At 45.6% G+C, this 137,435-nt stretch overlaps 2 protein-coding genes and 3 non-coding genes across 9 annotated transcripts, besides 1 other annotated feature; all 5 read left to right on the forward strand.

Moving 5' to 3' along the window:
* Nucleotides 1-672: 672 nt before the first annotated feature.
* On the forward strand, nucleotides 673-104,103 carry Clmp (CXADR-like membrane protein). Of its 4 annotated transcripts, none has more exons than XR_003948007.1 (7): nucleotides 673-4,909; nucleotides 79,451-79,608; nucleotides 89,655-89,856; nucleotides 90,911-91,078; nucleotides 92,913-93,035; nucleotides 99,656-99,804; nucleotides 100,857-103,865. XR_003948007.1 is itself a non-coding variant. In NM_133733.5 (7 exons), exons 1-7 carry the CDS (start codon nucleotides 4,885-4,887, stop codon nucleotides 101,158-101,160), a joined length of 1,122 nt encoding a protein of 373 aa, NP_598494.2. In that variant the 5' UTR covers nucleotides 4,569-4,884; the 3' UTR covers nucleotides 101,161-103,869. The 4 variants fall into 4 exon arrangements, 3 of the variants coding, with proteins under 3 accessions (NP_598494.2, XP_006510665.1, XP_006510666.1); NM_133733.5 differs by having other exon boundaries at nucleotides 4,569-4,909; nucleotides 99,663-99,804; nucleotides 100,857-103,869; XM_006510602.4 differs by lacking the exon at nucleotides 673-4,909 and adding an exon at nucleotides 28,515-28,632 and having other exon boundaries at nucleotides 99,663-99,804.
* Nucleotides 48,327-50,957: an enhancer, noted in NCBI's record as "VISTA enhancer mm1624". NCBI's record gives its function as "enhancer in: limb[3/9]" and the evidence as "EXISTENCE:transgenic organism evidence [ECO:0001131][PMID:17130149]".
* A 15,722-nt stretch (nucleotides 104,104-119,825) lies between the features above and the next one.
* On the forward strand, nucleotides 119,826-123,752 carry Hspa8 (heat shock protein 8). Of its 2 annotated transcripts, none has more exons than NM_031165.5 (9): nucleotides 119,826-119,898; nucleotides 120,468-120,677; nucleotides 120,968-121,173; nucleotides 121,289-121,441; nucleotides 121,524-122,079; nucleotides 122,290-122,492; nucleotides 122,715-122,913; nucleotides 123,013-123,245; nucleotides 123,482-123,752. In NM_031165.5, exons 2-9 carry the CDS (start codon nucleotides 120,473-120,475, stop codon nucleotides 123,665-123,667), a joined length of 1,941 nt encoding a protein of 646 aa, NP_112442.2. In that variant the 5' UTR covers nucleotides 119,826-119,898; nucleotides 120,468-120,472; the 3' UTR covers nucleotides 123,668-123,752. The 2 variants fall into 2 exon arrangements, with proteins under 2 accessions (NP_112442.2, NP_001351409.1); NM_001364480.1 differs by having other exon boundaries at nucleotides 121,346-121,441.
* On the forward strand, nucleotides 122,133-122,219 carry Snord14c (small nucleolar RNA, C/D box 14C). The gene has a single exon (NR_028276.2). It is a non-coding gene; the product is annotated as a small nucleolar RNA, C/D box 14C (small nucleolar RNA).
* Snord14d (small nucleolar RNA, C/D box 14D) lies at nucleotides 122,545-122,631 on the forward strand. Its single transcript, NR_028274.1, has one exon. It is a non-coding gene; the product is annotated as a small nucleolar RNA, C/D box 14D (small nucleolar RNA).
* Nucleotides 123,298-123,388, forward strand: Snord14e (small nucleolar RNA, C/D box 14E). The gene has a single exon (NR_028275.1). It is a non-coding gene; the product is annotated as a small nucleolar RNA, C/D box 14E (small nucleolar RNA).
* Nucleotides 123,753-137,435: the final 13,683 nt, after the last annotated feature.

The following is a 137,435-nucleotide window of genomic DNA, read 5'->3' on the forward strand; positions in this document are numbered from 1 at the left end:
GAAAGGGTGAGGATGGCACTCTCTGGTGTCCCAGAGATCAAGAATTAGAATGCAGGGCATGTGTCTCTGCTTTGTTTTGAGATAGGGTCCCACTCTGTAGCCAGCAGCAGTCTTGTACTCACAATGGTCTCTCCCAATACAGAGAGAGTGCAAGCACATGCTACCACAACCAGCTAAGCAACAAGTGTTTCCTACCTTCTTTCCTTCTTCATCGTTTTCCTCCTACTCTCTCTCCCTTTCTCCTCTTCCTCCCTTTCCTTGGAGGCCAGGATCTCCTGTAACCCACACTAACCTCAAATGTGTTCTGCAGCTCAGGATGCCCTTGAACTTCTGATCCTCCTGTCTCTTCCCCCGGCAGCTGGGATTGCAGGTGTTCACTACCATGCTCACTTAATGTGGACTGGTAAGTTGAACTCTAGTTTTCTCGTATGAGATACATCTCTAGCTAAGTGATTCCTGAAACTGAATGTTCTACAAAATCTGGAGACATCTGGGCTTGGAAGTACATACCTGTAATCTGAAAACTTCAGATGTGGAGGCAAGAAGATCAGAAGTTTAAGGTCTTCCTAGCTATATATCAAGTTTAAGGCCAGCCTGAGCTACACGAAACCCTGACACAAAAGAAACCAAACCAAACCAGCCAACCGAACAAACAGAAAGCCAAAATTCTGAGACAATGTTTAATATTCATAAGAAAGCTTGGAGTGAGGAGAGGAGCAGGCATGGGGGAGATGCTAAGGTTCTCCGGTGCCCACCAACCCTTGCGGTCATCAAGATACCTCATGTTAGCATGATTTCGACGTTGAACAAATTCCAGAAGCCTTTGCCTGGCGTTCAGTAGCTTTCTCAGTCTGACTTCAGTCCCATGTTCCAGGGCTTTTTGCTTCAATCACTTAATTTTTCCTTTTCAACCAGTGTCTCCTGAGTATGTAGAATCCATGTCTTGACCCACCTAGGATCTTTGTTCAGTCCTAGTCATGCTCAAAGCTGAGACATTGCTCTCTAACCACTACACTCCACAGTGTGCTTGGGATGCCGAGTTTGTTTTTACTGGAAACTTAACTGTCTTCTGTTGTTGGTGAACCGTTTCCCATGATGAGGTCTTCTCTCCATTGGACTTGATGGTCCACTAAAGGTAAGAGTATCACATACATACCTGGATTCTCCCAAGGGACCCAGCATCAGCAGGCAGTGGAATGTCACTCCAGGCTGTCTCCAGAAGCTCTACTTTGGATTTAGGTCAGTGGCAAACCCCTACCCGAGGAAGATGCATCTGCTCCCTAGTGGCCCAGGACATTGGACTTGTGGAGAGTGAGTGTTAATCTCAGCGTGACCTAAGGACCTGGGTTAGTGATTAACAATCTGGGATCCAGGGAGTCTTGATAGCCTCAGCTTGGGTGATATGGACCTAGGCACACGTCAGCTGCACTTACACACGTCTGTCTTCAGGCACACATCTCTCCAGCCAGAGCAGCAATAGTGAGAAAGATAGCAGTGTGGTAGAAGCCATGCTTTAGAACCGTACAGAATCAAACCACACCTCTCCTAAGAAGGGACGACGAGGGGAAGCCAAGGAGAGGGCATCCTGAGGCTTTTGTCCTGTTGTTCCTACTTTTTGGTGTGTCTGAAAAGATGTCAAGCATTTTTTTTTAAGCTGTGGATTAGAAATATCAAAAGAGTATCTTTCCTTTAGTCTCCTTCCTACTCCCTCAGCCTTTACGAAGAATTCATTTTTCAACATAGTTGTGGATATACCCTATTAGATAAGTGATTACAAATGGAAAATTTGCCTATGGTGCCACACACACACACCTTTATTCTTAGCACTCTGGAGGCAGATGCAGGAGGCTCTCTATGAACTTAAGGCCAGCCTAAACTACATTGTGAGTTCCAGGCAAAATAGGGCTATCCTGTCAGACTCTTCCTCAAACACCCCCCCACACACACACACACCACAAACACACACATACAATCACACACATGCATATACATACACAATCACTCCTACACATAACACATACACATATATACACATACTCTCTCACACACACATATATACACACATACACACACTCACATACACACAGGCACACATACACACATATACACACATGCACACATATATATGTACATATATACATACACAAACACACATATACACATACTCACACACACATATATACATACATATACACACAAACACACACACTTATACACACATACACATAAACACACACTCACACATACAAATACAACATATACACACACAAAAATACACTCATACACACACAAACATACATCTCAACATGTACTCACACATTCACATGCAGAACACACACACACACGTATATACACTCATGCACCTACACAACACCTACACACACAAACATACATGCTCACATACATACATGCACATACACATATAGAACATATACACACACAAACACACAAGCATACACACACACACATTTACTCCAGAACGAAAGAAAGCTTTTAAATATTTTATAATATAAATATAGTGTTTTTAAATGCTTGGTTTTTAGAAAGATATTTTAATATTTCTGAGCTGGAGCAGGACATTTCACCCTCCTAAGAGATAGTTTCCTTCCCTCTAAAACAGAATAAGAATGCCCATGCATGGAGTCTGGGTTGGATTCTCAGGACAGAATGTGGGGAAGGAAAAGAATATGGGGGAGGGGAAGGGTTGGAGCTAATATGCTAAAACCCCAACAACTCAGGCTTTTGACAACACTTTGGTGCGATGTAAGAGGTGCAGTCTCTCCTAGACTCTGCTTTTCTCGCCTGTGAAATGGGACTGACTTTCAGTACAACTGGGAAGGCCTATGCCAGTCCTAAGGGGCTAAGAGAGCCAGAAAGGAGCTGGAGGGGGGCAGCCTGCCAGCCTCTGAGGGGACTGTTAATTGCTCATATGAGTTATGATTAGGCTCTGGCCCCAGCCCCCAGTCTAGGTGGTGGGACTAAAGGTGAGTGGCAGCAGCCCCAGCCAGTCCTCCAGGGACATCCATAGGCTGGGACTACAAAGGACTGATCTTTTCTGCAGTGCCAGGAAAGGTGCCAGGACGAGCTCCGAGCCCTTGAGCCCTGAGCAGCCCCTGCTGCTCTTCTCTTCTCTGGTCCTTCCTCACAGGAGGTTAAGCACCAAGGGCGACTGGCTCCAGGCTCTCCTCTGGGGGCCCACCAGTCTCTTGCCCTCTGCCCACCTCCAATGCAGTGTTCGTGGGACAGAAAAAGGAGATTTATTCAATCTCATCAGCCTCGTTGAGAAGAGGGAGAGAGATACAGTGGCCCGCTGCCCCAATCCATCTTCTGTGTTCTGGACTAAGGCTTAAGTAGAACCCAAGTTCATATCTAACAGATTCCCAATCAGGAAGTGGTCTGCCCATCACCTGCTTCTGTCTCTCTAGTAAGTTGGTCTGACAAATTGTAAATTCTTTTCAAGGAAAAAGTTTTCTCTCTGGCTGACCCAGGCATTAGACTCTTCCTTCTCCCAACATGAGATTGGGGGCGGGGGGGGGGGGAGTCCAGCTTATTGGGATTCATTATTTTAATAGTCTGATGGACAGGCTGAAGGATGCAAGTGTCTAGCGCTAACTTCTTTATCCCTGCAAGGCTGGTTACACTTAGCTCGGGCTGTCATGGAACTCACTAAATAGCCCAGGGTGGATGTGAACTCCTGACTATCCTCCCGCCTCAGCTTAAGGCATCACTGTTTCCTTGAACTCTGGATTCCCACTTCTCTAGGAGAGTGGCAGGCTCAGCTCTATGCGGATTTAACAGCACTTGACTATGAATAGCAAATGCAAAGGCCACATGTGAGCCGCAAAGGGTCCAAACAAGGAAGCCTGAAGAACTGTTTTAATAACCCAGTACTGCACAAACTATTTATATGGTGCCCCTAGTGATTTCATACCGACCTAACCAGACCTGGAAGGAGAAGAGAAATAAGAGGCTGGGGGAAACAAGAAGAGAGAGGAAGAAAGGAGGAGACAAGAGCAAGAAAGGGAACAAGATCTGGTGTAGTGATGCGCTCAGCACTAGGTATATCTATGTGAGTTCGAGACCAGCCTAGTCTACATAGACTTCCAGACCAACAAAGAGCTACAGAGTGCGACCCTGTCTACCACCACCCCAGTCATCCTCGGGAGGGGGAGGAGAGAGAGAGAGAGAGAGAGAGAGAGAGAGAGAGAGAGAGAGAGAGAGAGAGGCATAAAGCATTGTGAGAGACAAAAATATACAAAAGAGCAGAGAGATTAGAGAGATCAAGGAGAAAAAAGACAGAATTGAAAAGGCCGCATCCACCGGTTCTTGGCCCAAGTGCTGCGGATTCTCTCCTGCACCGCATCAGTTGGCACCGAGCGCCCCCCTCGATCACCCCGGGCCGCGGCCCTCCCTCCCGGGTGGGAGGTAAAGCAGCCCCAGCAGCTAACCCCAAACGCAGAGAGGGAGGGCGGGAGCGAAGAGAAGGGAGGGCGAGGGGAGGGATGGAGGGAGGGGCTGCGGTAGGAGGCAGCCGTGTGGTTCCAGCTCATTTTTTTTCCTCTTTCTCCAGTCGGTTTTCTTTCCAAACAGGGAAAAGTGTTCCACGAAGCGGTAGCTCCTTGCCGCCTCGCCTTCTCCTCCCTAACCCTGGGCCCGGCCCCCGTCCCGGCGCGAGCTGGTGGAGCCAGGGCTAGAAGCCCTCGGTGCCCCCGGAGCGCAGCGCGCAGGGGACCCGGGCGCGGGGCCAGCGCCCGCACATGGCTGCAGCCCCCCGCGCGCACCCCGAGGCGCCGCGCCCTGCTCACAGAAGGTCCGTCGGCTGGGCTCGGTCGCCCTGCAGCCAGGCTGCGCTGAGCCGGGAAGTGCCCGTGTCCGGAGATCGGGATGTCCCTCTTCTTCCTCTGGCTAGGTGAGTGCCTTGGGGAGGGCGGGAGTTTGGATGGCCCTGGGGAAACGCCACCCTGCGTTTGGGTGGAGACCCGCCCTCAGCACCGTGGTCCCCGCAGTCCCGGAGTGCGGCAACCACTCGGTCTCTGCCTCCGCGCCACCGAGGGGCGCATCTGGCAGCCGAGGACCGCCCAGTCGGCCATCGAAATGTCTCACACATCTGGGCCCTCCAGCCAGCTACGGGGTGGGGGCGTTTCCTGGTGGAGTTTGGCGGAGAACCGTTTCGTGGAGAGGGTACTTTTCAAGCGCGTGGTTTGGTTTCAGGAGTACCAGGGGAAAGTGGAGAGCTGGGGAGGGAAGGTTCATCCAGGGTTTTCTGTGCCAGGTTTTGAGGGTGGGGGGAGCTTTTTGTTTCAAACAGGCGCCTCTGAGCGCTCAGATTAGAAACAGATGTGTTGAAGGGGAAGAGGGAGGGAGAGGGAGGAGAGAAGGAAGAAGAGAAGGGTATAGAGGGAAACAGGGCAGGGTGAAAGAAGCACCAAAAAGCCAGGTGACCCCAGAAGATGCAGGCTGAACGCGACCCAGGGAAGGAGAGAAAGAAAGAGCCAGAGAAGCAGAGAGAACGGAGGACAGGAATGTGAAGACAAGCCTGAGAGAAGGGAGCCTGGAGTCCTTGAAACCAATGCAGCAAAGGAGGCAACAGAGGGAAAAGCATATTCTGCCCCTCCTGAACCTGGCTCCGGGGCAGAAAGAGCCCTTCTGGGTGGTCCTCATTTAGGACCAGGCGGGTCTCCTGAGGCTGGGATGGGGGTGTGGAGGGGTGCCCTAAGACACAGGCTGGCTGACATTCCTGGGCTGGACCTGGCAGCTTTGTGGGCCAGGGCACAGAAGGGGTACATGGAAAGAGCTGGAGGAGGTTTGTGAACCTGTGAGGGACCAGGCCCTTGGAAGGCAGCAAGACAACTGAACAAAGTCCAAGTGTGTGTGTGAAGAAGCAGGGCTCTTGTCCACCTGGAGTCAAACCCCAAAGTTAGCAGGCATTCAGAGTAGGGTAGGCGTGGTTGCCCCCTGAGGCTGGCAGAGAAGTAACCAGCGGATCCCGAACTGACTGGCCAGGTGACTCTGGGCAGCTCCCTATGTAGAGCTTTGTTTGCTTAGCTCCCCCCCCCCCAAAAATGAGACCGTTTTTCGGGCATTTCCAGGCCTGAGAGCCAGTATCTCCATGAATTAGATGGAGGCTGGAACCCAGAAAAACCAGCAGAGGTGAAGGAGAATTGAAAAGCCACTTGGCATAGTGACTACAGCTTGTAGACAGTCGCTGAAAACTTACACATTGGTTGGCATGCCCGTGTGCCGCCCCCAGGCTGATAGCTGCTAAGGCATAGAAAGAGAGAGAGAGAGCTACAGCCCAAGGAGAGAAGGGGAGGGGCTCTTTTCCAAGCTCTTTGAGATATTGGCCAATTGTTGCAGCACAACTGGCATAGCTAGATGGCACCTTTGTCAGCCTCCCAGAGGCACCTCTAAGCTACCAATACTCAGATGTGTAGTAGAATCAAACTCAGAACTACCTTATTGGAGCCAACTAGCCTCTGAGTCCTTTTTATACTGAGTACTTTCATGTGAATGAGTTCATTAACGCCTCTGCTCTTCGAGTCAGCCCTACTGGATACCCGGTAGGCCTAAACTCATATTGCACATGAAGAAAGCAAGGTGTACAGAAGTCAGGTAACTTCAACAAAGCCACAAGCTCACGATGAACAGATGTGGGATTTGAAGGTAGACTGCACATGGTGTGCCATGAAAAATGAACAGTGACTTTAGTTCAAGTGGTTGGAGTCAGCTGGTAGGTAGGCCTGGATGTGACCCTTGATGGCAGCCATTCTCTCAGTTTATGAGAAAGGGTCTGACTGAGGCAGAGATCAGAGGACATACTTATTCACTGTTTCTTCTTTATTTGCTTTTTAATTCCACTTTTAGATGTACTTACTTTCCATGTGTGAGTGTTTTGCCTGCTTGTGTATATGTGTACCGTGCATGTGCCTGAAGCTCCTGGAGGCTAAGGAGGGCATCAGATCCTCCAAAAAATGGAGTTATGAATGGTTTGTAGTTTGGAGGTATGGATGTGTGCAAGGAACCGAGCCCAGTCCTCTGCAAAGAGCAACAAGTGAGCTATCTCTCCAGCCCTTGTTTCTTCTTCATTAAGTGCTTGCTAGGTGTAATCACTTCCTTGATAAGGAAAGTAAGCAGCTGGATTAATTCCCCACATGCTTGCTTTCTTGGGCACTCTCACAACTAAAGACTGGGAGGAGAGAAAGAATGACTGGCCGTGAATTCACATCACTGAACCTCCCTCCACACCTCCTCTTAAGCTTTTACCTCAGCTGGCTATTAGCAGATTCAAGTCTGTGATGTCCTGGGTCTAAGTTGCTTCAACTATTCAAGTCAGAGACAGGCATCAAAAAGGAGCAATTTTCAGGACCCCAGCCCCCCCCCATACACACACACACACACACACACACACACACACACACACACTGCAAATGACAGTCTGCCTTGGATCAGGAGCACACAAGGAAAGCAGCTATGCTGGCTAGATCAACTTCTCTGCAAAATGGCTTTGAGCATTGGTGCATTGAAGACCCTTCAGCAACATCAAATTAAAATCTGGATTTGCCTAAAAAAAAAAAACATAAACAAACAAAAAAACCAAAACAAAGTAAAAACAAAAAGCCAGCAACAAAACAAACCAACAAGACCAACCCTTTCTTACTCCACTTGTCCTTTAAAGGGGTAATTTTTCATATTGTTTCCCCTCATGAGTGGCTGCAGTAGAGAATGCACAGTATAGGCGAGAGCTGGGGGGTTGGGAGAGTTTAATCATCTGTGCAAAGGTGGGCCAGTGGGCTTCTTGCATATATATATATATATAACCTGCCAGAGAGTGAGGCCCAATGCCTTGCTTCTTTACTGTGAATGAATGAACAGGTAGTGACCCCTAAGGGACAGAGAGAGGCCCTGGCCCCTCTTGATACTGTCCTGAGCCATCATTTGCTATCTAGTTCTGGTTTTGTTTGTTTGTTTGATTGGTTGGGTGGTTAGTTGGTTGGTTGGTTGGTTGGTTGGTTGGTTGGTTGGTTGGTTGGTTGGTTGGTTGATTCCCCCCCCCCCAAGCCGGGGGCGGGGAGTTATTTGTTTCTTTGGCTGTTGTTGTTTTTCTTGATTATCTTTCCTGGCTTTCTTGCAATAGTTGTTGTGTTTGTGTCTTTCATGGCCCACACCCTCCATGCTACGCTCTGCTGTCTTGTCTGTAGCTGATAGGAAGCCAAGAACCTGGGTTGGAAAGCGGCAAGCTCTCTGGGTTCTGGCTCCACCTCTCTTGTTTGTAAAAAAGCAGGTCAGGTAGAAGATCTTGAATTCATTTTTTTTTATTCTATGACATTTTGTTCCTCCAAAATCTTTAACAGTTCTCATTTCTTGTTATATTTTGTCACTTTTTAAAAAAAAAAATTAGGTTAGCTTGTAAAAAGCCATTGTGCCACCCCCTGCCTCTCTCTCTGTGTGTGTGTGTGTGTGTGTGTGTGTGTGTGTGTTTTGCTGGGAAGTGAACCTAGCATATGCTAGGTGTGCTTTCTTCCTACTGAGCTACATCCCTAGCCCAGTATCCATTGCTTTTGATACTGAGCATAAACACTTCACTCAGAGGACAGGGCAGGAGCTGAGTTCCCCAGCAATGAGCACAGGTCTTTCCCTCTTCTTCCCACATTAGTGATGATGCTCACAGTAACAGTGTGATCCCAGTGGACTCACGTCTTGTCCTAACTTATTTATGTCTTAGGCTCAGCTGTGCAACACATGATTGAGTTTCATCAAAGTACCTAATGATGGTGAACTATTGAACAAATGGTTTGAAACATAGACCCAAAGATTCAGCACAACTTGGGGGAGGGGATGGAATCTAAACTACTACACAAACTTCTGGTTCTTAAAAACTTGAACTCAGACCCCTCCGAGAATCTAATGGAAACCAGTTCTCAGAGGAAGACACGAGCATAAGATTTTCCATTGATCTCTAGGGTTTTGTTGACTTCCTGGTAGCCTCCCTTGGAATACAAATTCATCCTTCATCTAAAGCTACCTCTACTTTTATGATGAAGAAGGGACCAAAGTTCAGAGAGACTTGGCTAAGGCTACCCAACTAGTCTAGTCCCCAGACTCCATGATGTGTCCCACCACACATCCGTGAGATGGAGAATGTGTTCCCTGCCCTTTCGTCTTGCACAGCTTAGCTGCAGGATCATAACTGGCCTTCCAGTGTTTCAGTTAGATGAGCTAAATGCTGAGTAATTGGCACGCTCTTTCATGTTGAGAAACGGCTTGGAAAATAGGGCAGATGTCGAAACATTTCAATTCAGCCATCATAACTGGAAATCTTGGAAATTTTCTGAAGTGTCATGTTGGATGTGTTCAGAAAAGGGAGAATTAATACCCGAAGTTCCAAACATGTGGCTGTGTGCACACAAAGAACAGAATGGCACGCCAGTGGCTCCCTTCTGACTTAACTTTGCTCTATTGTTCCAGGCTTGCTACACCCCATACTCCACAAGAATGTTTGACTAAGTCCATCTCTAAGTTTTCTTGCAGGGCTCTCTCCTACTATTCTCTGAAAAGGATGTGGTCTTACCACTCCGCTTGCTTGGTTTTTGTTCTTGTTGTGTTTCAGGTACTGCCCACTTGGAGCAATTGGTGGCAGATGATTATAAACCCATAAGGGTCAGCTAAGTACTATGAGCAAAGTGGTCTGTGTCTTTCATCTTACAGTTGTCCTGTGTGAGCCAGGGAACCCTTTTCAAGGTCAGACTAATGTCCAGGTCCTTGTGCTTGGGGAGTTCATAACTGGAGTTATAGCAAAGTTACCTTCAGAACAACCCCCGAAAAGGGACACCCAGGGAAAACCAGTTTTGAGGATTTGATGGCCATAGTAAGGATACTGAGTTCACAGGACAACCCACGGGAACTAGTTTTCTCCTTTCGACCACATGAGTTCCGGGGACTGAACTCAGGTCATTAGGCGTGTCTGGTAGCAAGTTTCTGTATCCCTAGCTGTCCTGCTAACTTCCTCACCACCATCCCCTTTACTTTATCCATAATTTACACATAATAAAGTGAACCCATTAAGGCATACAGCTCCTTGGCTTCCTTGCATAGATCAGAATTCGTGTTTGTGTTTTCAAATTTAATCCTATATTGTTCACCTACTTATATTTCACTGAGAGAGGATACCGAGAGTCAGAACAGTAGGGAGAAATTCTCAACAGTTTTGGTGTAGGTTTCTTTGAGAGAAACTTACTCTGTAGCCCAGTCTGGCCTCAGACTTTCATTGCAGCAACACTGTTGTCCAAGCATCTTAAGTGCTGGGGTACAGGTGTGAGCCAACACCCTTGGTTCCATTTTTAACATCTGTACAAGGCTTGAGAGTTTACGAAGTATTTGAAAGAAGCAGGGAAAAAGCAATTGATGGGTTGGTTCGGGAGAAGAGCTGGCATGAAATTCTTTTTTAGAAATTAGTTTGATAGAAGAGAGGGTCTTCCAAGTACAAGAGCCAGAACCAGGCTGCCAGGTGAGAAATTGTTAGAGGCAAGAAGATGTGACTTAAAGGAGAAGAGAGACTTCCTTTTACAACTTAGAGAGGACAACCTCCAATAGAGAAGTAGCTTAATATAAAAGAAAACTAGGCATCAGTGATGAGGGGAAGCCCAGAGGAGAAATGCCCCCCAGCAGCAGCTGGCAGGAAACTTCATACCACATCATTTAGTCTGGGCTAGGCTACATGACAAGGATGAGGAGCCAGGTACTGAGTAGAACCATAAATGAAGGGTTGTTACCCCTCTTACCACCACCACCACCACCACTACCACCATCATCATCACCAACACCACCACCCTGCCCAGAAGCACATGGATTCTCTATCCCAAAGAGCTGCAGGGGAAATGGCCTGATTTCTTCCAGCTGTGGGATCTGGCCAAAGTGACCAGTGTGTCTTAAAGAGATAGGTACAAGTTCTCACACGAAGTTTGTTCACATACCTTATACCATCCTCACATTGTTCTTCCATAGCAAATGACTTATTACTCTACTTTACAAATAAATAAACAAAGCAAGGTTATGAGAAGTAAAAATGAGCTTGCACAAATACCCCAGGAAACAGATGAGCAGAGACACTAACCTAGGACTGGGGATTCCCAAGGCTGTGAGCTTTACCAGCAGACATAGTTATTCTACAAGGCTCAGTGCTACCAAAGGAGGTGGGGGGGCAGTCTAGATGTTGGGCCACTTATCACATCCCCTTTCCCTGTCCCATTCAAATGGTTTGTTTGGATTACCAACTATTGTTTATAAATGAGTCTCTGTACACATCCTGTGTGCATCCCATGGTCAGTGCTTGCTAACTAACTGAAGATCCCTTGCTGTCCTCAGGGTTCTTGGTGAGATGTGTCCTGTTTGGGGTCAGGCACAGGAGCCTCCTGGGTTAACACAAGATCCTGTGGCTATGGATGGGAAGGTTTGGGAATCTGTGTGAATTGCTTGTGCATTGCATTTTTCTGGTTAAATCCCACTTTTAGCAGTTCTGACTTCCTTGTATCCTAAAGAAAGAACGCAGACCTTTAACTCCTCTTAAAAAAAAAAGGAAAAAAAGAAAAAAAAAGGTTTTGGTTCTCTGAACTCCAACTGTCTGGTTTTTGAAAACATAAAAGTTTATTTCCTTTGGCACCAAAATGGGGAAGAATGCTGAAATGAACCTTTATTTTGTGATTGGCAGACGGTTGGATCAGTCTGTGTAGCGTCAGCCAAAGTCTGTCTGTGATAAGGCTGAAAACTGCTTTGTCTCAGGAGAAGGCAGGGAAGAAAGCCTGCTCCCTTTTGGGCCCCTACTGGGAGGAGAAAATGGAACCGCTCTCCTCAGAACAGGTCCTTAGTTAGTGGAGGCTTTTCTGAAGAGGTAGCAAAGGGAGTCTGAAGAGGTCAGGTCAGGAAAGTCAAGTGAAGAGAAGGAAAAGGATGAGGATGGAGAAGTGGGGAGGACAGAGCTTAGAAACAGTAGAGTGCAAAGCAAAGCTGACTGGTGGTGTCTGCAGAGGGGCCTCTCTGGCACTGTCTGTCCCTCAAGGATGGCTGCAGCAACCCATTTTCTCTTTTGGTGCTCACGTTCATCCAAGATCCTTCTTTATTCACATCTTCTCCCTCACAAACAATTTCAGAGGTGGGTACCACCCCTGAGCTGGGATCTGAAATTCTGATAAAATGGAAGGCCAGTCTCTGCCACCTAACCACTGAGCAGTGAAGGAGACGGTCAGAAACAAGGGCAAGCACATACGGGAGAAAGCAAACATCAGGGATGTTAGGAGGCCCCTACGGAGTTCTCAGAAGAAATATAATTCTATCTGTGTGGGAGTCAGGGTCTCCTCTTGTGCCTGCAGGGACCTTATGAACTTCAATCTCTTACTACACTTCCAGAGTATCAGGGTTGGTGCTAAGAAAGCAGCTGGCAGGCTGGTAGGGTGACCCATCAACATCAGAAAGGCTGGATTAATCAGTGTGTATCCTTGGCAACCTGCCAGGTGCTTCCTGGAGGGACTAAACCTCCCAGCATCCTCTGTGTCCTTGCCTTCTGAAGCGTATGGTGTCATCCTTCATCAAAACCTGTCACCTCCATTGCCTCATCCCTCACGGGATGCTAAGAAGAGAAAGATGAAGAAGGACCGACCGTACCAGTGGGTTGAGATGTGTTCATTAAGACTGGTGGACTCCTCGGCTGGGTTTGAGTGGCTTTGCTCTACATGGAAAACAAACAGGATTAAGCCAAGAAGGAATTTTCTGTCCTCAAAGAAATCCACTGTACAGAACAGAGCTCCAGCTCCTGACATAGTCTGATTTTCTCTTCTGGGTGATGAAAGGCAGCAGGAAGAATCCAATCCCTATGAGGGAGATTGTTTTGTGACTTCATTGTTTAAATTTAGGCTTGGGTTTGAGGGGGATCGTTCAGACTTGGAGCGGGGTGCCTTCTAACCCAACCCCTGTCACTTCTCATTACTTCCAACGACAATTCCAATTATTTGCAGTCACTCTTCAAGGGACAAGCAGGGGGAAGGCACATAAGGCTTCCATGTGGGCCAGCCATGGGACAATTGCCGTGAGAGCCGATCCTTGGGGTCCCAGACCCTGGCTTGATGCTAGCTTGGGGCTCTTGGTAATTGGGCAAATTACTTCACCTCCCTAACCTCAGTTTTCTCATCAGCCGTTTTGTGTTGTGACAATGTCATAACAGTGTGTGTGTGCGCGCGCGCGCGTGTGTGTTTTAAAGCTAAATGAAGTAATGCATTTCAAGTTTTAGCTCCCTGCCTGCTATATAATCAGCAGTTAACGATTGTCAGTTGTCATTATCATGACTGTCTTTGCACAGAGATCGTCGGCACATGGGGTATTTTGGTGGGCAGCCTGCTTGAAGTAAGCTGACACCATGCCATTCGAGCCTGTCTGCAGTGGCCACTGCTGGTCCCTTATTCCACTAGCAAGTCCCTAGTCCTTTGGGGAATATTATTGTCCTTTAGGGCCTCACAAGGCTCATAGCCCCATCTGTACTCCATCTGTCTGCAGTTTCTCTGGGAGAACAATTTTGTGTGTTATGTAGCTGTGGTCAAGATGGCCCTTCCTTGGCTGCTTAGCTTACTGTCTGCAGGTCCCTGAAACAGGAACACAGCCTGAAAATCTTTTCCCGTGCCCTCTTCCGCATGCTCCCTAGTGCCTGTCTGCGTGGAATGGCCCAGCTGATTCATTTCTGTTCTCACCATCGAGTAATGCTTTGTTGAGTAGCTACTGTCACTAGCCACTCATGCCAGCGCTTCATGCAGGTAGTCTGCTGCATAGCAACCTCTGAGCTGGTTGTTCTTTTCTGCCCTTAGAAACTGAGGCAGGAAGTCAGGTGCTCTACATTGTACTGCCTGAGTTCACGTGGTGGACCTTTACATTCTGCTTCGGGGTTGCTATGGAAGGACAAGGACAGAGAGGCAGGGCTGGGAAGGTGACTCTCCAAGCATGGGGCACTTAGTATGGATCCCCAGCACCCACGTCAGAGCCCAGAAGTACACTTCTGAAACTGTGGTGCCGGAAAGGAGAAACAGGTGGCTCCTCACAGCTCCCCAGCTATCCCAAACAAATGGTCCAATGATAGACCGATCTCAAGAAGTAGGAGGGAGAATGAGAGAGCAAAGACACCTGAGGTTGATGTCTGGCCTTCACATATCTGTGCATGTATGCCTCCCCTCATACACACAGAGATGGGAGGGGAAGAGAGAGAGAGATGTGGAAGGAGAGATGGGGGAGGGGAAAGAGGGTGGGAGGGAGGAGAATGAAGAGGCAGCTTGGGTAACCTGTGCTACACGACTGGCAATTCTATCTCTGTTTAAACGTCATACATCACACTTGTATGAATAAGATGGCTAACATCTGACTAGATCTGCTCTTAGGATCATCATTGTATCATTCGTCATCTCTTTCCTTACACAACGCACAGCTGACTAACACAGAGACAGGGCAGTCTGGGGTCTGGCCTCCCACAAACCTGAAATTCCTTTGTTCTCAGCTGGTCATGTACTCACCAAAATTAGACTCCAATGAGCCCAACAATCAGATCCAAGACGCGCTGAATTAGATTTCCTTTTTTAAGTTTGGGAGGAGACAGGAAAACCGCAAGGTGAGAAGAAAAACCTGCTTTTTTTTTTTTTTCCATTGACCCAAGGAGCAAAGTGTGATTTTCCTTCCTACAAAAGACAACAAGGCTGGTGTCCCAGATTCCTACAGGCCTCGAATTCCCACTCTGCACCCTTTCTGGAGCCAGGCTGCTGGAGTCTGGGTTGTTCTCTGAGGCCCAGTCTCCATCTGCCTTCCTCTGGGGGGTGAGTTCTATCTTCCATCCTTCAGCCAACAGCCAGGGGCAGCAGGCTTTGCCCTGCTTCCCAGAAACCAGGCCACAGCACCACAGCCGCCTTTCTGCTTCACCATCTCGCATACCCTGTTCCCAGAGCTCTGAAATTCCCTTGGCCCCGAAGAGTCCAAGTCCTCTGAACACACTACCACAGTAACTTTGTCATCTTCTTGTCCCTCTCTCTTCAGGCCCCAAATGACCTGCTCTTGGAGGAGGGACAAAGAGCGGGAGGAGAGATCTATGAAGTTCACCTACTTTGTACATACAATCCTGAAGCAGGTCCCTGCAGGGGACCTACCCCTAAGGGTCCTAAGTTCATCATGTGACTTTGTCTTGGGTCCTACACGTTGCTCATAGAGACCTCCACCTTGATGCCCTTCTAGCCTCTTTGCCATATACCCAGACGCCCTTAGCGGAGAGCTCTGTGCCCTAGAAGTATCTCATTCATTCCTTCCCAGTACTTTGCATTACATTGTAGTAGCTTCCAGGCTCTTTCCTCTGTAGTCATGTGGGTCACTGGCTCATGTTAGAGACTTGGGGATGCGTGGAGCCGAAATGAAGAAACACATTAATGAATGGGGAAGACCAAGCTTAGGAAAGGCAGGATGTTCCCTCTCCCAAGAGTCTCTTTGTCATCAGAAAGGCCCCAGAGAGGAAAGGATAATGAAGATGCTGAACAAAGATGGAAAGTACATCTGTAGGGAGAGGTGCTCCTCTGACCAGTCTCGAAGGCCTCGCAGTCTTCAGAGCATCCTGAACCGCACTGACTCCGGAAGGGATGGGCTGGAGGTTGCAGTGAGCGGGTGTAAGAGAGGGGAGGCTTCCTATCATAGTCTTTTCTTGCCGCTTGACTCCAGAGCCAGGAGCAGTTCAGCCCTTCCAAGTGGTTTATTTCCATTTAATAACTTTCAGGGCATGTGGCTTCTCCTCCCAATGGTATCTATAGTGGGCAAGGCCAACCCAGCAGTGCTGACTTGCTCCTGTTTTGTCCATTTTAGATGCTGAACAAAGGTCCTGTAGGCCAAGTGGACAAAGGGTAGATCATAAGCTCCTAGCCAGTTCCCTAGTGTGTAGAACTTAGGGCCCTCTTCCTCCGCCGCCTCCCCAACCCTGTCCCCCTCTGCTCTTCATTCTGCGTGTGCCTGTCTGCCTGTCTGTCTGTCTGTGCACGCACGTGCTCACACACATGTCCATGCCCATGCATGCACATTATGTCTGTGTGTGCATATGTGTGTTAGGAGGTATGTGTGTGTTCCTATTCATCATATATGGCAGCCAGAAGTTGATGCCGGGATGCCTTCCCCTCTCACTCTCCACCTCAATTTTGATGACAAGACCTTCCCCAAATGTGAAGCTATTTGGGGCTAGGCAGCCCCCCCCTCAAGACCACCCATCTCCGTCCTCAGCACTGGGATTACAGATGCCTGTGGCAACAGCCAGATTTCAGCTGCGTGTTGGGAATCCAAACTCCGATCCCCATGCTTGCCCAGCAAGTACTTTGTTCACTTAGCCATTTTCCCAGTCCCTTCCTCTCCTGCTTTGGTGGGTCCTTCCTCACTTGTCACTAATCCTCCCAGGGTTTCACTGAAGCAGAGCAAGAAGAGACACTAGTCAGGTAGTCATCCCCAAAAGCTGGGTGGGGCTTGAAGAACGTGCACGTTCCCTCATTTGCTCTTGTGATTCTTGTGAAAACACCTTGAGGCACGTAGTGTCAGCATCCATTGCTGGTAGAGGCTGGACCATGACAGCTGACAGCAGATGAGCAGTGTATACAGCAGGCTTAGGGATGGGAAAATAAGCCCCATAGGAGCCATGCTTGGGAAGTAGTGGAGCCTAGTCACTATTAATTGATAGAGTCACGAGGCTCTGAAAGAACTGCCCAAGCCTACATGTGTTCCTGTTTACAGCATGTCTGGCTCCATTAGAACAAGAAACAAGCTATCAAGGAGGAGCCAGCCTGTTCTCCACCCCTCGCCCCGGGTGATTACCTGACGTGGGTATAAACAGAGCTGAAGAATTGGGCTCTAGGTGAAGGGCTTTAATAATGTCTCTGGGTTCTGACCAAACATGGTCAAGCTTTCCACGGGGATAGCAAGTGCCCTCTTATGCTCATCTCAGAAGAAACAAAACCACTTATGTCTTTACTGTGTGTATATGCTATGGGGCACGCTAGAGAGAGCAATACGAGGTCAGAGGACACCCTGTAGAGCTGCATTCTCTCCTTCTACCCTCTGGGTCCGGGGTATCAGACACATGTCTTCAGGCCTTATAGCAAGCACCTTTACCTACTGAGCCCTCTCTCTGACTCTTGTTCATCTTTCCTTTTTCTTTGCTCCCAAACAATCAGGTGTTAGCCTAACAGATTCCAAGCAAAGGTGGGCAAAGACATTTATATTTCTGGTACTGCAGAGCTGGCTTAAACTAAAACAAGCGACAACCCACACGTGTCAACCTTCTCTCTGATTCCAAGTCACATGCTCGGTGGGCAGCTAGAAAGGAGGACAGCTCGGGTGGGGACAGGGGGATGACTGGCAGGCTCCAAGATAGATGTGTTTATCATGCAGTCAAGCTGATCTTTGCAGTGCTCTGAGTCCTACCCTGGCACCAAGACATCAAGCTGTCACCTCTTCCGTAGGAGGGAGAACATCTCTGACCTCACTTTGGTTTTCTTGACAACTTTCTTCCTGTGTGCTGTTTGTCTTTGGCTGGAGGTGGAACTTCTGAGAAGAGACGTTTTCCAATCAAGGAGCAACTCCCTGAGTTTGGTTCCGTGGGTGGATATAGAACCACACATGACTCACGACTCTGCTCATTTCAGTGGGGTCAGGGGACCAGGTTGACAGAGGAGAAAGAAAATGGCGACGGGGCTAAAATGTTTGCCGCAGACAAGGTGGGGAAACAGGAGTTCTACAAAAGGATGGTTGGGAAGATGGAAGATTCTTGGCTAGCAGAACAACAAGGATATGTAGTGGAGGAAGCACAGTTGCACAAGAGCACTGCACCGAGGCCGGGTGCAGGGTGGGAGTGGTGAGGGTGGCAGGGTACAGGGTGGAGCATGGAGTTTCAGAGAGCCTGGAGCAGAGGGTGGAGGGGAGGACATGTGGGAGGTGGAGGCTGTTGTGACATCTTGGTCTGTCTCACTCTGGAAATAGTACATATTTGTAGTTCACAGGCTTGGGGGGCACCTCAGCCAGTGTTGGAAACATTAGTAGACTGTGGTATAGATGTGGTTTCTCCACAAAGCTTCAGGTGCTAGATGCTTGGTCCCTTGTGTGGTGATTTTCAGAGGTGATGAGACTTTTAATGGCTGCTGTCCTTGAAAGGAAAGGAGGGAGGGAGGGAAGGAAGGAGAGATGGGGAAGGAGAGGGAGTTACTGAGGGACCCTGGATAATTCCTGTAGTTATGAGTGACCCTGCTTCCTCTGTCACGAAGTGTTCTCTCTTGCATTTAATTCCTTCCACGTTACATCCTGCCATGAGACCATAACCAGAAAACCTGCTCAACCTTAGATTTCCAGGATATTCACTTATTAATAAACATCTTTTGATTATACATTAGCCAGCATTACTATTTTGTTATGGCAATGGAAACTGACTGAGCCAGAGGGGACTCTCATTCTGGGTGTCTGTGACCATTCTGGAGGGACAAAGACTGGAAGTGAGAATTTCTGGGTTCTTTTCCACACTGCAGCTGCAGAGCTCTGGAGTGTTCTTTTACAGGAAAGCCAAAGACCAATGGCTTCTCCTGGCTTTTCCACTCCAGGCGAGAGCCAAGGCGTTTGCAGATGACGTTTGAGCCATGGCCCCTGTCGCCTAAACTCCGGTAGCACCCCAGCCTCTATTCTGCCTTTGCTCTCTGAGACGTCCCTTCACTGAGAATAGAGTCTAGCCATCTCCCAGGTTCCCCATCCTGGGCCGTCCAAGCCTGCTAAGACCTCTGCCCGCAATGATGCCACAGTGGCTTCTGCCTCAGGGTCTCTGCTCCACTCCCCTTTCCAAGAATCTTCTTTGCCCAGATGGTTTCGAGATTGGCCCTCTGCCTTTCAGGTTTGAGGGCGCATATTGCCTCACCGAGACCTTTCCTGAACTCCCTCTGCAGTCTAACCAGAATGCCTGTTTGCTTAGACATCACTGTCACTTTACCTGGCTATACTTATAAAAGCTGTTTTCTCTTGCATCCGCACTGCACCCCTCAGGACCTAAGTACCTTCCAAGTGTCTTGCAGAGACACACAGAGCTGAGATTGCAACATGGGAACTCCATTGGGGAGGGAGAACCCACAAACACCTGTCTGTAGTGAGGCACATTTGTCTAGTGTCTGTTTCTACCACAGCCTGGACTTCATCTTTTCCTCTCCACCCCTCAGAGCTTAGAGCAGTGTCTGACAGAAATTCTCCATGTATCTTGGTAGGCACACTTGTGCTCCTGTCTGCAGGGCTCATACCAATGGAGTTCAGAACTGAAACGTCATTAGCTAAGCCTGCAAGGCTCTCAATGTATCATCTCACGGGATGCTCACAGCACACCTATCTCAAGTAGATACCATTGGGATCCCATCTGATGGGTGAAGGGTTAGTTCTTGAGAAGCTATAGAGCAAGTGAGCTACAGTGTGAGGACAGGAATCCAGGCTGTCTGTCTGTCTGTCTGTCTGTCTCACTGATGCATGTCAAATGTAGCCTTGCTGAAAACTTTTCCAACTTTCAGGGACTTGGTCCTCTGCCCTCCATTCGAGCACACAGAGGAACAATCCTCAACAGTCCTTCTTAAGACAGCTCTCAGCATGAGGACTGACTTTGTTCTCAGAGTATGGGGATCTCCCTTCCTGCCACTGACTGAGGCTGCAGAGATTTACCACCTTGCAAGAGAAGAGAGATTTTAAACATTCATCTATGACAGACCCTATGCCTGCTGGGTTCATATGCATGTCGTCACCTCAAGTAAAACAACATCTCCCTGAAGTATGTGGTGCCCATGGACCTTTAACAGATATGGAGACTGAGGCACAGAGTAGATTGGGTGACGTGCGCAGTGAGCCAGGCTAGGAAGCTTCTGAAGCCATGTTCTCTGTCTTTCACACTGGCCTCACATCCTTCTACCCAAAATCCTTTTAAGGTTTTTGTTTTGTTTTGCTTGTTGTTGTTGTTGTTGTTGTTGTTGTTTTTAAGGCAATCCTGTTGTTTTTTTTTTAAAAGATTTATTTATTGTTATATGTAAGACACTGTAGCTGTCTTCAGACACACCAGAAGAGGGCATCAGATCTCATTATGGATGGTTATGAGCCACCATGTGGTTCCTGGGATTTGAACTCAGAACCTTAGGAAGAGCAGTCAGTGCTCTTAACCGCTGAGCCATCTCTCCAGCTCCCATTTTGCTTGTTTTATGAGACAGGGTCTCACTCTGTATTTCTGGCTGTGCTGGAACTCACTGTGTAATACAGCAGGACTTTCTGGCCCTGACAGCAGTTAAATGACACAGAGACTTATTAATATTTATTACAGCTTAGGTCTTTAGCTGGGTAGACTCTCAGCTAGTTCAATCTAAGTTGACTTGACTATTCTAGCCTTCGGTCCCATCACATGGATTTCCTCTTTACCTCTCTGTCAGTTCCGGTTTCTCTCCATGACGTGCTGGTGAGCCCTACTTCTATTTTCCTCTCCAGAGACCATTTCTCTGCCTAAAAGTTCCTCCCTCCACATCCTGCCTAGCTATACGCCATCATATCTTTATTAAGAAAACCGGCAAGTGAGGAAGGTAACTGTTGGCAAAATACGAGGCCAGTGATAGGCCTCAGAATAACAATACCAAGATCTGGCTAGTACTCAGCTCCCTGCCAGGATAACAATCAACAATCGAATAAGCAGAGACAACCTTCATTTAATGTACCTGGACACATCAAGGCCTCCCAGAAGATACCCAGTGGTGTATTGTGTCATTTGTCCTAGCGAGATGTGGACAAATGTCTGCTTATCTGAGATATGGCCCCAGTGACAGACCAAAGAAAAGATTCCACTCAAGTCTAGCTTCGTGAATGAATGACATTATTGTACTTACTTATAGGAGTTTGGGTGGAAGGCTACAATACAGGAAAGTAGATGAGTCCCCAAACAGATGAGTCACTGAGCAGCATAGCCCACCCCCCACCCCCCAGCATAGATGAGGACCCTTTAAAATGGCATAGACAGAGTCTCCATTTCAGTTCACACTCTACCTGGAACAGAATTGCATGCAGTCCCGTGGAGGAGGACTGGCTGGAGTCTTAGATGAAACCTGCTATTCTCCCCTTCCTCCTTCTCCAAGGGAATATTTGTAGGCTAAATCTTATGTGGGCCCCCTGAGTTTGATGATGACGGCCACAGATGTGTTATATGTGCAGCAGACAGCATTCCACAGCATGGGGGTATAGGGTGGGTGTGTGCTTCCCACCCTATCCTATGCCCATTCCCCTCACTTCAAACCCCAAATACGAGTTACACCAAAAGAAGAGGAAAACACCCTACAACATTGATGATTTCAATGGATGACTGGATTCAAAACTCAGGTTTGCTCTAAGATAGCTTAAGTGGCGAGATGTGATCTTTACCCTTGGGGTTCCCTCACTGCCCTGCCAAAAGCAGGCATTTCAGAAGTAGCTATTCGCTCAAGCTTTTTTTTTTTTTTTTTTTTTCACCTGCTGGGCAGGGAGCTCTCCGAGGGTGCAGTTGCTGATCTCATTCCGCTCTGCACCCCCAAAGTGTCTGACACTCAGTGCTCAGTGTAACATGGAACAAGTGAATGGCCCAAGCCCAGTGTCCTCAGCCTCAAGGAAGGGCTTGACCTTAGAGTCTCATAAACTTGCCACAAGCAGCTATATGACACACAACAGTGATTCTCGTGTGTGTGTGTGTGTGTGTGTGTGTGTGTGTGAGAGAGAGAGAGAGAGAGAGAGAGAGAGAGAGAGAGAGAAGAAGGTGCTTACGATGTCTTCTCTCTAACAGTTTAGTCAGCTTGATGAGCCTGGCTGCTGGTGGGGCTGCTTTTGGGGGGGATGCAGCTTCCCTCTCTCCCCATCCTATAGGTGCTAAGGGGGCAAGAGAAACAGACACGGAGAATGAGAGGGGAGATGGGGGGAGGATCTGAGCAGCTGGGATCCCGTTGATTCTGTCTTTGCGTAGGACAGATCTCCACAGAATACTAGCTTCCTAGCCACCAGTGTCTCTGTCGCCTCCCTGACATATCCATTCCTTGTGAATACATGTTTAAAGACCCACACAGTCTTATGTTACTTAAAAAGGAATGTAGATACTGAGTGAAGTACAGTGCCTGGGTTAGTGTTTCTCAGACTTACATTTCAGGATCCATGAAGTTTGCGTGGAAATAACGTTGCAGAGAAACAAATGTGAGTGCAATGCTGGGTGCGGTCGTGCACACCTTTAATTCCAGCACTCAGGAGGCAGAGGCAGGCAGATCTCCGAGCTCAAGGCCAGCCTAGTCTACAGGGCGAGTTCTAGGATAACTAGAGCTACACAGAGAAACCCTGCCTCGAAAAACAAAAATAGTAAATTAAAATGTAGAAAACCGGAAACTTAACTGTTACTCTATTACTAGCTATAGATGTAAACAAAACCACAAATGAGAGGGGGCTGGAGAGATGGGTCAGTGGTTAAGATCACTGGTTGCTTTTCCAAGACCCAGGTTCAAATCCCAGCACCCACCTGGCAGTTCACAACTGTCTATAATTCCAGTTCCAGGGGATCTGACACCCTCACACAGACAAATGCGGAGGCAGAACACCAATGCAAATAAACTTTAAAAAAACACACACACACAAATCATCATTCTTTTATTAAATTCATTCCTTAAAAGAAGTGGCATTTCAACCAGCATAAAAAGGCAGCTGGCCATATATTGTCAGCTTTCTGTTTACAATGGCTAGCATTTATTAAGTGCTTACTATATGCTAGGCACCATTCTAAGTCGTTTATTGACAGTCTTTCCCTTTACATGTGTGTACTGTCTGTTTTTCTTCCCTGGGATGCTATGAGAGCTTTCACTCTGGTCCAGCCGCTGCAGTTTACACCATCCTGTCAGGATCACTAAAGGATCCTTCTTAGGTAACTTCACATCTTCCACCTGAAGACAGAAACCAGGATGTGACCCTTCAGAGTAACTTATTCTGGACCCAAATGACAAATGACTCCCTTTGAAGTTCTCTTTGATGTATGTGGCCCGTCAAGTTCTGCTCCCAGAAGGCTCACTGTGCTTGCAGCCTTTGTTGACAAACGTAATACCCCCTAGGCAAATCAGAGTCCAGCCACTGCAGAATGCTTCCAACCTCCTTTGTGAGGCCTGGAAACTGAAGAGATAGAAAAGCAAGAAAGAGTGCCCCCTTCTCCTGCCTGTACTTTGAAAAAGGGAGCATCCCACTCTCAGATTTCTCAATGGCACCAAACCAGATGGCTCCAGCCAAGGGGGGAAATGTGGGACTGAGTAAGGAGGTATGGATCAAATAACTCTCAAGAACCTTCTAAAAAAAATCCTAAACATTTCCCTACGTTCTGGATTAAAAGAGACTTAAACAGAAAGAGGCTCTAAAGGCTTTGAGTGCTGTCTGTAGCCAAACGGGCGGGCGTTCTTCAGAGGACACAAGCACAAGGGGGGGGGGTTGTGTATTGCAAAGTCTCCCCGGAGACCAGACACCTCTTCCGGAAGAGGAGGCAAGTGGGAGACTATGTTTATTTTTTTTAGTCCTTACCAAAACCGCTCAAGGAGACCCAATGTCAGGGATATGAAATATCACATTTCAGGAGAGAGCACTGTTGCATACAGAAGAAAAAGGAGCAGATTCAGAGTGGGATGTGGTTTGTCCAGACCATCTTGGCCAACAGCATCCCTTCCGGTTGGCCATCTTACTTCTGTTAATAGAAAAGATGAAAGCAATCACAATTTCCTATTATACATACTATGGGGGAAAAAAAGTGTCTAACTACTTTTTGTCACTGAAGTGGGGCCAGTGGGAGGTCATATGAGGCTGCATACGTGGTACAGAAAACATGCAAATATGCATAAAAAGAATGGCAGACGGCAGGCTTTGACCTGTATTTCCCGTGAGAAGCTGAAGCTTCATAGATGTGTACATGCTAGGCGGGGAGTGTGGGTCAGTGGTTAGAGTGCTTGCCAAGCATGTAAGAGGCCCTAGGTTCAACATTCAGTACTGAAAAAAGGGGGAGGGGGCGGTTTAGATTCTAAGCTTGGATTTTCATATGCTAGAGGGGGCAGGGGAGGGTGGTGCCATCTGTGTATTAGCTCTGTGATCTGAGGGAGGTATCTTGTCGCTGCCCTCAGTTTTTATATCTGTAAAGCCAGTTTGTGACCTGCAATGTGTTGCAGGAGGAAGCTGAGGCTCTGAGAAGCCACAAAGCTTGATCAGTCTCGAAGTCGTGTACATCTGACTGCCACGCCCGTGTGCTCTCCCTTTGTCACAGAACTCTCCAAACGAGAGACTGACCGCATGTTAAAATGTCACCAGCCAGGCATGTGATGGTTCCCTCCTAGTTCCATTTGGCACATAGGAAAGGAAGATCGTTCCACATCTCCTTATGCATGTGGACACACTCATGTAAAACCATTAGCATCAAGTTGTAGTCTGGCTCACATAAAGATACGTGAAGAACAGGCTGAAGAAGCTAGAGAGATGGCTCAGGTGTGAAGAGTATGTGTAGCTCTTCCAGAGGAGCTGAGTTCGACTCCCTGCACTGATTCAGGTGGCTGAGTCACCTGTAACTCTAACTCCCACACCTCTGGCCTCTTCAGGCAAATGGGAGTGCACATGACAACCCTACCCCCTAACTAAAAAATTGAAAGACAGACAGACAGACAGACAGACAGACAGACAGACAGACAGACAGATGGACAGAGCAGGCTAGACCCACAGATGATCCTGCAGAAGCTATGTGGTGGCTTCCACCTTGAAGCAGCCTGCAACCAACACTCAGTAACTTGTCCTCCATAGAGAGACTCTAGGTGTCCTCTACAGATATGAGGCTAATTCTGAAGTCAAAACCTACCACCCTGCCCCTAGGAGGGAACATTTGCTAAGCATGCCTGCTCGATTGATAATGATTCTGAAGAAGTTTGAGGAAATACTTCTTCAAACTGGATGTTCCTGGCCCAGATCCACAATGGTGTGTGTGGTGGTGGTGGGGGGGTGTTGGGTGGGAGGGGCTTGGGGGTTGGGTTGATCATGTTCCCTGAAGAACTGACATCAGAACGGTGATGGGAAGACAGTCCGGTGGCCGTCACAGACTGTCACTCTGGGAATGTGGATGAATTTATTCATCAAGGGGAGAGATGCCGATCAGTACACAGACCTCTTAAAGGAAAATTTAAAGGCTTGACTCAGCAATTAAAAAAAAGACCATTCATAATTTTGGCCCAAGGATTCGATTGTTAGAAACTTATGCTAAGGACACAATCTAATGTAATAGTCACCCAGCCAGAGGTGTAGTGAGACGAAGTTGTGCACGAGGCCCCCAGTTGGATCTCCAGCATGGTAAAAGACAGAAAACTTGCCTGACCCAAAAGTATATATACAAAAAGCAATAATGCAAAATACCAGCCTGACCCGAAAGGCCCCAAATAGGAAAGTGGTTTGGTGACAGCCGGTCCTGAATCCAAAGCCATGAGTAGGATGTGCCCAGGAAAACAGGTAAGAGAGAAATTCTATGACTTGGGTAACTGCTCAGGGTATAATATTGATTAATAATACTACAGGACTGAAGGTATGGTAAGATGTTTAGCCTATCAATGCTGAAAAAGATGAAGAAAACCTCTTACTTCATATGATATGTAAAGCACTTTAAAAATGTAAAGACTGGCAGGAAATGTGTAGTCATAAATTAAGAACGGATATAGTTGATTATTCTTTTGTTATTTTGCCCCTATTATTTAATAATTGCCTAGTGTGTCTATGTGCTACCCCCAGATAGCTTTCTTTTGCTTGAAATTCATTCGAGAGTCCACAACCACCCTCCTTCCCCTGGGCTAACCCTTCCTTCCGGGTGCCACGTGTCATACACAACAAAGTCCTTTGGGAGCAGTAATCAGGCTGCCTCTGGTCTCAATGCAGACCTCAGCTACCTGTTGCCTCCAAGCTATGAGTACTGTGCCGGCTTACTCAGTACTTGCTGCTCACCACACCAGTCAGAACCTTTCAAGGCTGTTCTTCAAGAATGTTTTCCTTTGCTGAGAATGCCCTTTCTTCCCTCTGCCTACCCTTGTGCACGCCTCCATGTGTGCGTGCATGCGCACATGAGTGGGTGTGTGCGTGAGTGCAGACCCTCCCACGTAGTTCAGAAGTCCATGTCAGTGTCTTTCTCAATTGCTCTCTAACTTATCTTTTGAGACAAGGTCTCTCACTGAACCTGGAGCTCACAAATTAAGCTAGAGTAGCTGGCCAGTGAGCTTCCAGGTCCTCTTACTGCCCTGCTTTCTGGATTAAAGGTACGCACCTGTACTGGCTGGTTTGGGGTGTCAACTTGACACAGGCTGGAGTTATCACAGAGAAAGAAACTTCAGTTGGGGAGATGGCTCCATGAGATCCAGCTGTAAGGCATTTTCTCACTTAGTGATCAAGGGGGAAAGGCCCCTTGTGGGTGGGACCATCTCTGGGCTGGTAGTCTTGGGTTCTATAAGAGAGCAGGCTGAGCAAGCCAGGGGAAGCAAGCCAGTAAAGAACATCCCTCCATGGCCTCTGCATCAGCTCCTGCTCCCTGACCTGCTTGAATTCCAGTCCTGACTTCTTTCAGTGTGAACAACAATGTGAAAATGTAAGCTGAATAAACCCTTTCCTCTCCAACTTGCTTCTTGGCTATGATGTTTGTACAGGAATAGAAACCCTAAGACAGCACCTTTTTTTTACTTTTTATGTGGATGCTTGGAAACCTTACCAAGTGAGCCATCTATCAAGCCTCCCTCACACTCTTTTTATATTAAGCTTAGGAGTTAGCCTTCCTCTGAACCTTACTCATCAGCCCCAAGTAGGGTGGTTACTGTTTGCTGCACTTCCTTACAGAGACTCTTGCTCATCGCTCCATTTCCACAAACACCATAACTAATGGCTGTCCCCACGGCCATATGTTTGGGAGGACAAAGTTTGACTCGTTCTTCTCTCTATGCCTGCTGCCTGGCACAGAGTCACTGTCTGGTGACAAACAGACTGAAGGTGGCCACTGACCTGGAACCAAGGTGGCATCAGGCAGCTCTAGGGAGATGCTCTATAAGGTGACAATGAAGGGCTGATTTTCACGCTCCAGCGAGGCTTTGCGGGTAGGTTCACAAAGCTGGTCTGCTAGGGAGGGGCTTCTACAGAATTCCATTCTTGGAAAGGATGTGTGGTGGGGGCAGGAATCCCTTAGCAACGGGGTCCAAGAACTCCCTCTCTAATAGATGTCAGGCACTGCCTCTTGGACCCTGGGAGATGGACAAACTGATCTCAGCCAGGCATTCGGCTCTGCTTCCTGCTGGTGTCCCTCTGATGCTGCTGTAGGCCTGGCAGGTGTCCATGTCAGCTGCACTTCTAAGCTCAAATCGGCAATTTGAACCTACAGCCCTGCACACAAAGAAGCTGATGTTAAGAGTATACCCAATTGCTCACAAAACGCAGTGGGGCGCTTGGCTCCGCAACACTCATTAGCATCTTAAGTTCACATAAATATATATGAGGCATGTGGGTTCCCCCTGGGAGTCCCGGAGGCCCTCATAGCCAAAGAGAACATCCTTCACTTTGTACCTCCCCTGGACCTCTAAAGTCAGCTGTGTCTGGGGAGCCACATCGATGTAAGGGTGTTCCCTAGGAGGGACCTAGCAGCTCATTTTAGAGTGCGAGAATTAGACACATGGTCTTTTGGAGTGTCAGCCTTCCATGCTTTCTATGGCTTTCTTATACTGGGCCTTCATATTAAAGGGACTTCATATTAATGGGACTTCCCCATTACCGTCTCATATGCTTGATCCCAGAGCACACATGGGCGCAAGCGTCACACACACTAGATTCTGACAACCTAGGGAGGAGGAGGCACAGGGGAGGAGCATAGCAGGGGTGGGAGGTTTGGAAGATGAGGAGACCCAAGACTTTATGTTCGTAAAAGGCTCCTGGCCTAATGGAACATACAAATCAGAGAACAACACGATGTTAAAAAGGGCAGCCCAGCATCGACACCAGAGGATTGTAAATGGGAACACAATTAGCAGTTCGCAACCTTGAAAATTTCACAGAGATGAGGCAGAAGCAGAAGGAAGTGTCATGGGATCTGAGCTCATCCCAGAGGGCTCTTGTAAGAAGAGAATTTGGAAACAAAGAGAGAGAGTGAGTGAGTGAGTGAGTGAATGAGTGAGTGAGTGAGTGAGTGAGTGAATTTGGGAGGGTACCGACTATGGACAGATGGCCAGCTGTCTTCCCTGCCTTTTCAGGGCAGTGCAGAGCAGCTGAGTGACACGGAGAAAAGCAGTCAGCCCCCAAGTTCCAGATTCCAACAGCTCTGCATCTGAGCCAAGTGCCTCAACCAGCATTGTGATTTCCACTTCTGGAAAGAAAAGATCTCAGAGAAAACTCCCAAAGGAAGCCCTTCAAATCCACTGTGATAGAGAGTGTCCATCTGCCCGTGGGTGCTGTCCAGTGAAGCTAAGATGCCCTGGCCCCAGTGTCAGTATAAGCTTCAGCTCCTTCCAAATCATATTGTGGCCCTGCCTCTCTGCAGGTGCTTTCTAAGACAAGTGCATAAGACACACGGTAAACATGGGTAGGGTGGGAAGGGGTGGGGCAAAGGAATGAGCAATGGGATTGCATATTCAGCTCAACTGTTTATCTGATCTGATCTGGTGCTGCTAAGGAAAAAGCTTCCCCAAACCCCGACTTCACTGCTGCTGATCTCAGCAAGTTGGCAGCCTGCAGTCAGTTCACAAAGAAGACTTTCTAGGGCTGGAGAGATGGCTCAGCAGTTAAAATCATGCAGTGCTTTTGCTGAGTTCAGATCCCAGCACCCACGTCATGCACCACTGCCTTTTAACCCCAGCTGCAGGGATTCTGATGCCCTCTTCTGGACTCTGCAGGCACATGTGCACACACACTTGCATATAGATACCAAAAAAACAAAAAACAACAACAACAACAACAAAAAAAAAACTATACACAGGAAAAAAAAAAAAACAGCCTAAAGATACAACAGGACGTTCTGCTTTCAGAGCACTGTGTTTGTATTGGCTGCCAAAAACAAAAGGAGGGGGGGAACCTCATAGAATGATCTGTAAGATTATTTTTGAGAGAACCAGGCATAATAGCACCTGCCTTTAAACAGCACTTGCGAGGCACAGTCTGGCAGATCTCAGCGAACTTTAGGCCACCTAGGCTACATAGTTAGACTCTGTCTCGAAAATGTAATTAATTAATTAAGTTAAATTTTAAAAGGTTATTGACGAGGGTTGGCAAGAGAGTTGAGTGGGTAAAGGTGCTTGCCTCTAAGCCTTGCAACCTGAGTTCAATTCCCAGGGCCCTTCTGGAGAAAGAAGAGAGCCAACTCCTGCAGGCTGTCCTCTCACCTCCATGAGTACCACGGCACACAAGTGCATATGCACACACACAATAAATAAGTGTCATTTTTAAATTTTAAAGCAGTGTTGTTGGTGGGACTGGAACAATGAATGGCTCCGCGGTTAGGAGCACAGGCTGCTCTTCCACAGGACTCACACAGCAGTTGACAACTGTAACCTTCGGTTCCGGGGATCCGGCACCCTCTTCATGCCTCCTCCTGCTACCTCAACACATGGTGTACAGATTTACACACATGTAAAACACCCATATGCATACAATAAAAATAAATAACTCATAGGCTAGAGAGATTGCTCAGTGGTTAAGAACTCATGCTGTTCTTACAGAGGAACTGGATTCAATTTCCAGCACCCATATAGTGGCTCCCAACTGTCTCTAACACCTGTTCCCTGTGCTGACTTCCCATAGGTACTGGGAATATCTGTGGTGCACATACATACAAATATACATACATATATACATGTAAGCAAAATACCCACACACATAAAATAATTAAATAAATCTAAAAAATTTAAATTAAGTAGTTTAAAAAGATTTTTTAAAAGATTATCAATAATAGTAGCTATCACTTAATGAGTACTTCCTGTGTGTCGAGTTCTGTGCCAAATGCTATACTCTCATTACTCCCAAAGTACTTAGCGCTAAGCCTGGCACACAATAATATAAATTATAATGACCTCTACCCTCTGATCCAAGAAGTTCATATCCTCTGTGAACATGTCTCACTTTTAGCAGATAATGAAAACCCTACCGTTCTGTTTCTAAAGTCAGACAGACTCATAGGCAAGGAAGCAGCTCACATTCAGGCCAGGCAGTCTGACCGACCTGTTCCCCCACACTAGGGAAAGGTCACTGGCCTATGAGTACAAACATAGCCTGCTCTTGTCCTGTTTAAACAAGGCCAGGAGGCAGGCAGGCAGCCTGGGGTTGAGAAGGAAGGAACCAGGGCTATTTGGGATTCCTCACAGACTCTGGGCTATTGAAGCTGTCAGGCCGATATACAAGTTCTGTCAGGCTCATAGCTCTTGGCATTCTGGCTGCCTCCCCTTGATGACCATTTATAGTCAACCCTACTGAAGAGAGCAGAAGCCTGGCATTGGGCAAAGAGACGAAGTTGGAGAAGAGGCACCTGGCGCCTGGGGAGGCAGGCAGTAACCACGGAAAAACCTCCTTATATCCAAAAACCTATTTCAGAGAAACGTGGGCCCGGCTGCTCCTGCTTTGGGCCCAAAGGGCAAGAACAAGGCAGTTGCAGACTTGCTATTTTCGCACAAGGAGGCACATCTCGCCTGGCTTGTTAGTACGGCTGCATTTAGGGTCCTGAGCATGAGAGAAAGTTGAAATGTGGAAGGAAAGGAAGGGTTGTGCTTACAAATAGCATTCACATATATTGATTATACATAATAACGGGTTTCACTGTGGCATTTTCTTACAGGAACATAACGTATTTCTGTCATATCCATCCCTCTTGTCCTCTTCTCATGAATCACTTTCCTCTTCTCTGTTAAGCCCTATTCTATGAGAGAGAGAGAGAGAGAGAGAGAGAGAGAGAGAGAGAGAGAGAGAGAGAGAGAGAGAGAGAGAGAGAGAGAGAGAGAGAGAGAGAGAGGAGTTTCTGTGATGGCTTGAGTGAGAGTGGCCACATAGGCTCATATATTTGAATGTTTGGTTCCCAGTTATTGGAAGTGTTTGGGAAGGGTTAGGAGGTGTGGCCTTGTTGGAGGATGCGTGTCACTAGAAGTGGGCTTTGAGTGTTCAAAACCAAGCTCAGTCTCTCTCTCTCTCTCTCTCTCTCTCTCTCTCTCTCTCTCTCTCTCTCTCTCTCTCTCTCTCATCTTTCTGCCTAGAACTTTTGGGTCAGATGTGAGGTGAGCTGTCAGCTACTGCTGCAGTCTCCTGCCTGTCTGCCTGCCTGTCTGCCTGCCTGTCTGCCTGCTGCCATAGTTTCCCACATGATGATCATGGACTAATCCCTGAAATTAGAAAAAGACCACAATTAATTATGCTTTCTTTTAAGTTGCCTTGTCCATGGTGTCTCCCCACAGCAACTAAGGCTGTTGCTAGGAAGAGCATAGGCGAGTAACTAGACCATTGAAGAAAATATCTCTCCTCTCATCCGTCATTAACTGTGTACAGATCCTCACTGGGGAAGCAAGCCTGAGTGAGCTCTTTATTCTTCCACAACAACACATTAGGGAGCCCAAGTGTGTTCAGCTCTTGTGCAAGTAATCTGAGCCACTGTCAGTTCAAGAGTCCGACAGCCACATCATGTCTGGAAGTCACCATTCTACTCCACACATGGAGTTTTGAGGTAAGGAATTCAGACCGTATACCTCTAAATTGTTTTCCATCTTCCCCTTAAATGTAACTCAAGACGCTTTTATGCATATAGGAAGTAGCAAACCTTTTAAAGCAGAGCCTGGAAAGGAGAAAGTCGGCTAGGCATGTTAACAGTGCAATGGGAACACTGGCTGGTAGCACGGTCTACCCTTTGTGTCTCCTCCATTTCCACAGATTTGAGAGCACTAGGCTGTGTGGGCCCCAGGTAGACCCTGTGCTATTAGTTCCTAGGATGACAAAAATTAAGGGGAGAGTTTTAAGATGCCTGGAGACCTAGGGTTGAGTAAAAAGAAAACATTGAATCGTGGTGATGGCCTATGCCTGTAATTCCAGCCCTTCCCATTTAGGGATGCTTGAGGCCATGGAGAGATCAGCCTGGTCTACACAGACTACAGACTGAGATGCCATCTCAGGAAAGAAGGGATGGGGGTGATATAGTGGGGGCATGCTTGCTGGCTATCTGACAATGATCCCCTGAGCTAAAATAATAATAACAATAATAACAAACAACCACTGTTGGATTAAGAAACAAACCTACCACAGAAATGTGTGGATTTCTTTTCCTTCTTTCTTTCTTTCTCTTTTCCTTTTCTTTCTTTCTTTCTTTCTTTCTTTCTTTCTTTCTTTCTTTCTTTCTTTCTTTCTTTCTTTCTTTCTTTCTTGATTTATTTATTTTATTCATATGAGTACACACCAGAAGAAGGCATCGGATCCCACTACAGATGGTTGTGAGCCGCCATGTGGTTGCTGGAAATTGAACTCAGGACCTCTGGAAGAGCAGTTGGTGCTCTTAACCACTGAGCCATCTCTCCAGCCCCCTTCTTTCCTTTTCCAATCTCTTCATTTTATTTTTAATTATTTATTTGAGGTTTTGTTTTTTGTTGTTGGTAGTGGTGGTGGTTTTGGGTTTTTTTTGTTTTTGTTTGTGTTTGTGTTTTTTGTTTGTTTGAGACAGGACAGAGATGGGTGAAGTACCAGATACTGGGTTTGTACACACCAAGGAGCTTTAGAGACATCTTCTATAAGGCTGAGAAGTTGGGTTAGTTTTATTCTTATTTTGTAAGGAAAAGCTAAGGCTCCGAGAGATTGGTGACCTGTTCAGTGTTTCAGACTTATCATATACAGAGCTGGGCTCCAGACATCTTGCTGTGTTCTAGCTGGTTTTACAAGCTTGTTTATACCAAGGTTAGGTCCTTGCTTAGGCCATCGCCCTCCAGGAGACTGGTAACAGACCAGAAGTTGCTCTGAGGGCTTTGTTGGGGGCGGGGGGTGGGGGTCCCTCTCATCAGGCTAGTAAAAACCGGAGAAGCTGTCTCTGTTTTTGAAGAGGTGTCGGTTTTGTTACAACCCCCTGCCTCATGCACAGCATAGAGCGATACTGTCAACATCACATTTTTATAGTTCCGTTTTCTAGAACTTTGTCGCTATCATTACCCTTCCGATATGACGTCCTTTCTTCCTCCGCCAAATGATAATATACTCATGTTAGAAATTTCCCTGGTCGGGGCTGGAGGGATGGCTCAGAGGTTAAGAGCACTGGCTAATCTCCCAGGGGGACTTGGGTTCAATTCCCAGCACCTAGATGGCAGTTCACAACTGTAACTCCAATTCCAGGGAATCCCATACCCTCACACAGACATACATACAGGAAAATAATTTACATAAAATAAAAATAGATACATCATTGGAAAAAAATTCCGTGGTTGGTTTCAAATCCAAGGAGCCTGAGGTTACTTTTATTAACTTTTAAGGCATTTGTTATCGTGTTTTAAAAGCCTCTACTTGCAAATATGACTTCGTTTAGTCATCCAAACTCATTGTGAGGTGATTATATGAAATAGCTGATGACAGCGTGTTCAACCCTGGGAACAGGAATATTGACAAAGTCATCTCTTCTCAGATGAGGCAGATGTCCGAGCAACAGCACTGTGACACGTGTCACAGTGTCACTGTGTTGAGATGTACTCTTCCTTAGATGAGCTTTTTCATCATGGAAAATGCAATCAGTCAGTGAGTTACTTACTACCAATTTTAATACCTTAATTAAGATACTGAAACCTGGGAGAGTCTGTTGAGGGCAGGCAGTAAACAAACAACTAAAAGGGCCCAGAGGAATTCCTGTTGGCCTTGACTTCAACTCGTAGCTGTGAGTGACCTTGACCCCTGACTCCTGCTTCCAGCTCCTGAGTGTTTGCCTCTGCGCTCAGTCATACTAAGGAGCAAACCCCGGGCTTTGTACATACTAGGCAGGTACCCTACCACTTGAATGCCACCCCCAGCTTAAGTACAGTTTTAAGTTGCCCCGTTAGTATTTGTTTGCCTAGAATTATCAGAGCAAACACTGTAAGCTTGATATAGTGCGTGCCCACACTGCTGTGGATGTTATTACCAAACAAGCAATAGAGAGGCTAGCTTGGATCTTATTGTTATAAAATAATTCTATATGCTATACAATGTGACTAAAGTGGCTTTATTGAACAATAGTCTGGCACAAAGATACAAAATTAAGCGTAAGTACCCTGATCCCTTTTAGCGATTGGTCTCAGAGCTCCTCAGCCAGCTATTAGTCTGGCCCTCCCAACCTCAGTACAAACTGATTCTGAGCCTCCATAAGCCCTTGTGACCTAGACTTGGAAATATGTGATGTACAATTCTCCAACACCCCACACACACACACTTCTTGCACACAAAGCAGGTTGTCAGTTCCCAGTGGCCATGGGGACTGTTTATGCGGTCTGTGTAATACCTAGGGCTTTAGTAAAAATGCAGGTTCGGATTCAGCAGTGTCCAGATGGAACCAGAGGTTCCCGGCCTCACTGGCTCCCAGATGACCAGGTGTGGGACCACACTTGAAGAAGCAAGCTGTAGATGATAACCACAAAGCATCTCTTGGAACTGGTCTCCTTTCTCTAGTCTCTTCTGTACCCCGCTCATACTGTGCTTCCCTTTCTCTTGGGGTCTAGACCAGGTTCAGCCTCCTAAGAGGTCCCCCGACACCCCTTCTCTTTCCCACTCCATCCTACGTGTGTCTGCTAAGTCAATTCCCCGAAACTATTATCTTTCCAATGTTTTCCTGCCCTACCCCTCTCCCGACCCCCCACTGAGACACTGGACTTGAGCATGGCCGACTAGCCAGCTGGACTGAAATCCCTACAGCTGAGGAGAAGACCCTCTCAAGTTGGGCTGTGGTTTTTTCTGCAGGAATTTACTATGTTCCCACTGGCTTGTCCCACCCTCCAGCTGGCTTGTTGCTTTGCCATTAAGAACTTGATGACCATTTCCCACCTCGCTGGTGCTCCTTCATGCTTCCAACTGCAGCTCCCACCTCCTCTTCCTTCTGAGTTCAAACTTCCTCCCTCCTCCTGGGCACTGGCACTGTGCTCCACGGCTCAGAATGATCTTGCCTATCTGGAACGTTCCAAAGCTCTTTGCCTAAATGCGGTTTCTTATGGACACTTCTCTCCTCCCTGTGGACTCTTAAGTTACTTCCTCTCACTCAATAAAGCCCATGGCACCTCTGCAGGGCTTCCTCCCAGCAAGCTTTCAATTAATCCATCCCAGGTGCTTGAGAAACTATTCCCTAGAACCTCTTAATGGTTCTATGTTCTATTTACGATACTTACATCCCTGTTTGGGGATGTGTTTTAAATCACCCCAAATCCTCTTTGGAAGTCACTGAACTATAAATCAACGATCAGCTGTAAGAGTGGACACTTGGGAGATGTTTGTTGAATGAATGTATAAATGCCTTCTAGACAGTGTAAAGAGCAGGTTGTTGTCTGCTCTTCTTACTCTCCCTTGCCTCCAGCCCCTTTGTTCATCTTTTCCTCTGTGTGGTTTTATCCAAAACTCTTTGGAATCCTGCAAAATGTTGTGTGGGGCCCTAGTTCATCTGTCCACCTCCCCCTGGGTAGAGCTGTTCCGTGGCATCTAGTGGCATTTGGGTTAATATCCAACCCACTGACGTGAGAACTTCACGTCAGGGGCCGTGTTCTTTGAATCTCTCAATTTGTCAGCACAGTGGCTCCCTATCCTGGCTCCATAGCCACGTATGCTCTGTGATGACTCAGGTGCCAAGCCTGCCACGGTACCCAGCAGCTTCCTCTCCAACTAGAGCTTGCAGACATCCTAGCACTCTCGGGGCAGCAGGAGGCGCAGACTGCTGAAACCCACTCCTAGGAGGACAAGCCAAGAGTTCACGTGGGAACGAGTTTCCGGATGACGTCCACAGAAAACTGCTTGGAAGACAGCTGCTCTGGGGGGGTGAGATCCAGCCACGCTGGGTAAGAAAGAAAAGTAGAAGGACAGGAAAAATGGATCCGTGTTCTCACACTCAGGTGGAGTGTGATGCGTCTGGCGCACAACAAAAGTTTGATAAATATTTCATGGGCTAAATCACTCATTGCACCTATCTCCGTGTGGCATCCCCAGATGATAAGTAGTTTGCAATTGGAGATTAAGAGGACAGTGCAGCTTTGGCAGATGCCTTGGGAGAGGCCAGGTGGAGCCTTTCGATAGAACTCAGTGACTGCAGCTTTGGACCTGTGTGTGATGTTGCTGGCTGAGTAAATCTTAGGAAACCTAACCCTGACTGTTTCTCGGAGAGTTAACAGGAAAACAATGGAGGGGGAGGAGGGGGGAGAGGAGGAGGGTTCAAAAAAAAAAAAAAAGAAAGAAAGAAATGCATAGCAGGAGGACCTGGGCAGGCGCTCTATGTCAGGAAGTCAAATTCTCGGACATGAACCATGCGAATCATTCCACATGATTTCAGCCTCTGCTCCCAAGAAGCTCGAGTTACAAAGTTGCTGTGCACACTGGTTTTTCTCTGGAACTACACCGTGGTCACGTGAGCTGGCCTCGGGGAAGTCACAAAAAGTGAAGCAAAGATACACAGCAAAACTTGTTCCCAAGGCCTCTCCTCATCAATAATTTACCTTCTTAGGAGAAGCATTGAATTCATAGAGAACAGTTGGATTATTACAATAGATTCTTAGCACCGATTTCTATCTCTCAGCTCCCCAAGCATTTAGAAGGAATTCACAGTTATAAATAACAATGTATAGAAGTGTTCCACTTGCAAAAAAAAAAAAAAAAAGTTCATCCTCATCAGGAAGGATGGACGAAATCTGGTAGATGCAAAAATGACTTGTAAATTGATCTTTCCCCCTTTGAGCTAAATACCAAAGAACAGATTTGAAAGCGACCACGATCAACTAAGTGTATTGGCAAAGACTTAAGACTGCTCCCCTGCCCCGTAGACACAGCTGTCCTCTGAAATCCCCTTCCTGGGTGCTCCCTGCACACCTGGGCATCTCACCACCACCCAGCAACATTTACCTCACTGCCTTGTAGTTGTCCGGCCCTGGTCCTCTACTCTGTCAAATGTGAGAAAATTACCTCCAGAATGAAGCTGCAGAGATAAAAACAACATCAATTAAAACTGACATAGGACATCCACCGACTTAATGCACCTATGGACTCCATCCCAACAAGAGATTCTTTTTCTCTCTCATCAGATGTGAGGCTTGTGTGGACACTTCCCGCACCTACCTGGAGGATACCATTGACTCGCACAGCACAGTGATCCACGGGAGACAACACCATTCACCCCTCTCAGCCACTGGCTCTCTGTTCCTAGCTCCCTCTTGGTGTCAGGTGCAAGCTCTCTTTTTGGTGATTTGCAGTTTGGTCTTCATGCTGGCCTGTAGGCTCACGCTGCTCCTTGGTAATGTGGTATGCACACATTCTGGAAGCCCCACAAGCTGATACCTTTGCATGGAAAGTAAATATATAATTCCCAGGGAGAGTGGCTTTTGGAAAGACGATCCAGAAACTGTGCTGGGCAGTGGTGGCGCACGCCTTTAATCCCAGCACTTGGGAGGTAGAGGCAGGAGGATTTCTTAGTTCGAGGCCAGCCTGGTCTACAGAGTGAGTTCCAGGACAGCCAGGGCTACACAGAGAAACCCTGTCTCAGAAAACGAAACAAACAAACAAAAAACCCAGAAACTGTTTGGGTCTTTTTTGTTTTTTAATAGCACACATGCACATCCAAATTTAAACACAATGAGTTCTTTAATGCCTTAACAGATATCCTACCTTTTCCAAAGGTCTGAGAATTAAGATTGCGTGGCAACTACTTCACAAACTTCCTCGGACTGTCCTTTCTTTCTTCCTTCCTTTCTTCCTTTCTTCCTTCCTTCCTTTCTTTCTTTCTTTCTTTCTTTCTTTCTTTCTTTCTTTCTTTCTTTCAGATTTATTTATTTATTTATTACATGTGTGCTTTCTTTCTTTCTTTCTTAAAGATTTATTTATTTATTTATTTATTTACTTATTTATTTATTTATTTATTACATGTGTGTACACTGTAGCTATCTTCAGACACTCCAGAAGAGGGCATCAGATTTTTGTTACAGATGGTTGTGAGCCATCATGAGGTTGCTGGGATTTGAACACAGGACCTTTGGAAGAGCAGTCGGCACTCTTAACCGCTGAGCTATCTCACCAGCCCTGTCTTTTATTTCTATCTTAGCACCACACGGAATATCTTGCTCCTAAGAGGAGGCTCTATGAATTAGCCATGGACCATCCAGTACTCACCACTCATATCCACTGGTCCCTAGTGCTGTACAGGGTGAAGCCCTTTACGGATAATCTTTAATGCCGATGCTACCTCCCTCTGTGTGGTTAACACTGTTCAGTGACTCGCCGCGGGGTCGGAGGGGCGAAGTCACTTGGCCGCTTCTAACAACTGGAAAGAATAAAGCAAAGTTCAAAGCAAGATCTGCCTCATACCAAATCCCTTTGTGCTTCAGTGAGCAAAAAATACAAGAACAATTGAATTTCAGGGCTGCAAACATCTGTACTGGCTCTTGGCTTCGTGATTTATTGCAAAATTAAAGTGGTACACCCAATATCAAGACACACATGGGAAACAATATGAGGAGGGTTTTTTTTTTTTTTTTTGGTTTTGTTTTTGTTTTTAGGAAGTAGTGAGGTCTCAGCAAGAGATGGGTCCACCAAAGGTTTTGAAGCCTTCAAAGCAAGGCAGAACTGTCTGGACCAAGTCTGGTTTCTAGAAGGAGAAAGTGGCATACAAGTCTTCCCTCCTTCCCTTTAATTCAGATACTAGGAACACTCAGGCAGATGGTTATGAGACCTGATCTCAAAATAATCATTTCTACAAGCTGAAACAGACCCAGACAAGCAATACCTGCTTCCTCTCATATGTCCACATATGAGATGCAGGTTTTTGGAAGTAAGAGGCAATCCAGAAGAGTGTTAGAAGAGCTCTTAAGGGAGGGAAGACACAAAGAAATAAAGAGGATTGGAATACAAGTGACATGAAAGTCAGATGGGGGCTGTTTGAGGGGAGGAAGCAGAAGAGAGGTGGGTGGAAGGATTGGACGAGGCCGGTGAGGGAGAGGGATAAGTTAAGAGCAAAGCACAGTGAAAAATACAGATGAGAATGTCAGAGTGAAACCTACAGCTTCATATGCTAACTTAAAAGGCAGGTGTTTTGAAAAGAGAATTCATGTGGTAGTGCTGATCATATAGCTCAGCGGCAGGGCATGTGCCTAGTGCCTAAAGGACCCCCGAGTTCAATCCTCGCTAGCATACGTGGGTACACACACACACACACACACACACACACACACACACACACACACACACAAACCTTCTTCATCTACAAAGCCTAAAGTCTCTACCATAGTTACTGCTCTTGAGCGTGCCTCTAAGAGAGAAGCATTATATCAAGACTGCAGCATTATATTATCTAGGCACGCTGAACGTTAGCTAGCTAACTCATTAAAAGGGATTGCTCTCTCTGATTGATGAGACAGCAGGCTATAATTGGAAGGGCACTTAGAGGCTGGGACGCAATACGTGACTTGCCTACAATCCCTGGGTGGCCCAGTGGCTGACGTGAGAGCCCCACTCTAACCCTGCAGTCGGTGGTACTTTCCATTCCACCTTCTTTCTGTCCTGCCAAAGGCTGGCTGGACATCAGGACTTGAACCAAGCAGTGTGCTTTGAATGCAGACTGAGTGATCAATGGGAAAGCCTCTGAGAGACCAAACCTGGGAGTTTGGGGCAGAAGGAACCAAGCAGGAAGAAAAGGGACTAAGACAAGTGAGGGACCAGAGGAGCAATACTGAGGACCTCAGTAGAAAACGCCCCTCCCCCTTCCCCACCCCCAGAGAGAAACAGAACACTCCGAACTCAAACTATGAAGACCAAACAACCAAACTAGGCATAGTGGTCCATATCTATAATAGCAGCACTTGAGAAGCTAGGGCAAAAGGCTATTAAGCCTGGGCTACATAGTTAAGAGTTCAAGGCCAACTGTGCTACATAATGAGATTCCCTTCTCACAAAACCAAACAAGGGACAGTGAGAGAGATGGCTCAGTGGATAAAGGTGCTTGCCACCAAACTTCATGATTTGTATTTGATCACTGGAGGCCACACGGTGGAAGGAAAGGATGGACTCCCCCAAATTATCCTCTGATTTCCACACTTGAACGCACACACACATGCACACGCACACGCACACACACACACACACACACACACACACACACACACACACGGCTGAGGGTGCAAATGTAAAAAATGGATGAAACCCACCAGACAGTCAACCAAGAGAAGATAACAGCTCAGAGTCCTAGGCTGTGCCTTACTATTTTATACCGTGAACGTTCGGAAGCATGGCATAGTTTCTCCGCCTTCTCTCTCCCTTTTTCATGATATTAAGAGGTGGTCTTGGATGAGTTCTAGCTTTGACAGTCTGTGATTCTCTTGAACAATTTGAGGTAATGTCTTAAGCTATTTAAAACACCCCACTCTGCTGTGCCTGACCTGTGACAAGTTATCTCCTCAAGTTCCTCTAAGTCTCATTTTGGAAGCCAGAGGCAGCTAGTGAATTGGTGCCAGCCACCCAGTCATATCTGTATCTCTTCCATTCGCCAACAAATGGATGCTGCATCCCTGAGGGTTTCTATCCTAAAGTTGGTCATGAGGCTCAGCAATGTGATAGAAATCTCAACAAAAATGTACTAGCAAAGTAGCAAGCAGAAGTCCCAGGAAGAAAACATCCAACTGTGATATCCCAGGAGACGTTCCCTCAGTCCCATTCTCCACTCCTGGAGATGTTCCACAACACATTTGGAGAAGAGGAATATCATTTACTAATTTCTTATCTGTGAGCATTTCTCTAACACACAGCCAACAAGAATAATTGTTTGTGAGCCTCTCTATCCGTGGGATGGAACAGGTTTGGGAAATCTTATAAGCATCAGTTCAAGCTATATATCACGCCTTCTCTGGTATTCTGCCTTGAGGTAAATCCCTAACCTATTCCATTCATTAGTCAATTATTGCTACATGTAAAAATCATACCCCCAACACGGTGGCTTAAACCATCACACTGATCAGGTCACAGTTTCTGTGGATCTGGGACTCGGAAGAGGCTTAGCTGACCAGTTCTAGCTTAGGTCATCCTGTGGGTGTGGTCACAGTCAGGCTCCATTCATCTAGAAGGTTGGTTGGGACTGAAGGATCTCCCTTAGCAAAGCAACCCAGGCTAGGTGGTTGAAACAACATATACTTACTTTATCAGGGCTCTGTAAGCTATATGTTGATATCAAGGTGCTAGCAGATTTGCTGCATGGTGTGAGTACTCCCTCCAGCTTGTAGACAGCTGTTGTTTCACTATGTCCTCACATGGACTGTCTCCCGTGTATAAATAGAGAGATTCTCTGTGGGCTCCTCTTACGAAGATGTTTGATTGGGCCAGGCCCCTATTATGATCTCATTTATGCCCAGTTACTTCCTTAGAAGCTCCATCTTCACATATAGCTAAGGCAGATCTGCAACTTCTGCCTATGAACTGGAACAGGGAACGCACGGCCCTCGGTCTACTGCTTCCTGGACAACACACTTAGATGATGTTTGTTTTCACAGGAAGTATGTGAGACTATCTGTGACTGGTTTATTTTCTTGGTGCTGTGATGCCTGGCTTCTCCCAAGAGGAGCAGTCCAAAAGAGAAGGGTAGAAGCCACAGTGTGTTATATGACCCAGCTTTGGAAGCTAAACACCATCATTTCTGATGAGAGAAATACTACTGGCTAAAAAGATCAGTCCTCCCCAGGGGAGGCAGTAACTCCAGATGGACGCATATGCCAGGGAGCCATCTGGGAGGCCAGCTCCCACACCAGTGTGAAAGAGCAGGACTTGACTTCAAAACCAGCAGTCCTGGAAATACAACAAGATTCTAGAGCTGCCACTTGTAAACTGTGGGGACTAAGCATCTCTGAGCCTGTTTCTCCATTGTTGGGACAGCATTGACTTCAATTTAAATGGTTGTTAATTAAGTATTGAATGAGAAAATAGACTTGGCATGTCACAAATGGTTATCATCAGGTAAGTGCTAAGTGCTCCTTCCCCCCTCCAAACATGTGCCACCTGTCACTAGCCTCGCCTGTCCCTACTCCCATCTGCAGCTCTGCTGTGGCTTCACACCCTTGTGTTGTACAAACCAGGAATCTAGAAGGTCACTTAGAAAGGACTTAGATGTCAGTTAATCTAATAAGTCAACACATTTTTAACCATCAAGTCTTTTTCTGTTATTTGTTTCCCCAAGCCCCCATATTTTAAAATACCTTTAGCCACCAAATTGTGGTAATTGCATACTCACCTCCCATTCTCCCCATTAACTCATCTGTCCCTGCTCATCAGAAATTCCTATCAGTAATTGCTGGTCCATCCACCATGAGAACTGGGGCTCTAACTTGGATCCCTGATCCCAAAGCGTTTAAGCAATTCCTTAATTCTAAGTGGCCATGTGTATGTGTTATATAAACATGATCTGTTTTATGTATTTGACATCGGATGTAAAGTTCTGTCTCGTCTAACAACAACAATAACAATTAAACAAACAAACACCTTCTCAGGCTCTATTTATAGGAGCCTGCACAAACAGGCTCAACCTCCAGACATACAAATCTGAGCCTGTAAATACCATAAAGCAGGCCTATTTGGCCTCCATGTAAGGTTTTCCCAGCAACCAATATAGTTACTAGTCTGAATGTAGATAGAGGGTGAAGTCTATGTCTTTAGCTTGGCTGCAGCACACTCCCATCACAAGGAAAAACCTCAGCTTCTCGCTGATTCATAAAAGGTGCTGTAAGGACAGGGTCTAACGAAGCCTTCCTGTGGTGCCCTCCTCTGCGGAGAGGACTGAGAGGGCGGTCTTAGCATAGATCCTTATTCTGAGAAGTGGAAGGTTCCATGTTCATCTTGGGCTGGCCATCGGATTCAAGCTTGGGTAGGAAGGTCAGCATTGTGATAGGTGTCTAAACTCATTGCTTCTCCTGAAAGGATCAGAAAAGAATCAAGTAAAGAAAAGCCCAAGAATTAAAGCAAAATCTCTCCTGGTCTGTAAATGTAAAGCATTGGTGTTTAATGAGCAAGTTAAGTGGGCTAGTTAGCTAAATGTCAATAGTAAATAAGTAGTTTTATGCTGCCACTCTCTCTTCTCTCTCTCTCTCTCTCTCTCTCTCTCTCTCTCTCTCTCTCTCTCTCTCTCTCTCTCTCTCTCTCTGTGTGTGTGTGTGTGTGTGTGTGTGTGGTCCCCCCATTCAGTTTACAGTTTCTCATAAATGCTCCAGCCTGCTTTAAGCTTTATCAAAGGGCACGAGGAATGAGGATTTTGTGTTTTCCATTTGTGGCCCAAATATTAAGTGAGAGAGGTACAAATCACTGGGGGCAGGTGTAGATACAGTCCTGGTGTTGGGGCTCAGAGGCACTGATAGGAGAGAAAGGGAAGTTCAGAGGAAGAGATCAGATAGAAGTTTCAGTTGGGCCCTATCCCACAGAGATACATCTGAAACTCGGGTTTGCTCCAACCCTGCAGGCTGTTTGTGCCCGGGGAGAGGAGAGTTCAATGTTCCAGATGACTGGCAAGCTTGAATGTCATTGCTCACTGCCATGCAAAGCCCTGAAACCTTAAGCGCTCTGCGGAAGGCAGTCCGGAGTGATGCTTTAATGTCAATTACACTTAATGTCACTGTCCTTCATTCTCTTTGTCAGACATGTTTCATGGCAAGAGAGTATGATTCCTAGGGAAAAGAGAAAAAACGTTTACAAAAATAACAATGAGCTGCTTTCATGGTACTCTGCATTGGCCCAGTGACTACATCGTTTTCCAATCTGTCTCCCCACCAGGCCTAACCTCTGTGCTTAAGTCCTTTGGCTACAGATTTCGGCTAGGCAAACATATATAACATGCAACATGAAATTATGCAGGGGGCAAAATGGAAGCCAGAGGAAAACAAGAGCAGGTACTTAGCAAACATTTTCCTAATCTGAACTCTAAAGTGAATCCAAAGTAGATATCTTTAAGAGGTGCATTTGTCTGTCAGGGTTATCAGACCAAAGTGCTGTTGACTGGGTGACTTGAAGAACAGACGTTTGTATCCTTAGAATTGTGGAAGCTGTAGGTCTGAGATCAAGAGTTAGGATGGTTTCTTCCGGGACCTTCTCTCACATCTCTGCATGCTCTTCTCTGCACCATTTTGTGTCCCAATCCCTCTGTTTATTTGTCTGTGAGATTGGAGCATCCCCTTTGAGCAAGAGACTAGCTTGAGAAAATTATAAACCAAAGAACAGAGCGCCAAACTGCAGACAGACTTTCTCTTCAAATCTGGGGTTACAGTAAAACAAAAGCAATATTGTGTACATACAGCCTGGTGCAATTATTAAAATTTTTTCATAAACATTATCTCATTTTCATGGCTCTGATAGTCAATGAAGTCACCGGGGCATCATTCCAACCGTTATACGATGGTTATTGTTTGAAATTAAACTGGAAGGGATTGAAATAGCTCAATCAGCAGACTTTTAAGGACTACCATCAGGATGGTGCTACGGGCAAAGCAATCTGATGGCATTAATTATGAAGAACATTCTGTAACAGGAAGAAGCAGGAGAAAGAAGAGTTGCTAAAGATTAAATCAGAGGTGAACTGAGAAAAGGGGAAAAGACGGTGGTATTAAAGTTAAAGAACTCTGGCTGGAGAGATGGCTCAGCAGTTAAGAGGACTGATTGCTCTCCCAGAGGTCCTGAGTTCAGTTCCCAGCAACCACTGGTGGCTCACAACCATCTCTAATGGAATCCAATTCCCTTTTCTGGTGTATCTGAAGATAGCTACAGAGTACTCATATAAATAAAATAAATAATTCTTTCTTAAAAAGTTAGAAAACGTCCAACAGACATCAGATGTGCTATAGTTGATAGTAGTTCATTGATATGCTCTAAATGAAGATTCTATGAAATAAGGAAAGTGGTCCTGGTCAGGGATACACATTTGATGCTCATTAGACTTCTATATCTGGGTATAACCTAAGTGACCAGGTTCTCTCCCAACTTTGGTAGGCAGGGCCAGGAAGAGAACACCAGCTTTGTATTTGTTAAGCCTCTTACGGGCACTTGATGTATCTATACTGTAACTGTGGATCTATCTACCTGTCCTGCTGCCTGTCAACAGGGAGAGTGACAGTGTATTATTTATCCTTGCCTACTTCACAGCCTGTAAAATGCTTCAAAAGTTGGTGTGCAATAAATACCTTGGGGACAAGTAAGTGAGAGTAAACAGTCACGGAAAACAATACAAGAGTTAGGTTGAAGATGAACCTGCAAGGAAAGAGGGGTTTTATAATACACCAGTGAATTGGAAGGAAAGTCTAGAGCCAAGTCTGACGGGAAGTCACTCAACAGATCTTAACCTGTTCTAGACCTAGAAAGCTTGGGAATTGGACAACAGTCGGGCTGTGTAATGGGGACAAACCCTGAATAATCAGAGTGATGAGACAGAAAGAGGTCTGTTACTATTGTTTAACAAAGTGGACAGTGAGGGTCAGAGAGAAAGACTGGCCATAGTTACTCGTCTCACGGGGGGGGGGGGGGTGTAGGGGAGGGGACCAGGACTGGGGTCTGTATGCTTTAGTCTGCACCCAGTGTCCCTTCCACCACACAGTGACAGCAAGAGGTGCATCCTGGCCTTAGGAAACTTGATTAAAAATAGGAAGTACAGCCTAGATGCAAGATCTGCGGGACCCTGCTGAGCCCATGCTGGTGAGAGGGCTGGCTCACAGAGGCACTGAGTGAAGTGTAGAGCATCCACTGGCTTCTTTATTTTATGTACATGAGTGTGTCACCTGTATGCATGTATGTGCACTGCCAGTGTGACCTGGTGCCTGTGAAAGCCAGAAGAGGGTTTCAGATCCTCTGGGACTGGAGTTACAAGCAGTTGTGAGCTCCTACACTTTAAACCACTGAGTCACCTCTCCAGTTCCATCCATTGGTTTCTTGATATGTTGTCCCTGCATCTATGCAGAGACACCAGTAAGGAATGGAGTCACGGATGCATGTGGAATAGAGACTGCTTGTGTCTTAGGGTTTCTATTGTTGTGTTGAAACACCATGACCAAAAGCAAATTGGGGAAGGAAGGGTTTATTTGGTTTACAGTTCCACATCATAGTTCATCACTGGAGGAAGCCAGGGAAGAAACTCAAACAGGGCAGGAACCTGGAGGCAGGAGCTGGTGCAGAGGCCATGAAGAAGTACTGCTTACTTACTGGCTTGTTCCCCATGGCTTGCTCAACCTGCTTTCTTATAGAACCTAAGACCACTAACCCAGGAAGGCATCAGCCACAAGGGCTTGGGCCGTCCCTCGTCAGTTGCTAATTAAGAAAATGCAATATGGACTTGCCTACAGCGCAATCTAACGGAGGCATTTTCACAATCAGGGCTTCTCCTAGCTTGTGTCAAGTTGATGTAAAACTGGCCAGCACAGCTTGGGTTTTGTGTTTGTTTGTTTTTAATTGTTCCATGAGGGTTCATTGCTACCCTTGGCTATATATATAGTAAGTTTGAAGATGACACCCTCTTTTAAAGAAGAAAGGAGAGGAGAAAAAAGAAAGGGAAGAAAAAACAGAATCCATCTTTTTAAGAACATCACCCCCAACTGTTCCCACCTGGCTTACTTCCAGGATTCCCAAGGCTCTGGAAGCTTGCCTATAGATTGGGTCCACCCCCTCTGCCCTATAGATGTAGAAATATATCCCTGAAAAGGGGGAAATCGTGGCAAGACCCTACAAGTTGCCAAATAGCAAAACCGTCTGTAGAGTCGAGACACTCTAAGCTCCTGTCAGTTCCTGTTCTTTTATTTTTACATCTAATGTCCAGTCACTTTCTGAACCTCTTCTCCAAGGTGGCTCCCAGGGAGTTAAAAAACAAAACAAAACAAAACAAAACAAAACAACCATTTGGGATCTCAGAAGTTTGCGAAGTTTTTCTGTCATGGACCCTCTGATAAGCATCTCAGGCTTTGAAGACTTGGCCAGTTCTGTTGCAAATACTCAGCCTGACTGAGTAAAAGCCGCCGAAGACCATAATGCATTTAAATTTCATATAATTTCTCAAGTTCAAAGCAGGTCAGATGAATCTATACTAATGAAAGTTGGAATGTTGATTTGGAAGATGACTAAAACCAAGCATAGGGAGGATTTCTGGACCCGGGGATGTTATGTATCTTGATATTTTTACATAATATAGACCTGTGTAGAGAAATATGAGTGGATCTCACGCCATTTTCATGCGCCAGGAAACACTTTGATCCTCAGTCTCCCAAATGCAAAGGGCTGAGCACATTTGCTTAGAGTGTGCAAGGACTTAGGCTGAGCCCAGCACTGTGTGTGTGTGTGTGTGTGTGTGTGTGTGTGTGTGTGTGTGTGTGTGTGTGTGTGAGAGAGAGAGAGAGAGAGAGAGAGAGAGAGAGAGAGAGAGAGAGAGAGCATTCTCAGCACCAGGTCATACAAAGTGTGCGGAGGGCTGGTGGAAAGAGCTGTTGCTGTTTTGGCCCAGTAGGGCTCCCTAGCTCATCCCTCTATCATACCTGCCCCTCCTTCTCATGATACATGAGAAACTCAATCACAGAGTAAAAAGTAAGTCTTTGTTATAGTCTAGGAAAAGTATTTAAATCTATCAAGAACTGGAGCTAGAGAAAGGGCTCTGTGGTTAGAAGCATTCGCTGCTCCTGCCGTGGACCCAGGTTCAGTTCCCAGCACCCACACGGTGGCCCATGAGCATCTGTAACTGCAGATGCAGGGCATCTGAGCCCTCTTCTGACTTCCAAGAGCACTACGCAATCGACTGTGTGCATGCACTCGGGCACTTGGGCAAAAGAAAAGTTAATACATCTTTTAAAATTTACTACTGATTGTAATGACTTACAAACACGCACATACGAATACCCATTTAGTTAAATGTATAGGCTCATCTTCCCCTGTGTGCATACGCTGGTACTTGTGACCACACAGGGGAAACTATTTATAAAATTAATAACAGTTATGAGCTGGAAAGTTGGCTCAGTGGTTAAGAGCCCTACTTGTCACATAGGACCACCTCCTCGGGTACCAAGTACAAATATGTTGAGCACTTGTACACATAAAATACTAAAAGTAAATCTAAAAAATATTTTGTTGCTGGTGGTGGTACATGCCTTTAACCCCAGCACTCAGGAGACATAGACAGGCTGCTCTCTGAGTTCAAGTCCAGTCTGTTCTACAAAATGAGTTCTGGGACAACCAGGGCTATACAGAGAAACCATGTCTCAAAGAACAAAAACAACAAGAACAAAAATAATAATTATTTGAGAGGGTTGAAGGGCCTGGGTCAAGGAAGACATTAGTGTTTAGTAGTAGTAATAATAATAATAATAATAATAATAATAATAATAATAAGGCTGGAGAGATGGCTCAGCGGTTGAGAGCACTGACTGCTCTTCCGAAGGTCCTGAGTTCACATCCTAGCAACCACATGGTGGGTCACAACCATCTTTAATGAGATCTGATGTCCTCTTCTGGTGTGTCTGAAGACAGCTACAGTGTACTTACATATAGTAAATAAATAAATAAATCTAAATAATAATAATAGCAATAACAACAACAATAGAGAGCCAGGCGTGGTGGCGCACGGGAGGCAGAGGCAGGCGGATTTCTGAGTTCGAGGCCAGCCTGGTCTACAAAGTGAGTTCCAGGACAGCCAGGGCTACACAGAGAAACCCTGTCTCGAAAACAAAAACAAAAACAAAAAACCCCAACAACAATAGAGTATGTGAAACCTTCAAAAAGGCTTATAAGTGTCAATAGTACTTTGGGGTGCCTGTGTGCGCGCGCGTGTGCGTGTGCACGTGCGTAGTGGCTATCCTTGTTAAATTGACGTCACACCCACAAATACGACTCATCCCTTTTGCTGTGTCCTGGGAGGGTAATTAGGGCCTTTTTCACAACTGAGAAACCAAGAAGTTGTCTGATGCTGTCCAGTACATTTGGAAGCAGAGACCCCAGGCCTCGGGGTTTCTAATTATTTTGTTATTGGGGGAAGTGCTCCTCCCAGGATGCTTGTGGTCTAGTGCTCTCAGTCGCTCTAGCTGGAAACCCAAGGGACTAAAGAAACGCTAGAGGCTACAGCAGCAGCGGCCGCCGCCGGTCCCTGGTGTCTGCCCCCAGCTGTCGCAGACCTCCCGCACATGTGGTTTCAATCACCCAGCCTGGCGCCTTCCGCCAGCGCAGAAGCCCTGCAGCTCCGAGAGTTCTGCGACTCTTTGTTTAGGGAGGAGCCCAGCCCAGCCCGGGTGGCCACCCTCGGGAGTGGCTCTGATCTTTGCCTTGCAGATCTATAAAACTGCGGCCATGGCAGGGCAGCTCCGGGAGGGAGGCTGCAGGCTGCAGGAGGCACGGGAATTCGGGCTGCTGCAATTTGAGTCTCCAGGGATAGGAAGGCCCGCGCCCTCTCTGCAGATTCTTGCCAAATCAAACACCCAGCAGATGACCGGAGCGGGACCCTGGAGAGACCGCTGGTTCTTAGCAGATGGCCATCTCCCCAGCCTGTCTCTTACTCGGAATCTTTCCCGGTTCCTTCTTCTGTGTGGGGCACAATTTTGTGAGCTACAGAAATTGAGCTTTCTAATTTGATTTTCTAGAGAAGGATTTGAATAGAAACGCACATGGGACTCAGGAAGGTGGGCACAGACGGTTGACTTACTTGGTTTGGAAGGAGGACAAACCCTGACAGTCTAATTTAGCAGCCTGTCACGCTGGGAGCCAAAAGACGTTCTCCAGCCCGTAAGCCCAGTTCTTTTTACTGTAAGTTACTAAAAGAACCCTTTGGGTTTCACGTTGCACTCGGTATTTCTTGAACGCGGTATCCTGGGCTGCAGCCATGAAATGTTACACTGGAGGTAGAAATTTACTGCAGACTTCTTCCACAACCCCATACCTGGTCTGCATTCCTGAAATATCTGTTGCCAGGGAAACGGCGATCTCCCTTTGCGTTCTTAGTCTCATTAATAAAAGAATTTTAAAACGGACTCAGAAGGAAGCTCTAGAACAATTTTATTATTAAAGTTTGACAGAAAAACAACATGGCAAGTAAGCTGAAAGGGAACAGGGGAATAGCGGGGAAACTAGGAGTGGAAGTCAGAAAGTAAGAAAGCCCGGGTGTCAGGGAAAGCCTGTTCAGGATTTGGGCTGCTATGAAGGGAGGGGCTAAGGAAAGGGGAATCCATGTTTAAAGGAGGAGCCAGGGTTCTGAGCTCTCTGGGACATTCATTGCAGGTCTTTAGCCTTGACCACAACATCTATAGTAAACAGGCTTTATAAAACAGAGTTGGCGGTTTTTACAGGCATAACTTAATTTTTTTTTAAAGTTCATTTTATTTTTTAATTGTGTGTGTGTGTGTGTGTGTGAGTGTGTGTGTGTGAGTGTGTGTGTGTGTGTGTGTGTGTGTGTGTGTTTGCGCGCACATACGCATAGGAGTACAGACACCCACAAAGACCAAGAGAGGCCATTGGGGCCCTGAAGATGTAGTTACAAGTGATTGTGAGCTACCCAAGGTAGGTGCTGGGAACTAACCTTGAATCTTACTCACTCTTCCCTTCCCTAGACATAACTTATTTTTTAGAATATCTATATAAACAACGCAAAGATGTTTGATCATCTCCCCAGGTATTTTATTGTTATTGAGATAATTCAGAAACAGAAAATTTCAGAGGATCAAAAACAGCTCGTTGTTTAATGTGACCCTCAGATACACTGCAGCTGGTCTCCACGACACCAAACCCTCCCTCCCTCCCTCCCTGTGTGGCATCTGTCACAGTGCTAACAGCTCATATGCTAGCTTTACAGACTCAGACTTAAAGCCCCCCTGCTTTAAACCCCCATTGGCTCCTCTTGGCCTGTGTACCAAGAATGACCTAATCCCCTCAGTATGTTATTGCAAAAGAAAAAAAAAACTATTCATAATACTTGCTGGAGGTGGAAAGGAGAAGTCTTTCTAAAGGAAGTATAAAAAATTTTTAAAAATAATAATAACTTTCCTTTTACCCCTCCATGTTCTTAGCCAGGTCCCTATAACAAAAGACAGATGATCAAGAGAAAAGCATCTAAATTTAATGTCTTCTCTGACATCAGAACATTGGCAAGGAAATGAAGGCTCAAAGAAATGATTCAACCTGAGTGTTTTTATAGTGGAAAGTTGTGGGGCGAGGGGAACGAACTGGAAGGCCAGGCTGTGTGAGGCTGTTCACCGCTCCGTGTCCCTCAGCCCTTTTCTCTCTGGGTATAGGAAGGACATCTCTCCCAGAATCTGCGTGCTACAGGAGAAGATCACAGGATCCCTCTGCTTTTTCCTCCCACCCTTTCAGCTTAAAATATTCAATGTGCCAAAGTGTTATCTTTTCGGGCCCTATCCGTGGTCACTACAATGGGATTTGTAGGAGGAGAGAGAGATGGAAATGAACTTTAAATATAAAAAGAATAGATTTGCAGCCATGGAGCAGGGAGGGGAAATCGGAGGATAGAAACATTAAGAATGGGGCAATTTTTTTTTTTCTAAAACAGACCTAATAAAAGTAGAGCATGAGCCGGGCGGTGATGGTGCACGCCTTTAATCCCAGCACTCGGGAGGCAGAGGCAGGTGGATCTCTGAGTTCGAAGCCAGCCTGGTCTACAAAGTGAGTTCCAGGACAGCCAGGGCTATACAGAGAAACCCTGTCTCAAAAAACCAAAAAAAAAAAAAAAAAGTAGAGCATGGTGGTAAGCCAGATAGATCAAGAGTGGGATGTGTCATTAAAGTGACTCAGGAAGTTTCCTGCTGACATAAGTGGGTCAGCATAGCACCCAGGGTTGAGAAGAAGCAAAAGAAGGCCTTAGAGGGTTCTGACCCCGGGCTCAGTCAAGGGAAATGCTTGCCACCACACAGACCTGACCCTGTTCTACCTTTCAGCTGGATTTCTAGTGTTAACATCCTGTCCGTCCTCCAAGGAAGTCAGTGGAAATGTCTCGTCTTTCCCTGATTCCTTTAGTGATTACATATGACCTCAGGAGTCAGCCTTAGGAAATGTTGGGGAAACTGTTACATAAGAACTAGCCATCTCTACGTGGCTAGCCCATGCACTACCTCAAATAGCTTTCCTTTGTTGGTTCCCAAAGTAAACGCTGTCTTGTGAGTCCTGGGTTGCTCTGCACCCAGGATGTGGGCCTGGGTGAAGAACTGACCTGGAGACTTGGAAATCCTAGCTGGCTATTTGTGTGAACAGAAGCTCTGCCCAGCATTTGGATTCAATTCTGATTCTTTTTAAAGATGTGTTGTTTGTTTGTTTCTTGTATGAGCGTGTATGTGTGTGTGTGTGCATGTGTGAGTGTGTGTGTGTGTGTGTGTGTGTGAGTGTGTGTGTGTGTGTGTGTGTGTGTGTGTGTAGGTACCCCTGTGCCATGACACAGCATGCAGGTCAGAGGACAATTCTATGGGGCTGGTTCTCTCTCTCTCTCCACCTTTATGTGGGTTCCAGGGATTGAACTCGGGACTCCAGACTTATACCTGCTGAGATATCTCACTGCCTCGGTTTTGCACTTTGTGTGTGTGTGTGTGTGTGTGTGTGTGTGTGTGGTGGTACAGAGACTCGAACTCAGGGCTTCATGAATGCTAGGCAAGCATTTTAAAACTGAGCTATAGCCAAAAGACTTGTTCTTCTTTCTTCTGTATTTTTCCCCCAAAGAGTATCAGATAGCTCACTCACATTGGCCTCAAACCCACTATGTAGACAACAATCACCTTAAACTCCTCATCCTCCTGCCTCACCTCCTAAAAGCTGAGGTTGTAGGCACGTGCCCTCTTGTCTCTTCCCACTCCTTGGTAGAATAGCTAAGGTGTACAATGGATCGATTTAGGGTTGTTTCTTTGTTTGTTTGTTTGTGTGTTGACCTGACGATGGAGCAAAAGTAACATGCACTCAGTTGACATCCTACTTTGGTCCTGTTCTTTCCCCAGGGCTGCAAAACAAGATGACCTGTCCTTTCTCATGACTCTGAGCTGTTGCAGGGAGCCCCCATCGCAGTCAGCCACCTGACTGTGAGGACAAACTACCCTTGTTCTCTCTCCAGCCCACGATGTTTCTAAGTTCTGGTGTTTTATGGGTTAAATATGAAGGCACTAGAAATTTCTGATCTTTTCATTTAATGTGATAATTTGTCAGAAGATAGCCCTATTATAAGTCAAGAAGCATCTCTTTTCTATGGGGACAATGCTTTGTGCTTCAAACAAGAGCTATTATAGTTAATCTTTTTTCCCATTGGATATTTTCTTTATTTACATTTCCAATGTTATCCCCTTTCCTGATTCCCCCTCTGAAAAACACCCTACCCATACATACCCCCTGCTCCCTCCCCCTGCTCACCAACCTACCCACTCCCGCTTTCTGGCACAGGCATTCCCCCACACTGGGGCATAGAACCTTCACAGGACCAAGGGCCTCTCCTCCCATTGATGTCTGACTAGGCCATCCTCTGCTGCATATGCAGCTGGAGCCATGAGTCCCACCATGTGTGCTCTTTGGTTGGTGGTTTAGTCCCTGGGAGCTCTGGAGATACTGGCTAGTTCACATTTATTATAGTTAATCTGATGACAGCCATACTAATGCTCATTCGCACATATTACAATAAGCTTAGGTCAGTGAAGGATCTTAGTAAATGGCAGGGAGGACTTCAGTTTGACTCCAGTCAGCTCAGGTGACCACTGGTGTTACACTGGGTTTTCTAATTGTTTTGATTTCTTTTTAATGTTTATGTGTGTGTACATGTATTCATGTGTGTGTTGAGACATGCTGTCATGTAGTCCAGGGTAACCTTGAACTCACTATGTAGGGAAAAGTGACCTTGGCTTCCTGATCATCTCAATGGTACCTTCTAAGGGCTAGGGTTATAGTGTATCCCACCATGCCCTGCTGCTCCTAACCTCACACACATAAAATTAAAAACCAAGAAGGATTCAAAACTACCTGTAAGACTCAAAATACTCTTTCCCATATTTTTTTTGAACCATTGTGGCTTCTGGGAAATATTTCTCTATATATAATTCACAGGGGAAAGTTAACTTTCTATACCTTTTACCTTGGAGGTGAAGTTCTTCCAGAGAAGGAAATGATCACTCCAACAGTACTCTGGAGGAATGCAGATTTTTGACATTCATCTGGGAAAGGAAAACAAATCTTTCCCCCCACTGCTTACCCTGTGTACCCTGACAATGTTTAGAAACAGCTTCCACTGAGGTCTTAGACTAGTCCCCTTCCCTTTTCAACAGCTCCTTCCTTGATCTAGACTCCTTGTTCCAGAATGCTCGTCCTACACCATCTGCCTTATGCAGGAAATAGAAATGGTGCAGCTAGCTTGGGGTGTTATCAAGGTGCTATTCTCCCCAACACTTAAGAGATGTCAGCCCACATAACAAAACAAGCAGAAGAGACTTTTATTCTCCCTCTTGACTTGTCAATACCATTTTCCTCTCTGTCTCTGTCCTCCCCACCACCTCCTCTCTATGTCTATGTCTCTCTGTTTCTGTCTACACACACACACACACACACACACACACACACACACACACACACACACACACACACACACGTCATATTTGTACAGGTGTCCACACGTGTCTATGGAGGCTTGGAGGTCTTGGGTGCTATTCCTCAAGTGCCAGTATGGATTTTTGTTTGTTTGAGGTAGAGTCTCCCACTGGACTGGAACTCACCAGTTAGGCTGACTGGCCAGTGAATGCCAGGGATTCACCTGTTTTACACTCCCAGCCCTTATGGGTTTACAGTAGATACCACCACTTCCTGCTATTTCACATGCGTTTGGAGGCGGAAACTCAGGTCCTGTGCTTAACAAGGCAAGGGCTTTACCAGCTGAGTGATTTTCTCCAGCCTCCATTTTTCTCTTTAATTCACACCACTTGGATGAATAAGAATTTTGCTTCTGATTTTGTCAAACCCTGACCAGAGAGCAGGGCAGAACTCTGGAGTCTTGGTTTCCAGGGGGCCACTTCTCAGGGAGTTAGAAAAGTCTCTGGTGCAGTAAAGATGTTGGAAACTGGTCCTGGTCCACAAGAAGATGGATCATCTCAAAGCCTTGTGGGACATTTACGTCCACCTGGAATCTCCCGCTCAGAGCCCAGAGACTCTTGTTCCAGAGAGAGGGAGAGAGAGAGAGAGGGGTGGGGGGAGGGAAGGGAAGGGAAGGGAAGGGAAGGGAAGGGAAGGGAAGGGAAGGGAAGGGAAGGGAAGGGAAGGGAAGGGAAGGGAAGGGAAGGGAAGGGAAGGGAAGGGAAGGGAAGGGAAGGGAAGGGAAGGGAAGGGAAGGGAAGGGAAGGGAAGGGAAGGGAAGGGAAGGGAAGGGAAGGGAAGGGAAGGGAAGGGAAGGGAAGGGAAGGGAAGGGAAGGGAAGGGAAGGGAAGGGAAGGGAAGGGAAGGGAAGGGAAGGGAAGGGAAGGGAAGGGAAGGGAAGGGAAGGGAAAAGAGAGAGCCATGAAGTGAAGTTCTTGTAGTCTCTCGGCTCCACCCCTCGTCCCACCTCCTCTTCTCTCTAATGGTTAGTCTTTTGCACCATCTACATTCCTAGGAAGGGAGAATTACTCTCAGTCTGCTTTTGAATGTTCTTTTCTCAGAGTGGGCAGGCTTCCCTGTGGCTTAGCGGTTTCGAATGCTAAACCCAGCAGGAGATGAAATTCAGTCCTTGGCGCTGTAAGTTATATTTATTCCTCTAGTATTTCGGGGCTGGAACTTCCAAGAAAGAAAAAGGAGTGTTCAGTTAAAAGGAAGAGGTAGGAGGATTCAATGGGAAAGTAGTGTCTTCTAAAAGCAAAGACAGCATTGACAGGAAGAAACCTGGGTTCAAGCCCCAGCTTGAACCTTACCATTAGGTTCCGCTATCTAGTTGATAAGGTAACCTGACTGGATAACAAGTAATATTGAGCAGCTAGGGATCTGATCTCCAAATAGCAGATCTTGTATTCAAATGCAGGTTATACCATCCAGCTACATGTACTTAGCCATTGACTCCTCTAAGCCTTAGTATTATCATCTGTAAAATGGGAATAAAGTTTACCTATCTCATAGGGTTGTTGTAAGGATTAAATAATATCCCTGGCAGTTTTAACAGGTGCTTCATAAAGCTAGCCATCAGCATGGACATTACATGAGCAAAAGCAATCTTGCTGTTTCTGTACACCTTAAGATTTGGTGTTTTTAAAAGGTCAAATCTTTATGATTTAGTTTCATATGGACAATTATTAAATTTATTTTTTTTCTTTTCTCTTTTTACTGCCTATTTTATTGCTTGTTTGTTTGTTTTTAAATCCGACCCCTTTCTTGGTTTATTGGTAATTTCTTAAATGATGTTATCTGCATGCCTGTGCTGGTACGTGTTCCTGAGTGCAGGGCGGGGCCCTTGAAGTTCAGAAGAGGGTGTTGGATCTCATGGAGTTAGAGTTCCAGGTGATTTTGAGTCACTCAGTGTGGGTGCTGGGAACCAAACTGGGGTCCTCTGCAGAAGAGGTTAAGGTGGCTCTTAACCTTTGAGCCTCACTCGGACCCCTTAAAAGTTTGTAAACATGATGCACATGTGTTGCATTTGTTAGATGCTTTTTCTTTCTTTCTTTTATTAAAAATAAGACAAGGCTGCCAGGAACTCGCTATGTAACCCATGCTGGTCTCAAACTCACTGAAATTAGTCATCTACTTCCCAAGTGCTGAGATTAAAAATGTGTGCCACCGCGCCTGGCTGTTAAACACTTTCTTGGTTTCTGGGGAGTTGTAGCTTTTCTTCTTTCGTCTACAAATGTAGGGGATTACAGTGATCAGGTTTTATTGTTTTCTTTTGGGAATTGGATGCAGCAAGTTTATGAAGCTCACGTGACCCGAGCATCGTCATCAGTGTTGGTTGCATGAACAGATCATATTGTTTTTTCTTTGTTCCTATGTGCCTGAGGGACATTGGTCTTTTTCCTATGTCTGGTATCTTTGGCTTTAGGCTTAGAATGACAGTGACTGAAATGTGTTGAGAAAGGCTCACAGTCTTCTAGTTTCTTAAAGACCACAGAATGCGTTTCTTGGGCTAGAGAGGTTGGCTCACTGGTTAAAAGCACTTGCTGCACTTCCAGAGGATCCAGGTTCGATTTCCCGCACCCACATGGCAGCTAGCAACATCTCTAATTCCAGTTCCAGGGGATCCAGTACCCTTTTCTGACCTCAGTAAGCCTTGTATGCACTATACACACACATACACAAGCAATATAGCCCCACACATAAAATAATAAAGTAAAAATAAGTTAAAAGAAAATAGAATTGGCTTCTCTGCTACTGGCAATTTGAGCTCTATGTCTAAAGGTTGAAGAGAACACCTGTCCATTACTTCTCTCTCCCCTATGTGGTGAGGCTTACTCATCACGGTGGAAAAGCAATGATTATTCTCAAAGTGGGACAGTGTAAAGATCTCATACAAGAAGGGTGTGTCTGTCCAGCATGTATAACCAACATGTGTCAAGCCCTGATTTTGATCCTCAGCATGGGAAAAAAAATCACTGTATTCAGAGATAGAATTATATATTCATAACTTCCTACATCTTTCCCATAGAAAATTTGTCACATTTTCATAGCTAGTATTTGATTATACTTAATCTATCCTATTGAGTATAATTAAATACTTGTAATTAAGTATTTTTTCTTTTATTCCTAGGTGTCTTCTTCAATTATAAGCTTTATAAGAGAAGAGACTAGATCTGTTTTCTTTGCTATTCATAACCTACCTCAAGAATAGAAAGTTGATATTTAATTAATTCATGAAGTGATAAGTGAATAAAATAACTAATGCTTTTAAATTTAAATGAACTCTCCCAGCCATTCGCATGTCCCTCTGAAAATTAATCAGGTCAGCTTATATTCATGGGATGCCTGTTGATGCAAATGTTGTGTGGGGTGCACGTGAGAAACGCCCCTGCCTGGGGAGCTTACTGTCTGACTTGGAGAAAGAAAATGGGAAATGGGTTTAGAAGATGGAGGGTGGAGAAAGGAGGAGCAGGAGTTCAAAGCCAGCCTGAGCCTGTCTCAACAGAAAAGGGAAGAGAAGGGGAAAGTGGAGGGGCAGTGTATCTACAGAGTATTATAGAGAAATGCGAGAAGAAGAAATCATGGTTTTTCTGGAAAAGGCTTAATCAGAAGAGACTTTCCAGCTCAGGAAGGTGAGATAAAGCCAGGGTTGGTAGCACACAAATTTAACCCTGGTACTTGGAAGACAGAAGCAGGTGGATTACTGTGAGTTCTATCCAGGCCTCTGTAGAGATAACCTGTCTTTTTAAAAAATTTAAAAAGGAGAAAGAAATGAAGATGAGGAGGAGGATGAACAGGAAGACGAGGAGGAAGAGGTGGTGGTGATGGGGTATAACAGCAGCATGGCTGTAGATAGAACTATGTCTTTGTGACGCCCAACCTGGCCCAGGACCAAGTAGCTGAGAACAAAGTCTCAGGAGCCTCCCTTGGGCCCTGCACACAGTTGTGTGGCCACCAGAGGTTGTTAAGTTGGACACTGCTTTGCCAGCTTCTCCACCAAAGTGTTTACTTTATTTTTTATATATGTGTATAGATATTCTACCTGCATCTTTATCTGTGTATCATTTGTGTACTTGGTGCTGCCAAGAGTCCGATCTCCTAAAATCGGAGTTACAGGCAGTTCTGAAATACCATATAGGTGCTGGGAATCAAACCCAGGTCCTCTGGAAGAGCAGCCAGTGCTCTTAATCACTGAGCATCTCTCCAGCCCCCATTCCCACTTGGAGGCAGGGTTTTACAGTATAGTTCTAGCTGGCCTGGACTTTGCTATGCAATCTAGTGGCCTGGAACACACAGAGACCCACCTGCTTCTGACTCCCAAATGCTGGGCTTAAAGGCACCCATCACTGCTCCTGACTCCAAGTGTTTCTTTAAGGCAAAGGAGTACACTTCTCCTTTCAGGATTCAGGACATAGTTCTGGACAATATGGCAAAGGCATGAGTCTTTTCCTTCTTTCTTTGTGTGCTTGATTGTTTTGTGTGTATGCCTATGTGGGGGCATGTGCATGTATGTAAAGGTACCACTGGAGGCCAGAGGTGTCAAGTCCTTCTGGAACTAGAGTTACAAGAGGTTATGAGCCACCTGCTGTGGAAGCTGAGAATTGAACTTAGGCCCTCTGCAGAAATACTCTTAAGCACTCTTAACCACTGAGCCATTTCCCCAGCCCCAAGGATGCATTACTTTAAAAAATACACATGAATTATATATATGTGCGTGTATATATGTATATGTACGTATGTACATGTATGTCTAAGTTCACATGTGGCAATCAGGGTTGGTTCTATCTAGTCATGTAGGTTAAACTTTGGTCTTCAGGCTCGGCAGCACATGCCTTTATCCACTGAGCCATTTGCTTACCCATCCCTCCATTTTATATTTTAAGATTTTATTTATTATCATATGTAAGTACACTGTAATTGTCTTTAGACACACCAGAAGAGTGCGTCATATCTCACTATGGATCGTTGTGAGCCACCATGTGGTTGCTGGGATTTGAACTCAGGACCTTCAGAAGAGCAGTCAGTGCTTTTACCCACTGAGCCATCTCATCAGCCCCTCATTTTATATTTTTTAAATACAAGAAATTGAAGCCGGGAGTGGTGGCGCACACCTTTAATCCCAGCACTTGGGAGGCAGAGGCAGGCGGATTTCTGAGTTTGAGGCCAACCTGGTCTACAGAGTGAGTTCCAGGACAGCCAAAGCTACACAGAGAAACCCTGTCTTGAAAAACCAAAATAAATAAATAAATAAATAAATAAATAAATAAATAAATAAATAAATAAAATTTGAGCTGGTTGTGGTGGCACACACCTTTAATACCAGCAGAGGCAGAGGCAGGTAGATCTTTTGAGTTCAAGGTTAGCCTGGTTTACTGAGCAAAATCTCAGGATAGGAGAGCCAGGGCTCCATAGATAAACTCTGACTAGGAAAGAGAGAGAGGGGAGGGGAGGAGAGGAGGGAGGGAGGGAGGGAGGGAGGGAGGGAGGGAGGGAGGGAGGGAGGGAGGGAGGGAGGGAGGGAGGGGAAAAAGGAAAAGAAAGGAGAACTTGGTTTTACTTACTGACATTCAGAAAATGACACTCCAGGTGACTCTTTATTACACTATTAACTTAATCACTTAATCACTGGTCATGATGAAGAGACACCATGACCAAGGCAACTCTAATAAAAGAAGGAATGTAATTGTGGGTTTGCTTACAGTTTTAGAGGGTTGGTCCACTGTCATCACAGAGTGTCCTGGCAGTGCTAGAGCAGGAGCCAAGAGCTGCATCCAGGCAGAGGGAGAGATACTGGGCCTGACTGGGGCTTCTGAAGCCTCCACACCCACACTGGGGTGGGGGGATGTGTGTCAAGCATTCATAATATGAGGCTATGGAGGCCGTTGTCATTCCAACCACCACACACAGATTATATAACCATTCTGTAAGTCTAAGCATTCCTATCAGACTCCTCATGACTTTGCCTTTCTTTGTTTGTTGTTTCTTGGGACAGGGCCTCGCCATGTAGCTCAGGCTGACCCAGGATCTTTTCACATGTGCCAGTGCCAGCTTTAAGTGTCCCTTTGGAGAAGGACACGTGAGAAGATTATCCATTTTGGTTTTCTTGTGACTACTTGTATTCCCTTTAAGACGTTTACTGGCACCTGGCATTTGTCCAATAGATGCTTATCAAATGAATAGGAGATAGAAGGACATGACCAGATATCTAAGAAATGATTGAGAGTACATAGGTGTGGTGATATATACTGGCATTCTAAGTACTTGGGTTTAAGTAGCAGGAAGATTAGGAGTTCAAGACCAGCCTCGGGTAGATTAGTCCTTGTCTCAACACACACACACACACACACACACACACATACACACTCCACACCACACCACACCACACCACACCACACCACACCACACCACACACACACACACACACACCACACCACACCACATACACGGTGGGGTGGGTGGGGAGAGGGAGAACACAAAACAAGGGATTAGGGACCATGGCTTAGTTGGCCTATTACAGAGCCACAACTCAGGGGCTTAGAGATTTGGCCCCTCTAGGATCAGCAGACAGGCCCATTTGCTGGGTGAAATCCATTCCCGTCTCCTTTGATCTCACCTGTGACTCTACATCCCACCTGGAGTGATAAGAAGGGTTACAGCCCAAGAGAGCAGAAATAGATGTCTACCTGTGTCTGCCACAATCTCAAGGAATGGTACACCAGTCAGCTGGAAAATTGTAGGAAAAAAACAGATGCTTCCTGTTAAACCAAAAATAGCAGAGAGAGAGAGAGAGAGAGAGAGAGAGAGCAGAAACTCTGGCTGTTCTACCCTTATGTCCCCTTCGAATAGCTCACTCTTTCCCCCTTGCTCCTTTTTTCCCTTGTAATACAACCTTGATCAGTTTACTCCAACCAAAGACCCCACCTCAATCCTGCCTCTGTGACTTTGCAGTTGCCCTTCATCCCGTCTTCTGAAATGCCATGGTCCTTTGCAGGCCGGTCTTGCTTCCTCCCCTGACTTCACCATTCATTCATTACCATCTCCTGCAGGCTCCCATGGCCTTCAAAGTGATGCCACTTTTTATCAGTCTAACAAGCTTTTACAACTCTATTGGATGCTTCGTGAGGACAGGGAGAAGGGATCATGAGTCAATCCTGCTCGTGTCTTAGCCTGGAAAACACTGTATGGTCCAGTTGCTCATTCACTGGCTGTGACATTTGTCTGAGTGTGCCTGAATCCCCTGGCAGACCTTACCACCAATTTCTCACCCACAGGAATATCAGATTCCTCCCAGAGTTCTGCAGAGTTCATGGCCTCACAAAGGTCACAGCTGGAGACAAATGTGATATGCCCAGAAAAGCTGATTGCAAGACTGAAAACCATAGTGGTTTCTAAAGACCACAGAGAAAGGAAAAAAAAGAAAAGAAGAAGAAGGACTTAAACAAATATTTTTCCTAAGCAGACCTCAGTCTCTAGAAGGGTTTTCAAACTGCAGACACAGCAAAAGAAATGAGAGCTGAGAAAGCGAGAAAGCGCTGTGCTGGGCAGAACAGGGCTTCATTTACACTGTGGTGATGGCTGATCCGGGGGATTTCTGTGCTTCCGTAGCCTCTGAAAACCTCCGTTCCTTTTCCCCAGTCAGAACCAAAAAGACCCTAAGCTCAGAGAACCTGCTAAACTGAAAGAAGTGAAGAGGAAGTGAGAGCCTCCGAGGGACAAATAGAAAGAGAAAGGGGGGATTTTCTCTTGTGGTGTCTTAGGTAAAAAACGATAGTGCATTGGTGAGGCCAGGAGTCAGACCCCGGCATGGGGTCAGGAGATAGCAACGCTAGGCTCAATAGTGCTAGCTCTGGCTGTTTAGGACCACTTGAATCCAGGAGTTCAAGGGTAGCTGGGTGTCATAGTGAGACCTTGTCTTATAATTAAATAAATGTTGGGGGCTGAGGCAGGAGGATGGTCAGTTTGAGGCCATCATGAGCTATATAGCAAGACCCAATATTGGAAAAACAGACTACTGACTGACTGACTGACAGTCTGTGGAGAAGCAGAGCCTAATGGGAAAGGGAGCTCACTCTGCTCTCATGCTGAGCAGAGGATGTTGCAAGAGCAAAGGTTCCCAGCCTTTGTCAACAAAGTGTCAACAACCAGGATCCAACGGAAGCTGCTGAGCACAAGGAGCGGCTGTCCTCTTCTCCAAGGACTGTCCCCTGTGGTGCAGAGCTGGGCATCAGGACAGCAAGCACCCTGGCAGTGGAGGGACTGAACTCAGCAAAGATGACTGTCAATACAGGAAGTGGGAGGATAGAGAGTCACAGGCAGAGCCAAGTCGTAGATGTTCTCAAAATTGAAACAGAGGAGATGCCTACCTGCCCTCCCTTCCAAATCACTTCCTGTAAGTAGCAGTGGATTGGACAGAAGTACTTTCCTATTTCTTCTCCCAGCTCCCATTAAGGTGAGAACAAAAGAGCAGAGTAGACAAGAGTCCCCAAGGACAAGAGAATAGGGAAGGAAATAAAAGCAGAGGAGAAATGTCAGCAAGTGTTAGCAATGAGAGCGTGCAGGAGAGAGACAACTGATGTGTGAGCTCATGGATAAAGACTTACAGGGAGCAAGCCAGTCCATCAAAGGACAGGAGTCTACCTGAGTACAGCAGACAGTGGAGCTGAGGCCTGGGCTCACAGCTGGGGCTAGGGGACCTGCTTTTAAAGGATAGTACACAGAGTGTGGTACTACATGTCCATAATCCCAGGGTTTGGGAGATAATGATAGAAGGATCGGAAGTCTAAAGCCAGCCTGGGTCACATGAGACCTTGCTTCTAAAAGGGGAGGGGAGGGGTAGTGTCTTAGTTAGGGTTTTACTGCTGTGAAAAGACATCATGACCAAGGCAAATCTTATAAGGACAACATTTAATTGGGACTGGCTTACAGGTTCAGAAGTTCAGTCCATTATCATCAAGGTAGGAACATGGCAGCATCCAGGCAGAGTCTTAAAGCCCACACCCACAGTGGCACACCTATTCCAACAAGGTCACACCTACTGCGACAAGGCCACACCTTCTAATAATGCCATTCCCTGGGCCAAGCATATTCAAACCATGGCAGGTAGTTAGATATCTAAGTTTCTGTTTCTACACTTCCATGTAGATGTCCCAAATCCTCTGTTATCCCAGTGGGGAAGTTTAGGAACTTAGACTCAGTGGCATCAGGTACAAGACAAAGCAAGCCAACCTGGAAGCAAAGCCAGAGTCTGTAGCTCTTTTCTCTGGGGTTGCTCTATGTAGTCATGGTTCAGACATTCCTCACCCACCTCCTGCCAACAGACAGCTGACCTCTGGGCAATGCTGGGTAGAGAGTCACAAACCAGTAATCTCAGCACTTGAGAGCAGAAGCAGGAGGACAGGGAGTTCAAGGCCAACCTCAGCCATCTAACCAATTCAAGTCTAGCCTATGCTTCATGAGACACTGGGTTACAGACAGCACCACTTAGAAATTCTGCAATGAAAAAGTCTACAGAGAAACCCAGCATGGATCAATTCCCATTCCTATCCATTCACAGCACCATCAAACTTGTTTTTGTGTTCTCTCTCTATCTCTCTCTCTAAGACATCTAAGTGAAGAGAAAAACACACACAGAGAGAGAGAGGGAGGGAGGGAGGGAGGGAGAGAGAGAGATGCAAGGAACACTGGTTAATATCCCAGAACCATAAATAGGATGAATCCTTAAAGAATGGGATGTTATTTAAGAGGAACAGATAATAACAGTAGTAGCAATATTTAATGGACATTTATTATGTATCGGAAGTGTGTTTAAGGAACTGGAGAGATGGCTCAGTGGTTAAGTGGCTGGCCTTCCAGAGGACTCAGGTTCAATTCTTAGCACCCACATGGCAGCTCACAACTGTAACTCCAGTTCCAGAGGATCTAGCGCCCTCACACAGACACACATGCAGGCAAAGCACCAATGCATAGAAGTATATTTAGACTCTCTGAATTCTTATACTTTTTTGGTGGGGCGGGGAGCTGGTGTCACACTCACAGAGATCCGCGTGCTAAGATTAAAGGTGTGAACCATCACGCTCAGCTTTAATTCTTAATGTCATGGATTCTGTATGGTTATCTCCCATATCATGTGGTGAGAGAAAAAAACTAAGATACAACAATGAAAAGGAAAGTACTAAAGGTTACAGAACCGGGAAAGAACAGATCTGAAAGCTAAATGGCCAGTTTTAACAGCTTTCTTTTAATGCTTCCCCAGAGAGCCCTCAGGAAAACCCTTGGAACGGCTCAGTGGAACGACAGGAGTGAGCAGACATGGAAAGCAGAGAATAGATCCAAGGAGGCCCGACATCTAAGGGAGAACTGCACAGAGGAGTTGTGTGCAACTGCTTTTAAATAGCACAATAATATTCCCTGATATATGAACCGTCTTCATGTTAAATGGCATGACAACAAATGAGAGGGAGAGGGGGAGAGAGAGAGAGAGGAAAAGAGAAAAATCCCCAAGATGATAATAAAAGCCTAAAAACTGCTCGTTCCAGGGCATCTGAACATCAAGGCAGGAGAAGCATATGGCACAGTCTAACCTCATGATGGACAGGTAGGGGAGGGAGGGTCCTCTTTCCAGCCAGTAGGGATGGTACCTCTCGCTCACACGCCCACATACAGGAAGTATCTCTCTGACAGTGCCTTGGCAAACATACCTAAAGTTTGGCTTTCCTCCTTTCTCGGGCACACCTCCATCCAGCCAAGTTGACAGTCAGGACTAAATATCAACCACTCTAAATGGAGCAATCTGTCTGAAATTTGAGCAAACTCCATTTCCAACCTAACAGTCGGTGTCTAGCCAAACCGTAAATCCGTGTGGCACACAGAATGCATGTGAACGTGCAGTGAGTCATCTGGAGAAGGGAAGGGAGGGCGGGGCGTGAAGAGGGGATAATTATTTCTTCTGTGCACCTCTTGTTCTGTTTGAATGTTTACTTACCGTGTGGTTACATTCAAACCCTTTTAAGGGATGCTACTCAGAAGCTGGACTGGGGGACACTCATCGTGGATGATAAAGCACACGGGTGATTTTCGTGCGGATGACGTCTTGTCCTTCGATACTCTTCTGCCCCATGCCCGGGTGTGCAGGAAGGGAGGTCAGGCCATGTTGGTTTTTAGCTCGGATGGAACTGAGAAGACAAATTAGCAAGACAAGCTCAGGACTCACAGTTAGATCATGTGAGGAAAACCATGAGTAAAGACAGCAGACAGCAGACAGCATGATGCAGTCCTTTGAGTCACTTGGGTGTGGGTCACAGGAGTGACTGGAAGAAGGAAAGTTCCAGAACCCACTTCCCTTACAAATCCTCCTCTGCTGAGACGGTCTGAAAAAAAAAAAAAGAAAGAAAGTGACTGAGGAAGGAGAAGGGGTGAAGTTCAAAGCAGTCACCTTCCGTTTTACCAGCTTTGATAAGAAGGTAAAATAAGAAAGATAGACAGACACTCAGACACTCAATCGAAGCTTTCATATGGATGTGGATTTCAGCCATTGACATCCCTTCAGTCCCTCATTGTCATGGGTCCCTAACTATATCCACTGTCACTCCCAGTAAGTGTTTTTTTTTGAATTCCCGCTTCTGTTCAGATCTCCTCCGACAGTAATAAAAGATTTAGATATGAAAGTGCCTTAACATTTGGAATGAGACCGAGGCTGTAAATAGATATGCTGAGGAAATAAGCCAGGGTAAGATCTGGATCTCTGTAAGTGTCATTCATAGTCAAAGGCAAAGCCTCCCTGGTCTGTGGGTTGACATAGGCATGCACACAGAGGACAGGGATGTGCATGTATGTGTTCCTGCATATGTGAGCCGGAATACACACACATACACACACACACACACACACACAGGATGAAGGAAAATCTCAAGCGTTGCTGTGTTTCTGAGTGGCCTGGTCTTTATGGGCAGGGTGATACCCTTCCTTTGGTCGTTATTTTTTGAGAAATGAGGATAAAACCTCTAGTGTGTGGTGCCACACACTAGAAACCCCAGCCCTTGAAAGGCTAAGGCAGAAAGAATGCCTGAGTGCGAGGCCAAACAAACAACAAAAAAGCTAATTCCTAGATAGCCGGCCAGCTTCCAGTCTGCAGTGGCGAAGCATGCGTGCCAGTCATCTTCCTCCTCCCCACTGCCACACTCTGACAACATGTCAGGATGAAGGGTCTCATGTGCCTGTGCTACGGTCGGCTTGGTGACTTAGGTATACCAAGCGGTCTGACTGTTAATCACAGCTTACAGCATGCCATCCCTTGTCATTTACAGCTGCTAGAATGTCAACCAATTCAAAGGCCAAAGTAGACCCAACCCTGTTTTTGATGTTCCCCCTCTGAGTTCTTAGAGAACTACCGGCCCTCAAATATGGTCATTGCACAGTGTGTGTGATTTGGTGTCTGTGTGTTTCTCTGTCAGGCTGTGGTCTTTTCATAGACAAAAGGGAATCCTCCACCCTTGACAGTGCCTAACACAACAAGAGTGCCACTTCGATTTGTGAACAATGATGTGCTCCTGTCACTCCGCTTTGGATGGCAGCTATGTTGTCAGAGTCCTTGCTGCTTTGTGGCACTCACAGAAACAGGGGATTTGGTATTTGTCTAAGGAAATGTGGTATCGGTCGGTATCCCCGAGTGTGTGATATACAATAATAAAAAGGTGGTGTTCCACACCACTGTCACGATCTCAGGACTGTCTCCCTGTGATTCATATTCTCAGCTATAATCAGAGTATGTCTGACACGTCTTGGCAGACTACCTTGATTCATGGCCTGAATCCATGACAGTGACTTAGATGACCTTCCACACGCCTGCTCTTGTTTAAGGTTCTAGAATCCAAATAACCATCATCTTCCATGATTTTATAGATAGGGTAGATTCTTGGCCTAGAACAGAATCTAAACTTCAAGGCTGAAAGTGCCTGGGGCCTTTAACTGACCTCTCAGCATCAGGGCAGATTTCTGTTGTGCTTTGTTCTTTGGCTTTTAATTATATTTAATGTGTGTGTGTGTGTGTGTGTGTGTGTGTGTGTGTGTGTGTGCTTGGGAAGATCAGAAGAGTTCTCTTGAAGCTGAAGTTATAGGTGCTGGTGAGCACCTGATGTGGATGCTGGGACCCAAATGTTGATTGTCATAACTGAGCAGCAACTGTTCTTAACTGATAAGCCAGTTCTCCAGCCAATGCTTTGGTCTTTTGTTGGTTGGTTGGTTGGTTGGTTAGTTGGTTGGTTTGGTTTGGTTGGAAAAGTTTACCTTTACTCTAAGCAATCCTCTTACCCCTACCTTCCAAATGTAGGCACTACATGCATGTGGCTCTGGCACAAGTTGTGGGTTTTATTGTTGTTGTTTGTTTGGTGTTGAGACACAGGGTTTCTCTGTGTAGCCCTTACTGTCCTGGGACTCACTCTGTAGACCAGGCTGTCCTTGAACTCACAGAGATCTGTCTCTGCCTCTGTGTCCCCAATGCAGGGATTGGCTTGTGCCACTGCCATCCATCTGGCTTGGGACAGGTTTTAGTCTTTTCCCTTTTTGTTTTTATGTCACATCTACTGAGTAACTTGTTTTGTTTTGTTTTTTTCTTATAATATATTCTGCAATTAAAATAAATATTTTTGGTCTTAGACAAACAAAGCAAACATCTGTTTTAGTTACAGAGAGTGAAATATTAATCTTGAGATGTTAAAATTCATTAAAACCAGGGGCTGGGGATATAGCTCAGTCTACGAGCACTGGCTGCTCGCTCGTACGGAGGACATAGCTTTGGTTCCCAGCACCCACACTGTGACTTGCAAATGCCTTAACTCTAGTTCCAGGGGACCCAGCACCCTCTTCTACGGCCTCCAAGTGAGCATGTGATAGATACATGTGATACATACTTACAGACAAAACACACAAAAACACAATTTCTTTTTTTATTTTAAAGTTATTAAAACACTGCTAATTCCCATTTCCTGGATAAATTTCCTCTGAAAGCCCTGCTATTTCCTAAGGTTTTCATTTGTTGCATGGGCCCTTGGGAATTAAGTGTGTGCAGTTTTAACACAAGACACCACATGCAGCAAAGTGCTGATCAAGCCTAAGCCCAGGAGAGTCTATAATTCTTTGTCAGTTATGAGCTTTGTTAGGAGAAACCAAGGTTGGCTATTTGTTAATTCTCCCTGAGTGAATTCTGCCCCCTTGTGGATTAAAACATCTACAGAGCAGAAAGGAGCACTGTAACCCTATAGATAAGTTCCTTTCCAGTCTTTCCAAGAACACTGGGAAAGTGAAGGACACAAGGAAACAAAACTAGACCCTTAGTGTAAACCGTAAGAGCTCAGAATGGTGACGAAACACACCAGCATGCAAGAGTACGTGTTTTTCTGTACTTTATACTCTTCATGGCATAAATTTGCTGAGTATATATTCTTCATAATGGCAAATGCTTTGAACATTCAGTTTAATGTTAACGTAGGAGGCTCCCCTTTGCAGCCTCTGACTAACCCTAGGTGGATGAGAACTTTCCTGAATTCCGCAGCTCGTTCTGCTGTCAGGCAGCACTGCTAACAAGTCTATCAACATATTACCTGCAGACTCTGGGTGTAGCTCAGTGGCACAGTGCTTGCTCAGCATGTGCCAGGCCCTGGGTTCGTTCCCCAGCACTGCAAAACAAAAGCCCCGCAACACCGACAAATGAGCCCCAGATATTGTTAATGTCTCTTAAAAGGGAACCACATGATTCATTCCGTTATCTGTGATACATACGGGAAGATGCTGGAGATCTCCCAATGTATCATTTTATGGTTGAATCACTTAGGCCATAGGGCTATAATCCTGCCCCAAAGAACAATCCCCAACTGGCCAATGAGGTGACTGGTTTTTTTGGTTTTTTTTTTTTTTTTAATCTAAAGAAGCCCTTTTTCCCATATGAAGAATTCACAAATATAAATGGCACATCAAGTTTTTATTTTAAAAGATCATGATGGGGCCGAAGAGATGGCTCAGTGGATAAAGTGCTTGCCATTCAAATGTGAGGATCTGAGTTCAGTCCCTAGCAGTCATGAAAAACACAAACCAACAAAGCTGGGTACAATGGCATACACACTCTTGTAATTCCAGGGCTGGAGAGGTAGAAACAGGCAGGTACCTCAGGGTTATTAAACTGCCAATCTAGCCTACTGGGTGAGTTCCGGGCCAGTGAGAGACACTGGGGGAAAAAGAAAAAGGGTTGATTTTCCACTTCCACATCCACTCAAACCCATGAATACCACAGGTACACATACCCCTCCCCCTTGCACACATAGACATAGAAAATCATGTTGAGTATGGTTAAAAAAAAAATTGGTACCCATAGGTACTGGTCCAGAGGAGGTGCCGGTGAAATGTAGCATCGGATAATGTGCCATTGAACTTATAAGGTTCATTTAGCTGCTTTGCTCGTGGACATCCATGAACCCTGACGCCGCAATAAGTTTGGAGGCTAAGAACTCACAAGAGTCTCATTTAACTCTGGTCATGGGCTGGCAGCACCGTAAAGTGGGGGGCGGGGATGTTCACTCAGCTGAGGTTGCAGGCTTTTCACCAAAGTCACTCATCTCTCTCTCTCTGATCTGGAGCCAGGATGTAAGGTGAGCTACAGACAGGTCAGCAAGTCACACACTGATTGACACAAAAGCCATGAGGAGCCCTTCAGACACATCCGGTGCTGCCCCCTGCCTTCCCACACAAGAAGTCCTGTTCATTGTCATTTTGTAAATGTTTTCCCCTCTGGGTTGAAGGATTATGCATGCTGTCCAAGGGACCTACAACTGAGGTCTAGCCTCAGCCATCTTTTCACTCTTTATTTTGACATGGAATTTCACTGAATTGCCCAGTAACTTGCTGGTCTTGTGGTCACACTATTAGTCCAAGCAAACCTTGACAGTGTGAGCTTCCTACTTCAGCTCCCCTTGTCACTGGGATTACAGGCCTGGGCCTCCAAGCCTGGCTCTTTTGCCATCTTTTAAATATTTGGGAAGACAGATGTTAGACTGCCCTGTAGTATTCTGTCCTGCTGACTTTCACCTATAATTGTGCTAACTGTACTTTAGACATGACTCTCCAACTTCATCACTTCCTGCTTACAATCCTCTGACAGCAAATTTCTATTGTTTTTTCCATCAAAGCCTCATCCAGCTTTTAATGCCTAGCACTGCACATAGCTGTGCTTAATGTAACGGCTTGGCTCCTATAAAATGCAGTGGGCTGTCACTCCTGTGTCTGCAACATCATACTGCCAGGAGTGCAGCCTTGCGCTTAAATTCACAGTCATATCAACCAGTGGTCCATTAAACTCTTATTTGATTCCAGGTTCCGACCCTGTACTTGTGTCTGGATGTAACTCCCAACATATCTCTATCAAAGTTCTCTTTCTGTTTGGCTCAGACTCCCAGCTGGCAAGACAATTATGTATCTACCTCCAGAGTGCCCAATGAGATTAACTTGTCTACCTAGCTTGGTGCATACATAGTTAATAGAAATGATCTGTTTCCCACTGTACTGGGGTGCGGGGAGGGTGACCAGACGGGAGCTATCTCCATGGTGCTTCCTATAAACCACATGGCTTCAGTTTTTGCTAAACAGAACGGATAGCATCAGTTCACTCTGTAGTCACTGGCCTCACTTGGGACGAGGCTTTGGAAGGAGCTGAGTTAGTTAACTGTTAAAGTAATTGAAGGTAGCCAGGCGTGGTGGCGCATGCCTTTAATCCCAGCACTCAGGAGGCAGAGGCAGGCAGATTTCTGAGTTCAAGGCCAGCCTGGTCTACAAAGTGAGTTCCAGGACAGCCAGAGCTATACAGAGAAATCCTGTCTCGAAAAACCAAAAAAAAAAAAAAAATTGAAGGTATCATTAACCATCAGCTGTCTGAGGGCCATAGGGGACATGAGGCCCACGTCTTTGTATTCCTAGTGCCATCTGCACTTGGTAAGTAAAGAGAACACTGGAAGTTCTTAATGTGGGCAGCCACATTAAATCACATAATAGCCAGCCTGTCACAGAGCGGGGAAAGGGTGAGTCCTCATCCCTTCTTTCTTTCCTCCCTTTTTGAGACATACATTCACTGTGTAGCCTTAATTGACCTGGAATTCATTGTATAGGCAAGGCTACCTTCAAACTCAGAGATCCACCTGTCTCTGCCTCCAATGCTGGGATTAAAGGTGGCCACTGCCACACCTGACATGAGCTTTGGCTTTGATCAGCCTTTGTTTCATCTGAAAACTTAAGTGCTGGGGTGCAGGAATCACCTCACAAACCATACAGTGACAGTCAGAAAGGGATAGTTTACTGGGCATACACCCCAAATTCGGGAATTGAACCATGACACTGAGTTAGGATTCTATAGGGTTTTTTAAGCCCCAAATCCACAAATATCTATGCCAAGTTATTTCACCAATCAGGATTTAGGGATAGGGGATTTCCTAAGGAACTTGTCTTAGTTGTATGTTTATCCTGTTTCCATTGGTTGGGTATTGAACTGTGGCAGGGGACTTGCCTTGTCTAATATTCATGTCCTAACTTGACATGAATCAAGGGCGGGGCTTGCCTTGTCTAACATTCATATTTTAACTTGTCTACCAGGATGGGACTTGTCTAACATTCATGTAATTAACTTGCCAACCAGGATGGCAGTTACCCACATACATGTCTCTTTCTGCCAAGTAGGATGTCAGTTCCCAGGGAAGTCTTGAGAATTTAAACTTTACTCGACCACTACTCAAAATGAAAATCTTACTCCAAATAATTTCTTAAATTAGTGCAGGTGTCTCTCTTATATTGGGGTCCATCCTAGGGGCAGCTTATATCATAAAAGCTTATACACAGCTGCAGGAAGAGCTGTTGGGGAGTTGGTTCAGGTCCAAGCTTATTACAGGTAACGATACAAAACAGTTCTACTGTCTTCTATCAGGATCGGTTTCCAAGGGCTCAGAACGTAACAGAATATGTACTCAATCTTGGCATTAGAGGGTTTCTTAGTAACAGCAGAAACATATGAGAAAATTTCCTTATAAAGGCAGGCTAGCCAGGTAACAGTTACCCAGGCCTTAACATTTTATCTAGGCCATAACATTCCACCTAAGACCTAATATTTTACCTAAATCCTAATACTTAGGGCTAGGGATGTAGTTCCGTGGTTAAGTATTTGCCCAACATGTACAAGGCCCAGGGCTTTGAGCCTCAGCCCTACAGTAACAAATCACAGAGGAAAAACCTATCCCCAAAGCCAGGTGTGGTGGCGCACGCCCTTAATCCCAGCACTTGGGAGGCAGAGGCAGGCGGATTTCTGAGTCCGAGGCCAGCCTGCTCTACAAAGTGAGTTCCAGGACAGCCAGGGCTACACAGAGAAACCTTGTCTTGAAAAACCAAAACCAAAAACAAAAAACAAAACAAAACAACAACAACAATAACAAAAACCTATCCCCATTATTGTTTCCGTCAATACTGGGCTCTCATTACTCATATTCTATTATTCCCCTCTCCCTCTCCTCCTTTCCTCTTTTTGTCCCCTTCACCATCTTCCTGTCACCTTCTCCTTATCCCCAACCCCTCCTTTCTTTTCTTCTTCCTATCGTTTACTTAAAACCCAGCCTAGGGTGTGGAGCTAAATCCCTGCGACCCATCTCCTGACTAAAGCCTAGTCCTTGTGGCCACCCCACTATTTCAGAGACTCCTGGAACAAATGTCCTCTCAGGGGGACACCATCCCAGTTTCCAGATGTTTGAAATTCCGCTGGCCTCATTCCTTTAGCTTTTGGCTTTGTCTAAATACCAAATATGTTTGCATTAAAGAAGTCGCTGAAATAGGTCTGGTCTGGTGGTTAGCAACACATAGCCTATGTAGTTTTTTTCTCTCCTCTGAAGACCTTCATATGGAGATCCCGGAATGGGCTGGGTCCAAGGCTTAGAAGGAAACATATGCTGGGTAGAAAAGGAACCTCACTAGCTGTCAGTGAAGCTGGCAAGAGAGGCCACGTTCTCCCTCAGCTCCAGGTGCTCCCCCAGCTCCAGGTGCTCCCCCAGCTCCAGATGCTCCCCCAGCTCCAGGTGCTCCCCCAGCTCCAGGTGCTCCCCCAGCTCCAGGTGTTCCCCCAGCTCCAGATGCTCCCCCAGCTCCAGGTGCTCCCCCAGCTCCAGATGCTCCCCCAGCTCCAGGTGCTCCCCCAGCTCCAGATGCTCCCTCCACCTGGTGTGTTCTCCCTTCCCTCCAATCTGCAGCCACAGCATGCCTGACTCCCCAGAACACCTCACAATCCTGGTTTGCCTCCTTGTGCCTGTTTCTCTTTGTCTTTTACAACACAGTGTGACTGTCGTTAATAATAACCACCGTTTGTTGAGTGGGTGCCTTGTTAGATCTTTTACCCAGGCCATGTACAATCCTTCCAACAACCTTTCTTCGTTTTACAGAGAAGAAAAGGCGTGTTGGGAGTGGGGGTAGTGGTGCATGTCTTTAATCCCAGCACTCAGGAGGCAGAGACAGGCGGATCTCAGAGTCCGAGATCCTTGGTCTTCAAAGCAAGTTCCAGGACAGGCAGAACTTCACAGAGAAACCCTGTCTACAAATAAACAAACAAAAAACAAAAACAAGCAGAGAAGAAAAGGCTGAGAGAGGTCAGGAGACTGTCTAAATCCGGGTCCATGGTGCCTCATGAAATGTATACAGTGTTCCAGAAAGTGTGAATGCCTCACTCATGCATACACATACACCCCCACACCCCACAGGACTCTACAACTTGGCTTGAGTCACTGTGTGTCTTAATTTTTTTAAAGATTTATTTATTATGTATACATGTATGCCTGCAAGCCAGAAGAGGGGACCTGACCCCATTACAGATAGTTGTGAGCGACCATGTGGTTGTTGGGATTTGAACTCAGAGCCATCTCACCAGCCCGTGTCTTAATTCTTGATCTATACAATGAAATACGGCTTTTCCCTTTGTTTTTGTTCATTCTCTGTGTTTTGCTTTTAGACAGGATAAGTCAGTGTAGCCCAGGCTAACTTTGAAGTCACAGTATTCACAGCTTTTTCCCTGCTTCAGGCTTGCAAATATCCGAATGACTTTACTTTCTAATACCTTACTTTCTTACGTATATCCGATGCATCCATTCTCCTGAGGCTTACTGGAGCATTCTGGGTAAAGCAAAATATGGGGAAACTCCTCCCACTCAAGGTTAGTGAATACTAAATGTCCCCTAACCATTGAAAAATGTTCTCACTCAATGGAAGAAAGGGAGGCTACATCTGTGTCGCCCACTAGAGGGCACTGTACTGTATACTGCACAATGTGAAAGACCAGACTTTCGATCCCTGCCATGGGATGCTCTAACTTTGTAAACTCTGATCTACACAGGCTGGTAAATTACTTGGATGATAACTCCTACACCAAGAGCTGCGGCCTTGCCTAGAGCCTGCTTTGACTATACATTCAGGGGTCATTTCCTTAGTTCATTACTCGGAGCTTGGGAACATGTAGGGAGCCTGTACTCATGGGGTAACCTTTCAGGAAGAGCAAACATGGGTGACTAGGGACAAGTTGTCCGCCTTGGGCATTCAATGAGCTTTGGGAAAGTAGTAAAGTCTTATTTAGGAAGAAGAGAGGTTAGAGGTTGTTCTTTGGTCACGGCCCAGCCCACTATCCCTTATGAGAGGGGCGGGGGATATGAATATGTTTTTTGTTAAAACTCCTTCTTGCCTGGTCTTTTTGAAAAAAAGTCTGGAATGATCAAAGGAGTCCAATGAGACCCAAGGTTTTAGAGCGCAAAATCTTAAGCTAATCTTAAGCAGCAAGTACACGAAGAATTAGTCCCACCTTACCATGGAGGAGCACGGAGGGAGCGGTTTCCAGGGCAGCTGACCCCAGGCCGGGGGATGGGGGTGGGGGAGTGGCTGTTGATAACGCTAAGGCTGAGAGGTTCCCACTAGCACCTTGTTAAGTGTCTGAGTTGCCCGTGAAATCCCCACTAGGGAAAGCCCAAGGCTTCCAGGAAGGCGTTTTGCATATACACAAGAAGCCTCTTTCCAAACCCCGCTTCCTATCGATAAATACTGCAGCAAAAATTTCAAAAATTCTTCCCTTCCCTGAACCCCTGCGACTCACTAGCTTGGCCAGGCTGTGATCTCCTCCTAAGTTATACCGACTGTAAGGGTTTCTTCGCCCTAAGGTTGATCCCTGTTGCCCAGGAAATCCTATGCTAGCAGCCAGAGGGTGGCTGGACCTGCCCATTCCCTCTCACCCACCAGATGGCAGGCACATGCTAAGCAGTTCCCACAAACACTACCGAGGGCCCTGCCAGCTCAAACTGTAGATTCAACATATGGTAAAAATTATTTCTTAAGATGACCAAAAAAAAAAAAAATCCCAGAAATCTGGTAGCATCTTGGAGTTGGGGGGAGGGGGGAGGATGGTGGGGAGGAGGTGGGGGGGGGTCGGGAGGAGGGAGGACGGGGACTTAAGGTTCAAGAAAATAGGCAGATCCGTAGGCTCTGGTTGACACTCCCTGCCTCGCTGAAGTCGTTTGTATTCACGAAGGCACCCTCCTGGCGCTGCTGTATTTAATTCTGGATGTGTTATAAATAGAAGCTAGAGAGCGCAGTGTACACCGCCCACCACCTTGTTCCGGCCCTCTGGGGACATCGTCCAAATCTGGGCCTTTGTTTCCCTCTAGTGGCCTCCCTCAGCAAGTCTCACAGCAGAGCCTTTGCATTTGTTTATTCTGCATATAGCAAGGGCCTCCTGGATGCACGAGGGTGGTGTACAGTTCTTGAGCTTTGCACGAAGCTAAGACAACTCTGCGGGTTTCAGCGGCGAATGAAAGCTAGCGCATCCTCGGCCAAGCCCAACACAGTACAGTGCAGTCAGTTTCTCCGCTTTCCTGAGGGCTGCCATGTGGGCTGAAGGAGAACCGGCAATGTTATAGAGCATTTCCACTCTAAATGATTTAACCGGACCTCATCTCACGATGTTCCTCCCCTGTGCCAAGGTTCACTCAACAGTAAAATAGGTCTAAATGCTGACTGGCTATCTGCTATGTATTCAGACTCACAAAAGCAAAAACCAAAAGCAAAACTATGTTAGTTTACAGGAAATCTTCTCACATAGGCAGTAAAAGTATGATTTTGAAAGTATGATTTTGGGCTGGAGAGATGACTCAGCAGTTAAGAGCACTGACTGCTCTTCTGGAGGTCCTGAGTTCAATTCCCAGCAACCACATGGTGACTCACAACCATCTGTAATGGGATTGGATGCCTTCTTCTGGTGTGTCTGAAGACAGCTACAGTGTACTTAGATATAATAAATCTTTTTTTAAAAGTTATTTCTATATTGGTTGCACCACATAAGCTCGGCACATACACATTTGTTCAAATATAAGTGTAACACGTGTGTTGCATTTCACAGCCTTGCACTTTGCACCACATTTGTTCTAAAAGAACTTGACATCTGGGGTACACGTGATAAGAGAGGCAAGAATCCTGGTTTGGAAGAACAGCCAGTGCTCTTAACTGCTGAACCAACTCTCTGACCCCATCTTTTTTTTTTTTTTTTAAGATTTATTTATTATTATATATAAGTACACTGTAGCTGTCTTCAGATGCACCAGAAGAGGGCATCAGGTCTCATTATGGGTGGTTGTGAGCCACCATGTGGTTGCTGGGATTTGAACTCAGGACCGTCAGAAGAGCAGTCAGTGCTCTTACCCACTGAGTCATCTCACCAGCCCCTGACCCCATCTTTTTAATTTTTTTTTTTTTTTTACCCCGGGTGGCCCCAAACTTTTGATTCTCCTACCTTAGACTCCAAGTGATGGGATTAGGGGCACATGGACGTTAGAGTTGACCTTTGTTTTCTCTATTTTAAAGACAGGGTCTGACTGTCATGCTCAAGTTCAAGTGACCATCTAGGCTCAGCCTCCCAAGTAGCTGGGCTTATAGATGTGTTCCAGCATGACCAGCAAGGCACTCAGCGATACCAGCAGTTTCCTTTCTTTTAGAACCTTGAAGTGCTACCCTCTCCTAGACAGATGATTTCCATACAACATTTCTAATATTTACCAAGCCCTTGGAAGACTGTCCTGAACCCTGTAATTAGATGCCCATGAACTTCTCTAGATTTACATAATTCTCCTAGCATGAATAATTTCCCTTTATAGTACAATGGTGTTTGTCATGTTTTCATTCTCCGAAATGCACGCCGCTAGAAAGCGGAAAATCATTCTGTGGTTAGAGCAGCTCATTTGAAAATAAGAAGGCTCTCCTGAGCGTCAGGGCCTTTGAAACTTTGTAACTTCAGGCACTAGAGCTGCCTGTGTTGATGCAGAGATTCCGTGAGTGCCATCCTTCCAGAAGCTGCTGCTAGTAGACAGATGAAAGACATGGTTGTGACTGGGCAGTGGTGGCACATTCCTTTAATCCCAGCACTCCGGAGGCAGAGGCAGGCAGATACTGAGTTTAAGGCCAGCCTGGCCTATAGAGTGAGATCCAGGACAGCCAGGACCACACACAGAGAGAGAGAGAGAGAGAGACAGAGACAGACAGAGAGACAGAGACAGAGAGAGAAGCCTCAAGAAATAAACAAAAAATGAAAAACAAAAAGGAGCTGTTGACTTATATCATTTGTTTTATGTTGTTATTGAGTGCTAAGGACTGAACCTATTGCCTGGCAGTGGTGGCGCACGCCTTTAATCCCAGCACTTGGGAGGCAGAGGCAGGCAAATTTCTGAGTTCGAGGCCAGCCTGGTCTACAGAGTGAGTTCCAGGACAGCTAGGGCTATACAGAGAAACCCTGTCTCGGAAAAAAAAGAAAACAAAACTGAGCCTAGATCTTCTCACAAGCTAAATAAACACCCTCCCACTAAGCTAAATCCACAGGCTTCTTGCCTTTTTTTTTTTCTTCCATATTTAGTATTTTTGAGACAGGGTCTCACTGTGTGACCCTGGTTGTCTGGGAACTTACTTTGTAGACCGGGGTGGTCTCAAACTCACAGAGATAAGCCTGTTTCTGCCTCCTGAGAATTAGATTATGCACCACCACGGCCTGGCTCACTCTTCACTTTTTATTCAGAGACAGGGTCTCACTAAATTTCCAAGGTTGGCCTTCAACTCCTCTGCAGCCTGAGCCTACCTGGATCCATTCATCTACCCGCTTCAGCCATCTAATCGCTAGGCTGTAAGGCTATACCACCAGGCCCAGCAATTACCTCATAACTTATTTTAAAAAGCAAATAACAACAGCAAAACTAATAAGGGGAACTGACCATGGTTGCTAGTGAGGTGGGGAAATTGGAAAAAGCCAACCTAGACTAGAGAGTACACGCCTAGAGAGTTACACCGTTAAAACAATGTTGCAAAACAAACAAACAAAACACGAACAAGATTAACCAGGAAGGAACACAGGCAGCAGTAGGGTGAAATCTGTGGCGGCTGAAGACTCTTTGCCTCTGCAATTGTGAGGAGCCAGTGGCAGGCATAGTGCTTGTAAGCCTAGAATCCCGAAGCCTTGACTTGTCTCCTCCTTGTCCACAGGCTCTATCTCCCAAGGCTTATTTGTTGTGATTTCTGCTGGTCCGGGCTATCATCCAGCATCTGCATTGCTCATTAGAGGGTTTCCCTCTCTCTCTCTTTCCAGTATCCTATTATGTTGGAACGCTGGGAACTCACACTGAGATCAAGAGAGTGGCAGAGGAAAAGGTTACCTTGCCCTGTCACCATCAACTGGGGCTTCCCGAGAAAGACACCCTGGACATTGAATGGCTGCTCACCGATAATGAAGGGAACCAAAAAGTGGTAAGTACCCCCCTAGCTATAGTTGCTCTCCTTTCTGCCCTCACGTCACCTTCTTTAGCCTTCACATCATTCTTGATGGGTCTAGAAGAGTTTGTTTTCTCACCTAACAGCAACCTGAACGAACTCATGTACAAAACTAGAGAAAAAGGACCCAGGTGGCACACACTTATAATCTTGGCACTCAGGAGGCACGGGCAATAAGAACTCTAGTTTGAAGCTAACCTGGGCTACATAATAAACCCCTGTCTCCAAAAAGCAGGGAAAATAGAGGAGTATCTATGTTAGGAGGGTCTAATCCAGAGACACCAGACACTGGGAAAGGAAGTCTGCGCTGTTAACATCTTCATCTAAGAAGCAGGCTAAGATGCAGCAGCTTGATGCCCCGGTCTTGTGAGCAGAACTCAAAGCCCAGAATTCTCTACCTCCTGCTTCTCTGAAGCTGTCGTCACCTGAGCAGGCCTTGGCTTCTCGAAGTCATAACCTCCAGGTTCTGAAGATGACAGGTGACATGTGACACAGGAGCACATACGAGACAGGAACGACAGTGCCGCTCCCAGATGTGACCGTGACCGACTCTTCCACAAGACAGCCGATGCTGGCTCTGAAGTTGGAAAAAAAAGAAGCAGTCTTGGGACTTCCACACTCAATGTGGGGAGGGCTGTGATGGGCATGGGGTCCTGTGCTTCTGGCAGTGTGGGCAGAAGTTGTAGTGCTCGGACTCTGGGGGCACCCCATGCTGCCTGCTCGGACTCCCCGGGAACCCCTCGCTTCCTGCCATTAGACACCAGGGCTAAGTAATCTGCTTACCATCCTTCCATCCTTCTTTGCCTTGACTGCCTGCAGCCAGGCTCGTCCTCATTCAGACACTTACCACTCCGCTATTCTCACTTACACAGCGACTTACTGTTGCTCTTATTCAGACTTACCTTTTTCTTAAGACTCTCTGATTGAGGAAGATTGGAATAATGAGTGGCTAGAAAACCTAATTCTTTAGCAACGCCCGTCAGTCACAGACAATACTTGGGGGTGTGCTGCTGAGTTTTAAAATCCAGAATGTGGTCTATTCTTACCAGCCTTGCTGATGCATTTATGGAGCATCTATGCTTTTGGTCTTGGTCTACCCTAGTGACTAAGCAGCCATACCCATTGTGAGAGGTCCTGGCATTTCTCACCTGCTATCCGAGATGTGTGGCATGTCCCTTCATAAGGTCTGTTCTTGCTGTGTGTCTGAAGCTGACGCCACTCTTCTGAACCCATCTTTGTCTTTAGGGCTTAGTCTGGCCGGGCAGTGGTGGCGTACGCCTTTAATCACAGCACTTGGAGGGCAGAGGCAGGTGGATTTCTGAGTTCAAGGCCAGCCTGGTCTACAGAGTGAGTTCCAGGACAGCCAGGGCTACACAGAGAAACCCTGTCTCAAAAAAAAAAAAAAAAAAAAAAACCAAGAAAAGAAAAAAAAGAACTTACTCTGTAAATGAGGAAGTATGTCCTACATCCTACTGGGCAATTTTTTTTCATAAGCAGCAATGCTCTTCGACTTTAGACATGGTTACATTTCCATAAACAAACAGGAAAGTTCACAAACTCAGCATACGTTTAATATACCTATCTACTGAATACCAAAGCGGGACCTATCCGACCTTAAATATGTTCATATTGTTTGTTTTAGCTTAGGGTTGGGCAAAATGGTCTAGCATAATGCCTGCTTTTGATTAATAATAGAGTGCCACATGTCTTATGTGAAATAAGATTTTGTGATTTTGCCGGGCGGTGGTGGTGCACGCCTTTAATCCCAGCACTTGGGAGGCAGAGGCAGGTGGATTTCTGAGTTCAAGGCCAGCCTGGTCTACAGAGTGAGTTCCAGGACAGCCAAGGTTACACAGAGAAACCCTGTCTTGAAAAAAACAAAAAACAAAAACAACAACAAAAAAAAAGATTTTGCGATTTTAATTTTTAAATCTACAGCTCAGAGTCTTTTAATCTTACCTCCTTTTTATGGCGCTTTGCTTTTTCCCCTCTCGCTGATTTAAAGAGAGGAAGAAAGGGTGTCCTTCCCTCCGAATGTCCCCGTTATTAATTTCATAGCATGGTTTGTACAGGGAGAAGCTAAGGTTTCCACTAAAAATACCTCTCATGATCACGCTGGAGTCTTTAACCTGCCTACACGGCTGCCGGTGTCACCTTGTTGTGTGATTCTGCTTGTCATCTTGTTCTCTCCTAGCACGTCCTCCAAAGGCGACCTGTTCTCTGCAGAGCAAGGTCACCTTAACCTGAATGTGTTTACTCGGAGAAGGTCCCGGTCAGTCATAGACATGATAGTCGCAGCCCTGAATAGAGTAAGTGGCTCTGTGTTCCTGGAAGAAAAGCCAACAAACAAGCCTGAAAAAGACTCTCTCCAGAGTCTGACTCCAGTCAGACCCCCAGGTTCTTCATGATCTGGGGCTGCCTTTTCTGTCTGGTGGAATCTGTTTTGAGTGAGAGTCCTGTCTAGTCAGTTCACTACATAGTTCCCATCTTCAGTATCTGCCCATCTTCAACATCAAATCATGGCAATCGCTGTTCAACACCAATCCTCTCCACTCAATAGAGGCAGCAGCTCTCTTACCTCTGATGTTTCTTTATAATTCAAGGCCCTGCTTTATTCTTTGAATCAGAGTTGAGCCGACCTCTCTCCCTGACTCAAGGCCTGGCAGCAGTAGTGCCTACAGATGTCATCAGTCACCCAGTGGAATAGATGTTCCCACCATATTTAACGAATCTCACTGGAGTACTCTCTCCTGTAGTGCTTGTGTTTATCCCCACTCCCTCAGAGCACCCACAACCACACATCTAACTTCTGCCCAGAAGTTTTCATTTAAAGGAAGAGGGGGAGAAAAGAGCTTTTGCGTTATACATCTGAACGACTCCAGGAGCGAAGAAGTTAATATAGGCTTAAAAACACCACTCAAGTGGCTTTGTGGTCACAGTTTCCAAACTTACCTTTGGTGATGGGTGGGCATCATTTATCCGGTCATTCAGATCCTACAGATTTATTTAGCATTATGTCATTCTAGGTGCCAAGATACAGCTGTGAGGAGGTCAACATATCACTGCCTCCTTGGAGCACCCCATGAAAGGCATCCAATAATTTGAAAGGAAAGGACTGGAGGAAGTAGTGTACTTCCTCCTGTAAGCAGTCCCCCTGGACTGCTGACACAGAATGCACAAAAGCCCTGGGTTCAACCCACAGCGTCAAATAGACTGAGCACGGCAGTGCACACATGCAGTCCCAGCACTTGGATGGAGATGGAGGATCAAAATTCAAGGTCTTCTCTCTACATAGAGAGAAGGAGTGGTACACAGTCTTTGTGACGTGAGTGAGACCTGAGTTAGCCTTACCAGAAACCATAGCAATTTCAGCACATGGTGTTTCGTTTGTTTGTTTTCTCTGTTAAAGGCAAGAAATTTCACCTTTGACTGAAGGAAGACTTTTTATGTCTTCTCCTCAGCATTTCCAAATTCTCACCATTTCTACTGTTGAATCTGCCAGTCAGGTTTCAGAACATAAGTGCTACACTATCTAGACAGCCATGTAAGAGCAGCCTGGTGCTAAGTGACTGAGTCACCTACAGCACGGACAGGCTGGATGAAGGCTCAGGAAGGATGGAATAGAACTGCGAAGGCTTCCCCACACTACCCAGAAGAAGGCTTCCCCACACTACCCAGAACGGTGCTATTTAACCATATGTATTGTTTCTCTCTGGAATTTTCATGGAATCCGAGATAAGAGGACTGCTATATAAAGCTGGAACCACCCACCAAGACTTGATAGAGGAGGGTCAAGGCTGGCCTTGGATTTGAGACTCTTTCCTCAAGCGCTAGAATAACAGGCGTAGAGCATAATGGCCAGCTTTGATCGAAATCTCTTCTTTTCTTCCCTTCCCTTCCCTTCCCTTCGTAGCAGTTAAGAGCTCTGGCTACTCTTCCAGAGGGTTCTGACTTCAAGCCCCAGCAACCACATGGTGGCTCACAAACATCTATAATGCAATCTGATGCCCTCTTCTGGCCTGCAGCTATGCAGGTAGGTGCACATGCAGACAGAATGCTCATACATGAGTAAATCAAATTAAAAAAAAAAAAAAAGAAAGAAAGAAACAAAAATAAAGATGCCTGTAGGAGCTTCAGGACTTGAGCATGGATGATCTCCCAGCCGTACAAGGGCATTTAAAATTGTTCCTGTATTAGCCATAGAGTTTTAGAAAGACTTTAAGAGTGCTGGGGACACGTTGCATTTTAAGGCATTGATTTAAGAGGGCTTCAACTAAACTAACAATAAGCATAATCTCATACTATATAATAAAGGCTTATCTTCCCTCCCCTCCTCCACTCACTCGTTCTCCGATTGACTCATGCTTTAGCAAGCACACACACACACAGGCACAGAGAAAAATCTACAAATATTTTTCAAATCTCACTGTATATCCTAAATTGACTGTAAATTCCCATCCTTACCACCTGGAAAACCTGGATGCTGAGGTTGCGGGCATTTGCCACCTCATCCCGTTTACAATAAGTTTAAACTACGGGCGTGAGTTGGGAATCTCAACCTAGAGATAGGAAGTAAATAGTAGGTAAAGTTGCCAGGACTTTATAACTTCCGGGAGTGGGGGGTGGAGCGAGTCTGAGGGTGACTGGAAAGGAGGAACAGGAAAGGCTGAAATAGACGTGCTGCGTGAAGTGGGCTAACCAGTGACGCAAATCACAACTTTAGCTCTGCATTTCAAGTTGAGAAGTGTTTTTATCTCCTTTGTCTAGGATGCTCGGAGTAGGCAGGGAACATCTGGGGGTGGCTCGGCAGTCCCGGGAACACGTGTATTTATTTCAGTCTTGGTAGAGTAGAATGACCAAAGAATTCAATCACTTTTCTTCGTTTATCCTAAGGCTGACTAAATTTCAAAAAAAGGAGACTGGCCATCCCCTCCCAAAGCCACCCAGCAACATACAACAGAGTTTTCTCTAGGTTCTCAGATTAAGTAATTAGAACAGAAAGCATCCAGTTCCCATGGTAACCTCTTACTTGTCACCCTGTCCTTTTCCGTTTGGCTTTGAGCAAGAAAACTCTTGATGGAAAGCAAGCAGAAGCCAGGCTGCTGGGTTGGCTCAGAGGGTAAAGGTGCTTGCAGCCAAGCCCGGCATCTGGGAGTTCAATTTGTGAGACCCACCCGCTGGAGGAGAATTGAGTCCCACAAGTTATCCTCTGACCTCCACACACTTGCCATGGCCTGTACCAACATGCCAAGAATTAAACAAAAGGGAAACAGACAAGCAATTTTACCGTTGCTTCCCAGGCCACTGCACTACAGAGGAGTTGCCAGACAGCTGAGGGGCTCTGCCTGTTCCATATAAGACATAACAAGTTGACTTGTCCTCGGGGAGGTTCATAAAGCTCAGCCTCACAACTGCTGTAATTCATCTTTGTCCTTGTGTTTATTGGGCTGAAATCCATTGTTATATCACACCATGTACTGTTTACTCTCGTCACTAACCTTTTCTACAATTAAGACGAAATCATCCCGCCCAACCAGATGTGTCAGTAGGTAAAGGCACTTGCAGCCAAGCCTAACTACCTGAGTTCGATCCCAGGGACCAACTTGGTAGACAGAATTCACTCCTACAAATAGTTCTCTGACCTCTCTACATGCGGTTTGTACGCCTACACTTCATGTGTGTGTGCATACCTACGCACAGACACACAGACACAATAAATAAACATGTCTAGGTGTGGTAGTGCATGCTTTTTAATCTCAGCATATGTGAGGCTGAGGCAGGAGGATCACGAGTAGGAGGCTAACAGTATCACTCACACTTCTTCGCCTCAGCAACAAAAGTCACTGATGCTCACAGAGAAACAAATCTAGTTGTCCCAAGGAAACATCTACTGCTCTTAGTCATACTTCTCATGTGCACTGGTTGTAACATCTTCCTGCTCTTGCTTGTTGGTTTGTGTTTTTATTTTGAGACAGGTTTTTTTCATAACCTGGAACTTGCTCTATCCTGGGTTGGCCCAGAACAAGATCCTTTTGTCTTGGCCTCCTGAAGTCTGTGATTATAGGTGTTTGTTACCACACCTGGTTTCTCACCATGTTCAGTCTTTTAATGAATGAAATAAAAATTCCTGGCAGCCTGCTCACCTTTCCTGCACTGAGTCATGGTTTTACCCCTTCTCCAAAAGCTATCCATTAATATTTCACAACACCCAACCCTTTGTGTTGTTACAGTTTCCAGCATGGAGCCAAGAACACAGCATGTGGGGTCGATCTTGTTTTGTCCTAAGACAAGGTAGTCCAGGTTGGTGTCAAACTCATGACACCTGAAACTCATGTACCTCATCTCCCAAGTGCTGGGACTATGGACTATGGCTCAGAGAATGAGTTTAGTAAAGGCATACTGAATGCAGAGTTGGTAAATAGCCAGCCAAACACTGCAACAACTGGACATAAAATCAAATAGCTGCACGGAGTTCCCTGGACACATCCAACATTATAGAAAGTACATCCATCAGCCTGTCTGCCCAGTTCCAAGGTCCTTCACAATTGTTCCTCAAAGGAAAACGGTTAAGAGACAGTAGTTATCGGGCTGGAGGGATGGCTCAGTGGTTAAGAACACTGACTGCTCTTCCCAAGGTCCTGAGTTCAATTCCCAGCAACCACATGGTAGCTCACAACCATCTGTAATGAGATCCCATGCCCTCTTCTGCTGTGTCTGAAGACAGCTACAGTAGTGTATTCATATACATAAAATAAATATTTTTTAAAGAGAGAGAGAGAGAGCAGTATAACTCGGTGAAAGATGTGCAAGGTCCTGAGTTCAATCCTCTGTCCCCAAAAGGAATAGAACAATGGAACAAAAAAATACTACAGATGAGACCAAAGTGAAGACATCTTTCTTGCTAAGTTCTGAGTAAACCCAAGGATAAGTATTCTGGGTCTATACTCCTCCCCTTGCAAACCTCGCTCAATTGTAATTGAAATCAAAAGGACTTTGCATGTCTGATGGGAAGCAGCCATTCCTGGGTTATGGAGTTTATGCTGAACTGGGCGGCGGTGCTGCTCTTAGAGGACTGGGTTTTGGTAGGCTTGATCAGCATGGCTTTGTGACTAACAGGAATGACATCCAGCCGCCAGAGTAAAGGACTGCAGGCTGATGGGCAGGCAGGATATACTGACTAGTCAGGAATTGTTTTCTTTTCTTAGGGAAATCTAAAATGTGCTTTCACTAACTGGGAAAAGCAAACCCTGCAAGCTCACACATTTTATGGGGAAAAAAAAATCACATTTATTTCCCCCAAGTAACAACTTCTTCCTCTTCCTCCCCTTCTCCTTCTTCTTCTTTTTTTTTTTTTTTTGGTTTTTTGAGACAAGGTTTCTCTGGCTGTCCTGGAACAACTCACTTTGTAGACCAGGCTGGCCTCGAACTCAGAAATCCACCTGCCTCTGCCTCCTGAGTGCTAGGATTAAAGGTCTGCGCCACCACGCCCGGCTCTTCTTTTTTTTTAGATGTATTTATTTTTATGGTTTGCTTGCGTCTATGTCTGTGTGAAGGTGTCAGATCTCTGGAACTGTAGTTACAGACAGTTGTGAGCAGTGAGCTCGACTGGGTGAAAACTGAACCCATGTCCTTTACACAAACAGCCAGTTCTCTTAACTGCTGAGCCATCTCTCTAGCATCCCAAGTAACTTATTCTTTTAACAAAAAACAAAAAACCAAAACTAGATATTTTCTTTATTTACATTTTAAATGTTATCCCCTTTCCTAGTTTCCCCTCTGAAAACCCCCATCCCTTCCCCCTCCCCCTGCTCACCAACACACCCACTCCCACTTCCTGGCACAGGCATTCCCCTATACTGGGACATAGAATCTTCACAGGACCAAGGGCCTCTCCTCCCGTTGTTGACCAACTAGGCCCTCCTCTGCTACATATGCAGCTAGAGCCATGAGTCCCACCATGTGTTTTCTTTGGTTGGTGGTTTAGTGCCAGGGAGCTCTGGGGGTAATGGTTAGTTCATGTTGTTGTTCCTCCTATGGGGCTGTAAACCCCTTCATCTCCTTGAATGCTTTCTCTAGCTCCTTCACTGGGGACCCTGTGCTCAGTCCAATGAATGACTTGTGAGCATCCACCTCTGTATTTGTCAGGTACTGGCAGAGCCTCTCAGGAAACAACTATAGCAGGCTCCTGTCAGCAAGCTCTTGCCAAGTAACTTATTCTTATCCATGGAGAAAGCAAACGAGGAGGGGGATGGGGAGAAAGGAGGCAAAAATGACCCTCAAGGCTAGGCCTAAATTCTAATCCTTAATTATCCGGTTTGTCTGGGTTTTCAATTTTTTAATGGTTTTACTTATTTACTTACTTACTTGTTTATTTATTTGTTCACTTATTTCTTTAGTGTGGGTGGGTGTTGGGGGAGGGGTGTCGGCATTATGCCCTGCTACTACATGAGGTCCTTATATTTGAACTGCAACCTCTTCGCCAACAGAACCATCCATCTCTGTAGCCTCGATTCTCAGCTCTTGCAAGAACAAAATATATTATTGGCGGTGACTGGCACGATAGCTCAACTAGTAAAGGTGATAAGGCCAGTGATCTGAATCCGAATTGTTGGGGAATTGTTGGTGTTGGGGAAGAAGAGAATTGATTTCCATCGGCTGTCCTCCGACCTCCGCTGCTGATGTACACACCCACACACATGAAAGATAGATAAAATTTAAAAGGTTTTTTTTTTCAAAGATTTATTTATTATTATATCTAAGTACACTGTAGCTGTCTTCAGACACATCAGAGGAGGGCATCGGATCCCACTACAGATGGTTATGAGCCACCATGTCGTTGCTGGGAATTGAACTCAGGACCTCTGGAAGAGCATTCAGTGTTCTTAACAGCTGAGCCATCTCTCTAGTCCCTAAAAGTACTTTTTAAAAGACATTATTTTTTTTCGTTTTTATCTTTTCTCCTCCATTTCTAAATCTTCTGGGAAAGCTATCGAAAGATAAATAAATTTTAGAGCAAAAAGGAAAAACCGAGTCTCTGTGGAAGAAGAACCTGCAAACCCCACACTTAACTTACTTGCAAGGTGGTGATGGGGGAGGGGAGGGGAGGTCATCCTCAGCTACACAGACAGCTAAGGCAGCCTAGACATTGCTCTCTCCCTTCCCCTCTCCCTCTCCCTCCCCCACCCCCACCACCCACCTTGTTTTTCAAGATAGAGTTACTATGTGTATCCCAGTCTGTCAGGGAACTTGCTTGGTAAACCAGGCTGCCATCCAGCTCAGAGATCTGCTTGCCTCTACCTCCCCACTGCTGGGATTAAAGACGTGCACCACCATGCCTGGCTGTTGGAGACCCCATCTCAACAACAAAAAATGAACTCCATGGCTACGGAGACGAATGCTCTGCTGCCTGTCTGTGGAATAGGCACAATTAACAACGTGTCGGGGGAGGGGCCTACTGAAAAAAAAATGTGATGAGACAGATAGTGTGACAAAGTGACTAGCAGAGAGAGACAGAGAGAAAGACAGCAGAGAGAGAGAGAGAGAGAGAGAGAGAGAGAGAGAGAGCAGTGTGCTCTGAAGAGCCCACACTCCAGTGGTAGAGGAATTCAGAAGAAATGGTTGTGTGGAAGGGCATTTCTCCTCCTAATCCTCTAGCCTGAGGCAAGCACTGGTAACCTCTCCTGCTACACTTCCGGAAACACTATGCTCAGTGCATGGCAGCTGTCCACAGCCAAGCCACCCCAAATGGAGTCGTTCTGAGTATTTAATGAAGTAGTTAGGACTTTATGAATAAACCCTACGCAGGCCCTGCGTGGTGGTGCATACCTTTTGCCCCAGGCGAGGCAGGAGGGTCTCTGAGTTTGAGACTAGCCTGGTCCACATGGTGAGTTCCAGGCTGGCCTGGAAGCTGTGATCCTACTTCCTCGGGCTTGCTGGGATAACTACTACACACCTGGCCCTCTCCTCATCTTGATAGCTGGAGAAGGTTGAGTCCCACCTTTTGCCTCTGTCTGTCTCCTCAGGTTATTACGTATTCCAGCCGTCATGTCTACAATAACTTGACCGAGGAGCAGAAGGGCCGAGTGGCCTTCGCTTCCAACTTCCTGGCAGGAGATGCTTCCCTGCAGATTGAGCCTCTGAAACCCAGTGATGAAGGCAGATACACCTGCAAGGTGAAGAATTCAGGACGCTATGTCTGGAGCCATGTCATCTTGAAAGTGCTAGGTAAAGTAGGACCCCAAAATAAATGTCTGCCTTCTTTTGCTGTTGTGGTTTGGTTTGGTTTGGTTTGGTTTGGTTTGGTTTGGTTTGGTTTGGTTTGGTTTGATTAGTTAGTTAATTAGTTTGTTTGTTTGTTTTTTAAGACAGGTTTTATATGTGTGTGTGTGTGTGTGTGTGTGTGTGTGTGTGTGTGTGTGTGTGTAGCCCTGGCTGTCCTGGAACTTACTCTGTAGAAATCCAACTTGCCTCTGCCTCCTGAGTGCTGGACTTAAAAGCATGTACCACCATCACCTGGCAATGCCTGCATCTCAAGTGCTATCTATCTATGAGGCAAGAGACAGCCGCAAGTGGTAAAATCACCTATGTAATTCTTTGTAGTGTGCACTTAGACATCACCACAAAGAAGCATTTATATTCTAGATTTTAGCTATAATGAGAGAAGAAAACACAATTATAGCTTTCTTTTTTAGCCTTATTTTATCGAGTGTGTGCTCGAGTGTGTTTGCAAAGGTCAGAGGACAACTTTCAGGAGTCGCTTCTTTTTGTTCCACTGTTGGTTCTGGGATGGAACTCAGGACTCCGGGCTGATACAGCAAATGCCTTTACCCACCAAGCCATCTCCATGGCCCACAACTATGATTCTTCCATGGTAGCTTATTATAAAATTCAAACGCCCTCTAAGACTCACTGTCCTTTGAATATTTGAACGATTACTTCCAAACTACTTATCATTTATCCTTGTTTCAATATCAATAAAATTGTTCATAACTTTCCTTAAATTTCCCCATAAATAGCAGTGTCTACCTTTTCTGCGTCACCGCAGGTTCCAGCGCTGCTAGTAGCAGCTGGGGGCAGAGGATCTTGTTAGGGAGAGGGGCAGAGGAGGAGAGGGTGATCAGGGATCCAGGAGGTGAAGCATGGCTGGATAAATTTCAACTCAAAACTGAATAAAATCAGGCGTGACGGGAGAGTTGAGTAAAGCGCTAAGTGGGGTGTATTTTTTTCTCCTGGCATTTGGAGACTCTCTGACCCATCAGTCTTAAATCTTTTTCACCAGTGAGACCATCCAAGCCCAAGTGTGAGCTGGAAGGAGAGCCGACCGAAGGAAGTGACCTGACGCTGCAGTGTGAGTCTGCCTCTGGAACTAAGCCCATTGTGTATTATTGGCAGCGAATCCGGGAGAAGGAGGGAGAAGATGAACACCTGCCACCCAAATCCAGAATTGGTAAGTCATCTCCCTGTCAGGCTGCTGGGCCAAAAATATAACGCGGCGTCCACAAATTCCAAATCTTCCTTGTCAGAAGCGCACTAGATGCCCTGGAGCACGCTGCTGAATCTTGTACGTACGTGCGTGAGTGCGTGTATACTTGCGCGCGCGCGTGCGTGCGTGCGTGCGTGCGTGCGTGCGTGCGTGCGTGCGTGCGTGCGTGCGTGGTTGTCAATGGCTTGTTTTGTTCTGGCTTGGTTTGATTTGGAGTTTTTGCGTTTTGAGGCCCGGTCTCATACAGCATCATGTCCTAGTTTGCTTTTCTGTTGTTGTGATAGAACAGTATGACCAAAAGCTAGTGAAAGAGGGAAGTGTTATGCATCTTATTCTCCAAGGTCACAGTCCATCTTTGAGAGAAGTCAGAGAGGAAGGCAAGTCAAGGACCTGGAGGCAGGAACCATTGTCAAACCCTACTTACTGACTTGCTCTCTCTCTCTCTCTCTCTCTCTCTCTCTCTCTCTCTCTCTCTCTCTCTCACTCTCTCTCTCTCACTCTCTCTCTCTCTCTCTCTCTCCTCTCTAAATCATGCTCAGCTAGCTTGCTTTTTTTTGTTTTGTTTTGTTTTTTGTTTTTTTCCAGACAGGGTTTTTTCTGTGTAGCCCTGGCTGTCCTGGAACTCACTCTGTAGACCGGGCTGGCTTCGAACTCAGAAATCTGCCTGCTTCTGCCTCCCAAGTGCTGTGATTAAAGGCATGCACCACCACTGCCCGCTCAGCTAGCTTTCTTATACAGCCCGGACCCTCCCACCTAGGGATGGTGCCGCACACAGTGACCTGAGCCCTCCTCCCACACCAATCATTAATCAAGACAAATTTTCACAGACATGCCCAGAGGCCAGTCTAATCTGGAATGTTACTTGTTCCCTCTTCCCAGATGTGTCAATTTGACAATTAAAAACTAACCAGCACGGGTCTATTCTCAACCCTTTGCCTGAGATCAAATGTGAGGTCTTGTGTAGCCCAGGCTAGCCTTGAACAACTGATCCTTTAGCTTGTGTAGCCCAGGCTAGCCTTAAACAACTGGTCCTTTAGCTTCCACCTCTAAAGTGCTGGGCTTACTTACACACACACACTACCCCCATGCCCAGTGTGAACCTCTCTTGCTGTTATTGTTTTATTTTTAAGACAGGGTGTCATGAAGCCCAGGCTGACATATAACTTCCTACATAGCCAAGGATGGTTTTGAACTCTGGATTGTTCTGTCTCTCCCAATTGCTGGGATTACAGGGAATTAACAACATGACTGGGTTGCTGTTAAACCTCTTGAATTTCATTTTTCATTTGTAAACTCAGACCATAATAACAACAAAACCCATTTCCTTATTTAAATGGCACGGAAATGGGGGGCAGGGCTTTATTTGAATTAACTGGCTTAGTATCTAGTATCCACTAAATATTTGCCATCTTTTTTTTTTTCCTTTTGGTTCTGACTGTGGATTGGACCTAGGACCTTGTACACATATCCCCTCCTCCACAGACTCTCGGGAAGTTGTGCAAAACAGCCTTGAACTTACTTTGTAACCCAGTTAGGACTATGACTGGTAATGTTATGTATGCCTCAGCCTCCCAAATAACTACAGGTCCTTTGTTCCCGATGTTTTGTAGTTCCTGAGGATGCATAACAATTTCAGATAACATATCCCTATTTCCCATGCCCCAAAACAGGATCTTCTCTGTCAGTTCGTCCCATCCAACCATTCGTCATCACAGGTCTGTGATGCTCATCAATAAACAACAGAGATGCTGTTGTGGAGGGGATTTGCCATCTCGATTTCTGATTTCTGCTCCTACAGATTACAACAACCCTGGCCGAGTGCTGCTGCAGAATCTCACCATGGCCTCCTCTGGGCTTTACCAGTGCACAGCAGGCAACGAGGCTGGAAAGGAGAGCTGTGTGGTACGGGTGACTGTACAGTGTGAGTATCTCGGGGTTGTCTTCCTTTTACGGTGGAGATTAAAAACCCAGGACCTTTAGAATGATAGCCACTGAGCTAAACCCCCAACTTCCCAATAATGCATGGGTAGGATGCCAGCACCACCACCACCACCAGACACACACACACACACACACACACACAAGTGTGTGCATACACAGAGAGAGACAGAGACAGGCAGGCAGGCAGACAGACAGACAGACAGAGACTCTAGAGACAGAAACAGAGAACGGGTGAGTTTAGAGATACACACTGTAATCCTCAAGTTTAGAAGGTGAAAGCCAGATAACGGAAGTTGAAGATCATCTCCCTCCCTCCCCGCCCCCCTACACACAGAAGTTTAGAGCTAATCAAAGCTACATAAAAACCTGTCTCAAAAAATATTAAAACGGGGCTGGAGGGATGGCTCAGTGGTTAAGAGCACCGGCTGCTCTCCAGAGGTCCTAAGTTCCATTCCCAGCAACCACATGGTGGCTCACAACCATCTGTAATGGGATCCAATGTCTTCTGATATGTTTGAAGACAGAGACAGTATACTCACATACATTAAATAAATAAATCTTTTAGAAAATATATTAAGCCGGGCATGGTGGTGCACGCCTTTAATCCCAGAGCTCGGGAGGCAGAGGCAAGAAGATTTCTGAGTTCGAGGCCAGCCTGGTCTACAAAAGTGAGTTCCAGGACAGCCAGGGCTATACAGAGAAACCCTGTCTCGAAAAACTAATATATATATATATACACATATATATATTAAAACAAAAAAGTAGGGTCAGGTGTTTTGGTACATTCTGTAATCCTAGCTCTTGGAACAGGAGGATAATGAATTTGATAGCTGCTGGAGCTACTTGGTAATATAATTTTTCTTTTAATTTTTTTTTTTTTAAAGAAAGGAAAGAGCCAGGCGTGGTGGCTCATGCCTCTAATTCCACTAGCATTTACGAGAAAGAAACAGGTAGATTTCTGAGTTTGAAGCCAGCCTGGTCTACATAGTGAGTTCGAGGACAGCCCAGGCTACATAACAAAACCCTGTTTCAAAACAAACAAACAAAGTAAATAAATAAATAAATAAATAAATATGCCAAGGGAGAAAAGCAATCAATAGCCTTAACCAGCTCTGAAGCTTATAGACCACAAAGATGATAGCCTGCCAAGGACAGCAGCCTTCCCATCTTGGGGACTACTAAACACTGTTTTAAGTAAAAGACATCAGAAACCAAGTTACAAAACAAAACCAACCTGAATATCTGTATCTATTTCTGTAGAACAAATTACCCCAAATTTAGTGCACTTAAAACTTTTTTTTTTTTTTTTTTTGGTTTTTCGAGACAGGGTTTCTCTGTGTCTGTGTAGCCCTGGCTGTCCTGGAACTCACTTTTGTAGACCAGGCTGGCCTTGAATTTAGAAATCTACCTGCCTCTGCCTCCTGAGTGCTGGGATTAAAGGTGTGAGCCACCATGCCTGGCACAAAACATTTTTTAAAAAAAATAATTACTTATTTATGTATGAGTACACTGTAGCTGTCTTCAGACACACCAGAAGAGGGCATCAGACCCTATTACAGATGGTTGTGAGCCACTGTGTGGTTGCTGGGAATTAAACTCAGAACTCTGGAAGCAGTTAGCACTCTTAACCACTGAGCCATCCCTTCAGGTCCCCACCCCATCCCCCTGCACTTAAAACTTCTTAGTCTCAGTTTCTGCAAGTGGCCTAGCTGGGAAGTCAGGCTCACTGTCTCCTCAGGAGAGGTTACACAGAGTGTCTGTCATCTGTGCTGCACACGTGGCAAGACCTGGAGGCTGGAGGCTACCCTCTAAAATGGCTCCCAGTGGCTGTTGGGTGCAGGCCTTCTTTCTTCACATAGGCTCTCTTAAAAAAGAAAAAAAAAACAAAAAACAAAAAACAAAAAAACAAATTCACAGCTGGCTTCCCTCATGACCTGAAAGTTCCAAGCCCCCTCTCCCCCAGCTTTTTGATGAGATGCGGCCTGACACAGGCGTTTGAGATGTAGAGACTTGAGAACTGAGAATTGTACTGATTTGTATAACCAAAGTCTCAGATGTGACCTGCCATTACTTCTGATCACGTCTGTATTTCATTTACTACGAGTGAGTCACGGGCAGTAAGAGTGTTCGGGCAGATAAGGCTCTTTGGCACCAAGCCTAATGGTCTGAAGGTCTATGTCCAGGACTCACATGGTGGAAGGAAGGAAACAACTTCCTTTAGTTGTCCTGTGGCAGCCACTGGAGAGTTGGGGGGCGGGAGGGGACGTGCCTACCCAGCACCACCCCACATGCAGCACACAAAAGAAAGAAAGAAAGAAAGAAAGAAAGAAAGAAAGAAAGAAAGAAAGAAAGAAAGAAAGAAAGAAAGAAAGAAAGAAAGCAAGCTTAAAAAAAAAAACAACCAATCAACCAAAAACTACTTTATCACTTAATGAAAGAAAGAACTGTTAAGATGTTAAAACTGGTCCAAAGGCCACTTGAGACATTAGATTAGGGACAAAGACACTTTAACTTGGAGACTGTGAAGCTTGCTGGGGCAGGCAGCAAAATAGTTAATGTTCTACAAAATCTGTGATTTCTGTGGTCACCTGTTTAGCTGGAATAGGAATCTTTCTGCTGTAAGTTGCCATCATCGAGTTACAAATTGTCAAGTACTTCTGCCCTTTCAAGTATCAGTTGTCCTACAAATTTAACAAGGTCTTCACTGAAAACGTATGAGCTGGCTTTCGTGTCAACTGAACATCTGCCCTTTTTATTTCAAGCTATGGTGTTAGTAAAAATCTTAAAGTCAGGAGGATCATAGATTCAAAATCAGTCTGGGCTATAAACCAAGGCTGGGTTTCAAACACACACACACACACACATACACACATAAATAATAATAATACCAGTTATTAGGAAGATTATGTATTGAAACAACAACAACAACAAAATGGTTCTTTAGCCTGGTGGTACATATCTATAATTCCAGTACTTAGGAGGTGGATGTAGAAAGATCCAGAATTCAATGTCATTCTCTTATATAAAGAATTTGAGGCCGAGCGTGGTGGCGCACACCTTTAATCCCAGCACTCAGGAGGCAGAGGCAGGCGGATTTCGGAGTTCGAGGCCAGCCTGGTCTACAAAGTGAGTTCAAGGACAGCCAGGACTATACAGAGAAACCCTGTCTCAAAAAAACCAAAAAAAAAAAAAATTGAGGCCAGTCTAGGCTACTTGAAACCTTGCTTCAAAGAAATATTTTTTTTCCATTTTTTATTAGGTATTTAACTCATTTACATTTCCAATGCTATACCAAAAGTCCCCCATATCCACCCACCCCCACTCCCCTGCCCACCCACTCCCCCTTTTTGGCCCTGGTGTTCCCCTGTACTGGGGCATATAAAGTTTGCAAGTCCAATGGGCCTCTCTTTCCAGTGATGACCGACTAGGCCATCTCTTGATATATATGCAGCTAGAGTCACAAAGAAATATTTTTTAAATAAACTAAAAATGGGGTGGGGGGAACTAAGTACTGCTATATTCTTGGCCAGTATAAATTCTAGCACCTTTTATTATTGTCTGTAGACTTGAAAAGAGAAAATATAGTGTAGTGAAACTTCAGAGACCACGTAAACCCTGAGTGCACGTTCTGGTAGAATGTCAAGTGAGTGTGACCTTGTAAATGGCATCATGGGCTGGAGAGATGGCTCAGTGGCTAAGAGGCCCGGAGTTCAATCTCCAGCAACCACATGCTGGCTAACAACCATCTATAATGGGATCTGATGCCCTCTTCTGGCATGCAGGTGTACATGCAGATAGAGTATGTATGTATGTATGTATATGTATATGTATATGTATATGTATATGTATATATGATAAATAAATAAATCTTTATTTTAAAAAAAAAGGCAAGTAGCATCATAGTCATAGACCAGTCATTGCTCCCTGCTGCCTCTTAGACCCAGAGACTAACTTGAGAGATTACTCTTCCTGTTTTAGATCCCTAGTGAAGTAAAATTCCATTTATACTAACTTCTTCTATACCTTATTTTGTTTCTGAAACTCTCCCTAGTTTCGTTGTTGCTGTGATATGTTGGCTGGCATTGAGGTTTTCTGGGTTTGTGGGGAAAGGAAGGTGTAGGGAACTAGAACCCAGAGCCTGGCATGTTCTAAGCAAGCAGTCAGCTTTCATTTTTCTGTGGCAAAGTCTTCAATCTAGCTGAAGCTGGACTTCAAACTCAGGAATTCCTCCTGCCTCGACTTCCCAAATGCTGAAATTACAGTGTTCCCACCAACTGGACATCCCCATGGTTCTGTAGTGTTTTGTTATACTAGTGTGCCTCAATTACAAATCCATCCTATTGATACATTGAGTGTGTGTGTGTGTGTGTGTGTGTGTATGTGTGTGTATGTATGTATGTGTGTGTAAAATTTTTCTTATTATTGAGACAGGGTCTCACTGTGCAGCCCAGAACTTCAATAGACTTTCTATATAGCCAAAGATGGATTCAAACTCACAGCAATCCCCCTGCCTCTGCCTCCATATGCTGAGATTATAGGCATGTGCCGCCATGCCTCTTATCTATTCTATTTAACTGTAGGTTGAGAAATGCATTTCATTATATTGAGCAACATTTCTGTGAATTTATCGTTTAGATATTTTCCAAAAGCATGCAAACATACATGGAAATTAATGAAATATTTTGATTGTGAAAAAGTAAAGACAGCGGTAATTTCCATTAGTAGATAATCCATCCAGAGTGTATATTGGGGGTGGGGCCATAAGGAAAAGAACAGTCCTGAACTGAATTTGTTTACATAAAATAAATCCCAAAGCCAGTGAGATGGCCCAGCCGTAGGTGCTTATTGCCTAGCCCCGTGACCTTAATTTGACTACAGGAATCCACATAATGGAGGAAAGAACAGATTCATACAAGTTATCCTCTGACCCCTACACACTCACAAAGGAATAAACACAAAGAAAATAAATAAATAAATGTAATGATTAAACAAGATAAACTCTAGCTTTTCAAGAACCTAGCAATAGCTAAAGTCCAATCTCTTTCCAAAATATATATACATATATATGTGTGTGTGTGTATATATATATATATGTATATATATATATATATATATATATACACACATACATACATACATATACACACACAGATGATGGTTGCACACACCTTTAGTCCCAACACTCAGGAGACAGAAGCAGGTACATCTCTGAGTTCAAAGCCAGCCTGGTCTTAAGAGCAAGTTCCAGGACAACCAGGGCTACAGAGAAGCCCTGTCTCAAAGAGGGAAACAAACAAACAAACAAAAAGACAGGCATGGTGGGTGGTGCACACCTTTAACCCCAGCATTCCAGAGATAGAAGCAGGAGGATTTCTGTAAGTGAGGACAGGGTGACTTATATAATGAGTTCAAGGCTACTGTAGACACTATCTTGGGGGGGGGTAGATAAAAGGTAAATTTTTATAGTAAGAGACCACGTCGTTTATAAAAATGTCAACTACTTTCTGTTGGTTGACAACACTTTCAGAACAGAAGCCGTCGCATCGCATCCTTGTACCAGCCTCTGTGCACATTAGGTCCAGCCTGGTCCACTCACTGTCATCTGCGGTTTGCACCGTCAGAAACATCCTGACTTGTATCCTTGCTTCCTTTTCTCCCTGTGAAACACTCCATTTCCCCCAGGAACAGCCACAGTGTGCTTTCTTCAATGTAACATGACCCATGCAACTCTTCTGTTGCCTCTATGGTGAAATGCTTGCCTGGCCTATTAGGATCCATGGGAGTGATCCCTTCCTGTCTCTGTGACTTCATCTCCCCGTGCTTTCCCTTGTTCATTGTGCTCCAGACACACTTATTCACCACACCCTCTGTACCTCCTGGAGGGCTGTCTCCAGTTCACCACAAGATGGTCCTGTCTTTTGTATTTCAACTCAAACACCACTTTTCCAAACTGAGACTGTAGTCCCCTATTCTCTTTCCAAGCTGCCAGTCATACACTTTTGCCCTCACATGTCCACTGTCTGAAATTATTTGCATCTATTCTTTATTGCTTTTCCCTTTTGTGGAGTGCAAACTCAAAAAACAGAGAAACTCTTATTGATCTTTACAAGACTGCTGGCTTAAATGGGCACTTAACAAATATTTAGCATGTGTCATAGCCAAATGAGAGCATATATGTTACTAAATAAAATTTTACCTTGAGCTCAGAGTTTGAGAGTCACCGGCAGTCACACACAGAATTATATGCTGTGGGCTATATTCTATTTTATTTTACTGGTAGAGAGGGGCAGTTAGATAAAGAGGGGCAGAGCTAGAAGACTGCCCAGAAGGATTCTATGAAGGTTGAATTTTTCTTTACACGACACAATAACTTTCCCAGCCTGTTTTATCATGTGAACAGAGACAGACGTAGTCACTAAAATCTAAGCAAACCAGTAAAGTGGTGCAGTAACTTCAGCTTGCAAGAATATGGAAAGGCACAGTCACAGCATGCGAGGGTTGCTGGGTGTGGTCTGGAAGCCACCCTGTCCGGGCTTCTGTCCTGGGTATGCAGGAATCTCCGAGCTTATGTTTGACGGTACTTCTGTCTGTGCTTCCGAGGAAACAGATGTGCAGAGCATTGGCATGGTGGCAGGAGCAGTGACAGGCATAGTGGCAGGAGCCCTGCTCATTTTCCTCCTGATATGGCTGCTAATACGAAGGAAAAGCAAAGACAGATACGAGGAAGAAGACAGACCTAATGAAATCCGGTAAGCTTCCCTATTTGTGCAAACTCCCTTTACAGGCCAATTCCATAGTAACCAGTCAATATCATTCCGTAGGTCCCCTGCATTATTAATCTCTTCAAAGGGTTATCCTAGCAAGTAGGAAATTACAGTCTGGGGACAGGAGATGTGATTCACTTATTGTGAAACTATCTTTGTCCTGGCTTGCTTTTTGTTGCTATGGCAAACAACATGACCAAAAGCAGCCTGGAAAGAAAAGGGTTTCTTTCCCCCTACAGCTTACAGTCCGTTACCAAGGGAAGGCAGGAAAGGAAAAGAATTCAAGGCAGGAAAGGAATTCAAGGCAGGAAAGGAATTCAAGGCAGGAAAGGAATTCAAGGCAGGAAAGGAATTCAAGGCAGGAAGCTGGGGGTGCCAACTGAAGCAGAGGCCATGGAGGGGTGCTGCTTACTGGTTTGCTCCTCACAGCTTGCTCAGCCTGCTTTCTAATAGAACCCAGCATCGCCTTCCCAGGAGTGGCACCACCCACAATGAGCAGTACTCTCAGACAGCCATCATTAGTCCAGAAAAAAAAGCACCACAGGCTTGCCAACCAGCCATTCTGATGGAGACATTTCTTCAGCTGAGGCTCCCTCTCCCCGATGACTCTAGCTTGTGTCATGCTAACAACCAACCAGCTTAAGTCTCAGCTTTACCTCTGATTCACTTCCACTTAGCAAGGGTAGATGATAAAAAGGGTATAACCCACAGGACATGAAAGGGTTTAAGTACGCAAACCCCCAAATCAAAGCAATTCTATCAAAGCAATCAAAGTCTCCTGTTGAGCTGTATCCTGGTGCAACTGGCTCAACCTCTCTGGCAGTCACTCAACAAACATTTTCCTAAACTGAGCATTAAGTCTTAGGAAACCAGAAACTGCTCAGTTCCTTAACTGACTGCCTTGGAGGTTTATGGCTTGAGGAGTTTATTGGAAAAAAAAAAAAAAATCTCAGGAGGAAGTAACTTTAACGAGCGTCAACCCAGCCCCGGCAGTACTAAAGTTTATCTTTGCTATCTGTTCACTTTTCCGCTTTCAGAGAAGACGCCGAAGCGCCCCGAGCCCGCCTTGTGAAGCCTAGCTCCTCTTCCTCAGGCTCCCGGAGCTCACGCTCTGGCTCCTCCTCCACCCGCTCCACCGGGAACAGTGCCTCCAGAAGCCAGCGGACGCTGTCGAGTGAAGCAGCGCCGCAGCAGCCCGGGCTAGCCCCGCAGGCATACAGCCTCATAGGACCGGAAGTGAGAGGTTCTGAACCAAAGAAAGTCCACCATACGACCCTGACCAAAGCAGAAACCACACTCAGCACAACGCCCAGCCAGAGCAAAGCCTTCCAAACTGTCTGACTTAGAGTGGACTTGACTTGCGCTTGCCCCAAAGTCAGGATCTTAGCCTAGTCACTGGAGCTCGTCCACCAGCCACGCAAGCCCCTCAGCCAGATACGATCTCACTTAAGTAGCTGCAGAAATGGCACGGACCAGTTCTGATGAGTACCCTCCTTATATAGGATACCAAACAAACACAAGGACGGAGGCTGACCATCTATCTCTAAAGGCACCTCACTGTGCCTTCAGACAGAGTGGAGGGGAGGAGGGGCCCAAGCTTATTTGGTGAAAATAAAGGGAAAGGTGAGGCTGCACACACCTGAAACATCTTACCTAGGATGTTGCAAGTCACCACAGTCAAGAAGAAGCGGGAATCTCGTAGATCAATTTTCTATTCATTTCTGCAAATTTATTGGATTAGTGTGATTATTCAGATAGTCAAAACAGAAGCCCACGCCTTATAATATACCTATCTGCAACATGTACTGGGAGAACTGCGTTTAAGAAATTCACATTAAAAAAAAAAAAAAAAGAAGGAAACACATTTTTTTTCTACTTTGACTTGACTTCTTGTGTCATAAGGTTTGAACGTTGGTTGGGGAGGATTTGCAATGTGGGAGACAGAGAAAAGGGACTTTTCTCTTACCTCATCAACAGCCAATCTTCCTATTTCCGTCGAACCCTAAAATAATAACTAAGGAGGGAGTCCAACCAAGATGGGACATGATTCTCTGAAGAGCTTTCCTTTTTGATATTCAGAGGCTTGACAACAGATATCAAGACGATTATCCCGGGGCAGTTGTGGCTCTTTATTCCAATTTGACTGACTCCCCTAAAGACTTCTCTGCTGGATGTTTCTAGGAGAAACAAATACTCACTACATGTCACTTAATGAATGTCCTTAGGGACAGTCCTCTAGAGAAAGTCTCTCAGGGATGTTGAAAGATCCCCTTGCATACCACTTCCTGCTCCTCTTTCTGGGAACAAGAGCAACCAGAATTTCAAGACTGCTTGGAATAGAGAGGGAGAGTAGACCTTTCTCTCAGTAGGTCAAAGGACATTTGATACTGGCCCAAAACTTGGCGATTCTTTCATTCTAGAAGGATGCAAATGTGGGACTTTTGATGATTCTAGGCCTTAAATTTTCAGCAATCATTTCCTAAAGGCACTGAAACCCAAACCCCTCCCATGGCCCTCTCCCCGCTGAGAGGTTGAACGGTATCCTCGCTGTCTTTCTTCTCAGCGGTAGACTCCAAGAGACTTGGAAGGAGTAAACTGCCATTAGGGAGTAGGTGGTGAGCAAAACAAGGGGTGGTGGGCGGTGGGAGTGGGTTCAGCTCAAGGCTGTTAACATTTTTGGCGTTGGCGCTTGGGAAGGAATTAGCAGAAAGGATTCACTACCAGCAAAAGTATCAAACAACTCACACAAGGAGAAGAAAGGTGTCTGAGAAATGTTTAAAAAAAAAAAAAAAAAAAAAGGCAGCCTTTCCAGGACAAGTAACTTGCCTTTTAGAAGGTTTTGAAGATTAGGGCACTTAAGGCACAGCTGCTAAACCTGAATGAGCCCTTCAAAGAACAAAGCAAAGTCAGCTGGTCGTGGTGGGTGGAGCGGAGCATTTCCTATTGTTGACCAGGGCAAAGGCTAGAGAAAAGCGGAAGTGCTGTGGCTGCTGAGATGAAGTGTTCTCTGGAGCAGGACTCGGATGCTTCCAGGAAAAGGTTGAGGCTCACCACTGCCCTGTGTCTCTGGCTTCTTATTCCTACGTTTAATTGGCATAAGAGCATCCTCACAGGATGTACACACATTTCCTTCTAAAGTGCCTGGGAAATGATGCTTGCGTTAAGTTGTTTGGGGTTCGTTTGGGTGGGCTTTGTGCATGCTAAAGTGACCGTCCTAACCTGAGTTTTGTCTTCCTTTTAAAGAGGTAGAAATAAGAGACATTGAGGAAACAACACAGGTGCCTGTCCATTTGAGAGAACCGGCATATTTGAATGCTTCTTATACTAACTCTTATCTCATTGTAAGATTTTTATTTTAAGCCCCTTACTCTGATTACACTTTATCCTTCTTGGAGGATGGTATCCAAGCAACATGTCTCTCCTGCTATATAATTCTGAGCGTTCTCATTCCTGGAGTCCCTGAGCCATGCAAGCTTACCATGAAGGCTGCAGCTGCGCTGTCAGGAGCAATTTTCTCACTGTTCCCTGCCTTTGAGCATCGGATTTCCTGCCTGTGCTTTGCAAGCAGGGATCAGTCCCCTTTGTCTGAAAAGGAAATTCCAATTCTTTAAACGTGTTGTTAGAAACCAATACCACTGAATATCCAAATTACTTTGGAAACTCTTTCCAATGGAAAACTGCATTAAAACACGCCAAACATTATACTGGGAGCTGAGAAATTCTGAGAGATAAGGCACTGAAGTCTTAGTAACGACAGAGCCTCAGCATCAGCCATTCGCGGTTAAATAAGACAGAGAATGAGCTGAAGATGGAGCAAAAGCCATGACTGGCTCCAAACCTTATTCCATTGACTTTGCAAACCAAGCCAGCTGAGTCTTTAATGTGAAACAAATAGAAAAGGAAAAAACAAAAACAAGCAAACAAACAAAAAACTGATGGGCAAAAGCAAAAAAAAAAAAAGTAATAATAAATGTTTGTAAGAAAATGCAGGAGGAGGAATGTGTATGTTTAAAGAATAACCGTTTCAATAAAATATATAAGCCAAACTGACATTTGTAAAATAGTAAGATTAATGTTTTTGTTGTCATCTTGTACACAAAGCATTTCAGAATTGCTGTTCCAAAAGGTATTTATGGTATGTTTCGTTTCTGGTACTATGCTGTTTGTGTGTCAGTCTGCTGTGTTGCCTTGTAAACCGGGTGGTACTTGTCACAAAAGCAGTTATTGATTGTAAGTCCATTTGTAACAGCAATGAGAAAATAAATAAGGGACGGTGGCACCCAAGGAGGAGCTGGGGCTATTTAACCTGCACAGGATATGTATGTATGCCTTGCTGCCAGAAGAACAGAACTCGGACCGTATATGATTAGTGATTGGTTTCAGTCACGAGTTTTATTTAATTCAGTTACCGGGGTCTAGTTAATCCCAAAGATGAGAGGAGAAAGACCACAGGCCCAAATCATCATGGTCAAGTTAATTACAGCAGACAAGTAATTAAAGCAGGCTGCCTCATCAGTATATGAAATCCTTTTTTTCTTCTCAAGGCAGAATGTTAAGCATAAGTGTCACAGAACTGGCTGCCCTGAGGGACTTTGAATAATTGTGAAGCAAGTATTTTGTGCCAAGACTAAGTACCAACAGAGAATCCTACACTGTGGGATCTGAAAAGAGAAGTGACTACTGAGAGTCACAGAATCTGCAAGTAACTTTTCAGAAGTCCACATAGATCTAACAGAAAAAGGTGACAGGCTGGTGGCCCGGGCCTGGAATCTTTGCGCTCAATAGGAAGCAGGAGTTCAAGTTCACCCAGTTTGGGATAGTGAAACCTGTTAACCTGTTTCAGAAAGAGAATAATGGTAGTTATCACTTACTGAAACATCATGTGACAGAGAGGATATCTTTTCTTTGAAGACAGGGTCTCATGTAGCCCAGGCTAGCCAAGTACTTACAGCTAAGGATCCCCCCCCCCCCCCCCCCCCGAGATCCTGACTCTTCTTACCTCCTAGAGTGTTGACATTACAAGCAAATTCCACTACGGTTAGCTTTTTTCTTTGTCTCCCCCTTCCAAGTCTAAATGCTCTATACATTTTGTCTCAACTTTGTACTCACATTAACTCTATGAAAAGATGTTTACAGGGGGCTGGAGAGAGGGCTCAGCAGTTAAGAGCACTGACTGCTCTTCCAAAGGTCTTGAGTTCAAATCCCAGCAACCACATGGTGGCTCACAACCATCCGTAATGAGATCAGACGCCCTCTTCTGGTGTGTCTGAAGACAGCTACAATGTACTTATTTATAATAATAATAAGTAAATTCTTGGGCCGGAACAAACAGGGACTGAGCGAGCAGGGCCGACCAGAGCAAGCAGAGGAACTAAATTCAGTTCCCAGCAACCACATGAAGGCTCACAGCCATCTGTACAGCTACATAAATACTCATATACATAAAAATAAATAAATAAATAAATAAATAAATCTTTTTTAAAAATGAGGAAAATAGGTGTTGGAGAGATGATTCAACAGTTAAAAGCACTGGCTGCTTTTTTTTTTTTTTTTTTCCTAGGCAGGGTTTCTCTGTGTAGCCCTGGCTGTCCTGGAACTCACTTTGTAGACCAGGCTGGCTGGCCTCAAACTCAGAAATCTGCCTGCCTCTGCCTCCCGAGTGCTGGGATTGAAGGCATGCGCCACCATGCCCTGTGCACTGGCTGCTTTTGCAGAGGACTGGGGTTTGATTCGCAGTACCACGGCACACATGTTATCTCATGGTTGTCTGTTAACTCCAGTTCCAGGAGATAAAGTGGCTTCTTCTGGTCTCCATGGGCACTGTATATATGTGGTGCATATACTCATGCATACGCATTCATGTACAAGTAAACGCATACAAGTAAAAAATAAAAACAAAAAACAAGAAGTCTGGGTGGTAGTGACACCTTTAATCTCAGCACTGGGGAGACAGGGGCAGTCAGATATCTGAGTTCAAGGCCAACCTGGTCTATAGAGTGAGTTCCAGGACAGCCAGGGCTACAGAGAAACCCTGTCTCAAACAAGCCCTCAATAGTAGATGAAGAAGAAGAAGAAGAAGAAGAAGGAGGAGGAGGAGGAGGAGGAGGAGAAGGAGAAGGAGAAGGAGAAGGAGAAGGAGAAGGAGAAGCAGAAGCAGAAGCAGAAGCAGAAGCAGAAGCAGAAGCAGAAGCAGAAGCAGAAGCAGAAGCAGAAGCAGAAGCAGAAGAAGAAGAAGAAGAAGAAGAAGAAAGAAGAAGAAGAAGAAGAAGCTGCCGCCGCCAGCCAGCCATATACCATTGTATTCCATCAGAACTGCTAGATCTTGACTGACTGCTCTTCTTATCCCTAAAACTCTTACCCAAATCCATGGGCTTCACTTTCTCTTTGCTCGCTTTCTCATCCCTAAGCTCTTCATGCTACACACTGAAAATCATTCCTACACTACAGTATTTACTGAAGAATTTCTTTGGGTTGCAAGTTAGGAGAAATTTTCCTATTTTTTTTAATTGTCCCCCCCCCTTTTTTTTTACAACAAAGTAACCATTGACATAGATGAAATAATGCATATAATTTTCAGAGAATGTTAAACATAGTGTCTTGAACACATTAAGTTGATAATCATACTTGAGGCATATCAATTTTATTAAAAATGTTTATAGAGCTCACACATTTGAGGGACCCCATATTTAGAAGTCATTATGTTTACATCTGGGTTTAATGGCCCATGCCTATTATCCCATCACTTAGAAGGTTGGTGGAAAGACAACCACTGAGAGTTTGAGGCTAACCTGGATTACAAAGTTAATTCTGGTTCAGTAATAAGGACCATAGGCTGCCCTTCCAGGGTATCCAAGTTTGATTCCTGGCACCCACAGGTGGCTTACAACCATCTGTAACTCCAGATTCAGGAGATCTGACCCCCTCTTCTGGCTTCTTCAGACACTATGTTAATGTGATGCACAAACATACATGCAGGCAGAACCGCCTTACAAAAAAAAAAAAAATCTGGGTGTGGTGGTACGAGGCTTTGATCCCTGTATGAGAAACTGAGGCAGGCAGATCTTTTGAGTTCAGGGCCATCCTAGTCTATACAGCAAGCCCCAAGACAGCCAAAGCTACATAGCATTACCCTATCTCAAAAACAAACAAACAAACAAACAAACAAACAAACAAACAAATCTAAAACAGAAAAACAAGCTGGGCAGTGGTGGTACATGCTTTTAATCCCAGCACTTTGGAGCAAGGCCAGCCTGCTCTACAGAGTGAGTCCAGGACAGCCAGGGCTACACAGAGAAACCCTGTCTTGAAAAACCAAAAAAAAAGAAAAACAATATGAGTTCAGCCAGCATGGGCTACACAATGAGACCCTGTCTCAAAAACATAATAAAACAAAATCCCCACCCAAGAACTGTGTTTATAATTATTTAAGGTGTTTTTTTCCCTCTCATCCCCTGCCTGCCTAACCACTCATTGTCTAGGATTGCAAACCCATGGCCTAAATAGAGCTATGCAAGTGTTCTACTGCTATGTTACAGAGCCGGGTCGCTATTGATTTATATCTCAGTTTTGTCACCATTGCCAGATAGAGACAGAAGAAACTTAATTTTTTTAAAGATTTATTTATTATTATATGTAATTACATTGTAGATGTCTTAAGCCACACCAGAAGAGAGTGTCAGAGCTCATTATGGAGGGCTGTGAGCCACCATGTGGTTGCTAGGATTTGAACTCAGGACCTTCAGAAGAGCAGTCAGTGCTCTTAACCACTGAGTCATCTCTCCAGCCCCTATTATTATTTTTTTCCATTTTTATTAGGTATTTAGCTCATTTACATTTCCAATGCTATACCAAAAGTCCCCCATGCCCACCCACCCCCACTCCCCTACCCACCCACTCCCCCTTTTTGGCCCTGGCATTCCCCTGTACTGGGGCATATAAAGTTTGCGTGTCCAATGGGCCTCTCTTTCCAGTGATGGCCGACTAGGCCATCTTTTGATACATATGCAGCTAGAGTCAAGAGCTCCGGGGTACTGGTTAGTTCATAATGTTGTTCCACCTATAGGGTTGCAGATCCCTTTAGCTATTTTTTTTTTAACAATTAGTTTAACCTCTAAGCAACGTTGACAATGATTTTAATTCATAAAAAAAAAAAAGGATAGTTCAGAGACCGTGGAAAACATGTCTTTCTGAGTTCAAGTCCAGCCTGGTTTACATAGGAAGTCCCAGACCAGCCAGGGTTTCATGGTGAGGCCCCCCAAAAGCCACTAATAGCAATGACTGACAACAACACAATTGTTGGAGAAGCATCTCTTTCCACACTACAGGATCAAACACAATGTTTACATGAAATTTGAAGCCAGATGAGGTAGTACTCGCCTTTAATTCAGATTCACCCTTGGATATATAGTAAGGCCAGCCTGGGTTACATAAGACTCTGTCTCAAAAGCCGGGCACGGTGAAGCACACCTTTAATCCCAGCACTTGGGAAGCAGAGGCAGGCGGATTTCTGAATTTGAGGCCAGCCTGGTCTACAGAGTGAGTTCCAGGACAGCCAGGGCTACACAGAGAAATCCTGTCTCGAAAAAAACAAACAAACAAACAAAAAAAGACTCTGTCTCAAAAGTTTCTTGAAAAAAAAAGAGAGAGAGTTATTGTGGATAAATTTAAGTAGGCAAGATGGCTCAGTGGGTAAAGATGCTTGCCCTCCAAGCTTAACCTGAGTTCAATCTTTTTTAATGTTTTTTTTTTTTTTTTTATATAGGGTACTAGTCAGGGTTCTCTAGAGCCTTCCTTCTTCCATTGTCCTTAATGGTCAAAGCTTTTCAAGGCCACTGTGCCTCAAGATCTGGATCAAAAGCCTGTGTCATCCCAGGTCAAGATCCGGGTCAGAAGCCTGTGTCTTCCAGCCTGGAGAACTGGATCACAGGTGTGCCCTCCGCATCTGGATTGTAGTTCATTCTATATATAGTCGAGCTGATAACTAGGAATGCCATCACATGTATATTGGTGTTTTACCTGCACGTGGGTCTGTGTGATGGTGTCAGATCCTCTGGAACAGGAGACATAGAACAGCTATAACTTCCGGAAGACCTGGGTTCAATTCCCAGTACCCACATGGCAGCTCATAGTGGTACCATCTCTCCAGCCCAAAAAGTGTTTTTCGTTTATTTTTGTTTTTGTTTTGTGTGTGTGGTTTGTTTGTTTGTTTGTTTGTTTTGAGACAGGGTTTCTCTGTGTAGTCCTGGCTGTGCTGGAGCTCACTCTGTAGATCAGCCTGGCCTCGAACTCAGAGATGTTTGCCTCTCCCTCCCAGGATCTGGGATTAAAGATATGTGCCATCACTGCCCTGAGTTTAATCTTTGGAGCTCGTGTAAAGACAGAGAGAAGCTAGCCTGGTCTATACAGTAAGTTCCAAGCCAGCCAAGGTTAGATAGTCAGACGCTCTTTTTAAAAATGCTTGTCTAGGAGCCAGGCGTGGTGACACACGCCTTTAATCCCAGCACTCGGGAGGCAGAGGCAGAGGCAGGCGGATTTCTGAGTTCGAGGCCAGCCTGGTCTACAAAGTGAGTTCCAGGACAGCCAGGACTATACAGAGAAACCCTGTCTCGAAAAACCAAAAAAAAAAAAAAAAAAAAAAAAAATGCATGTCTAAACCGGGCATGGTGGCACACGCCTTTAATCCCAGCACTTGGGAGGCAGTGGCAGGCGGATTTCTGAGTTCAAGGCCAGCCTGGTCTACAAAGTGAGTTCCAGGACAGCCAGGGCTATACAGAGAAACCCTGTCTCGAAAAACCAAAGGGGGGAAAAATGTGTGTCTATGTCTATGTAGATGCTACTCCACAAAGCTGTCTGGTATTCATATACAAGCCATGTACTTTCCTGATAACAAATTAAATATTTTGAAAATCCATGCAGTGCAAACACTCCTGGCTAAGAGTTAAAGAATAAGCTGTGGAGTAAAGTAGATCCGACTTTGACACTAGATTGAGGTAGAACTGATTAGTCTTTCAGGAGCCTTTCTGTCTGTATCTTAAGACAGGATAAGGTCTTCCTAAAATAAACTGAGCATGGTGTAGCCTACAGCTTTAATCCAGGCACTAGGGAGGCAGAGGCAGCGGATCTCTGTGAGCTGAGATCAGCTCTGTCTACATAGAGTTTTCCAGGTCCCACAAAGCTGCACAGTGAGACCCTGCTTCAAAGTAAAAATAAACGAAACAACAGAGATCTGCCTGAAATAGTTGCCATTCAAGTCACACGAGAAAGCATACGTTAATGTTTAATGTGGCTAAATATTTGTTTTCCTTAATATTATTTTTTTTGTCTAATATAATGAAAGTAGATGATGTTAGGAGGTCTTATACGTTTAAGTAAAGTAATTCATACTTTGCTACAATTAGAAAGGCAAACTATAGCTGGGCGTGGTGGCGCACGCCTTTAATCCCAGCACTTGGAAAGGAGGAAGAGGCAGGCAGATTTCTGAGTTCCAGGCCAGCCTGGTCTACAAAGTGAGTTCCAGGACAGCCAGGGATATACAGAGAAACCCTGTCTCCAAAAGCCAAAAAAAGAAAGAAAGAAAGAAAGAAAGAAAGAAAGAAAGAAAGAAAGAAAGAAAGAAAGAAAGAAAGAAAGAAAGAAAGAAAGAAAGAAAGAAAGAAAGAAAGAAAGAAAGAAAGAAAGGCAAACTACTAATACGGGTTTGAATCATTCTAGCTTCAATTTTCCTGAAAGAATGCAGTAAACACATTCAAGTCTTGGGCAATCAGGTCACATGCTGCAGTTTTTAGCCATGTCATTGGTTCCTAGAGGGACTCTTTTTGATGGCCTGTCCATGTCGGTCCACCATTCTTTGATCTATCTTCTTTCTTCTCTCCCCCTCCACCCCCCCCCCATCCCGCCACACCCCTCTCCTTTCCCCCCTGAGGCAGGATCTCACTCAATCCTAGGCTGGCCTCAGGCTCAAGGCAATTTTTTTGCCTCTCCCTCCCAAGTGTTGGGATTGCACACAGGAGTCACAATCTCCAGCTGAGTAATCTTTAAAACGGAATACTTTTGTTTTCCTTTGTTGTGTTTTTTTTGGGGGTGGGGTGGGGTGGGGTTGGGGGAGGGTTCTTTTATTTTGAAACCGGGTTTCAATGTAGCCTTAGATAGCCTCAAACTTACTTTGTAGACCAGGCTGGCCTACACAAAGGTAAACCTGTGTCTTTCCTCCCCAGTGAGTGTCAGTGTGTTAAGGGCATGTGCCACCACACCCAGCACTAGAAGCACATTTTTTTTTTCCTAGACAACACGGTTTCTCTGTGTAGCCCTGGCTGTCCTGGAACTCACTCTGTAGACCAGGCTGGCCTCCAACTCAGAAATTCACCTGCTTCTGCCTCCCGAGTGTTGGGATCAAAGGCGTGTGCCACCACTGCCTGGCTAGAAGCACATATTTTAAACTAGGCACCAAGGCACCCATCTTTAATTCCAGTACTAGGGAGGTAGAGGAGAGTGGGTGGCTAGGAGGCCTGGACCATCTTGGACTACATATAGTTCCAGGCCAGCTAGATAGCTAGATAGGGAGACCTTGCTTTAAAAAAAAAAAAATAATATAGCTGGGTGTGGTGGCGCATGCCTTTAATCCTAGCACTTGGGAGGCAGAGGCAGGCGGATTTCTGAGTTCAAGGCCAGCCTGGTCTACAGAGTGAGTTCCAGGACAGCCAGGGATACACAGAGAAACCCTGTCTCATAAAAAAATAAAATAAAAAATAAAAAATGTATGCTTAGAAACTTCCACACTGGGCTGGTGAGATGGCTCAGAGGTTAAGAGTGCCGACTGCTCTTCCAAAGGTCCTGAGTTCAAATCCCAGCAACCACATGGTGGCTCACAACCATCCGTAACAAAAACTCTGATGTCCTCTTCTGGAGTGTCTGAAGACAACTACAGTGTACTTACATATAATTAATAAATAAATATTTTAAAAAAAAAAGAAAGAAAGAAACTTCCACACTGAGCTGGGTGGAAGATTTCTGAGTTCGAGGCCAGCCTGGTCTACAAAGTGAGTTCCAGGACAGCCAGGGCTATACAGAGAAACCCTGTCTCAAAAAAAAAAAAAAAAAAAAAAAAAGAAAAAGAAAAAGAAAAAGAAAAAGAAAAAGAAAAAGAAAAGAAAGAAACTCCCACACTATTTATGACTTTTTTTTTTTTACATTTACTTATTTAGTGATATATGTGGACCATATGCACCATGACATTCCTATACAGGTCAAGGAACAAGGTGCCTGTGTTGGGTCTCACCTCCTAACATGTGACTTCTAGTGACAGAAGCCAGGCTTGGTAGCAAGTGCCTTTACCTACTGAGCCATCTCTTTGGTTCTTTTTTTAATTTTGTTTTGTTTTAGTTTAGTGCTAGAAATTGAACCAAGGCCTCCAAATGCTAGGCAAATGCCGACGATGACCTTATCCATATCCTATCCTGAAGGTGACTGACTTGCCTCTGCTGTTTGTGGAGGGGTGTGTGTGCATGTGGAGGGGCCTGTGCACGTGTGCTCATGGAGGCCCAAGGTTGATACCAGCTTGCTCTGGTAGCCTCTGTTTCCACCTGCCAAGCTCTGGAATTACAAAGCGGCTCATTTTTCCTACTACCGGTGATACCCAGCTTTTGGTACCACATAATTCTAACACAAACCATCTAACTAAATTCTTAGCTTAAGTTAGATAGAGTGTAAGACTCTGGGGAGCCTTAGCTTACCGGGGATCCCTTGAGTGAACCATGTAGAGCTGGGAACGATGCAAAAAGCAAGATAAATGTATGTATGTATTTATTTATTTATTTATTTATTTTTGGTTTTTTGACACAGGGTTTCTCTGTATAGCCCTGGCTGTCCCGCAGGCTGGCCTGGAACTCAGAAATCCGCCTGCCTCTGCCTCTGCCTGGGATTAAAGGGCTCGCAAGAGAAATTTATTGTTCCAGTGCATTGGGGTCATCCCAGACTGGAGGGAGAGGCGGCAACCCCCAGCAGGGGGTTAGAACAGAGCACCAGCGACTAGGCACAATATGATTGGCAGAACAGTGCACTCTTTAAACTGATTGGTCTTTAGGGAATTAGGTGACAAGGACTTCCCTTGTCTGATGGTGGGCAATGGTCAGTCCTGGGGAATGTGTCCCCACCCGCAGGTCCATTCCTGCCCTGTGGTCTGAGAAATGCTAATTAGCCTCTCCCTTCCGGAGGGGGGGGGGGAGAGTGTTTCTCGTGACCTTCCCAAAGTTCCTGAGCTGACCTTTTCAAGAGCTGCACAGTAACTCCAACACTCTAAAAGCTGAGGCAGAAGGATCACAAGTATGAAGCCCATCTTGCCTACAAAATGAGACTGTCTCAAAAGTAAATACATAGCAGGCTGGAGGGGTGGCTCAGCTCAGCATCTGTTGCTCTGTCAGAGGACACAGGTTCCCAGTTCTCACGCAGTGGTTCACAACTGTCCCAATTCCAGTTCCGGGGATCTGAACTCTTCTGACTCCCACAGCACCAGGCATACACACGATATACATAAATACCTGAATGTAAAACACCCATACACACACAAAAATACGTAAATTCTAAAACCCTTACAAAGGGAAAAGACAAAACAAAACAAAAGGCCGTCTACCTTAGGCTGGTTTACTTACTATTTGCATAGTAGCTAATAAATTATAGTGATCTGAGTAGTTCCTTTGGTATTTTCTTTAATTGGTGGTGCCAGCGCACTACTCTCGTGAAACAATTACCTATGATGACCTAGCAGAACAATTTTACAGATTGATACCTGTACAGCCTTCTTGTGCTGCACCTGGTGGTTCAGGCTTGTGATCCCAGAGACTCACCGGATGACACAGGATGAGACAGGATGACACAGGACTGAAAGTTGACGTCTCCCAGGCTGCAGAGAGCTCAGGGCAGCCTCGGCAGTTTGGTAAGACCCTGTGTCAGAATTGTAAAGCATCTGTCCATATAAGGAACTGCTATCAGGGAGTACATATGCCTATGAATCCTGTTTGTGTTCTAGACCCAGTATAAGTTTGGGCCCCCCTGGCCTTTCCTTATTAGACAAGCATTAAATAGTAAGGGCATGACAAATTCAGAGTTTCCATGAACTAAATGTTCCATAAACCCAATGTCCTAAATGTTCTGATACTTCCAGACTTAAGAACCCCAAGGGACATAAAGAAAACCAAACGACAGAAAAAGTTAAAAAAGAAAAAGTCCTGCACATTTTATTTAACCTCTACAGCTCTGAAGGTTTTGCTCTATAGGAAAAGAAGCAGAAATTTTGAGTGCTACACACACTTGTAATCACAGAACTCAAGAGACCAAGGCAGGAGAATTGCTATGAGTTTGAGACCATCATGGGCTATGTACTAAGTACCAAGACAACATGGTAAGATGCCGAACAGAAAGGGGGGGGGCTGAAATTATCTCTCTGTTACCACACAAGAAAATGCCTGGAATTTAAATTCAGATGTAACTGCAGAGTCCAAACTCTTGCCACTCCCTGAAGCTGCTCACCAAAGCAAGATTTTGTGCTCCATACTGATAAGACATTCCAGGGCTGACTAACATCTCATGGATTTCAGGATTCTGAGACACTATGAAAGAAAGCCACACCGGTCCAATCTTCACTTAAATGTACTTTATTTCCCTTTTCTATGAATGCTGAGATTTTAGGTAGCATAAAACAATGTTTTTGGTTTTTTTTTGTTTAAAAAAAAAAAAAAAACCAGAACAAAACAAAAACTCTAGCCAACCTGAGTTTAAACGCCTGATTCCAGGAAAGCACGCTTCTCACAAAGGACTGTTTTCCCTCCTTCCCAGAGAGAGAAGAGGAAAACACAAGAACAAATCCTGGTGCAGAGCCCATTCCTGCTTCAAGGAAGTGAGCTGCCAGGGATGCCACAGAAAGTCCATGGTCTTCAGCCAGGCACAGACACAGACACTTTTACGTGTTGGCTGCTCCACTGGCCTTAGCAGGCTTCAGGAGAAAAGATAAGGCTTACGGAAGGAAGTTCCCTCTGGAGGAAGCAGAGCTGAAAACTGATCCCAATAAACACATTTGAGATTAGAGAAAACAAAAACAGACAGACAGACAGAAACCCTGGTCTGATGGTTTACCAGTTTAACCATTTAACCTTTCCTCATCTACAAAATGAAAACCATGCCAATTCGTACTTCTTAAGATTTGAGGTAAATCTGTTGTTGTTTGAGTTGTAGCTCAACTCAAATCCTCTTGCCTCTGCATTTTGAGTGCAGACATGTGCTCCTATACCTGACCTTGTCATGAGAATTAAACCAGTTGTGTATGCCACATACTTAAAATAGAGCTTAATAGTGTTGTATGCCACATGACAGGCACACAGCAGTGTAAATCATTATTCAATTTCGAGTCAGAACCCCATGCTCCAAATTTCTCCATTATAAGTCCCAAGCACCCAAGCTGTGATTTATTTATTATTATTATTTTTTAAAGGTTTACTATTATACATAAGTACACTGTAGCTGACTTCAGACACATCAGATCTCATTATGGAGGGCTGTGAGCCACCATGTGGTTGCTGGGATTTGAACTCAGGACCTTCAGAGGAACAGTCAGTGCTCTTACCCGCTGAGCCATCTCGCCAACCCCATATTATTATTATTTACTTTTTTTCTTTTCTTTTTTTTTTTTTTTTTGTTTTATCAAGACAGGGTTTCTCTGTGTAGCCCTGGCTGTCCTGGAACTCACTGTGTAGACCAGGCTGGCCTCAAACTCAGAAATCTGCCTGCCTCTGCCTCCCGAGTGCTGGGATTAAAGGTGTGTGCCACCATGCCCGGCTATTTTGGTTTTTTGAGACAGGGTTTCTCTGTGTAGCCATGACTGTCTTGGAACTCAATCTTGTAAACCAGGCTGGTCTGGAACTTAGGAATTGGCCTGCCTCTGACTCCCAAGTGCTGAGATTTATAGGTGTGTACAAGCACCCTGCTCTTTGCTTCTGCTTCTGCTCCTGCTTCTGCTTCTGCTCCTGCTTCTGCTTCTGCTTCTGCTCCTGCTCCTGCTCCTGCTCCTGCTTTTCTTCTTTCTTCTTCTTCTTCTTCTTCTTCTTCTTCTTCTTCTTCTTCTTCTTCTTCTTCTTCTTCTTCTTCTTCTTCTTCTTCTTCTTCTTCTTCTTCTTCTTCTTCTTCTTCTTCTTCTTCTTTTTTAAACAGTCTTAATGGGTGGCCTAAGATAGCCTAGAACTAGCTTTTTTTTTTTTCTATCTCCACCTCCTGAGATCTGGGCTTATAGGTGCATATCACATGCTTGGTTTATTTCAGATTGTGAATAAGTAAATTTTCTGTTTGAAACCCTGAGATGCTAGAAGCAAAGGAACAACTTTCACTATATATATAATGGGATTAAAGGCGTGTGCCACCACCGACCGGCTCATTATATTTTCTGCTTTTATTTGGTCAATAATTTTATTTTTTATAATGGAAGGAGCACTCATGCCATGGAGCACGTAAGAAGGTCATAGTACAACCCTGAAGGACCAGTTTGCCTCTCTCTCTCTCTCTCTCTCTCTCTCTCTCTCCCTCTCTCTCTCTCTCTTCCCCCTTTCTTTCAATAGCTTCCAAGAATCAAACTCATGTCTTCAGGTTTGCATGGCAAGCACTTTACCCATCGAGCTAGGTGGTCTTTTGTGCTTTTGATATATTAGATAGTAAAAACAGCTCAAATTCAAGAGCACATTTTGAGTGACAAAGGCAGAGATTAATTCTTCTGTCTAAAAACTATTTCTGTGCATGTGTGTATGTGTGGTGTGTATGTGCAGGGGTGTGGACCTGTGAGGTGTCGGGGATCATACTAGACCAGAGTTCTACCTTCTTGGCCTGGGACTGGAATTTAGCAGTGATTAATCTGGCCAGAAGCCCTAGAAAATTATACCTCGCCTCCACCTATAACTACTCTCAGGTAATCTGACACCCTTACACGTAGATACAGTAATAAAAATAAATCTTCTTTAAAAGATCCCCATTCCACTTTCAGGACTTCTGACTTTACTTTGTGACCCACAGGATTAATGAAGGCTGCCTTTGTGGGCCCAAGTGTGCGCTTAGCAGCTAGAGCAAAGCTTACTCACACCAGTGGTTCCCCACTGAAGACAGACTTCCTCTCCACTAGGGTGAGGCAGAGCCCCTGAGCCCCTCCCCATTTGTGACTATTTAGACAGTCCGTCTTGAGAGGATCCCATGCAGTGATGGCAGCCACTGACTCCGGAGTGCCACTGCCATGTCATGCCCAGGATGTCATAATCCTCTGCCTCTTTCTTCTTTCAACCCCCTCTTCCCTCATGCTTCCTGAGTCTGGGAGGTGATACGACATCCCTGTAAGGTTGAGCACCTATCAGTCGATTGAACTCAGCATTAACCTAACCGGCATTCTCTGCAGAGGGAAGCTGAGACTGCACTAATCTACAACCCCCTGTCTTGCAGGGCCTCAAATGTCCCCTCCTCCTTTTCTGTCTCTTGATAAGTGAGATTATAGGTTGGCTCCTGAGATGCCTCGGCTGGAATGGTCATCTGATAAAGTGAAGCCTGGGGCCACTAAGACTCACTAGAAGCCGGGCATGGTGACCCACGCCTTTAATTCCAGCACTTGGGAGGCAGAGGCAGGCCAATTCCTAAATTCCAGACCAGCCTGGTCTACAAAGTGAGTTCCAGGACAGCCAGGGCTACACAGAGAAACCCTGTCTCAAAAAACAAAAACAAAACCAAACAAACAAAAAGACTTCACTAGAGTTAGTCAAGTCTTTTCCCTGTAGATGGGGTTTCTGGTGAGATTCCTGGAAGCTTGCAGGCTCATGGCTGGGAAGGTAGAAGGGTACTAAGGAGTTGTTAATTTGCTGGAATTCTTATTTTTCCACTGGCAAGAGGCTTCAACTGGATTGCCAGGCAAGGGGCCTGCTCTCTCCTTCTCCTACCCTCAGCATTTCCTGTCTCCCCATGCTGCCTCAGTTTGACTTCTTTTGAGACGGGGTTTCACTGAGTTGCTCAGGCAAGCCTTTGTTTGGGCAGGGCAGGGCAGGCAGGCCTTGTTTTAGACTCTGGAGTCGCAAGGGTCACAGGCCTGAACCACCCACCTCCCATCCCAGAATGTAAGCTTGTGAAACAGACTCCGGCTCTAAATTTTTAAAAATTTACTTACAGACTGACAGTCTCATATATCCTAACTTCTGTCTAGCAAAACTTTTGATCCTTCTCCTCAGTGCTAACTAAAAGCTCGAACCACCACACCTTAGCTTAAAGAAAAAAGAAAAAAGTGGAGAGGGTGATTCCAAGAAAAAACAGTTGTGTCTATTCCTATAAGTAATGTCTCTGTGTCTCACTTTCCCTCAGGTTTCTAATATGGGGTACTACATACCTTAGAAAAGTGTTTTGATATTTATAGAGAGCACTTTACATGTTATGTACACTTTAGGTTAGCAAAAAGCATTGTATTAAAACGATCTTCTTGAACTGCAACAGAGTTACATCCTTGTACATCCTCCCATGAACTCCAAGCCAACATTCCTCCCGAGATGCAAATACCAAAGAAAAAATTTATTTATGACTGTCTTAGTGATTACTAGCTTTTGACAAGGACAAAGAGTCCCCGGTCTTCCGCTAGCCTTCCTCACGTGGTCTGGAGACCTTCCAATTTAAACGCCACAACAGTATTCTTTAAAAAATAAAAAGACAACCTATCTAACTAATAAAGAGCTGCACTCCCTGCCTATTTGAAAGGACGCGTGGAAAGTGCTAGAGAGCCGGGTGTGACGAGGCCCGGAACGCCCAGCCTCCAGGCACTGCGGTTTCAGAGTCTAAGCACTCGCTCCGGCCATTGGCTCAGTCACGTTTTCAAGGACTCAGCGCGGCCGGGCGTTTAATTTTTGGTAAAAGTCAAGTCAGGAGAGACATTACCTCATGTTACTGAAAATAAAAAGGTCGCGATCACTCTATCAAGGACACGGGGCTGCCGGAAACCAGGAATGCCAGTGCCTAGCTCACCCACAAAGGGACAAAAAACATTTATCTTTCGTACATTTATTCCATTAACTGATGAGTCTGGTGGAGCAGAGAGGGGACAGAGGTCACGCTGTCCCCTGTGGGACAGCGGAGGTGGGGAGGGGCGTTCGGCTCAGGGGTAAGCAGAGAGGACTGGGCCATTTCTTTGATAGAGGATCACAAACGATCCTGGGGACATGTGGCGAGCCAGGCAGATCGAGCCTCCGCACTGGGGGGGGGGGGAATCGAGGTGTCCCATTTTGTGGGGGGTGAGGGGTGGGGAAAGCCAGCGAGATAGCGCGGCGGCTTAGCCTCCCACAAGCTGGCAGCACGAAACAAGAAGCCTAGCAGTGCTCCTTAGTCTCAGGCTGGGGTGGACCAAGCCCGAGGCCGGGAAACCGCCGGGCTCAGGGAGAAGGACCGAGGGTCGTGTGGGGGAGGGGCGCAACAACCTTCGCAGCCATTTTGTCCTCGCCCCACTTCCGTCTTCTCTTCCCGGACTCCCCCTCCCTCAGGCTCTTCTCTCAGGCAGCCCGGGGTCCCAAGAGGTAGGGATCCGGCCGAACGCTGCTCTCATTGGTCCGTCGCGGAGGTACCCGCCTTCCTCCCAGGGCATCCTTCCGCCCCCTCCCGCCTGCGCTGCCGGGTCGCGCACGCGCACTCGCCGGCGACCCTCTCCCCTCCCCCAGCAGCTCTGAGTGACAGAGGACTCCCGCGCGCGGGCTCCCGGCGCCCCGCCTTCTCCGCTCCCCCCGGGCCGTTCCCAGAGCGGGGGCGAGCGTGAAAGTTCCAGAACGCCGCGGTCGTGCGTCATCGCGAGGCGGGGCGGGGAGAAGGCGGGACCTAGGCGAGCGTTCTGGCTCTTCATTAGTGCAGTCGGCAAGGGCTGGTCGTCCATTGGCTAAGAAGCTATGATCGGCAGCGGGATGGGGCGGCACCCTTCTGGAAGGTTCTAAGACAGGGTATAAGAGAGAGGGAAGCGGGCGGAAACCGGTCTCATTGAACGCGGAGGCAGCTGCCTGGCATTTGTGTGGTCTCGTCGTCAGCGCAGCTGGGCCTACACACAAGGTGAGGCATGGGACTCGGGGGTTTGCGGGGGTCCGGGGTGGTGCAGGAGTCCCGGGGAGTCTCTTAGGCGGCGGCTGCAGCTCAGGCCGTCACCACCAGGGACAGAGACTGCAGCAGATCCGGAGGATGGGCTGAGTCAGGGCGGCGCCGCCATGGCCTTGTGGCTCCGCGTGGCGGGGGAGGGGAGCCACAGGCGCCCTGGTCTTTTTATCCTGTCTGTGACTTCAAATATAAGGCTTCTGCCCGGCGCCCACAGGGCAGGGCCCCCCGAGGTGGGAAAGGGGGATCCTGGCTCCCGCGGTGCGCGGTCCGGGTGGGGGGGGTTCGGGGGGCGCTCGGAGGTGGCCACGTGCTCCACCATTGTCGCAGACCTTTAGGACAGATGGTTCCTTGAGCCTTGGGCGGGCTGTGCCAGGCTTGGCACAGACCACCTATACTGCAGCACTGCTGCCACGAGCCTGCCGCGTGGCTTCAGGTGATAGGTCTGGGTCACCAAGTCCAGACCCACTGCGGACTGGATAAAAGCCGGAAAGCGAGTGCTTAGCCCCCCTCCTTTTTTTTTCTAATAGCAACCATGTCTAAGGGACCTGCAGTTGGCATTGATCTCGGCACCACCTACTCCTGTGTGGGTGTCTTCCAGCATGGAAAGGTGGAAATTATTGCCAATGACCAGGGTAACCGCACCACGCCAAGCTATGTTGCTTTCACGGACACAGAGAGATTAATTGGGGATGCGGCCAAGAATCAGGTTGCAATGAACCCCACCAACACAGTTTTTGGTAAGTCGCCAGCATCTTTGTGCCACTAGCATGAGTAAAAGGGCTGGGGGGCAGGGCATTTGGAATGTAGAAACAGATCTGCCTTAATAACTGCAGCCTGAGATTGCAACTGTTTAAATATGACAATATAAGGCCACAAGATTTTAAATATGGGCCTTGGCTTCCTGCACTAGAGATTACGTCCATCTAGATGGGTGCTGCAGGTTTTTGTTTTCTGTTTTTTTGGTTTTTTTTTTTTTTGCAGTGATAGGCACTAAGGAGTGTGATGAGGTATGTTTAATATTTTACAGATGCCAAACGTCTGATCGGGCGTAGGTTTGATGATGCTGTTGTTCAGTCTGATATGAAGCACTGGCCCTTCATGGTGGTGAATGATGCAGGCAGGCCCAAGGTCCAAGTGGAATACAAAGGGGAGACAAAAAGTTTCTACCCAGAGGAAGTGTCCTCCATGGTTCTGACAAAGATGAAGGAAATTGCAGAAGCGTACCTCGGAAAGGTGGGTTTTTTTTTTAACAGGTGCCATTTGAGATGGGTGTTACCTTTATGTTTAATTCACACATTCTGATCGGGAATTTGCCAACCAAACAATTGTGCAATTCATTGTTTTTTAGACCGTTACCAACGCTGTGGTCACAGTGCCCGCTTACTTCAATGACTCTCAGCGACAGGCAACAAAAGATGCTGGAACTATTGCTGGCCTCAATGTACTTCGAATCATCAATGAACCAACTGCTGCTGCTATTGCTTACGGCTTAGATAAGAAGGTAGGCATTTCAAATCAAGTACAACTTTGTTAGGGTTAACTTGCCAGAAACAGGCCTGAGCTAAGAATGTCTTATTTGACAGGTCGGAGCTGAAAGGAATGTGCTCATTTTTGACTTGGGAGGTGGCACTTTTGATGTGTCAATCCTCACTATTGAGGATGGAATTTTTGAGGTCAAATCAACAGCTGGAGACACCCACTTAGGTGGAGAAGATTTTGACAACCGAATGGTCAATCATTTCATTGCTGAGTTCAAGCGAAAGCACAAGAAAGACATCAGTGAGAACAAGAGAGCTGTCCGCCGTCTCCGCACGGCCTGCGAGCGGGCCAAGCGCACCCTCTCCTCCAGCACCCAGGCCAGTATTGAGATTGATTCTCTCTATGAGGGAATTGACTTCTATACCTCCATTACCCGGGCTCGATTTGAGGAGTTGAATGCTGACCTGTTCCGTGGCACACTGGACCCTGTAGAGAAGGCCCTTCGAGATGCCAAGCTGGACAAGTCACAGATCCATGATATTGTCTTGGTGGGTGGTTCTACCAGAATCCCCAAGATTCAGAAACTTCTGCAAGACTTCTTCAATGGAAAAGAGCTGAACAAGAGCATTAACCCCGATGAAGCTGTTGCCTATGGTGCAGGTAAATACATACAGCCTTTATAGTCTTTATAATCTCAACAAGTCCTGTAAGATTCGCTGTGATGATGGATTCCAAAACCATTCGTAGTTTCCACCAGAAGTACTGTGTTGGCTAGTTCCTTCCTTGGATGTCTGAGCGAATGAAACATACATATGTTGAGTAGACTGCAGTTACAGTGCGTTGTTTCTAACATTTTTTTTCTTTTTATAGCTGTCCAGGCAGCCATTCTATCTGGAGACAAGTCTGAGAACGTTCAGGATTTGCTGCTCTTGGATGTCACTCCTCTTTCCCTTGGTATTGAAACTGCTGGCGGAGTCATGACTGTCCTCATCAAGCGCAATACCACCATCCCCACCAAGCAGACACAGACTTTCACCACCTACTCTGACAACCAGCCTGGTGTACTCATTCAGGTATGTTGTCCCTAGAATTTTGTAGCTTGTATAGAAAGCCCAGGGAAGTTCCTCGCTGTGATGATGGATTCCAAAACCATTCGTAGTTTCCACCAGAAATGCTGTGTTGGCTAGTTCCTTCCTTGGATGTCTGAGCGAACTTATCTTCCCCAAATTTGAGCTTAAGCCACACGAGCAGTAGTTTCTAAAATTGGATGTCTTAATTTTTATTGTCTCTTCTAGGTGTATGAAGGTGAAAGGGCCATGACCAAGGACAACAACCTGCTTGGAAAGTTCGAGCTCACAGGCATCCCTCCAGCACCCCGTGGGGTCCCTCAGATTGAGGTTACTTTTGACATCGATGCCAATGGCATCCTCAATGTTTCTGCTGTAGATAAGAGCACAGGAAAGGAGAACAAGATCACCATCACCAATGACAAGGGTAAGTATGGACCTGCTGCTTTCTTTCTGAATAGAAAGAACAAGGTTTGCTCTTACCATTAAAGAGACATGCTCATGATTTTGTAACTTTCATCATCAGGCCGCTTGAGTAAGGAAGATATTGAGCGCATGGTCCAAGAAGCTGAGAAGTACAAGGCTGAGGATGAGAAGCAGAGAGATAAGGTTTCCTCCAAGAACTCACTGGAGTCCTATGCCTTCAACATGAAAGCAACTGTGGAAGATGAGAAACTTCAAGGCAAGATCAATGATGAGGACAAACAGAAGATTCTTGACAAGTGCAATGAAATCATCAGCTGGCTGGATAAGAACCAGGTATGTGTTTTGCCAATAAGTAGATGTTCATTCAGAAAAGGGCTGAGAGGGGTCACAATGATGATGAATGGTCCAAACATTCGCGGTTTCCACCAGAACGCAAGGCAGTGTTGGCAGTTACCTTCCTTGGATGTCTGAGTGACTCAATAGCTAAGGGTTCTTTAGGCTTAGTTGTCAGTCTCCTCCCCCCAAAGTAATTGGAGATCTTTTAATAAATTTGATTTCTTTTTTCTCAGACTGCAGAGAAGGAAGAATTTGAGCATCAGCAGAAAGAACTGGAGAAAGTCTGCAACCCTATCATTACCAAGCTGTACCAGAGTGCAGGTGGCATGCCTGGGGGAATGCCTGGTGGCTTCCCAGGTGGAGGAGCTCCCCCATCTGGTGGTGCTTCTTCAGGCCCCACCATTGAAGAGGTGGATTAAGTCAGTCCAAGAAGGTGTAGCTTTGTTCCACAGGGACCCAAAACAAGTAACATGGAATAATAAAACTATTTAAATTGGCACCATACAGTTGTCCTGACTGAGTTAAATGTAAGAAACAGGGACAGGTTGAGACGGTCTTGTCTCTAGCTGGCCTAGGATTTAGGTGCTTCTCAAGCTGGGAGAGCCAACACTGCCAGTAAGCAGGTCTAGCCCCAGGCTACAGGTTTACCTTGAACCTGGATAACATTTGACAAGCTAAATGAACACAGGGTGCTGGTTCTCAGCTATGAAATCTATGGGTGCAGATGGGGACTTGGCCTTCTAAGTCCATTTGCTTGTATAATCTAGTGTTAAACTGCCACCTAGTGGCCAGCCTTGTTTCAGAGGTCTGCATGCAGCAAAGCCTAGTAACTTGATGTAGTACTAATAATTAGGGGAGAATAAAGGCTCGCCTTTAATGCCAGTACTTGGGAGGTAGATTCCTGAGGCCAGCCGGGTCTACCAGAGTTCCAGGGCTAAACAAACCCTGCTTTTTTCATCTGCTGGGAGTACTGTCATGCTGAGTGAGGTCCATCTGCAGCCTCTGGCACTTGGTATTTCTAATACTACTGGATGTTTTGCCTTGGCAGGAGACTGCTCTTCTAGTTCCCTAATGTTGGGATTAAACTGCCATTCTACTGTACTGAAAGTTGGGGAGATACATGTAATTTAATAGGATAGGGTACTTAGGTCCAGACAACCAACTGCAAGGAAATTTTTCTGTGCAGCGTTCATCTGAAACCCATGGTGGTTGCTGTTATAAGAACATTTCAGTTTTCCTTTTTAAGTGATAGTGTGGGTGCACAACTGGGGTTAGAATAGATCAAATGTGTATTTTGGGGACTGAAGGCAGGCAGTAGGCTTGCTAGTACAACTGTTCCCCTGCCCCCTACACTTGGAAGTCATGCCTGGGCTTGCACAAAATGGTTAAACTGATTTTGCTGAGAATTGTGTAGTACTAAAAGTGAAAACTAAGTTTATGGAAAAGCCTTGGAATTAAGTCAAGTTATAAGTAAAACTAGAGGATGTTAAGCGTGAGCCACTGCTTTCAGTTTTGAAGGGATCCTAAATCCGTTTTACATGGATTAGAATACTTACCTTTTTCCTGGCTATTCAAGCTGGTTTCAGGTTTCCCTGGAAAGTACTGACAATCACTACCAAGCCAGTCTTAGTTAAAATTTAACTATAATGCATCTTTAGTGCTATATTTCACAAGTAACAGACCTTTAAACTAAGGGAAATGCTTTTGCTATGAGCCACAGCAAAAGTTCTCCACAGTAGTACAGTATTTCAATGTAATTTGAGTTCAAGGCTCTAGGCTTATAGGTGGAATAACCCTTTTCTTCATGGGAAGACATTTTACAAGTGTTCCTTGTGCTTAATGACTTGACGTCTTTGTCCAGCAGATGGCAGTGGTAGCTAATTATAAAGCAACTGCCAGGGTCCTTGGGAAAGCTACTGGAGCTTTTTTTTTTTTTTTTTCCTCCAAGGTAGGCTTTCTTTAGCCCTCAAACTCTGCCAACTTCTGCCTCTGCCTCCTGAGTGTTGGGATTAGCATGATCCACCATACCCCACTAGAACATTTGTCAAATGGGAGCAGGTGCCTTTTGCTTATTGGCAGCATCGCAAAGGGCTTGAAGTTAACCCTGGGCTTGCACAAGATGGTTAGTGCAAGCTAGTGATAGACCAACCCAAAGTCAAACATCCATATTCCTGAGTATGGCATTGTAGAATGAGCAAGTGCCTGGTCAGGAATGGTGTGGGGTCTGGCTTGAGTAAAGTTTAGTGCTTATGAGTGAGAAGAGTGGAACAAAGACACAGTGGTCAAGGAGTCTTTCTTCTGAGCTGATGTTTGGCAAGGCTGCTGGGCACTGTGGCTCAGCTCAGGCGGTAATGCTTGGCCAGCAGGATTCAGTCTTGGCACCACACCAAACTTGGTGTGATATGGTAGCACTTGGGAGGTGAAAAGGAAAGGATCAGAAGTTCAGGGTCCTCTGTAATGGGATAGTGAGTTGAGTTCAAGGTCAGCCTTGGCTCTAGCAACCGACTCTTAAGACGAGAGCTATAACAATTCATATACCATCTGCTTTGCTCTGGGGATGTGGTAGATATACTTTGTGTACATTCAAAGAACGATGCAAAACAATCTAGTCAAGAAAACCCTATAGCATTATTGCTGTGGTTTTTTTGGCCCCACACTCCCTTAGCTATCCATTCTGAACACTTTGGAGACAAGGAAGGCACAACACATGGTCTTTTGTGACTGTCTTAACGTTTTCCACCAAGCTGCTGTAGGCAGGGAAGAGCAAATGGGAGAGAACTGTTAGAGTAGTTGGGAAGATTGAGAAGGAATAGAAGAAGTAAAAGTGTATTCTCACAAGTACGTAAGGGTAGGAGACATGCCTCCTGGCTGCAATCTAGCATTTAGGAGATAGAGGCAGGAAGAATGCAATGGTGAGACTATCTGATGTTTTGATGCGTTGGGGCTCAATTCAAACCAAATAGTTTCCACTCTCAGGAAATACTAGAGACTTGAGACTTGAAAGGCGGCCAGCTGCAAGCAATGATGTCAATTGGAAGTAGCTTGGGAAGTTCAACAGAAGCTCTTTGTTGCTTTGCTATTTCTTGGGTTTCTGTCCAGAGACCTGCAGTGCCCTCTAACGTTGTGCAACGATGAGCAGATTACGTTTCAGGAACTACCTAAGAAGTGGGGGTTACAATATTCGACCTTAGGATCGTCAGGAGAATGAAGTGAGCCCGTGTGTGCAAACCATTTAGCCCTGCAGCTGACTTGGGAAAGGGCTCCGTAAATGGGCTATCATTAGCTATGAGTGCACACTATTTCCTAAGGGTCCCATACAGAGCGACACACACACACACACACACACACACACACACACACACACACACACACACAGAGAGAGGTACTTTAAAACAACAGACTTACTGTCTCCAGTGGAGAGACTGAAAGTCTGAAATCAACATTTGGATGAGAGCCATGCTTGTCAGGGAGGGAATCTTCTGACTCTCCAGTCACCTGCTGCCCTACTGTGCTGCTTGTCACTGTGTACATTTAGCCTTTTAGAAGCACAACCTTAAACATTAGCTTCCCAGGCAGCTGTGCACGGAAAGTCATTCTCGGAGGTTCTGGGATTAGAACTCAGTGACAGGTCAGCCCACAGCCCACAGCCATCACATTCCAGGTTGTCAAAGGGAAAGAAGCTTCCCAATTCGTGTGCAAAACCAGAAAGGGAACCCTAGGACAAAATCCAAATTCCTGTTCTTCAGTGAGATGGAGTGTCAGGTCTTTTAACTGCAGTCTTTCTCTGGAGCCGCTCCCCACAGCAGGCTACCAGCTGTGGGGCTCTTTTTCCTTCCTACTTTGTCATCCCTCCGTTGCCCCTCCGGATTCCCAAACAATGCCTAATTCTATTATTTCCAGTCATTTCCTCGTGGATGGCGGTTTATTTCTGTCATCAAGTCTCTGATGAAATCTATAGCTGTGAAATGTTTAGTCCAATCCCAACAAATCGTGTATAGTGGTAACATGTCACAGGCAGCCCGCGGCCTGCATTACGTGGTAATTTGGAAGAGAGAGAAGTGATAATATAAGGCTGGGCTTCCTTTGTGAGCTCGCATTAATGCTGTAGCTGGTGATGTCAACTGACAGCCCATCGATTTGGGCTAATAGTGCACGGAGGGGGCAGAATGGGGGCAAGGCAGGGAATAAAGGATATTGACGTCCAGCCACCAGGATCCCGGCAGCTTTTAATCTATTATTGCCCTCTTTTAATGCAACTTTCACATGTCAACTGCATTTGCTTCTCTTCGCTCTGCCTGCTGAGCTGAACTGTGAAGCCAGTGGGGTGCCACCCCCAGAGTGGCTCAAAGTTCCCCAGTATTGATTCTTTGATGCTCTGGGGGTGTGAATTATAATTATTTCATTAAGCCCTTTAATGGGTATCAACCATAAACCTTCTCCAGCCCAGGCTGAGGAGACCAGAGCAAGGTCCACGTCATTAATCTATGTTCATCTCGTTGCCACCAATTGTCCGACTCTCGGCCCTTATTCGTTTTTTTTTTTTTTTTTTTTTTCTCCCCTCCTATTATCGCATCTAAGGTTTTAGCTAGAATCAGGTCGATCTATTCCCAGAGAGGAACTGGGAAGAGGAGCTGGCTGATTTGGGGAGACTTGAGGGAGGCCACAGCTGAGCAGACCGCAGAGCCGGCTGTTCACACTAAGGGGCTAACTTAGCACACCTCAGCCCAGCTCTACCCAGCTCCAGTTGGTTTATGCAGGGAGGTGATGCAGGAGATCTTGGGACAAAATCAGAGAGCTTGCAACCCCTTGTGTCCGAGTCTTTCGTGGTGGTGGCTTTGGAACACTACACACACACACACACACACACCACTTAGGCCATTTCTCACATGCTAGGGTCCTATGAGTTCAAAGGCCTTGTGGCTTCAAACACTTTAGACTCCAAGAGGAGGGAAAGGAGTGAAGACGTGGATAAGCAGCAGACACTGGTCAGAGTATTGAGTAAGCCACAGACTCCAATGGAAGGGACACTGGACCCTGTCTTGGATAAAGGAGGCTTTCCTGGAGGAGCCAGTGCCTAAGCCAGCCCTAAGGAAATGAGCAGGAAAGCCAGAGGAAAGAGGAAGGAAGGGTTTGCCTGACAGTGGGAACAATGGTTGTTGGGATCTGAAAGTGAAGATGTGCGGGCACATGAGATTTGGGAAACCTTGAGTAACCTCGGCTTTCACTCCACTCCCTTTTCAGCAGTACTGGGTTGAATCTAGGGCATCAAACACGGGAGGCAAATGACCTATCGCTGAGCCCCAGGCCTATGCCCAACTTCATCTTCTAGGCCACTTCTCTCTACTGGTGTCTTATCAGAAGCCTTCGGAAAGCCAGACACCCTCCAGGTAAGCATCAGGGTAGCATTTCTACCCTTTCTAAGGGAGTTCTTCCTTCTTCCTAGGCCGAGGGTAAGCTGCATTCTAGACCCTCCCCTTCTTTGTTTTCGGGTAATAGTTTTATTTGTTTGTTTTACATGTATAAGTGTTTTGTTTTGTATGTATGTCTGTGTCCCACATATATGGCCTGGTACCTGTTGAAGTCAGAGGAGGGTGTTGGATCTCCTGGAACTGGAGTTATGGATGGTTGTGAGCCACCATGTGGGTGCTGGGAATTGAACTCAGGACCTCTAACAGAGCAGTCAGTGCTCTTAACCTCTTAGTCATCTTTCCAACCCTCTTTTTTTTTTTTTGCATTTCTTTTTTTTAATATCTTTATTACGTATTTTCCTCATTTACATTTCCAATGCTATCCCAAAAGTCCCCCATACCCTCCCCCCCGACTCCCCTACCCACCCACTCCCACTTTTTGGCCCTGGCGTTCCCCTGTACTGGGGCATATAAAGTTTGCAAGTCCAATGGGCCTCTCTTTTCAGTGATGGCTGACTAGGCCATCTTTTGATACATATGCAGCTAGAGTCAAGAGCTCCAGGGTACTGGTTAGTTCATATTGTTGTTCCACCTATAGGGTTGCAGATCTCTTTAGCTCCTTGGGTACTTTCTCTAGCTCCTCCATTGGGAGCCCTGTGATTCATCCAATAGCTGACTGTGATCATCCACTTCTGTGTTTGCTAGGCCCCGGCATAGTCTCACAAGAGAGAGCTATATCTGGGTCCTTTCAGCAAAATCTTGCTAGTGTATGCAATGGGGTCAGCGTTTGGAAGCTGATTATGGGATGGATCCCCGGATATGGCAGTCTCTAAATGGTCCATCCTTTCGTCACAGCTCCAAACTTTGTCTCTGTAACTCCTTCCATGGGTGTTTTGTTCCCAATTCTAAGAAGGGTCCAACCCTCTTTTTAAAGGTTAATTAATTTATTTTATTAAAACAAGTGCTCTTAATCACTGAGCCTTGGTAATAGTTTTAAATATATCCATAACCTCTGTCTTTCCACTTCTTTAGCAAAGGTACAATTGAATTCTCTCCCTTGGCCTTGGAGACTGACTTAGAGCAGATAGAACGTGGACAACGTGACTCTGAGGCCCCTCTAAGTTTAGATTATCAAAGCCACATGGCTCCCGCCTGGTTCACTGTAGGCATCTCCCGTTGCCCTCTGGGAAGTGTGCTTTACCCCAGCCTTCATTTGGACAGACCGCCTGGATGGGGAGCTTCTGGCACTGGGTGAGGAAGGGAAGAGCAAACTGACTCTGTCCCAGCCACCCGATGTCTCTCATGAGAGGCTCAGATGATCCTAGCCTCCTCAGGCCTAGAAGCAAAATAAATGTTGCTGGAGATACAGGTTTTCAGCATTGTTTAGCACAGTTTGTCACACAGTCACAGAACTAGGACAGTCACATTGTGGTTACGTTAGATCACCAAGCTATTTATAAAAAGCCTTAAATTAATAACATGAGCCTCCTGTTCTCAATTTCCTTTTCTTCTCTCTCTGTCTCTGTCTGTCTCTCTCTGTCTCTTTGTCTCTCTGTCTCTGTCTCTCTCTCTGGTTTTTGTTTTGTTTTTCTGATACAAGGTATCTCTGTGTAGCCCTGGCCATTCTAGAATTTGCTTTGTGGACCAGGCCGGTCTTGAACTCACAGAGATCTATCTGCCTGTAACTCCAGAGTACTGGGATCAAAAGCGTGCACCACTATACCAGGCTCTCCAATTTCTTTTCAAGTTTTTTTTTTTCAAAACACGATTTCAATCTGATTATTAATATAAATATTAAAACATCAACATTTAAAATCATTACCTTTCTCTTCTCTCTCTCTCTCTCTTTTCTTTTTTAGATTATTTCTTTTGATTTAATGTGTATTGGTGTTTCACCTGTATGTGTGGTCTGGGCACCATGTGCATGCAGTACCAGTGGATACCAGAAGAGGGTGTCAGATCTCCTAGAACTGAAGAAACAGGTGGCTGTTAGCCCCACATGGGTGCCAATTGAACTCAGGTTCTCTGGAAGAGTACCAAGTGTTCCCGACAGCCAAACCATCTCTTCAGCCCCTCATTATGTGTCTTTATTGGTACATAGTTTATTTTGTTGTTGTTGGACATAGGACCTCTTGGAGCCCACAATGGCACTGAATTCACTATTTAATTGAAGTTGGCCTTGAACTCCTGATTCCCCTGACTCCACCTCTCAAATGCTAAGATTACATGTCTGTGCAGTCATGGCCAGCAATCAGCTCAATTTTTGTTAAAAGAGCAGGCTGACATATGATGGGGATGTTATTGACTCTATGGCTCAAACTGAGTAGAGCTGACAGTTTAATAATATTAGGTCTGAAGATGGAACAGCTCTCCATTACATAGGGCTTCAATAATCTGCCAATTGGTAGTTAAACACGAAGAACTCTTGTGTTTCATTTCTTTTTTATATATATATTTATTTATTATATGTAAGTACACTGTAGCTGTCTTCAGACATCCCGGAAGAGGGCATCAGATCTCATTACGGATGGTTGTGAGCCACCATGTGGTTGCTGGGATTTGAACTCAGGATCTCTGGAAGAGCAGTCAGCGCTCTTAACCACTGAGCCATCTCTCCAGCCCTGTGTTTCATTTCTTAAATTTATTCCTAATTATATGGATTTGTTTTGTTTTTCACAAATAACTCACAGGCTGAGCTTGAGCTAGTGAGTAGCTTACCATCTCAGCCTCCTAGGTGCTAGGATTCCAGGTGTGAGCCACTCCACTCGGCTAACTATGTGTTTGATGCCACTGTAAATGAAATTGTTTTCAAACTTTATTTTCTAGTTATTTATTCCTTTTATATAGGGATGGCATAAAATATTTTATATATATAAATATAACCATATATATATAAATATAACCATATATATATATATATATATATATATATATATATATAACCTTGCTAAATTTAATTATCCATCCTAATAGTTGATTAAGGGACTTTTCTCTCTGTTGTATACTGTGATAGATTTTTCATAGGTGCTGTTGCATGGATGGAGATTTGCTGTATCTTCACATTAAAGAATCTATGTTGCACATGGCAACCTACCCAAGATAAACTGCAGCAGAAACAATGATGGAGGAAAGGGACTAATTTGAGAAACGTAAGAAGTCACCACTTAAAGGAAACTCCTGGTGCTGAAGAGATAGCTCAGTAGTTAAGAGAACTGACCGCTTTTCCAGCGGACTCAGGTTCGATTCCCAGTATCAGCATATTGGTTCACAACCATATGTAACTCTAGTTCCAGGGGATCTGACACTCTCTCTAGCGCCTGAGGGCTCAGCCATGCATGTGGTGCACAGACATTAAGGCAAAAACAGCAATACACATAAAAACAAGTAAATAGATTTAAAGAAAATCCCTGAAATGGAAATGCTGAGAAAGAAAACTTACAGATGAGACTAGTTGTGGGCAATCGTCCAGAAAAGTCAGAGGTCACTTGAGTTTGATTAGGCTTTGTTTCTTTTTGTTTGTCTTTGGTTTTTTGAGACAGGACTTCTCTGTGTAGCCCTGGCTGTCCTAGAACTCACTCTGTAGACCAGGCTGGCCTCGAACTCAGAAATTCGCCTGCCTCTGCCTCCTGAGTGCTGGGATTAAAGGCATGCACCACCAACGCCCGGCTCAGGTTTTGTTTCTTGAGACAGGTTTCATGTAGCCCAGGCTGGCCTTCAGCTCTGTAGTAGAGGATGGCCTTGAACTGCTGATCCTCCTGCTTCTATTGCCCAACCCCCCAAGTGCTGAGATCATCATGTGCCACCACACCAGCCTCCAAAGTCTCTTGGGATGTGGCTCTTTCTTTGATGTGAAGGACTTTTGCATGTAGCAAGACATTAAATATCCCTCTTCCTCACTTACTACTGAAGTCCAGTGGTGTCCTCACATCATAGCAACAACCAAAAATGCTCCCAAAAATGTGCCCCTAGGTGTCCTCTAAGGTTGAACTACATTTGAGCCCTCTTTTTGGAGTTGGTGTTGGGCTAAAACAAAGCCCTAGCTCTGCATCCTTTTGACTTTATGGTCACATGACTTCCTCTTTCTTCACTATCAAGTGAAGATGGAGGGGGATGGACATACCCAGGTCACAGGATGTGGAGAAGATTACATAACAACGTGGTAAGTTAGCGGGGTTTCAAGCACATGGAACCGAGAACTAGCTAGTAGGTATCAAGCATTTGTTATTTGTCTTAAGAAGTAGCAGGCCGGGCTGGTGAGATGGCTCAGTGGGTAAGAGCACACGACTGCTCTTCTGAAGGTCAGGAGTTCAAATCCCAGCAACCGCATGGTGGCTCGCAACCATCCATAACAAGATCTGACTCCCTCTTCTGGAGTGTCTGAGGACAGCTACAGTGTATTTACATATAATAAATAAATAAATATAAAAAAATTAAGAAGTAGCAGGCCTCTTCTGTGCCATTAATAATGCTAGTATTCAGTTGCGGTAGAATAAGCACAGAATGACATAGGCATAGAAATGTCACATAAGAAGTGATAGGAAGGGGCTGGTGAGATGGCTCAGTGGGTAAGAGCACCCGACTGCTCTTCCGAAGGTCCGGAGTTCAAATCCCAGCAACCACATGGTGGCTCACAACCATCCGTAACGAGATCTGACTCCCTCTTCTGGAGTGTCTGAAGACAGCTACAGTGTACTTACATATAATAAATAAATAAATCTTAAAAAAAAAAAGAAGAAGTGATAGGAAGGAACTTGAACTTAGGCAGTCTGACCCCAAACCCTGTTTGGTAAACCTCGCTACTATTCTATCCTAATCATGAAGAATATCAGGCAGGGAAGGCTCTGTCTCTGCACTACATCAAGATTTTTTCCCTCCCCAAAGTTCCCTGCTGCTCACAAGGATCTCCGCCAACCCACTCTTCAAAATACTGACATCCAAGATAGCAAAGTGAGAGACAGTGGGACAGGTCTGTTGCATAAGAGATTCCTTCCAGACGGGGACATTTCATTCTGCAGGGAAGATAAACAACTCAAATAGCTTCAGAAAGTCCCTGAAACTGACCAGATTCACTAGGTCCCTCCCTGTCAGAGAAAGCAATAAAGGCAGAGAGTCCTTTTAGGGCAAAGGGAACTGAGGTGCAAGGAAGACTAAGACCAGACTAGCTCCCTTGAAGAAGCAGAAGCCAGCAGAGCTGCCTAGAAGAAATTTACACCAACTGTATCACTTGGAAAGAACACTTTCCAATGTGTTGAGCTGCCTGCAGGCTGTACAGTGTGCTTCTAGGTTCCCAGCTTTGTGAGGTGAGCCTTGGAGAGGCAGCTGTCTTTGAGTTGTTTCTGCTCCTGTAGGTAACCCCTTACCTACACTCCTGTAAGTAACCCCGATAAAACTCATTGGTTCATTATGTTGGCCTTTGGTGGTATCCATAGTTTGATATATTGTGAGCTCTCTCTCTCTCTCTCTCTCTCTCTCTCTCTCTCTCTCTCTCTCTCTCTCTGGCCTGAGTACTTGTATATGTTGTGAAAATTTTTGTCACAAAAGGACATAAATCCACTCAATATTGTTTGGACCTGGAATGTCCCCCAAAGGTCCCATTCTAAAGGCTTAGTTCCCAGTTTGGCATTGCTGTCAGGGTAGAAACTTTTGAATTTACAAAAGTTTTGTGATGAGCTTTCTCTTGAAGGGGAAAGTGGGATCTTACGTATTACTCTTTCTCTCTTTGTACCTGGCCAGAAGGTCAGAGGTTTGACCGTGTGTTGCTACCATGATATGCTTCTGGGGACCAGGCAACCCTTCACAAAAAACTCCAACTCCGAGCCAAAAGAAACCTTCCGTGGGCTGTGGATGTAGTTTCGCCAGTGGAGTCTGTGCTCACTGTTATTTATTTATTTATTTATTTAATTTATTTATTTATGTTGTTTGTTGCTGTAATAAAACACCATGAACAAAAAACCAACTTGGGAAGGAAAGGGTTTATTTCAAGTATACCTCCACATCACAGTCCATCACTGAAGTAAGTCAGGGTAGGAGCAGAGACCGTGAAGTATCACTGCTTATGGGCTTGCTCAGCCTGTGTTCATACAGTAAGAAATCTGGACACCGGACTAAACATGGCCCCACTTACAGTGAACAGGATCCTTTCACACCAATCATCAGTCCAAAAAAAAAAAAAAAAAGCTCCATATGGCTTACCCACAAACCAATTCACTGGGGGCATTTTCTCAATTCAAGTTCCCTCTTCCAAAGGACTCTGTCAAGTAGACACAGAACTAGCCAGCACACCCATCATACACAAAGCCTTGGGTTCAGTCTCTAGCACTACATAAATCGAACATGGAAATGTATATCTGTAACCTCAGAATTTGGAGAGAGAAAGCAGGATGATCAGAGGTTCAGAGGTTTAGAGTCATCCTTGCTACAGAAAACATTTGAGGCTAGCCTGTGCATGAGGGTTGTTTGTCTGTTTGTTTTGAGACAGGGTTTCTCTGTGTAGCTCTGGCTGTCCTGGAACTCACTCTGTAGACCAGGCTGGCCTCGAACTCAGAAACCCACCTGCCTCTGCCTCCCAAGTGCTGGGAATAAAGGTGTGCACCACCACTGCCCAGCCACCTTTTCTTTCTTCTCATTCTTGTTGGAGACCAAACCTAGGGCCTCAAGCTTGCTGAACAAACCTGAATTACATCCCTAAATTCAAACTTTTCCTTCTCTTTCTCCCTCCTCTTCCCTCCCTCCCTCCTGCTCTGCTCTCCCACTCTGCCCCTCCCTCTTCCTTCCTTCCTGATTTATTTATTTATTTATTTATTTATTTATTTATTTTTATGTACATGAGCACACTATAGCTGTACAGATGGTTGTGAGCCTTCATGTGGATGCTAGGAATTGAATTTAGGACCTCTGCTTTCCCCGGTCGGCCCTGCTCTGGCCCAAAGATTTATTTATTATTATAAATAAGTACACTGTAGCTGTCTTCAGACACACCAGAAGAGGGCGTCAGATCTCATTACAGATGGTCGTGAGCCACCACGTGGTTGCTGGGATTTGAACTCAGGACCTTTGGAAGAGCAGTCAGTGCTCTTACCTGCTGAGCCATCTTGCCAGCCTACCCTCTCCACTTTCTTTTTTTTTTTTTAATTTTTTAGATTTATTTATTTATTTATTATATGTAAGTACACTGTAGCTGTCCTCAGACACTCCAGAAGAGGGAGTCAGATCTCCCTCTTCTGGAGATCTGACTCCCGGATGGTTGTGAGCCACCATGTGGTTGCTGGGATTTGAACTCCTGACCTTCGGAAGAGCAGTCGGGTGCTCTTACCCACTGAGCCATCTCACCAGCCCCCCTCTCCACTTTCAATAGAAGATTATCTAGCTTCTAGTTCTAGAAGTTAAACACCACAGCAAACACATTTGCTTGGCATCCGGTGATGGCGAAGAGCCATCTGGGTCAGGATAGTCCTGCCCAAATCCTCCTGTGTTCTCCTTTCAATCAGGTCTCTTGACTATGGGATCAAAAATTGTCAGTGTAGGAGTGCCTGTCTTGTTATCACATTGAAGAAACTGAGGCTTGGAATGGGTGAGGTGTTAGTACAGGTTCATGTAGCTGAATTCATCAGGCCACTGACTGGCTTTGAAAAAAAGCTGTTTTGGGTTCAATACAAAGGGTACCATTTGAAGCAACCAACACATTGACATTCAGCCTGAGAAAGCACTCAGCATTACAAAAAGCATCTTGGTATTGTGCTGGCTCCAGGACACAGAAATGAGTCTCATAAGAATCCTTGTCCTAGGAGCCTGTGGTGGGGAAAGTAGAAAAAGGTTTTGAAAGACTAGGGAAGAGAGAGGGAAAAAGGTTTTGAAAGACTAGGGAAGAGAGAGGCAGGGAGCATTTTTCAAATGGGTGAAGAGTGATATTTTCAGTCTGACTCCAGTCAGAGCACTCTGGGACAAAAGAGAAGGATAGCAAGAGGCAGCTCTGGAGCTGTCTGGGGCTGGTTAAGTTACTCCTTGTCTCTAACCAGGAGTTCTCTTAAAGCCTCTGAGATCAACACACCCCCATCCCCATGACTAATATCTGTTCAGCTCCCCTGTTAGGGACATCGCTGGAAGGAGGCTGGAAAGCTGAAGGAAGAACAAGGGGACCCACCTGCCATTTGTTGCCACAGAGCACCCTGAAGAACAGTACTTGAATAGCTCTCTCTGGCCTAGAACTCACGCTTTTTGGTCTGGAACTCAAAACATCTTTCTGCCTCTGCCTCTTAAGTACTGAAATTAGAGCCATGTACCACTATGTCCAATTAAAAAATATATATTTATAAGCACCCCCTCCAAAAAAAAAAAAAGATTTGCTTTTCAAATTTCTACTACTCTGGTGACTACTTTCCAAATGTTAATTTCTTCAGCACCCACTTTACCAGGAAATTTTCCCACTGAGATCTGTGGTGTGGCTTCCAGGGTTGGTTGGTTTGTTTTGGAGACAGGACTTTAGCTGGCCTGGAACTCTATATGGAGCACAGGTTGGTATTACACTCTCAATCCTCCTGCCTCAGCCCCTCAAAGGGCTGAGTTTCTAAGTGTGTACCACTGATTCTCAGATCTTTGTTTCTGGTTTTAGGTTGTGTTGTTTGTTAAATCTTATGTGTGCGGATGTTTTGCCTGCATGGTGCTCACGGAGACCAGAAGAGGGTGACAAATTCCCTGGAACTGGAGCTGAGAGCCATCATGGTCATGTTGGGAACTGAATGGGGCTGAGTCCTCTGCAAGAGCAGCTAGTGTTCTTAACCGC

The sequence above is a fragment of the Mus musculus genome, chromosome 9, assembly GCF_000001635.26.
Source record: "Mus musculus strain C57BL/6J chromosome 9, GRCm38.p6 C57BL/6J".
Classification (NCBI taxonomy): Eukaryota; Metazoa; Chordata; class Mammalia; order Rodentia; family Muridae; genus Mus; species Mus musculus.

Coding starts and splice junctions, on each gene's coding strand:
- Hspa8 (NM_031165.5), top strand. CDS start 120,473: ATGTCTAAGGGACCTGCAGTTGGCATTGATCTCGGCACCACCTACTCC. Junction 121,174..121,288: donor CAGAAGCGTACCTCGGAAAG/GTGGGTTTTTTT, acceptor ATTGTTTTTTAG/ACCGTTACCAACGCTGTGGT. Junction 121,442..121,523: donor CTTACGGCTTAGATAAGAAG/GTAGGCATTTCA, acceptor CTTATTTGACAG/GTCGGAGCTGAAAGGAATGT.
- Clmp (XM_006510602.4), top strand. CDS start 28,530: ATGCCCTGGCCCCAGTGTCAGTATAAGCTTCAGCTCCTTCCAAATCAT. Junction 28,633..79,450: donor ACAAGTGCATAAGACACACG/GTAAACATGGGT, acceptor CTCTCTTTCCAG/TATCCTATTATGTTGGAACG. Junction 79,609..89,654: donor ATGAAGGGAACCAAAAAGTG/GTAAGTACCCCC, acceptor CTGTCTCCTCAG/GTTATTACGTATTCCAGCCG.